The 137,430-nt window shown below is 48.5% G+C and overlaps 3 protein-coding genes and 1 pseudogene across 4 annotated transcripts; 1 reads left to right on the forward strand and 3 right to left on the reverse strand.

Moving 5' to 3' along the window:
* Positions 1–18,078: 18,078 nt before the first annotated feature.
* On the reverse strand, positions 18,079–65,470 carry SCARA3 (scavenger receptor class A member 3). The gene is made up of 6 exons (XM_044391170.3): positions 65,312–65,470; positions 42,417–42,515; positions 41,095–41,214; positions 36,740–36,838; positions 34,574–35,617; positions 18,079–21,137 (listed from the first exon to the last, which is right to left on the reverse strand). Exons 1-6 carry the CDS (start codon positions 65,316–65,318, stop codon positions 20,686–20,688), a joined length of 1,821 nt encoding a protein of 606 aa, XP_044247105.1. The 5' UTR covers positions 65,319–65,470; the 3' UTR covers positions 18,079–20,685.
* Positions 47,671–50,142, reverse strand: LOC125281014 (40S ribosomal protein S24-like; annotated as a pseudogene).
* A 14,225-nt stretch (positions 65,471–79,695) lies between the features above and the next one.
* Positions 79,696–96,000, forward strand: CLU (clusterin). Of its 2 annotated transcripts, none has more exons than XM_044391154.3 (9): positions 79,696–79,875; positions 83,380–83,511; positions 85,038–85,186; positions 87,566–87,736; positions 89,134–89,539; positions 90,619–90,720; positions 93,934–94,163; positions 95,317–95,492; positions 95,754–96,000. In XM_044391154.3, the coding sequence occupies exons 2-9, from the start codon at positions 83,418–83,420 to the stop codon at positions 95,761–95,763; spliced, it is 1,338 nt and encodes a 445-aa protein (XP_044247089.2). In that variant the 5' UTR covers positions 79,696–79,875; positions 83,380–83,417; the 3' UTR covers positions 95,764–96,000. The 2 variants fall into 2 exon arrangements, with proteins under 2 accessions (XP_044247089.2, XP_044247090.2); XM_044391155.2 differs by lacking the exon at positions 79,696–79,875 and adding an exon at positions 81,517–81,946.
* Positions 96,001–100,804: 4,804 nt separating this feature from the next.
* Positions 100,805–132,299, reverse strand: LOC113270039 (L-gulonolactone oxidase). The gene is made up of 12 exons (XM_044391175.3): positions 131,788–132,299; positions 130,781–130,882; positions 128,484–128,609; positions 126,427–126,521; positions 122,789–122,879; positions 120,015–120,200; positions 110,273–110,380; positions 109,259–109,335; positions 105,125–105,274; positions 104,097–104,261; positions 102,335–102,425; positions 100,805–101,576 (listed from the first exon to the last, which is right to left on the reverse strand). Exons 1-12 carry the CDS (start codon positions 131,788–131,790, stop codon positions 101,448–101,450), a joined length of 1,323 nt encoding a protein of 440 aa, XP_044247110.1. The 5' UTR covers positions 131,791–132,299; the 3' UTR covers positions 100,805–101,447.
* Positions 132,300–137,430: the final 5,131 nt, after the last annotated feature.

A 137,430-nucleotide genomic window follows, 5' to 3' on the forward strand; every position in this document is an offset into this window, starting at 1 on the left:
TCAATTAGCATATTATTAGACAGTAAAAGGCAAAAAATATTTCAGACACCATATGCCTTATACCATTTGTTTCTTTTTCTTATTTTAATGAAATGTATAGGACCTCCAGCTCCATGCTGAGTACAAGTGGTGATAGCAGACACCCTTGTTCTTGACCCTAAAGAGAAAGCACTTTCTCTCTCTCTCTCATGTATGTCCGCATGCACACAGGCACACACACAAGGGCATTATATTAGTGAATGTGCTGGAAAATTGAGGGAAGGAGGTATACCTATGTTCAGGGTTTGTAACTGTCATCAGGCTCCAAGCCTCTGCTTTCTTAGAGTGGCTCCTTTCCTAGGTAGAATCTTCTCTCATTTTTAGGAAAATGGCCACAGCCACTCCATGCTTTCAGTCTTCTGACCTAGCTAACTTGTAAAGAGAAAGCACTTTTTTTCTAATATTTGCAGTGAAAGTGTGGAGGCTGACACTCTTTGGCTAGTTGGTCCTGCCTGGATAACATGTGCATTCCTGCACTGAGTGTGACAGAGCTGTGGTATTCCCACTGGTCAGACCTGAGTCATTGGTCTGCCTCTGAGGGAATGTGGGTACTGGGGTCAATCCTATTTGAACCACATTAAGTGATTAAAGGTGTTTATCCAAAGGAAAAGACAGACGGGTGTTGTTACTTGAAGAGGGAGTGGGGGTTCAGCCACTCCAACATCTATCTGCAATAGTAACGTGAGCTGGGTGTGCAAGATAGGCAGGACTTAGATCTGGAAAGACAAGCGAAAAGGGAATTCTGGGAGGAAGAATTGGCCATGGAGGTGTGCTGGAGACAGTTTAACCAGCAGCCTGGTCTCCCTAGGAGGCCCCATGATGGTGAAGGAGGAAGGGGGACTCTTGCCTCCTTTGTTTTCTTTTTAAAATAGCATTTGTTGTTGTTGTTACCATCATCATCATTACTTGTCTTTTAAGTTGTTATTATAGAGGGTTTCCGACAAAGACAACGAGACTAAATAATGTACCCCCATGTACCCATGTACCACCCATCACCCAATTTTATAATTATCATTGTTTTACCAATTGTTTTGTCTTATCTCATGGCATCTTTTAAAGCAAATCCCAGACATCAAATCATTTCAGCTCTGAATATTTCAAGGTATGTATCTTTAACATATAGAGGTTTGTTTTTTTTTAAAGATTTTATTTATTCATTTGACAGAGAGAGAGAGAGAGAGAGCACAAGCAGGGGAAGTGGCAAGCAGAGGGAAAGACAGGCTCCCTGCTGAGCAAGGAGCCTGAGGTAGGGCTCGATCACAGGACCCCGGGATCATGACCTGAGCTGAAGGCAGATGCTTAACTGACTGAGCCACCCAGGCGCCCCCATATAGAGGTTTTTTTTTTTTTAAAGTAATCACAGTACATTATTACACTTAATAATTTTTAATATGGTCTAATAACAAATCTGTGTTCAAATTTCCATGATTTTCTCATAAAATCTCTTTATAAATTGATTTATTTGAATTGAAATCCAAAGTCCAAACATTGCATTTGGTTGATACATTTAAGTCTCTCTCTTTAATAAACCTTCACTTGAAGATTAATTTTAAGTCTCTTTTAATCTATAGCATCCCGTCTACTTTTCCCATGCCATTTATTTGTTGAAAAAATGAAGCATTCTGGGTTGACAACTCAAGATCATGAAGATGGCATTAAGGTGTTTCTCTTTTGGAGCTGCCGTAGGTTGACTGGAAGATAGATTTAGAGGCTTGATTACAATTAGGGGCAATTTTCTTTTCTGTCTTTATTTTGGCAAGTCAACTTAATAGGTGGGGCTGTGTACTGTCTATGACATCGTATCAGGAGGTATGCGATGTCTGGTTCTCTTAAAGGGAACAGCTTCCATTTTTCACTTTTATGAAAGGTGTTTGCTGTGAACTTTTTTGATGGATACTACATTTTAGGTTTAAAAGTTCCCGGTTTGGGGCGCCTGGGTGGCACAGCGGTTAAGCGTCTGCCTTCGGCTCAGGGCATGATCCTGGCGTTCTGGGATCGAGCCCCACATCAGGCTCCTCTGCTGGGAGCCTGCTTCTTCCTCTCCCACTCCCCCTGCTTGTGTTCCCTCTCTCGCTGGCTGTCTCTATCTCTGTTGAATAAATAAATAAAATCTTTAAAAAAAAAATAAAATAAAAGTTCCCGGTTTGGGAGCTGGGTGGCTCAGTCAGTTAAGCATCTCAGGGTCATGATCTCAGGGTCCTGGGATGAAGCCCCCTGTCAGACTCCCTCCTCAGTGGGGAGTCTGCCTCTCCCTCCCCCTTTACCCCTCTCCCTGCTTGTGCACTCTCTCTCTCTCAAATGAATAAATAATCCTTTTAAAAAATAGTTCCGTAGTATGATAAGATTTCTTAAAAGTCATGAGTGGATGCCTTATTTATGAAATACTTTTTCTGCATCTAGTCATCTATTTCCTTTTCTGATTCTTGTAACAAGCTTTTCTATCCTCATCGAATAGGATAAAATATCCCTATTTTATCTGTTCTCTGGAAGAGTTTGTGTTGCATTAGAATTGTCTTTGAATGTTTTGGTAGAATTTGCCTGTAAGTCTGTCGCCATGGGCCTGGTGTTTTCTTTGTGGGGATATTTTAAACCATGGATTCAATGTCTCTAACGGCTTCAGAATATTCAGGTTTTCTACTTTTTGCGTCAGTTTTGATGAGTTACATTTTCCTATGAACTTGTCTGCTCCATCTAAGTTTTCAAAGGTACTGGCATTCAATGTTCATAACATTCCCGTTTAATGTCATCTTTTTTATTCCTAATATCTTTCATTGATGCTTTCTCTTATTTGTCTTGATAAATATTGCCTAATCAGCTGTATGAGTCTTTTAAAAGAACCAACTTTTCGGGCACCTGGATGGCTCAATTGGTTGAATGTCCGACTCTTGATCTTGGCTCAGGCCATGATCTCAGGGTGGTGAGATGGAGTCTTGTGTGGGGCTCACGCTCAGCACGGAGTCTGTTTGCCCTTCTCCCTCCCCCTCTGCCCCACTGTGCTCCTTCTCGCTCTCTACCTATCTAAAATAAATAAATAAAATCTTTTTAAAAAAATCAACTTTTGGCTTTGTCAATCCTCTCCATTCAAAACTTCTTCCCCATTTCATTAATTTTGGGCCTTTATTATTGCCTTCTTTCCACGTGATGTGTGTTCTGGCACACCTCAAACTTTTCAAGTGGGACATGTAGCACATTTATTTTAGCCTTTCTTCTTTTTCTAATATAAATACTTAAGACCATCAATTTTCTCTTCAAGTATGGCCTCAGCTACATACCTCAACTTCCGAGGTTTAAACGTTTCATTATAAAATAACTTTGAAATATTTTCTGTCTATTTCAACCTAATTTTTATTATAATTTCTTTTTTTTTCTTTTTAAGTAGGCTCCACACCCAACGTGAGGCTTGAACTCACAACCCCAAGATCAAAAGTTGTGTGCTTTACTGACTGAGCCAGCCAGTCTGTATGTCCTACCAGTACTGTATGGAAGTTTCATCCTCACCACATCCCCACCAAAACTTGGCATGGTCAGTCTTCTTAATTTTAGCTATTCTAATAGGTTTGTGGGGGGCATTTCAGTGTGGTTTTAATTTCTATTTCCCTGATCACTAATGATGTTGACCATCTTTTTAGGCACGAATCCTTTTTGTGATGTCCGCTCAAACATTTTACCCATTTTTATGGGTAGCCCCTATAATTTCTCTTTTGACTCATGAGCTTTTGGAAGTGAATTTCTATTTTTTTAAATAATTTTTAAAAATTGAGTTGTTACTTTACGTTCTTTCAGTGAAATGCACGGATCACATGTATAGTTTGATGAATTTCCCCAAATGTGTACATCTGTAGAAGTTACACAACGGTCACGACACAGACAATTTCCATGACAGCAGAAACTTGTCTTACCGTCTCTCCATCGATCCCTGCTCTTCCCCTGCGCACCTCGAGGCTGCAACTCTTCTGACCTCTAGCATCATAGAGTAGCATTGCCACTCCTCAAATGTAATAGAAATGCAACCACACTCATGTATTCTTTTGTGTGTAGCTTTTCTTCAATATAGTGTTTTTGAGTGGTTTTTTTATGTTGTTGCTTGTATTTTGGGGTTGTTGCTTTCTTTCTTCTTCTTCAACCTCATCCTCCTCCCCTTATTCTCTTTCTTCTTTTGAGTAGTTCATAGTCCATTGCATGAAAATACAACAATTTATCCATTCCTTTGTTGATGGATATTTGGGCTACTTCCAGTTTGGGGCAATTATGATGAAAGCTGCTATGAATGTTTTTGTACAAGTCTTTTTGTGGAATATGTTTTTATCTCTCTTGGGTAAACACCTAGGGGTGGAAGTGTTGAGTCATAGGGTAAGTGCATGTTTACCTTTACAAGAAACTGCCAAACTAGTTTTCCAAAGAGGTTCTACCATTTACACTTCACTATCACTGGGTATTTAAGTCTTTTCAACTTTAATTATTCTAGTGGGTAAAATATGGTATCCTAGTTGTTTTTTAAAGTCGGTTTTATTGCTGTATAATTTACATGCAATAAAATGCACACATTTTAAGTGTGTGATTTCTTGAGTTTTGACAAATGCACACACCTGTGTAATCACCATCCCTAATCAAGATACAGAACAATTCCTTCACCTCAGAAAACTTTCATGCCCCTTTCTAGTCAATTACACCCTGCTTCTGCCCCAGTAACCACTAATCTTATTTCTATCATTTTTTATTTTGTCTGTTCTGGAATTTCATATAAATGGAATCATATACTATGTACTCTTTTTTGTGTGGCTCCTTTCACTTAGCATAATTATTTTAAGATTCACTCATATTTTTGTGTTCAACATTAACGTTTATTTCCCCTTTCGTTGCTGAGTGACAATCCATTGTATGAATGTATCACAACTTACTTATCCATTGTCTTCATGATGGACATTTGGATTGTTTTTACTTTTTGGCTATTATGAATAAATATATTTTTTATGTATGTTTTTATTTCTTTCGGTAGATTCCTAGGAATGGAATGGCTGAACCATATGATAAATGTATGCCTAACGTTTTAAGAAACTACCAAACTATTTTCCAAAGTGGTTAGATTATTTTATATTCCTACCAGTACTGTATGGAAGTTTCATCCTCACCACATCCTCACCAAAACTTGGCATGGTCAGTCTTCTTAATTTTAGCTATTCTAGTAGGTTCGTGGGGGGTATTTCAGTGTGGTTTTAATTTCTATTTCCCTGATCACTAATGATGTTGACCATCTTTTTAGGCACGAATCCTTTTTGTGATGTCCGCTCAAACATTTTACCCATTTTTATGGGTTATTTATCTTATTACTGAGTTGCAAGAGATATTTATATGTTCTATTTGTAAATTATTTGTCAATTATTTTCTCCCAATGTGTAACATTTCTGATCATTTACTTAACTGGATCTCTTAATGTGCAGATTGTAATTTTATGAAATTTAATTTATCAATGTTTTCTTTTATGGCTAATGCTTTTCTTGTTCTAGCTGAGAAATCTTTGCCACCCAAATATCGTGAAGGTATTTTTCTGTGTTTTATTCTAGAAGCGCTATAATTTTAACATTCATATTTAGGTCTTCATCTATGTTGAATTATTTTTTATGTGTAGTATGAGTTAGGGGTCAAGATATATTTTCCCTCCTATGAATATCCAATTGTCCCAGCACTGTTTTTGAAGAATCTTTCTTTTTTTCAGTGATTTCTTCTGGCTCCTTTGTAAAAAAAAAAAAATCAATTGACTATTTAATATTGAGCTAATTTCTGATTTTGTTCTGTTGCATTTGTTCATCTTTGTGCCAATACCATACTTTCTTGAATATTGAATCTTCACAGTAATCACTGAAATCAGACTATGTAAGTCCTCCAAATTGGTTCTTTTTTCAAGAATTTTTTTTTCTTTTTTGATATTCTATGTCATTTATATTGCTATAAACATTTTATTTTATTAAGATTTTATTTATTTTATTTGAGGTGGGGGGAGAGAGTGTGCAAATAAAAGAAGGGGCAGGGGGAAGGAGAGGGAAAGGGAGAGAATCCCAACTAGACTCCACACTGAACGTGGAACATGATGCTGGGCTTGATTTCACCACCCCGAGATCATGACCTGAGATAAAACCAAGAGTCTGATGCTTAACTGACTGAGCCACCAGGCTCCCCACCATATACATTTTAGCATCTGCTTCTCAATTTCTACAAAAAGGCATGCAGGAACTTTGTTTGGAATTTGCATTGATTATAGATCAATTGTGCAGAATGTCCAATATTAAGTTTTCCAATGTGTGAACATGTATAGCTCTCCATTTATTCTGGTCTTTAAAAATTTCTCTCAGCAGGGGCGCCTGGGTGGCGCAGTCCTTAAGCGTCTGCCTTCGGCTCAGGGCGTGATCCAGGCATTCTGGGATTGAGCCCCATGTCGGGCTTCTCCGCTGGAAGCCTGCTTCTTCCTCTCCCACTCCCCCTGCTTGTGTTCCCTCTCTCGCTGGCTGTCTCTATCTCTGTTGAATAAGTAAATAAAATCTTAAAAGAAAAATTTCTCTCAGCAAATTTTATAATGTTATAGGTAGAGATTTCACACAAATTTTGTTTAAGTTATTCCCAATTATTTTATGTTCTTTCATGTATTGTGATATTTTTAATTTCATTTTTCAATTTTGTACCTAGTATATAGAGACATAACTGATTTTTCTGTATTGTTCTTGCATCCTTTGAACTTTATAAACTGTGTTTTGGTAAAAGTAAGGGTTTGTTATTTTTTTCCAATAGATGCCTTAGGAACTTCTATGTATACGATTATTTTGTTTGTAAATAGAGACAATTTTACTTCTTCACCATTCTTCATTTTTTCTCTGCTTGCCTTATTTCACTGGCTAAGACCTCCAGCACAAGGCTGCTGTAAGTGGTGAGCCAATACCCTTGCCTTGTTCTTGATGTTAGAGAGAAAGCATTTGGTCTTTCACATTTAAGTACAATGTCAATTCAAAGATTTTCGTAAGACAACTTTATCAAAGTCTGAAGTTTCCTTTGATTCCTAGTCGGCTGAGAGTTTTAATTAGAAAACATTGAACTTTAACAATTGATTTTTTGCATCGGTTGAGATGATAAAATGGTTTTTCTCCTTTATGCTGTATATATGATGAACTGTATTAACTGATTTTCAAAGTGTTAAACTAAAAAATTAAAAAAACAAACAAATAAATAAATAAAAACAGAGTATTAAACTAATCTAGCATTACTATGATAAACCCCACTCAGTCATGATGAATTATCTCATTTTATATATAGCTAGATGTGATTAGCTAATACTCTAATTCAGTTTGTTAAGAACTTTTGCATTTATATTCATGAAGATTATTATTTTTTTATTTTTTTATTTTTTTAATGATTTTTTATTATATTATGTTAGTCACCATACAGTACATCCCCGGTTTCCGATGTAAGGCTCGATGATTCATTAGTTGCATATAACACCCAGTGCACCAGGCAATACGTGCCCTCCTTACTACCCATCACCAGCCTATCCCAATCCCCCAGCCCCCTCCCCTCTGAGGCCCTCAGTTTGTTTCTCATAGTCCATAGTCTCTCATGCTTCATTCCCCCTTCTGATTACCCCCCCTTTCTTTATCCCTTTCTTCCCCTACCGATCTTCCTAGTTCTTATGTTCCATAGATGAGAGAAATCATATGATAATTATCTTTCTCTGCTTGACTTATTTCACTTAGCATTATCTCCTCCAGTGCCGTCCATGTTGTAGCAAATGTTGAGAATTCGTTCTTTCTGATAGCTGAGTAATATTCCATTATATATATATATTCATGAAGATTATTGGTTTATGATTTTATCTTCTTGTACTTTACTGGTTCCCTCCTTATCTTTTGAAAGAATTTGTACAAGATTGATATTTATTTTTTAAATGTTTAAAATAAATTGTCTTTAGGAAAAAGTTTTTAATTATGAATTCAATTTTTAAAATGTATATACAGGGTTATGGAGATTTTTTATTATTTTATATTAGCTTCTATAATTTTTGTCTTTCAAGAAATTTTTTCATTTCATCTAGACTGTTGAATTTCGTAGTATAACCTTGTTCACAATAGGATCCTTAGTGATGTTCTCTCTTTCAAATCTGATATTGTTAATTTATTTCTTCTTCCTTTGTTTTTCCTGATCAATATAGTTAAGAGTATATCAATTTTATTCATATTTTCAAAGAAGTAACTTTTGGCCATGTTAATTTTCCTTATTGTTTATCTGCTTTTATTGATTTTGGCTTTAATATTTATTGTCTTTTTTTATCTTATTTTGTGTTTACATTTGTTTTTTTTCTAGCTTCTCAAGCTGGAAGCATAAATCACTGATTTAAAATTTGTTTTTTTTTTCTTATATAGTCATTTAAAGCTCTGTTTTTTTTTTCTAAGCACTACTTTATCTGCATCCAACAAATTTTGGTGTGTTGCATTTACAATAATGGTTAAAAATATTTTCTAATTGTCTTTGTGATTTTTTTCTCTGACCTATAGTAATTTAGAAGTGGGGGGGTTAGAAGCATCTCTTTCAAAGCATATCACTAGGTCTTACTTCTTTTTTTTTTAGAATCTAGTCTGACATTCTCTGCCTTTCGAGCATTTCATTTACATGCACCTAATGTAATTATTATATAATTTGTTTAAACCCACATCTTCCTTTTTGTTTTTTTATTTGTCCAATTTTTCTTCATCAACTCCCTTTTTCCATCTATTTTTTTTTAAAGATTTTACTTATTTATTTGACAGAGATAGAGACAGCCAGCGAGAGAGGGAACACAAGCAGGGGGAGCGGGAGAGGAAGAAGCAGGCTCATAGCGAAGGAGCCTGATGTGGGGCTCGATCCCATCACGCCGGGATCACGCCCTGAGCCGAAGGCAGACGCTTAACCGCTGTGCCACCCAGGCGCCCCTTCCCGTCTATTTTTAGTATTTCATTTTACCTCTTCTATTTGCTTTTCTGCTGTACCTCAGTTTTATTTTTTAGTGGCTGCTATAAAAGTTACAATATACATCCTTACTTATCATAGCCTACCTTGAATTAATTTTTTTCACTCATATATGATGTAAGACCTTTCCACTTATCTACCTCCCTTTCATTGTTCCACTAATATTACCATTTTGCTTTTTTGTTTGTGATAACTTCACAATGCATTGTGATAATTTCCCCTTTAACAGTACATTTTCTTTTAAAGAAATCAAGAAATAAAAAGAAAAAGTATTTTATATAGATAAACTTAGCACTTCTGGTATCCTTCATTGGGTAAGGGAGTGTTGTGTATGGAACTTAAGTTTCTAATTGGTATAGTCTCCTTTCAGCCCAAAGATCTTCCCTTAATATTTCTTTTTTGTGCAGGTCTACTGGTTATGAAATTGCTCAGCTTTGTTCATATGAAAATGTCTTTTACAGTCTGTGTTTGTGTGCTTTTACATGTTGACATGTTGACGTGCTTTTAATATCAGATTTAAGAAATTGTTGCCTGTTATTAAGACTTTTCTATGCATTTTTTTATGTTTTAAATTTTTGGCTTTTACATTTAGGTCTATAATCCATTTTGAGTTAATTTTTATGTATGTTAGGAGACAAGGATCAAGATTCGTATTTTATATATTACTATACTATTGTTCCAGCACCATTTGTTGTAAAGATTATCCTTTCTCCATTGAATTGCTTTGGCACGCTTGTTGAAAATCATAGACAATATATAAGTAGATCTATTTCTGAACTCTTTATTCTGTCCCATTGATCTATGAGTCTATCTCTGTGCAAACACTACATTATCTTGATTATTATAGCTTTGTAAGTCTTGAAATCAGGCGGTATGAATCTTTCAACTTTATTCTTATTTTTAAAAATAGTTTTGGATAGTCTAGGTCCTTTGCATTTCCAAACCTTAGAAAAAGTTTAACAATTTCCTTAAAAATTCCTCATGGGATTTTTGTTAGGATTACATTGAATCTATATAGCAAAATGGAGTAAATTCATATCCTAACAATATTCAGTCTTCTGAGCCATAAACATTGTATATATTTACATTTCTTTAGGTCTGCCTTAATTTTTCACAGCAATGTTATGTGATTTTACATTTTCTAAATTTCAGGTCTTACATGTATTTTGCCAAATTTATTACAGAATATTTCACATTTTTGATACTATCATTTTTTTAAAGATTTTATTTATTTATTTGACAGAGAGAGACACAGAGAGAGAGGGAACACAAGCAGGGGGAGTGTGAGAGGGAGAAGCAGGCTTCCCACCGAGCAGGGAGCCAGATGCGGGGCTTGATCCCAGGACCCTGGGATCATGACCGGAGCTGAAGGCAGATGCTTAATGACTGCGCCACCCAGGCACCCCTGCAGTTTTCTTTTCTTATAATGATTTTCTTTTCCTGTAATATGTATTAGGTTTTATTATCAAGGTAATGCTGGATTCACAGAATGAGTTAGCAAGTGTTTCCTCCTCTTCTATTTTCTGAAAGGGTTCATGCAGAATTTGTATTATTTTTTTCTTTAAATGTTTGACAAAATTCATCAGTGAGCCCAGCTGAGTCTAGAGTTTTCTTTGCGGGAAAGTTTTTAAAATAAAATTGTATTTACTTAATAGTAATAAAGTTTTTCACATTTATTATCATCAATTTCTTTCTGAGTGAGCTGTAGTAGTTTATGTTTTTCAAGAGATTTATTTCATCTAAGTGTTGACGTTATCAGCTTAAATTGGCTTAAAATTTTTCACATGTCCTTATTATTGTAATGTCTTTAGAATCTGTAGTGATGGCCCCACTATTGTTGTTGATATTAGTAATTTGTGTCTTCTCTTATTTCTGATCCATATGATTAGAGGCTTATCCATTTCTTGATCTTCTCAAAGGACCAGTTTTTTCTTTTTGTTTTATGAACTTTTCTCTGTATTTTTTTCTTTTATTTTTTATCTTTATTATCTCTCTTCTTCTGTTTACTTAATTTTCTTTTCTTTTTCTAGTTTCTCAAGGTCAAAGTTTAGGTCATTTAATTGAGAGCTTTCTTCTTGTCTTTTTTTTAAGTAGGCTCTATGCCCAGCATGGAGCCCAACAAAAGGCTTGAACTCATGACCTTGAGATCAAAACCTGAGCTGATATCAAGAGGTGAACACTTAACCGACTGAGCCACCTAGGCACCCCAAGAGCTTTCTTCTTTTCTAATGTAAGTATTTAATGTTATATTTCCCTCCAAACACTGCTTTAGTTATGTCGCACTAATTGTTATGTTTTCATTTTCAGGAAGTTCAAAATTTTTTCTAATTTCTTTTGTGATATTTTTCTTTGATTCCTGGACAATTAAAAGTGTGTTGTTTGGTTTCTGTTTATTTGGAGACTTAAATATCTTTCCGTGTTCATTTCTAATTTAATCCCATGTAGTCAGAGAATATATTCTGAGTGGTTTCAATTCTTTTGAATCGATACTTGTTTTATGGGCTACAGTATGCTCTGTCTTGGTACATTTTTTTTTTTTTAAGATTTATTTACTTGACAGAGATAGAGACAGCCAGCGAGAGAGGGAACACAAGCAGGGGGAGTGGGAGAGGAAGAAGCAGGCTTCTAGCAGAGGAGCCTGATGTGGGGCTCGATCCCATAACGCCGGGATCACGCCCTGAGCCGAAGGCAGACGCTTAACCGCTGTGCCACCCAGGCACCCCTGTCTTGGTAAATGTTTTATCTGCTCTTGAAAAAAACGAATATTCACCTGTTGTTGGGTATGTTGTTCTCTTATCATTAGGTCAAATTAGTTGATAGTATTGTTCAAATTTTCTATATCCTTCCTGCTTTTCTGTTTACTTATTCTATTAATTATTGAGAAAGGCTTTGTTACTGTGTATCTAAAATCAGTTCACAGTCAGCTCACAAACCCGTGATTTTTACCCTACACATTCAAGCCAACCATTCAAGGGAACACTGTGCACAGCTTCCTCCTGCCCAGTACCCTGTCTCGCACCCAATTGCAGCTGCCTTGGCAGCCCCAGAGTCTGACCTCTACTCCTTCTACCCTGTGGGACCACTCCTCTCTGTCTGGGCCCCACTTCTCTGTGAGGTGCTTTGGAAAGTGTTCCTGTGCAGGCAGCTAAGATGAATCTGGAGTTCACCTCTTTTTTTTTTTAATTTTTTTTACCAAATAAAGTATGTGGCAGCTACTTACAGCTCAAGAACTATTTGTTGAATGAGTGAACAACTTCAGTGAGATCTCCACACTACCTATTACGTTTTTTAAATGTTTCCACGTCTGGAAGAAGGGAGCTCTATGAAGCCGAAATAAGGACAATGATGGATGATGGGAAGCAAGCAAATTTCAAGTTGTAAACTTAGGACTCAGGCTGGTCTAGGGCATTTAGAAGTTCTTGAAGTTCAGAAGAAGGAACCATCAGACTACAAATCCAAAATCATCACATGGAGATCCTTTCTTTATAAGTCAAGAGCTCTGCTTTATCACAAGGGAGAATGTCAGAAGCAACAGAGGTGACTTAGAACAGCTGTGTTCAAATATTTTTATCACACCCCCTTTAGTAAAAAATAATTTTTTGAATTTTTAAATTTCCCAATATATGTAAATATATTTATTTATAAATTATTTTCTATGTTTCTCCTATTGGTTAATGTCTCAAGGCATATTTGCACTTGAGGGCACTGTTTATTATTAAGGATAGTGAATACAAATTCATTTTCAGATCATATTCTTGGTCATTCCAAACTTCCTGGCTGACTTCATGTCAGATCTGATTACATGGAAATAAAGTGTGACTTAGAATAGATGAAACACAATTAGTAGGCATTTTAATATTTAATAGTTTATTCCTCACCCTAGAGGATTTAGTTGGGTACCCATTTTGGACACCTTGGGCTTAGTGAAAAGGCCATGGTGGAAGGTGGACACCTGGCTCCTTTGCAAAGCCTCCAGCTTTCACAGCAGAAAGCATGGTCCTGTCTCTAACTCTTGCACTGCTCTTCCTAATCCCCAGACGCGTTTAGTGACAAGGCAGCTGGGCCAGAGAGGCCTGGCAGCCATGAGATCTGGGGCCTTCTTCCAGCTTTGTCACCGGCTTGCTGTGGGTCCTTGACAAGTCTGTTTCCGCAGATCTCAGCTTTCTCAGCTGCAAAGCACAGGCCCGACTAAAATCCCAATCCTACCATTCTGTAAGAAGTATCTCACTATAGCTGGCTTCGGTAAATGCTGGGGTTCAAATCCACGTAACGTCTACAAGGCCTTAAGTGAATTATTTGACTTTTCTGCGCCTTGTTTTCTGACCTAGGAGATGAATATACTTTTAGTTTGTGAGAACTGGATGAGATGCTATACACAAATTTAAAAAAACCCACACAACATAGTTCACTTTCTGTATCTCTTACCTCTGTGGTTCTCAAATTTCATTTGGTGCAGGAGAATTCCCTGGGGATTTCTCCCCGTCCCTCCTCCTATGCCACCCCGTCTGCGATTCTGGAGCAGGGGTGGAAGCCAGCTGTCTGCATTTCTCCCGCCTCCTGGGCGGTTGTCCCCGCTAAGAGCACTGCCCTAATCTTTGTGCGTCTCCTACCACATCAAACACAGAGCCTTGCACTTTGAAGCGTTCAAAAGAAAACAGAAGGACTGGACAGGTGATGGCAAGGACAACAAGCAACCTGTGTTTCTGCAGGTCAAGCCATCCCCTGGGAGGCTGCACACTGAGCAGCCTGCCTGTGTGTCCAGCTCGGCCCTCCCCAGCCCAGCCCAGCCCTGCTGGGAAGCACGGCGTGGTCAGGCCGTGTTTGTCAGCTCCCTGCTCGCCTCTCCTACGGCTCTGTTTTGACAGGTGTGTCCCAGGCTGGCACAACACACATTGCCAGCTCAGCCCTGACCAGCGAAGAGGGGCCAGAGGAAGGTCTGGAGGCTCTGCTCAGGGCCATGTCCTATCCCAGCTGGAGGGGAGTGAGGCGGCCCTCGCTGGGGAATGCTGGGCAAGCCCGGGGGGGTTTAGACATATCCCAGTCCTATGGCCTCCAGGAAGCCCCTTTGCTCTCCTTGGAAGGAAGCCCTGGAGTTCCTTCAAGGCTTTGCAAATCTGGTGGGGATTAAAACAACCTGATGGCAAAGGCCATGATTCTAATCGGGTGACTGAAAGCTCACAGGCTCTCACCTCTCCGTCTGGGTTCAGACTGTCATGCCTTAGCCCTGGCATGTTCCAGGAAAGCAATCAAGCAGGGCGGGAGGAAGAAGACTTGGTTAGAGTTGCAGGATCCGGCACATTCCAGGTGACTTCCTGACGGGATGTCAAGACTGAGCCGCTCTCTTTGTTTCCTAGCAGAGAAACCAAAAATCAGAGCAGGGCTTTGTCAGCCTGCAGCTGCACCATGAATGGAGGGCCCAGCGGGGGGGAAGCATGATCTGCGCCATTTCCATGCCCGTGAAGGAGCTCCATCATGGAGCCCAGCCAGTCATCCCACTGTGAAGCAGGTGGGTGCGTCTCACACAGTTTTGCATCGAACAGTGTATTGATTCAGAGTGTTTGCTACACGCCGATGGTTCCAGCTGCCCTCCCCACCGACACCTGCGGCCAGCTCTTGGGCTTCCCAGCAGCACCTAAAATGGGCTGGACGCTATAAAGGGTCACATTAATAGTAGCTATTTGATGAAAGAAAGGGACCAGGGGGTACTTCTGGGGAATGTGCATCAGGAGGTGCTCAAGGGTTGTGACCAACAGCAAAGGGACCCGAGAAGTCGAGTTGCAGCACAATCTGAGATAGGAGAAGTTGCAGGACCAGGACCCAAGAGACCTGAGTTCTAGTCCCAGATGGTGACAAACTCCTCACCTCTCTCACTCAGCCGTTGCTTTCTGTCTTGGAAAGTAGAGAGGCCGAGCCTGGTGATCCACCAGCTCGATCTTGGATCTAACAATGCAGAGAATGTGGGAGTGGGAGTTGCAGGGGCTGGAGTTCTGGCCGGTCCATCTACAGAGGACAGTGGCGAACGCCATTCAGGAAGCTCCGGATCTGTATAGTGACCCTCGTGATTATGGCTGCTAATAGCATAGTCACCACTGCCACGTACACGCCCTGGATTGTGTCTACACAAAATGCACATGCAGACGCCCTAACCCCCAGTGCAACTGTATCTGGAGATAGGATCCTAGGAGGGAACTGAGGTTGAAGGAGGTTATAATGGCAGGGCCCTAATCTGTTAGGACCGTGGCCTTATAAGCAAAGGAAAAGGGTACTCTCGCTTACTCCCTTTCTCCCCCCTCTGACACTTCTCTCCCCACCTCCCACCCCAGGACCAGATGAGGACACAGCAAGCCAGGAAGAGCTGGCATCTTGCCCTTGGACTTCTTAGCCTCCAGAACCCTAAGGAAATTAATTTCTATTGGCTGAGCCACCCAGCCTGTGGTACTTTGTCATGACAGCCTCAGGTGCTAACGTACCAGGCAACTGGCCAATTGCGTTGTTATAAAGAAAACCGTGGGCCCCAAATGGCGGGACTTGAACCACGGCAGGTCATCAAACCTGGGCTTAATACCTAGCCTAACTGCAGTTTCAATCTCCCCCAGAAATGTAAGTCTCAACCTGTCAATCAGGAATTTTCTGATAAACGCCAATGAGGTCATCTGCGGACACGGGTCTTCTCCCTTCCCCAAAGGAAGATGAGGTAATCTGCTTAGTAAAACCCCCTGCCCTTCCCACCGTGGGAAGGTGATTTTGCCTGAAATAATCCTTTCTTTTCTTTTGCTTATGATTTTTTGCCCCATCCCCCTTCCTATGAAAACTCTATTTTGTCCAGCTCCTCTGAGTGCCCTTCTATTTGCCAGATGGTGTGCTGCCTGATTCAGGAATCATTTAATTAAGCCAATTAGATCTTCAAATTTAGTCAGCTGAATTTTGTTTGTTCTTTACAGTATCCTCTTACTTAATGCCCTCAATGACCTCAGGAGGTAGGTACAATTATAGCTCCCATTTTACAGGAAGGGAACAAAAGCACAGAGAGGATAACTCGCCCAGGGCTGAGTTTCAATAGACGTAAGTCTAAAGACTCATCATCTTTGTGACTTTGGGAAGTTAATCTCTCCAGACCTCAGTTTCCCCATCTGTGAAGTGGGAATAATAACAGTACATATGGACATAATAGCTACATTATCAATCGTAGTGAGGATCAGATGTGTTATTATACGTAAAGTCCTTAAAATGATCTTCTGCTGCATAGTAAGTTCTCCGCCGGTGTCTGCTGTTATTATTGTCGCTATGATTCTCTTATTCCTTTATTGCCAACCACAGAGTTCATGGCCAGGTTTGCTCAGAGTCGATCTTGTTCCCGTGCCTCTAATTTTACCACATGACCCCCTCCCCTGAGTGGTCCCAGCCCTCTGGATTGGGGTAGACCCTGGACTGAGCCCCAGGGTTAGCAATTCGATTGTTCTCCTAGGGTTGGGAATTAGAAATTGAAGGAGAGTCCTTTGGTGGAGAGCAATAGCCCTGTTAATCTGTGCCTTATGCAAATGGAAGATGCTGGTAGAAGGAGAGGTCAGTGGCCACTGAGAGAAAGTAAGAGACAGGTCACCCTCTGCAGTGAAGACGGGAGCCTGGGATGCTGGCACGTAGCAAGCCCGAAGCCGGGCTGTTCAGCCTCTGTAGCCCTGATATTGCGTGCTGTGTCCATATCATAAACCCCTTCTCTCTAACTTCCTTGCTAGGGTCGAGAGGACTTCCATGGCCAGGGAGAGTGGAGGTGTGGACCTGGCGGAGGGGGGCTGTGTGGCTACCCAGGTGGGCTCCGGGTGCCTGCCTTGTCCTTGCCTGTGAATCAAGCTGAACCCCTTCCAGACCACTGGCCAGGACACATGAGTTTTTCTTATGTGGTCGCTTCTATATTCTCGAATCGCTTGGTTTTTTATCCTTGCAGCCTTGTCTCTCATTCTGGATCCCAATACATTTCTTGGAATTGATCGCAGATCTACTTTCTGGATCTTGACTCTGTGACATTTGGGCTTGCCCTCAGGCTTGGGCTCCTCCAGCTCCCTGGACCCCCGGGCTCGTGCTGGGGAGCATGGCCCCACCAGCCATGCCGTCAACCCTACCCTGGACAGTGAATGTCTGGAATTTCCTGGAGGAGTTCTTGGGGACCCAGGCTGTAAAATGATACCACTGAATCGTCCCTACTGCCTCCTTCAAGGCCCACCATCTCTGTGCCATGGGTGATGCCTTCCCTGGCCTACTCGGCCTCACCTTCCACACTTGCCCCCAGGGCCCCCTTCCTCTCCCACCCTTGGCCTGCCTCACATGCTGCTTGAGGTGGAGACCAGTCATTCACTATGTGCCACCCTCCCCTCCTAGAGGTGAGCCCCACAGCACAAGGCCTCTGTGCTAAACATTACTTCTAGCAGTGTCTGTGAGGATGTTTCCAGAAGAGATTTGCATTTGAATGGGTAAATTGAGTAAAGAATATCACCTTCACTAAAACTGTAGGTATCGGCCCATCTGTGGAGGGCGAGAGAGTAGAACAAAAAGGTGAAGAAAGGGAGAATTCTATCTCTGCCTGGCTGTGTGAGCTCGGACATGGGTCTTCTGGCTTGGTCTAGAAGGTCTAGAATTTACACTACTGACTCTCTTGGTTCCCAGGCCTTTGGACTCAGACTAGAACTGCACCACTGATGCTCCTGGGTCTGCAGCCTGTGGGCGGAAGATCGTGGGATTTCTCAGTCTCTGTATGTCTCTGTCCCTCCCCCACTTCTGCCCCAATATGTATACACGCACACACCTATGTATACAGTAGTCTGCCCTTATCTGCGATTTTGCTTTCCAAGGTTATAATTACCACTGTCAACCACAGTCCCGAAGCTGATGGCCCTCCTTCTGACCCCCAGGAAGAAGGTCAGTAGTAGCCCAACACTTAGGTCATAACGCCTACATCCTTCACCTCACTTGATCCCATCACGTGGGCATTTTATCATCTCACATCCCTACAAGAAGAAGGGTGAGTACAGTACAAGATATTTTGAGAGAGAGAAAAAGAGACCACATTCATAGAACTTTTATTATAGTATATTGTTATAATTGTTCTATTTATTATTGTTGTTGTTAACCTCTTAACTGTGCCTAATTTATAAATTAAACTTTATCATGGTATGTATATTTGGGGGGAAAAGCATACTATATATATAGGGTTTAGTACTATCTGTGGTTTTGGGCATCCGCTGGGGGTCTTGGAACACATCCTTCACAGATAACGGGGGACCACTGTATAGTCTATTGATTTTGTTTCTCTGGAGATAACACAAAAATACAAAAATACAAAATACAAACGAGGCCATGTTTTCCTAGCAAATGAGCGCACTATGCTACCCTCTGTAGACTGAATATTTGTGTCTCCCCAAAATGTGTATGTTGAAACCCTAACCCCCAGTGCGATGATATTAGGAGGTGGAGCTTTTGGAAGGTGTTTAGGTCTTGAGGGTGGAGCCCTCCTGAATGGGATTTTATAAAAGTGACCCCAGAGAGCCCCCCCCTCCTGCCAGGTGAGGGCACAGTGAGAATATAGCCATCTGCGAGCCAGGAAGCCCGGCCTCACCACACCCTAAATCTGTCAGCACCTTGATCGTGGATCTTTGGCTTCCAGAATGATGAGAAATAAATGTCTGTTGTTTATAAGTCGGCAGTCTGTGGTATTCTGTGATGGCAGCCCACATGGACTAAGACCCTTGCTTTACAAGCCAGCCTCTGAGGGCAGAGCTCTCTCACACACCCCGGCCTCCTAGGGCAGGTGTGGCTGATTTATGGGGGACCCGGCTGTCCTGTTTCCTGTGGATCCTGGAGAGCCAGGCTTTTGGGGGAAGATCTAGCCTGGTCTCTTCCTCCTTTTCTCTTTCAACTGCCGGTCTTAGAGGCAGAAGAGGGAAACCTCAGGAAGGTATCACTCAGATGCCCAGGACCCATTTTAGCCTGCTGCAAGAATAAGACAGCTCGCCTTGTTTCTCACTGGGCTCCTGCTCTTTGTGGGTAATTCCTTCATATGCTCTTGGTCCCTGGCCCCAATAGGACCACTGTGAATTCCTGGCAGAGCTCAGTGTTTCCAGATGGAGGGGCAGGGTGAGAGACCCAAACTCCACAGTGAATATCTAGGGGACCCCTTGTCCACTGGTTCCCCTCCAGGGCAGGTGAGGCAGAGCCCCTGAAGGCATTATGCCCCTGCTTGGGCCGAAAGGACCAGAAGACACCTCCCTCCTGGAAAGAGTTGTTTACTGAGTCAGTAATACTATGTCACATGATAGCATATGTAGACGGGATTACATGGCAGTGGGGGCGGGCGGGAGTGCAAACCAGTTGCACTTCTATTAGGAGAAGGGAGGTGGCATTAAGGCTTTCAGAAGGAGGAAAGGGGCTGGTGTCTGAGTTGGGGCCAGGGAGGAGACAGCTCCATGCCCCCGGCCCAGGAGTGGTCGGAATCTGTTGAACACAAAGGAGGGCAGCTTTGCAATGGGTCTAGCCAGTGGGCGCCTTCTCCTTGCTGGGGGAGCTTCCCAGGGCTCCTTTCTGCCCGTGTGCGCAGGAAGCTGGAGGTGGTGAGGGGTGACGTCAAAGTGAGCCTCCTGTGGACATTCAGGCCCTTCTCTCCTCATGTCCAGTCTTGCTGGCCATGCAGAGAGGCCTCGGGCCATTCTGAGTCATGGCAGGGTGAGGTCAGCAGGCTGCTGTGGACAGGAGAGCTGGGTGCAGGAGGAGAGAGCTGCTGTTACCAGGCGTGGCCCTCCGTCAGCCACCACAGAGGGGCCCGTCCCAGGAGTGGAGCAGACTGGCCTGGCACAGAGCAAGGGAGCCAGCTCCACAGACAGCCCCGTGACCACGCCTCTTCACACTGGCTTCTGCCCCTCCTTCCTCCAGCTTCCCAGCTGCTGGGCACCACTCTGGGAGAATGTTCCAGGGCCTAGATAGCCTTCCCACACAGATGAGACTCCTGCTTGGATTTCTGCTGGGATGTTTCTGGGAGAAGGAAGCAAGGATGATGCGAGGAATTTTCTGGAGACATGAAAAAGTTGCTGAACTCATGGGAGCACGGTGCCCAGAGCCCGAGGACAGTGGCACAGGTGGAGTCCCTCTGGCCTGAGTGAGGCAGGGGCCGCTCCCGGGACTCTGTTCCCATGGTTAGGAGAGTGTTTTGGTCGCCAAATCCACCTTGTCCCTAGAGCTTGAACGACATTCCCTGCAAAAGTTTTCCTGGGTCTTCTCAGTCGAACTGCTGGCTAGGTTGGTTCTGAAGATGCTGGAGAGCTGAGTTGGTCAGCAATTCAGAAATGGATTTAAGACCTTCCTCCCAAGGTAGCCACCTCCCTGGCAGGCTCAGTCACAGGAGAGGGGGCGTCTCCTCCTGCCCTCTCCTCCTGCCCAGCCAGGGAAACCCGGTTGGCTCCCTGGCCAGCAGAGAAGTGTGTGTGCGTGTGCGTGTGCGTGTGTGTGAGAGGGGCTACTTTCTATGGTATAGTCAGTACTGTGCAGGGGCAGGCCGGGGGGAAAGCCCCTTTGGGATCAAAGGACCACAACCGTCTGTAGGTGTGGCTTTCTGGGGGGCTTGTTCTGCCCCAAGGCCCTTCCCGCTGTTCTGTGTAGCAGTGTCTGGGACTGGGGCCCTTAGTAGCGGCTCTGGCTTCCTGGTGGGCCTGGAGGCCCTGGGAGTCCAGGGGGTCCCTGGATCCCTGGTTCACCCTTAAGCCCCATGGGCCCCCGCTGGCCCGGTGATCCCGTCTTCCCAGCAATCCCTGGTTTTCCCTGAGGCCCTGAGGGCCCTGGAGACCCTGGGGGACCCTCTGGCCCTGGGGGCCCCACGTCCCCCTTGGGGCCTGGCTGTCCTCTTGGGCCTCCACTTCCAAAGCTGCCCTTTGAGCCTTTGAGGCCTGGGAAACCTCGAAGGCCAACCGGCCCCCTTTCTCCCATAGGTCCTTTGTCTCCAGGCTGCCCCTGAGGCCCCTGGGGTCCCGGGGGACCCAAGCTGCCAGGGTCTCCTTTTGGTCCTCTGCTGCCAACGGGCCCTTTCGTGCCCATGTCTCCTTTGAGTCCTCTTGGTCCTGGAGGGCCGGGGGCACCTAGGGTCAGAGAAAAGAGGGGAGAAGTCAGTGCACAAGGAGCAGGTCTCCTGAGGCTTTCCCACGAACTAGGCACGGTGCCCAGGCCACAGTGATGAGCCCGAGGGTCAGCCAGACACCAAGGCCAGGTCTGCCGGCTGCAGGCTCTGGGAGCTCGGGCTGATTCTGCGACCCCTCTAAATCAGCTGGACCACCTGCGCGGTGGGGATGAGAAGACTCCCCTGCACGCTGGCAGGGGTTCTGAGACAAGGCCTGTAAATGCCAGGCAGGTGCACAATGAGTCATTGTTCCGACTTCAGGGCTCAGTATGGGAACTGAGAGAGCTGGACAGCTCTGGGAAACGGCCAAGACTGTCCAGGACTCTCTGTCCGGGTCTGGAGGCCAGCCTGGCCTTCTACTCCTTCTCGTGGTCTTTGGTAGAACCCCCACCGCCCCACAGACATCTCAACCCCAGGCTCTGAAAGCATCTGGGACCAGACAGGGATGGAGTCAGGTGACATGGGGCAGAAAACCAAAAAAGTGAGGCATGAGAAGCAGACCCCTCCCAGGATGAGTACACGGGCACAATAGCCCAGAGAAAGGGCAGCTCCTCTAGAAGGCCCACCCTGACTACACCAGCCTATTCTCTGAACTCCTGAGGCTATTACTTGCTGAATCTTTCAGGTGATGTGTAGAAAAAGAAGTCACAGTACAGTGAAAGCAAACCCTCGGTGCCTATCTGGTGGGCCCCGCTAGACTGTGGAACCCCAGGAAGAGAGTGAAGGCCACAGCTCCCATCCCCCACCCTGGGCATGGAGCCTGGGTCGTGGCAGGGAGAGTCCCCCCACAACTGTGGCCCCCCTGTCTCCCCCCCCACCAGGCTCTAGCCTGGTGCCTGGGGGAGATGCCGAGGTGTAGATGTAGTCTGTCCTTAAAGAGCCCAGGTTAGCTCCCAAGCCAGGGGTCAGATGACCTTAATATCCTTGTGACTCTGTAGGCCTGAGAGTCACCACCTCCCAGAGCGGTACCAGCCCTGAGGACACAAAGCACAGTGTGGCTATCACTCTGCCCAAGGCATCTCTCAATACCCTGAGCGCAGAGAAAGAGGACCCTCCGGCCTCGTGAGGATCGTGCAGGAAAGGCCCAGCAAAGACCTGGCTTTCTTTACTGGTCTCTGCAAAGGACACTGGGTAGGAGTGGTGGGAGCAGTGGGCCCCAGGGCTGGCCTGGGGGATGAATTCTCATGCCCGGACTCAGCTCTCCCTGAGAATTCGGCTGCTACATCATTCCTCTTGCAAAAGACTTCCAGCATTTTCGAGCGAGGTGGGAGCCAGTCCAATTCCTGCATTTCACAGAGGAGGCAACTAAAGCCCAGAGAGGTGAAGCAGTATCCTCAGGGGCCCCCGAGCGGAAACCAGAACCCAGGTGGGCCTCTCGGGGACAAGGGATCCTGCAGCTGGGAACTGGGAGCCCTGCCAGTGGCCGTGACCCAGGTCTGTTGCGCCAGGGCCTCCTCTCCAGCTAATGAAGACGCCAGGGCTGTGAGTCCCAGCTGATGCTACCTGCTGCCCACCCTCACTCCCCCCTCCACGCCCCCCACCCCTGCTGCTCCCTGCGTGTCTGCCTCCCAGAGTGTTTCTGTGGAACAGAGTGTCAGTGACACCATCCTCTTCTAAGATCTAAACTGGGATCTAAACTGGAAACTGGAGCCCAGACAGAGTCAGCCCCACGAGGGCCAATAAAAACCTTCCAGCCATTCCCTGCCCCCGCCTGCCCATGCCCACTTCCCCCCACCCAGGGGGATGTGGCCCTGTGTGGGCTCGGCTCACGTGGCCTGCCAGCTGCAAGGGCGGGGATTCCATCATCGGGCTGGCGGGGGCATGGGTGGGGCTGGCTGGCTCTGGAGGGGACCTGGCCAGGGAGCAACCAGGAGACAGGACCTGCTCTTTGGTCTGCAGTGGGCCTCCCCCAGCCCCTCACCCCACCCTGCAACCTGGTACAGGGAGGGGCCCATGTGGGGACGGCCCCCTGCAGCCTGGCAGGACATACTTGGAGCTGGCAAAGTCACAGCCCCGTCGGTCTTCTACCCAGCTCTGGCCTTGGCACCTGAGCGAGCTGAGGTTGGAAAAGCAGAGCCATTAGAAGTGGAGAGGGCCCTGGAGGTGGGGGGGGGCAGTGGATGGGAGTCAGAGGGCCCTGGAGAGACGCTGGGCAAGCTCTTGCCCACTCTGGAGCTCAGGTCTCATCTCTAAAATTGAGAGTCGCCCTTGACAGTTCCGAAGGGCCCCTGTCACTGCCACTACCCCTCCTCCTGCCTCTGTCCCTGCTCCCTGGCCTGCTTTTTTGGGCTCAGCCTCTGCCTCCTCCAGGGACACAGCTCCCTGGTTCTTCACCCTCTCTCCTTACAACCGCTGCTGTGCGTTCCACTCTTGTTCCTGGATGGGTAGGTCCACAGTCCCCATTTCTAGCCCCGACTCAGGAAAAGCATGAGAAGTCTCCTGTGGATGAGGTTGCCCTGCTCTGAGCAGCCTCAGGTCCAACAGGGGCCCCTTCAATCTCCCCAGGACCCCATCCTTCCCTCGACACTATCTTCATCAGGTGTCCACTCCGCTCTTGCCGAGGACGTCTAAGGGCCTCTATGCCAGTAGTGAGGGAGACAAGGCAAAGGGTAAAGGCCCTCTCTTCTGCCCCCCCTCCCACCAGCTCTCGCAGCCTCTTCTTCCTGGGGAAGCTCCTGGCGGCTTCCCTGGCTGGGGAAGGCTAGCTGCCCACGTGCCGGGGGTAGAAGGTGTGTGCTCACCTTAGTGCCCCAGGGGGAGACAGCCCCCAGCAAGCGTGGAAGGAGGACTTCAGGGAAAAGAGCCACCTCCCTCTTCATACCGCTAGTCGTGGCTGTCCCCACTGACCCCATCTCTGAGAACACAGAAGGGTGTCCTAGACAGTCACCTTGCAGACATCAGGTGGGGTGGCCTCGTTTGGGGCCACTTACCAGGCCTCCCTTGCTGCCCACGTCAGGGGCCAGAGGACGGAGCCTGCCCTGTGTCGGTGTGCCTGCGACTCCCAGCCCCTGGCTCTCTCTCTAACTTCTCTGTGACCTGCCTTCTCTTGCAGAAGGGAAAGACAATGAGAGCAGCGAACATGTGTCTCCCGAGTCTCCTGTGTCAGCACTGCACACCGAGATTGTTGTCCCAGTCTGCAGAGGAGGAACGGGGTGCAGAGGCTGGCGGCTCGCCCAACGTCATCAATAGGAAGGGGTAGAGACAGGATTCAAAGCCAGGCCTGAAGCTTGGAAACCCATGCTCCTTCCCCCAACCCTGCCACCTCTGGTCCTCATCACACCGTGGCTGGGGCTCCTGGCCCTTTCCTCACTCCCCCCCAGCCCCTCCTGGCCTCCCCCTGCCAGGCCTCTGGCCTGGTGCTGCCCAGAGGAGGGGGAGGGTACACACGGAGCGGGGAAGGGAAACCTGAAGGTAAGCAGAGCGTCTGCCAGTCCCTCCTGGGCCAACCATGAATCATGCAGTCAGAGGGGAGGGCCGGCGGGACCTGGGTCTAGCCTGGGAGGAAGTAAACAACCATAGTTTAGTGGTTAGCTTAGGAGCCAGGAATGTGGGCAGAGGCTGACCGAGGCACTTTGCAGGACAGGGTGCCCCCGACGCAGCTTATAATCAGATCTTGGTATCAGCGGGGCTAAAGGCAAAGGAGGGGAGGGCTGGATCCCGCTCTGGGCAGCGGGGGGACATTTGAAGCAAAGGAGGAAACGGAGCGGCATGGGTTGAGGTGCAGAGTTGGGGGAGAGGCACGGAGTGCCACGGAGTTCTGGGGAGGCCCGTAATTACTCAGGAAGCCAGAGACTATAATTAGGCCATCCCGGCCCATTAGGGTAGAGCCACAACTGACAGCATGTCTGGGACAAGTAGGGGGTCTGCTTCTGGTCTGCACTGGGAACCCGGAGGAAGAGGTGGGGAGTGTGTGTGTGTGAGCAGAAGCCCTGAGTCTGTCAGCACCCAACGCAGCCCACCCATGGGTGGGGTAGTGCGTGGGCAGGAGGGGCCCACAGTCCATCTCATGGTCCAAAGCAGCAGGCCAGCTTACAAGGACAGAAAGACATCGAAACAGAAGGGGTGTCTCTCGTAAGACTGGTGCCGTGGGAGGCATGCTGGCCTGGCCTTTGGGGGACCTGGGTTCGGGTCCCAGCTCTGGTATTAACAAATTGGGTGGCTGGGAAAGTCTCTGTCCCTCTTTGCACCTCAGGCTTCCCTCTATTCAGTGAATATGTTGGCCTGAGTCAGGGACTGTCGATACTGATTGTTGTTACCGGAGGAACACGGGAAAAATGACAATGGACTTCTACTTCTGTGACACACTAGATGGCAGCAGACCAAACTTCCCATGGAGAACAATCCGAATCATCAGGTCAAGTAGCAAGACACCCTTCTGATGGCTTTGGAGAGAAACCAAAGGCCAAAATCACAGGGAGAAGGGAGACCCCTTAAGGCCTGGCCTTCTTAGCCACGTTTCTTCTCAAGGCATTTGTCGATTAGTGGTTCGTGTGGGCAGAGAAGCTGAGAAGCCAGACAGAAGGCTGCGGCTGTCAGGCTGAGAAGCTGAGCAGGGCTTTCAGCAGCTTCACTGGGGCTGGCGTTCAGGGCTGCCAAGATCCGGGAGGAAAGGAGACTGTGTGTGCATTTGCTGCCAGGACCACAGGGCACAAAAGTCGAACAGAACGTTCAGCTTCATCCAGTGGTGCTGGGGAGACAATAGTTGGAGTGCAGGACCGACAAGGTGGTGGGGCCCTCGTAAACAGTCCTCCAGGACCACGCACTGTACGTACGAGTGTGCCAGAAATAGGCCAAGTGTCAGAGCACCTGGGTGGCTCAGGCAGTTAGGTGTCTGACTCTTGATTTCAGCTCAGGTCATGATGTCAGGGTGCTGAGATTGAGCCCCGCATGGGGCTCTGCACTGGGCGTGGAGCCTGCTTAAGATTCTATCTCTCCCTCTGGCCCTCCCCACTCGAGCACACGCTCTCTCTCTCTTAAAAAAAAAAAAGAAAGAAAGAAAAGAAAAAAGAAAGAAATAGGCCAAGTGTCACCTTCCTTGCCCACCCTCAGCTTCCAGCTTTGTTTATGCTTTCATTATGCATTCACTGAGCAAATGTTTCCTGAGTGCCTTCCAAGGGCAGGCACTCTGTTGGGTACTTGGTGAGTGAGACAAGGAGCCCATCATAAAGCAAATCAGGTTCAAAATCATCTCTGAAATTAGGACACCCTTTTATAGTTTACAAAAACTTGTTCCTACTCCTTGTTGACAATGATACTCAAGGCTACCCCATAGGCTATAAGCAAGGTAGGTATTAATACTCCTATTTGCGGATGAGGGAAACTGAATTGAAAGTAGCCAAGAGCCTTGTCCAAGGTCACTCAGCTTATAAGCAATGATGGTTTCCTGTCTCCAATCCCAAGCAACAGTCCTAGCACAGACACTGTCTATCACAGACACAGAAATCATCCTAGAGTAGGAAGACAGAACTACCCTATGAGAGGCACAAAGATTACAGAAGTATCACAGGCTTTCTGTTGAGCAAACATAGCTAGAAGAGGTCTCAAGGATCAGTTGGTCTTATCCTTTCACTTATAGATAAAGAATATAAACAAAAAACAGAGGCTTAGGAAGATTAAGTGATTTTGTTTACAGACTCAGAGCAAATTAAAAGTCAGACTCCTCTCCCATGTCGTTTAAGAGTCCAGCCCTTCGGTCAGCACACAGCTGTCCCACCCCCGGTATTCTAGAGAGCAGCTCCGCTCCAGCCAAGAGGAGACCTCACTGCCAGCTCCAACATGAGAGGCTGGCAACCCTTGTCTGTGCGAGAAAGAATGAGAAACAAGTTCCTATAGGAAGGCGTATACATTTTGTACCTGAAATTTTCTCTCCAATGAGAAAGCTTTTATCTGTGCTGCTTTAATAACCAAGGGGAATGTAGACAGATGTGCGGAGGTTGAACCAAGGGTTGGATGTGGCTGAAACAAATGTCCCACCTTACTCGCCAGCTAAGATGAGGTCCTTTGATGAGAATTCTTCTATTACTAGCGCAAAAGCAGATATAAATTCCCATGACTCTTGTTGGGTTATACTTAGAATGAGGTTCCCCTCCAACACTTTGAGTATCATCTCTCCCTTCTCACTCTCTGCCCCGCACCCTACACCTAGGCAGGACTTGAGTGGAAAGTCCTTTTTGGTATCTGCAAGCTCATGCTCTCGGTGTCCCGTCTTCAGGCTGGACACTGGATGTGTGCATCTCAAAGCCATGACGAGGGGTCAGTATTTAAAATCAAGTGTGACAACTAATGAATCATCGAGCCTTACATCGGAAACCGAGGATGTACTGTATGGTGACTAACATAATATAATAAAAAATCATTAAAAAAAATAAAATCAAGTGTGACCTCGAGTTCATGCCTTAACCTTGCCCAGTCTCAGGTCATCTTTCTGTAAAATAAAGACACCAACTCCCCAGTGTCATCTTGTCTACTCTACAAAGGTGGTTGTGAGGCTGAAATGAAACAAAGCGTGTGAATGGGCTTTGCTATTGGGAAAGATTTATATTTCATTTGTTCTTGGGCTCAATGCAACGAAAACACAAAATTACCAGAGCGTGAACCATAAGAACGACCTAACAATGTCTTTGCTGGAAAAATGCATCCTAGAGGTTGTATCCTAGAGATACTTATTTTAGGTGAAATACTGCAGGCAGGTTTCAGTTACCCAAGAAACACTCAGTACCTAGCTTTGTTGTAAAAATATGACCACAGGCCAACAGGACCTACCCCCACCCAACACCACCAATTTAGATTAAATTAAAAAATGAACCCTAGTGGCCGTAGAAATGCTCACTGATATAAGATAAAGGCAATACAGGTTTGAGACTAAATAGTTAAAGCAAAATGAGAATCAGAAAGGTTGGTTCCAAATCTGCGGAGAGAGCAGAGCGTCTGGGATCGTGGAGACCTCCCTCCTTCCTCCTTGGAGCTCCCTAGGTTATCAGGCCCAGATGTTGGCCCCCCCAAATGTAAACCATAAATTCTGGAACTGCCAGATCTCAGTGGCTAACTAATTCTATTCTTTAGAGCCAAGACTGGTTATATTTTCAGGTTGAACATTCTTCCCACTAAGACACACTCTTCCTCAGGAAGGGTCCGGGGAACCTAGGTATAGCCATCCAGGTTCCTAGTATAAATTAATCCCAATTAGGAGTCTTTTGGACTCTTTTCCAAGAGAACAACTGTTGGGTATACTGCTGTGAAGGAGTAGAATGTTAGGGATTGAATTGTGTCTTCTCAAAATTCATATTCTGAAGTCCTAACCCCCAGTACCTTGGAATATGACCTTCCTTGGAGACAGAGTGCTCACAGAATCAATTTTAAATGTGGCCACTAGGTAACCCTGAATCCAATATGACTGGTGTCTTTATGAAAAGGGGAAACTGAATACAGAGACAGACATGCACAGAGAGAAAATGAAGAGACCCAGGGAGAAGCCAGCCACCTACAAGCCAAGGTCTGGAACAGAGCCTCACAGCCCTCAGGAGGAACCAACCCTGTGTACACCTTGATCTCAGACTCCTGGCCTCCAGAGCCGTGAGACGATACATTTCTGTTCTTGAAGCCTGCTAGTCTGTGGCACTTTGCAACAGCAGCCTGAGCGGGCTCATACAATGCTTACTCCACAATGAAGTTCTCATAAGCAGAAGCCGTAGAGCACTTCAAGTGAATCGAAGGAGTGGGCCAGGGAACCGCCCTTCAATATGGAATCTAGGGGTAAGCTGGGGATGGAGGCACCCTGAGGGGAAGAGGAGGTCAGCCGCTTGCTGGGGAAACTGATGGCGAGAGACAGGAGTGGACCACAGCAATGACGTTGATCAGCCTGCACGGTCACCGAGGAGCATGCTGCATTTGCTTGGGTGCTTTTAGAGGAACGGGGTTTTAGGTGACTTTGGAGAAGGCCATTCGAGGCAGCTTGCAACTTTGGATCTGAACTGCCTTGAATTTGAATCCTGTGTCCACTCCTTGATAGCTATGTGAGCTTGGCTAGACCTCCTGTGGTACTCAGTTCTTGGTAAAGGCTTCTTGGGTTCAGTTTCAGGGATCCCGGGAATAAAAGGAGATAATGTGTATGCCATCCACTTTCCCCAGGATCTTGGTATGTATCTCTCCCTCCACCTGGAAGTCTTCTGCTCATCCATGCTGACCCTGCTATACCTGACTTATTCCTCCTTTTTCTCAGGTCTGATGGTTAATTTCATGTGTCAACTTGACTGAGCCATGGGGTTCCCAGATATTTGGCCAAATGTTATTCCAGGTATGCCTGTGAGATTAATATTTGAATCAGTAGACTGAGTAAATCCCCAATGTGGGTTGGCCTCGTTCAATCAGTTGAAGGCCTTAGTAGAAAGAAAGGCTAAGAAGGAACTCCTCCTGCCTGACTGCTTCAAACAGGGACATCAGCTCTCTCCTGCCTTTGAGTTTGAACTGAAACATTGGCTCTCCCTGGGTCTTGAGCCTGCCAGCCTTCAGACTGCAACTACCCTATCAGCTCTCCTGGGTCTCATATATATATACATATATCCCGTTGGTTGGTTCTGTTTCTCTGGAGAACCCTAATACAGATTTTGGTGCCAAGAGTGATTCTAAAGGGACAGAATTTTAAAGATGAGTTTTCCAAACTGATCTGGGGTTTCTGGAATTGACTCTCTAATCTAAGATTTAAAGATGCCAATGACTTTATTTCTAGTAGTACAGAGAGCCTAACAGTCCAAGGCACGATATGACAATAGAGGTATAAAAAGTATGGGGGACTCCTCATCAACCACTTAAGAGAGGCAAGGATCTGGGTGACCATGTGTATGATACTTTGAACATTTTTTGTCAAAATAACGAGTATAATGAGATTGGTTGCTCCTAATGTTACTGGACAAAGTGGGGAAAGAAAAGGTTGAGGGGGTTCAAATTCCCAGCTCAAGTGTCACATAAATGACATGCAAGCTTCTATGTCCGCCCTTATCTCCTGTAGCTACAGGGATGAAACTGTTGAAAAATCTAACATACAACCTCATCCTATGACTGGCCGAATTGCAATGCAGATTGAATTCCCAGCTTCCCAGGGTGTCTACTGTTAAAGTAAAGGCATTGACTGGGAAGGAATGGGATCCTGGGAAGGAATGGAGATATGTGGGAAGATCCTGATGGAACTGGGGACATGGGACCCCTAAATTATTATGAATCATCTTTGACAGTGGAAACAGTTTCCCTATCCCCAGGAAAAGTGACTTCTTGGGGTCTCTCTCTGTCTCTCTCAAATAAATTTAAAAAAAAATTCAAGGGCCTTCTACATCAGTGAAATTTTTAGTGGCCCAGTGATGTGACATGTTGAGATATCCCTTCTAAGGTGAAGAATAGGCACTAGGCACTAGTGCACACCTAGTGGGACTCTTTGGCACCAGGCACACCTAGTGGGACTCTTTGGATTTTGGAGGCAACATATACATCTTCCTCACGGGTGTGTTACTCCGGTCCATTTACTGAGTGAACTGAAAACGTGCTAGTTTTGAGTGAGGCCCAGGACAAGAGAAGGCTTGCACTAGGCACACCTAGTGGGACTCTTTGGATTTTGGAGGCAACATATACATCTTCCTCACTTGGGTGTGTTACTCCAGTCCATTTACTGAGTGCACTGAAAACGTGCTAGTTTTGAGTGAGGCCCAGGACAAGAGAAGGCTCTGCAACAGGTCGGGCTGCTGGGTAAGCTGCTTTGCTACTTGGGCCATATGATCCAGCAGACCCAATGGTGCTCAAAGTGGCAGTGGCAGATAGGGATGCTGAGTGGGGCCTTTGGCAGACCCTTATAAATGAACTGCACTATAGACCCTTAGGATTTTGGAGCAAAGCCATGCCATCCTCTGTGGATAACTACTCTCCTTTTGAGAAACATCTCTTGGGCTGTTATAGGGCTTGGGTAGAGACTAGATGCTAGCCATGGGCCACCAAGTTACCATGAGACCCGAGCTGCCCATCTTGCACTGGGTACTTTCTGACCCACCAAATTATAAAGCTGGGCATACAGAGCCACATTCCACCATCCAATGGAAGTGGTGTATATGTAATCAGGCTTGAGCAGGCCATGAACGCACAAATAAGTTACAGGATAAAATCGCCCAAATACCCATGGTCCCCACTCCTACTATACTACCTCTTCTCTCCCAGCCCACACCTATGGTGTTATGGGGCCTTCCCTATGACCAGCTGACAGAGGAAGAGAAGATTCTAGCCCAGTTCACCATTGGTTCTGCATGATACACAGACATCACTTGAAAGTGGACAGCGGCAACTTTACAGCCCCTCTTTGGGACTTCCCTGAAGGATAGTGGGACCGAACATCTTCCCAGTGGACAGAACTTCTGGCAGTGTACCTGGCTGTGTCATGCTTGCTTGGAAGAAGAAATGGCCAGATGCGTGATTATAACCTGCTTCATGGGCTGTGGCCAATGGTTTGGTTGGATAGTCAGGGACTTAGCAGAAATGCAATTGGAAAACTGGTCACAAGAAAATCTGGGGAAGAGGTATGTGAATAGTCCTCTCTGTAGGAGCAAAAAATGTGAAGACATTTGTGTCCTCTGTTAATGTTCTCCAAAGGGTGAGCTCCACAGAGGAGGATTCTAATAGTCAAGTGGATATAGCATGGCCTATTCTGTGGGATATCGGTCAGCCTTCTTCTCCAGTCACCCTTGTCATTGCCCAATGGGCTCATGAACAAAGTGGCCATGATGGCAAGGATGCATTTTGTGCATGGGGTCAGCAACATGGACTTCCAGTCACCAAGGCCAACCTGGCTATGGCTACTGCTGAGTGCCTAAACCGCCAACAGCAGAGACCACCAGCAAATCCACAGTCCACAGGGTGATCAGCCAACTAGCTACCTGGTGGCAGGTTAATCACATTGGACCACTTCCATCATGGAAGGGCCATGTTTTGTTCCTGCTGAAATAGAAACTTCCTCTGGTTATGCATTTGCCTTCTCTGCATGAAGTGCTTATGCCCCCAAAAAACCATATGGAATGCATTATCCACCATCATCGTATTCCATGGTATTCCAATGTAGCACTGCTTCTGATCAAGGAAATCACTTTACAGCACACGAAGTGCAACAATGGGCCCATGATCATGGAATTCACTGGTGCTACCATGGTCTCCACCATCTTGAAACAGCTGGTGTGACAGCAGATTGAAATGGCCTTTGAAGACTCACTTCCAGTGCTAACTCTGTGGCCATACCTTGTAGGGCTCTATAGGGTCTGAATCAGTGTCCAGGATACAATGGTGCTGTTTTTCTGATAGCCAGGATTCACTGGTCCTGGGATCAAGGGGTGGCGATGGGAAAGACACCACCCACTGTCACCCCTAGTGACCCACTAGCAAAATGTTTGCTTCTTATTCCCACAACCTTATGCTCTGCTGGCTTAGAGATCTTAGTTCCAAAGGAAGGAATGTTTCTGCCAGGAGATACAACAATGACTCCATTGAACTGGAAGTTAAGACTGCTGCGTAGTCACTTTGGGCTTCTCATGCCTCTGAATTAATAAGCAAAGAAGAAGTTACTGTGCTGACTGAGGTGACTGATCCTGACTACCAAGGAGAAACTAGACCACTACTCTGCAATGGAGGTAAGAGAGAGCATGTCCGGAATTCAGAAGATCCTGCAGGGTGTCTCTCGGTGCTACCATGCCCTGAAATAAATTCAGTGGAAAACTACAACAGCTCAATCCAAACTAGGAAGGGCCCTAGACTGAGAATGAAGGTTTGAATCACCCTACCAGGTAAAGAATAACAACCAACTGAGGTGCTTGCCGAGGGTAAAGAAAATACAGATGGGTAGTGGAAGGAGGAAGTTATAAATACCAGCTATGACCATGTACTCCTTGTCAAGAGTATTCCCTCCTTGGTGTGTTTTAAATATATAGATATATATATATACACTAGTTATTTTTGCTTTCTTCCCTCTTTTATCCCCTTACATAAAACCTAAACTATATTGACTTTATATCACAGTATTTAAATATTGTTAACTTTATGTCATAGTATTTAAATTATGAGATATCAAAGGGAAGAGTAAATATTTCTCAGGGACTTCACCTTCTCTTCTGGGGAAGGGGTTAGTGCAGTTTTGGTTGTACAGAGGACACTCACATCATGAGCATTAGGCAGAATTGTAACCTTGTTAGTATTTCCATTTGGGAATTAAGTATGATTTAAGGAGATGTATATTGGGTACCAAGTTGATTTGTGATGGTTAATTTTATGTGTCAACTTGACTGGACCGCAGAGTGGCCAGACATTTGGCCAAGCATTATTCTGAATGTGTCTGTAGGGGTGTTTATAGATGAGACTAACATTTAAATTGGTACTGAGGAGAGCAGATTGCTCTGCCCAATGTGGCGGGCCCCATCTAATCAGTTGAAGGCCTGGATAGACCAAAAGGCTGACCCTCCCATAAGTAAGAGAGAATTCTCCTGCCTGGTGGCCTTCAAGCTGGCCCATCATCTCTTCCTGTTCTACAGCAGCTTCTGGCCTTCCAACTCAAACTGGGACATCAGCTGAGCAGATTTTGGCCTTAGTCAGCCTCCCTAATTATATAAGCCAATTTTTAAAATAATCTCTTTCTCTCTCTTATTGTTTCTGTTTTTCTGGAGAACTCTGACTAATGCAGGGGTGAGTTGAGAGAACAGAGCATCACAGTGATGGGCATCCCAAGAAGCAGGTGGCTGAGCGCCCCAGTGATGAGGTGGGAAGGGAGAAAATGAGAAAACAGAGTTTCCAAGGTGAAGTCTGCCTATTTCTCTGTGTGGACCCTATCAAACAAGTCCACATATGAAAATTCAGTTTTGTATGGCAGGCAAAATTAGGAACCATAGCACCTTCACAAAAGAGGTTTGTAAGTACAGTAGTCCTCCCTTACCCATGATGGATATGTTCCAAGACCCCCCTACATAGCCTATTTTTTCCTATATATACTTACCTGTGATAAAATTTAATACATAAATTAGGCATTATGTGAATGTTGTCTTTCTCTCTCTCAAAATACCCTATGGTACTGCATTTACCCTTCTTGTAATGACCTGAGGTAATAAAATGCCTAAGTGATGAGATGAAGTAAGGTGAAGGACACAGGCGTTGTGACGTAGCATTACGCTACTATTGACCTTCTGAGGATACCTCATTAGGAGAAAATTGAAACCACAGATAAAAGAGGGACTACTGCATTTTTTAAAGCTTCCAGTTGCCCTAGGCATTTGCTACAGGATTGTATGAACTACAAGGACTTTTGCCTGAAACCAGGTACTTCTGTGTCGGGCAAGATCACCACAGCCCTCTGGGTGCTCGTAGCAGGTGTGGCCCAGGTCTGGCTCTTACCTCTCAGGATGGTGACGTTGCGAAGGATTTCTCCATGCTGCGTGTCCACAGCCTTCATCTCCTCTACGATCATGGAGAGGTTGCGGACGTTGAAGTCCAGCCGTGCACTGAGCAGGCTGAAGCGCTCCCGGAGCAGGTCCGTGGTGCCCAGCATGAGGGAGACGGACTTGTTCAGGTAGTAGAGCTCCTCGGCGTGGGTGTGGAAGCCCAGCGTGCAGGAGAGCCGCACGTCGTCCAGGTACTTGAGCATGCTGTGCACATGGTTGTCAGTGGCATTGATGTTGGTGAAGATGGTACCGATCTCGATCTCGTGCGAAGCCATGCGTCCTTCTAGCGTCTCGAACCTCTCCACCGTGCGGTTCTGGGCATAGCGGGTGTGGTACTGCAGATCGTGCATGTTCTCCTCGTGGTCGTCCAGGAAGGATGAGATGTTATCCAGCTGCAGCTGCAAGCCCATGACCTGCAGCACCAAGTCGTGCATGCTCTCGGCATTCTGACTGATGCGCTGCGAGGAGACCCCCAGGGTGGCCTGGATGTTCTTGACTGCTTCTCCGGTCTTGGCTGAGGTGGTGCGCAGGCTGCTGAAGAGCCGGGTGTAGTTTTGCCAGTCAGTGACAATCTTCTGGAGGGTCAAGGTCTCCTCGTCAGTCTTCCGCCGGATCCCGTGGATCCACTCTGAAGTCTGCCCCACAGTGAAGTTGATCTGGTGGATGGTAGCCTTGACGTCATAGCAGTCCTGGGTGAGGTCCTTCAGAGAAAGGTCCAGGCCAGCCGTGGTGGCCTGCCAGCCTCTCACCTGGGCGAGAAAGAGCCCCAGAGACTGGTTGACCTGGTGGATAGAGAAGGAACAACTGCCCATCTCCTGGGAGATCTGACTGCTGGTGGTGGAGAGCAGCTCATGGGTCTGAGAGGTCTGGTCCAGCTGCACTTCCTGGGCCAGAAGCATCTTCTGAATTCCCTCCAGCTCCTCCTGCAGTTTTCTGATCTCTTGCTCCAGCTGCCCAGCCTCATGGCAGAAAGAACAGTTGTTTGGGGTTTTCAGATCTTCAGGGGAAAGGGACAACATTTTGAGTTGCTGAAGGATCATGGGACAAAAGTTGTTTCTTTACATATTTCAGAGCGTAATGAATTGTCAAGTGGCTTCCCGATCCCTCTTCCTATCCTAAGCCTGCTATGAAATCCTTTTTGGAAAAACCTTACCATCTCTATGAAATATTATTTTACCAAATGTCTTTACTATGACCTGAAATGTAGAATTGGGGACATTTTTTCTATCTAGCCACCAAATTCTCGAGAATATATCTTCATAACTTTTCTAACATTGCCAAGAACCACCCATTTACACTTTATCTTAAAATTTCTCCAAATATTTTTATATTTGTTACCAATAAACTTATGGGGAAAAGATGGTGTGGGGAAGATTTCTCCCTGTGACAGATGAGAAATGAGGTGCAGAGAAGAAGCTTGCCATATATCACTCAGCTAGTACTTTCTCTTTCCATCAGGGCAGGCCACCTCTACCCCTTCTATTATGGCTCCTTCTGTCTCAGTCTCAGAATGAGAAGGTCCCTGGTTGAAGCAGGAGATAGCATCATGGACTGGTAGGGTAGGGTAGGGTAGGGTAGGGTAGACTTATCAAGAGGTTTTGGAAGATCTTAAAAATAATTTCTGGGTGGTTGGGTGGCTCAGTTGGTTAAGCTTCTGAATCTTGATTTTGGCTTGGGTTATGATCTCAGGGTCCTGGGATCGAGCCCTGCGTTGGGCAGGGAGTCTGCTTGTCTCTCTCTCTGTCTCTGCCCCTCCCTCTGCTTGCACCTGCACTTTCTTTCTCTCTCAAATAATAGATAAATCTTTAAAAAATAATAATCATTTCAGATACATGAGAATGACTGAGGAATGCAGTGTCTACAGGTTCCTTTTCTATCTGCAGGCTCTGGCTAGATCTGTACCACACACAGAAACCCTGGCCCCAGACCTGGGTGAATCCCAGGACAGCAGCCCTCTCTGAATGGACAGGGAGGCAGGGAGCAATAGCTGTCTTTCCTGTGTGCCTAGAAGGTTGGTGAAGGCTGCCCTATTCTGGGCCTGGAGGAAACACTCACCATTCCCCCATTAATACTGGTCTTCCTTCTTAGTCATGAGCACATTTGGACACTGGACACTTACCCAGTCCCTGGAGATTTTCCTGCATAGACATAAGCTTCTTATCATAAATGGCCTGGGCCAGGGAGATGTCTTCTGAGAGAGAGTCCACTTTCCTGAAAACTGTATGGGAAACACAAATGAGAAACTGGGGCAGGGTCTTAGCTCAGAGAAACAGCAGTCATTTGTTGAGAAGGTATTTTTATGAGCCTTTCTGCAACCAAAACCATTCACCCTTCTATGGAGCTTTTCAGTGGGGGGAAGGAAGATGCTTCTCATGGCCAGAGTTTGTCACGCATTCCTTAAAAATAGAGATTTACATCTATCTATAGATCTAGATAGATCCATACCTCTTTATATATCTCCCTTAAGTGTTTATATGCTTGTGTGTATATATGTATATGAATGTGTGTGTGTGCGTGTGTGTGTATCTATACAGCCCCCTCCACGTTTTAAAACTAGGACCTGACCACAGGATAGAATAGAATAGGGAAAATATAGAAAAAAAATACAAAAAGAACATAAAAAATATTTTTAATCCTACCACTGAGAGATAATAGCCATCAATATCTTATGTATCTCTTGGACTCTTATCTCCAAAACCATTCTGTAGCTACATAGATATATGTATACTCTTTTAGAAAACAACAGTAACCTGGAATGTTTGGAATATCTCATCTATTTTCTTTCATTTTGCTTCACTGGAATCATATCATGGACATTTTTCTATTGAGGTTTAAATCACTTTAAGATCATTACCTTTTTTTCCCATTACTTTTAATGTCTGTATCATATGCTATATAAATGACTCAGCAATTATATAAAAATCCTCTGTGGTTGGGGGACACTTCTGAGCCTACAAATAAGACTTGATACGTAAGTATGAATAACACTTGTTCCTAGAAATAATCCTTATATTCGATGGTTGTGTGTATATGGTTATTCTCTTAGGATAAATTGCTTGAAATAGAATTAATGGGTCAAAGTGTATTAATATTTTTGAAGTTGGACACATGGTTCCAAAGTGACCCCTAGGAAAAGTTTTACCAGCTTTTACCAGCTTCTCAGGGGTCAGTGCTGACCAGAGGTTACAGCTCATCTGGGCAGTAGCAGGATCCCTGGCTTTCTCTAGCAAATGCCGGCTGGGTGGGGAAGTGAGAGGAGAGGACAGGGTAGACAAGATGTTTCCCACAGAGCCTAGGAAGGTAAGTGCGGGGGATGGAAATAGTCCTAACAAGAGAGTTAGGGAATGCAACTTCTGGTCCATGTTTGCCTCAAATTTGTTGGGTGTCATCAGGGAAGTCAGTTAATCTTTCTGCAGCTCAACTGAATCATCTGTAAAAGGAAAGTATGAAGCTAGATGACTTCTAATATTCTTCTCAGCTCCAAAATTCCATGATTCCATTTTTTTTTTTTTAATCTCTGGGCTTTAACTAACATTGTACATCTCAGAGCTGTTGAGACTTAATAGTAGCAGTGACATGTTGAGAGATCCTAGGAAGAGCTCTATGCCATTATATTACACTACAGTTTATAGTATTTATTATTCCATTTGAGCCTCCCCCAAATTATAATTGCTTATATAAATGGGGGAAACAGAGGTGTAGAAATAATGAATGACTTTGATTCCTATCCTAATGCTTTATAAAGTCTACCTCCAAGCCAATACCCAAGGGCTCATTCATGTAATTCACCCTGTTCATTTCTTTACTGTACATTTCATGATTTGTAATTACATATGAATTTGTTTACTGTTTTCCTTACTTTTTAGATCTTATTTTTTCTCATTTTTTCAAAATTATGTCTTGTAATGTATACTAAAAAAGTATACATATATAATTTATAAATAAATAGGTATATTTTACAGGTGTGAGATTATCATTTTTTTTCTTTCCTAATATTTAAGTATAAAAATTTTTAAACAGAGTAATCAAGGCTTGGACAGTGACTATCCTACTTGTACAGTAGGCAGTTGTGTATCTACTGTCTATATTCCATAATTAACATTTTACTGTATTTACTTTATTATACATCTCCATTTTATCTTTTTATCTATTCATCAACCCATCTAATTTTTTGATGCATTTTAAATCAAACCTTTTACTGATGGGGTGCACGGTCAAAAAAGTTCATAGATTATTGTTCTAGACCTAGGGTTGGCAAAGCAGGATCTGCACACTGAATGTAACCCAATGTCGCTTTGCTGGAACAAAGCCAACTCCATTCATTTACCTATTGTCCCCTGGCTGCTTTTGCTCTACAATGGCAGGGTGGTTTTGATAGAAACCATATGTGGCCTGTAAATCCTAAAATATTTATTACCTAGCCCTTTACAGAAAGTTTGCCAAACCTTGCTCTAGATTATAAGCTTCATAAAGACAAGACCTATGTTTTATTAAGCAGCATATGCCCAGTGCCTAATACAGTTCTTGGCTTGTAGTATGCATGCAACAGATACCTGATTAAATGAATAAGTGGATTTTCCAAGTCCCTATAAGGAAGACTGATTTTGCTCAACCCTCCGGACTTTATCCACAGTCTTGACCATAATACCTTGACTAGGACTGTCCACATATATATTCACAAATCTCTAGTCATTCATCTGACGAATATTATCGAACGCCTACTAACCAGGTCAGGATGGTGCCCGCTCTGCTCTAGGGACTTGGGATACCCAGGCTGGAGGCAAAAATAGAAAGGAAGCCTAAAGTTCTCCCTGGATTCCCTGAATGCACTCCTCCCCCCCAATTATTATGCTCTTCTGGTCACTCACTCTGGATCTTAGGGCAAATATTTCACCTTCCCAGATATGTGGAATGAGGTCAGCCTCCCATTTTGGGGCTTGTTGAGATGATTCTTGGATGTCATGTGCTTGACAGCGCCTGGAACCTAGTGAGCACCCATCACTGTCCACACCCTCTGGGCGGGTTGGTGCCTGTGTTCCTCTCTGGGCTCAAGCCTATGGCTGCTGGAGCTTTATTCATGGTCCTGCGGGTGCGGGGAGGTGGGGCCCTGGAAGGCCTGACCAGGAACAGACTCTGAAAGTTCCCTGATGTCGAGTTTGCTACCTCAGAATGGTGGACAGCAGCTTCCCCCCTCCTCTGGCAGGATTTGACCCACTCTCTGAGAAGCCAAGCCCCATGAAGTGATTGAGTAGAAAGAACTGGGGCTGAACAGGGTGAAGTGCTTGGAAAGTTCTTGAAATCAATGGTCCTCAAACCTGGCTGCACATTGTAATCCCCTAAGGAACTTCTACAGATTAGTAAAGCTGGGGTCCTACCCAGAGATTATGATCTCGCTCATCTGGAACAAGGAGCTCTGGCGTCTTTCCGAGGTTTTCTAGCCTCCAGACAAAATGGAGACCCGCTCTCTCTGATGGTGAAATGTGAGGGACTCATCGTGATGTTCCCTTCACCTGGCAAAAGTAGGTGCTTGGCTTCTCTTGAATTAGTTAACACCTTCAGGACTCCTGGGATGTGACTAGAGTGTCTATTCTAGTCATTAGCATGCTGGCCTCTCACCCTCTACCCAAGAAAGCCAGTTGCTGAATATCTCTAGCCAGGCCCGGGACCAGGTGCCTCCTTTTAGGGAGGCGCTCACCTGGCCTGAGGCACCCACGCCCCTCTCGTTCCTCACTTGTCTCACCCGAGTTCTGGCCTTGTCCCCAATATCTAGTCCACTGGAACAAACAAACTACTGGCTTCCCTTAGTAAAGACATCTGGATTTTAAAAATTTGAACCTGAGCGGCATGGGATTGCAGCAAGAAGCCATCAAATTTGTTTCCTTCAGTTTAGCACAATCTCTTAGCGTCCGAAAGGCAGAGGTTGCCCGAACCTGGCTGGGAGCCATCATCTGGTTGGCTACCATAGTCACACAAGCTGTGGTGTGTATGACCCCCACCACACTCCAGGTCCCCGGCCTTCACCTGCGGGACTCTGCTCTAACAAGCAAGGTCCAAGTGAGACGCAGGAATTCGCATTTAACAAATACTCGGGGTGATCTTGATGCAAGCAGGCATCCAACCTCACTTTGAGAAACACTCACAAAGACCATGGAAGAGACTTCAAAATTGCCTGATCCAGGGATCTCAGCCCTGGATGTACATTATCTGGGGTGGGGCCCACGCACCAATATTTTTTCAAAGCTCCCAGCTGATTCTAACATGGAGCTGAAACTGGGAATGGCTGGGCTGGTCCTGTCCTCTCATCTTACCAGTAGGAAAACAGAGGTCCTGTGAAGGGAAGCGCTTTGCTTAAAGCCACACAGCTACTTACTGACCGGAAATTGGCGGCTGGTTGCTGAAGTCTGAATCAAGTATGACAGTTCCCTAGGCAGAAAGATGCTGGACTATCCGAGGCTGCTGGGCACCTGCACTCACCCAGAGAGGCCAGCACGGCCACGGCCACCAGGAGCAGGGCCAGGAAGAGGTAAAGAATCCGCACCGATGTGTGCAAAGACAGGTTCTTCTGGCAGCGGCTGCAGCGGGGCCCCGGCCGGCCTGTTGGGGGGCAACGGAGACCAGTGGCTGAGGCTGCAGGTGAAGGGTCAGGTTCATGTCCCCGCTCTGACCTGTCTCATCACATCCCAATCCAGCCTCAGAAGGGGAGCTGTTCTCCATCCTCATCTCATGTCTGCCCATCTCACTGTGCTCTCTCTAGGTCCTCAAGCTTTTAGTGATAGAAGAGACCAGAGTCGGGGTCTTCAAAGAACACCCCCATCACTGCCATCATTCTCTCTTAGGGCAACATCAATGAGCCCAGGGTGTAGGGAAACACCTCTTCCTGATACATTGGCCTTATGATGGTCCACAACATGGGGCAGCAAGCCTTGTGTCATCATTGGGTGACCAACGTGTCCCAGTGTGCCTAGGATTTTCTGGGCTTTAGCATCAAAAAGTCTCCTGTTGTGGGAATTCCTCGGTATGGGGCTAACCAGTCATACACCCAGGGAAACCCCTCAGTCCCCAAACTTCTTGGGTGACAAGCAGTTCTCCTGGAAACAGAAAAAAATTCCAGTCCACCAGCTGGGTCCCTGGTTTGGAAGGAAAAGGGAGCCAGGTATTCCTGGCTACTCTCGCACGAGGCCAATGTTCAGTGGGAATGCAACTGTGAAATTGCTGTGACATTTCTAAGGCAGATTCGACCTCAGCTGCACATTATGAATACTGGGAACGTTTAAAACCCTGATGCCCCTTTCACACTCCAGAACAAAGCATCAGAATTTCTGAGGGCTGGTCATGGACTTCCTGGGGTGATTACAATATAGAGCACGGTTGAGAATAGCTGTGCGAATCTGTACCAAAACCCACCGAGAAACCCTCCTCTAAGTAACAGTTCCGGTGGCATTGGTTTCTGAGATTATCTGTGTGCCAAGCTGGGTCCTGAAGGCCAAAGGGATGAGCCACTTGGGAGGCATGGAATATGGTGAAGGGGACAGTTCTGGGCCAATTAGAGGGCAGGCCCTGGGAGAGATGGCAGAGGTCCCTGACTGGTCTCAGGAGGAGTCCTGGAGACGGATGTCTCTTGTGTCAAACTTTGACATCATCCATACTGCTTAACCCAGGCCCATGCAACTCTGCCCTTCCACCCTCCAGGGAGCAGTGGAGAAAGTACAGCCAGGATTTTGAAGCCATGTAGAGAGATAAGTCACCAGCCTGGGGTAGGCGCAAGGAGATCAGAGGGCAGCCTCCGGGGCCCTTACCCTCTTGTGTGCATGAGAAGGTCGGCATGTCCTCGTCGTCACCAGCCAGCTCCTCTTCTGTAACACATAACGCATCTCCGTCGCCAGTGGCCGACCTCACTGTGATGGACCCAGTGCTGTCAGACCCGGAGTTGGAACCTGGAGCCACACCCACCCTCTCCAGCGACCACAATCCCCACACCCCACACCCACTCCTGCCCTTGAATCCAAGTCCAGGTGATCTGGCAGTGAGCAGAGGAAAGGGGAAAGGAGATAAGAATCAAGCGACTGAGGAACTGAGATGTCCCAACACCTCTGGGTAAGGAGATTTTGTGATCTCACACAAGCCAGTAAAGATACACAGGCCAGCTCAACTGCCTATTCTCTCTGCACATTGCTCAAACCCTTGGGGTGGAATACGAAGGAATTAGAGCTGGTTGTTTGATCCAGCCCAGCAACCTTCCATTCTCCGGCACATGGTAACACAAGCAGAATTCCTTTGCTCCAAGGTCAAGGGTGAATCTGCAAGATGCTGCATCCAGCCCAAGTGGGGGGCTGCAGAGAAGAGGAAGTAGGAGTGAAGAGGATACGAGATAATCACAGACCTCTGCTTCACACACTGCCTCACCAGGACCTGACAGGGTGTGATAGGGACCATGGGGGAAGCAGGTCTCATGTGGGAAGGGTGATCTGATACTTAGTCCCTGGGATCATGTGTTCCCTAAATAAGAACTAGGCGATGGATTCCCTCATTCAGGAGAGTGCCCTTGCTTCCCCAGGCACCTCATACCTCCTCCTGCTTACAAGACCTGGTCCTTTGTAAATGATGAGAAAGATGCCCAAAATAGGAGGAGGTGAGCCAAATTTCCAAGTGGGTGTTTAAGAATTGAGCAAATAGTACTTTTGTCCTGGGAAGTGTGTGGGGCGGGGGGATGTGCAAGCTGATCTTGACAACTGAACTCCTGGGAGATGTCTGTTGAGGGGATTTTTTTTACAACTTTGCCTCAGAGCACCTGGGTGGCTCAGTCAGTTAAACATCTTCCTTTCGCTCAGGTCATGATCTTGGGGTCCTGGGATTGAGTCCCACATTGAGGTCCCTAATCAGTGGGGAGTCTGCTTCTCCCTCTCCCTCTGCCCCTTCCCCCGCTTGTGCTCTCTCTCTCTCAAATAAATAAATAAAATCTTAAAAAACCAAAAAAACCAATACCTCAAAATCCAGAGGCAATAAAAGAAAAAAACTGATGTATTTGACTACATGATAATAAAATGAAAATGCTTTTGCATGACCAAAAAAAGTCAATGACAAACTGGGAGAAAATATTGACAGTATATATTATAGATAAAGAGCTAATATACCAAGTTTATAAAGAGCTTTAAAAAAATCAGGCAATGGAATGAATTCAGTAGCCACAGGATACAAAATCAATGTATAGAAATCTATTGCATTTTTTTTTCTATCGGCTCCACACTGGTGTGGAGCCCCATGCAGAGCTTGAAATCATGACCCTGAGATTGAGACCTGAGCTGAGATTAAGAGCCACCCAGGAACCCCTGTTGCATTTCTATGCACTAATAATGAAGCAGCTGCAAAAGAAATTAAGGAATCAACCTCACTTACAATTGTGCCAAAACCAATAAGATACCTAGGAATGAACCTAACCAAAGAGATAAAAGACCTGTACTCTGAAAACCATAAAACACTGGTGAAAGAAATTGAAGATAACACAAAGAAATGGAAAGAACTTCCATGTTCATGGATCAGAAGAACAAATATTGTTAAAACATCTATACCACTCAAAGCAATCTACACATTTAATGCAATCCCTATCAAAATACCAACAGCATTTTTCACAGAACTGGAATTAACAATCCTAAAATTTGTATGGAACTATGAAAGACCCCGAATAGTCAAAGCAATCTTGAAAAGAAAAACAAAAACTAGGAGTATCACAAAGCTATAGTAATCAAAATAGTATGGCACTGGCACAAGAATAGACACATAGATCAATGGAACAGAACAGAAAACCCAGAAATAAACCCACAATTATATGGTCAATTAATTTTTGACAAAGGAGGAAAGAATATGCAATGGGAAAAAGAGAGTCTCTTCAACAAACGGTGTTGGGAAAACTGGACGGCTGGAAAACTGGAGAATGAAACTGGATCACTTTCTTACATCATACACAAAATAAATTCAAAACGGATTAAAGACCTAACTGTGAGATCTGAAACCACAAAAATCGTAGAAGTGAGCACAGGCAATAATTTCTCTGACATCAGCCATAACGACATCTTTCTAGATTTGTCTCCTGAGGCAAGAGAAACAAAAGCAAATATAAACTATCAGGAGTAAAAAGCTTCTGTATGGCGAAGGAAACAATCAACAAAACTAAAAAACAACTTACAGAATGGGAGAAGATATTTGCAAATGACATATCAGATAAAGGGTTAGTATCCAAAATGTATAAAGAATATATAAAACTCAACACCCAAAATATGAAAAATCCAATTAAAAATGGGCACAAGACATGAACAGACATTTCTCCAAAGGAGACATCCAGATGGCCAACAGACACATGAAAAGATGCTCAACATCACTCATCTTCAGGGAAATGGAAATCAAAACCACAATGATATATCACCTCACACCTGTTAGAATGGCTATTATCAGGAAGACAAGAGGTAACAAGTGTTGGGGAGGATGTGGAGAAAAGGGAACCCTTGTGTACTGTTGGTGGGAATGCACACTGGTGCAGCCGCTGTGGAAGACAGTATTGAGGTTCCTCAAAAAGTTAAAAATAGAACTACCTTATGACCCTATGATCCAGTAATCACATTACTGGGTATTTACCCCCAAAATACAAAAACATGAACTCAAAGGGATACATGCACCCTGATGTTTATTACAGCATTATTTACAATAGCCAAATTATGGAAGCAGCCCAAGCGTCCATTGATAGATGAAAGGATAATGAAGATGTGATATATGTATAACATGGAATGGGATATTATTCAGCCATAAAAAGAATGAAATATTTGCCATTTGCAACAACATGGATGGAGCTAGAGAGTACAATGCTAAGAGAAATAAGTTAGAGAAAGACAAATGATTTCACTTGTATGTGGAACTTAAGAAACAAAACAAATGAAGGGAGCCTGGGTGGTTCAGTAAGTGTCTGTCTTCGGCTCAGGTAATCATCTCAGGGTCCTGGGAATGAGCCCCGCGTTGGGCTCCCCAGTCAGAGGGGAGCCTGCTTCTCCCTCTCCTTCTCCCTCTGCCCCTCCCCCCACTCATGCTCTCTCTTGCTCTCTCTCTCTCAAATAAATAAAATCTTAAAAAAAGAAGTCCCCTAAACAAATGAAAAGATGTTCAACTTTACTCATAAGGTAAATGCAATTTTTAATTTTTAAAAATTTGTTACCGATTTATTTTTTTAGTGGTGGGAGAGGGACATAGGAGAGGGAGAGAGAGAATCTTAAGCAGGCTCCACACTGAGCACGGAGCCTGACATGGGGCTCAAAGTCACAACTCTGAGATCATGACCTGAGCCGAAATCAAGAGTCAGACACTTAAGGGACTGAGCATTCCAGGTGCTCCAAGGTAAATGCAATTTAAAACTACAGTGTGAAAACATTTGTCACCCATCAGACTGGCAAAAATGCAGAGGCTGACAATATACTCCACTGGCCAGGCTATGGGGAGTTGGGATGGGAATGTAAATGGTCCAGACCTGGTGGAGGAGAATTTAACATATACATTTGCCCTTTGACCGCACAATCACACTTGCATGAATTTATCCACAATAAACCCCTCCAACAATCTGAAAACATGTATGACAAGCCCATTCACTGCAAGATCACTTGTAATTGCAAAAACTGAGAACTATCTAAATGTTCAACTAGGGTAGACCAGTTAATATACAATGGTTATACACACAATGGGACTCTATGCAGCTATACAAAAGAATAAGATCTCTATTCATGAGATGGAGTCATTCCGAGGGGATATTAAATAAAAACAGTATAGTGCAAAGGAACATATATAGTATGCTACCTTTTTTGTAAGAAAGAAGGGAAAGTAAGAAAACATACATATATTTGCTTATCAGTAAAAGAAGAAACACAGGAAGGAAAAAACAAAAAACAAAAAGTTGTTTCCTACAAAGGATGGGGTGGGGGAAATGGGGTGGAAGAAACACAGAAGGAGTGGCATTTCTCTGAGTGAAATTTTCTGTATAGTTTTGGCTTTTGAAAACATGCTAATATTTTACATATTCAAAAATTAAATTTTATTGATTAAAAAAAAATACCACACCTGGAACCAAACATAACTTACTTACATTCTGAAGGAATATAATAAACATATGGGGGGGGGGAGGAATGAGAAAGAAAGAAGAACTAATCTAATAAATTGGCTAAAACTATTTAATCTAAGTAAACTAAATTAGTTTTGACCGTATAATCTCTGTCTGGGATATGGTAGGGTATAATTGGGGAGGAAGTGCAAACAAATCTTAAACTTCTAAAGTAATTTTATTTATTATTGTAGCATGGGTAAAGCAATTCTGAAATTATCTTAAATTAATCCAAGACTGAGCAAATGAGTAAATGTGTTGATATGGTTTGGACCCAGGGTTTTTCATTACAGAAAAGGGGATCCAGAATTACACTTCCAAAAATATGGAATGGGGGAGACAAGAAAGAACGCTTAGGGATGGATTGGAATTGAAGATATCCACATAAATTCATAATTTCTAATATGTATAGGTATTTACTTATTCATGCTTATGTGCATAAATAACATGTATATGTATCTGTATGCATAGGTACGTGTATACATGTAACTTTGCTGAAAGGTTCAGGAAGCAAAGACACTGAAATAGCAATGAACTCTCTGAGCAGCCCAGATCTTGGTGGCTAAAACCATTTCCCACTTGAAAAAACCAGGGATCCTAGGAGAAATGGCTGATTTCAGGGTTGGGATAGAAGGCAGGTAAAAGATGAATCTGGGACATCTCGTTGTTTCAGAAATTAAAGGAATGCTAAAAAAAAAAATGACAGGGGCATGTCATAAGGAAACAGAAACCATTCTGAAGATGTCCTCACGGGCCAAATCTGGAACAATCTGAGCCCTCAAATAATTAAGTATAATAATGCTATTACAAGTCATTGAAAAAATAGGATTTCGTGAATCCATACCACCGAAGACAGATAGATAGAAGGAAGGGCTCTTCCTTTTTATTTTCTTTTTAAGTTCTTAGTTTACTAATCCTCTCTTGAAAAATCTGCACAATCACCACAGATAAAGTCACTGCAGAATTTTTACTCCTTCTGTTGTCCAATTCCCAGCTTGCTTTTTGCAGCACCAACACTGGCTTTTGTAGTCCCTTTGACTTTCTCCGTCCTTGCGCTTTTTCCCATTTTCTTGTGATCTCTTTCTTCTCATACAGGCCATGTCTTGCAAGTCTGTTTGGGTTCATTTTTCTTTGCATAATCCAAGGAATCATAAGTCATGCCAAAACCAGTTGTCTCACCACCACCAAAATGGGTTCCGAATCCAAGTACAAAGAGGCCATCTGGTGTGGTCTTGTACATTTTGGCTAGATTTTCTCCAAATTTCTGTCTTAGTACTGTTGCCTTTCCTGGGTGAAGAACATCGATGGCCATTTGTTTCTGCTGAAGTCGTCAGTTGGTCATGAACTTCCTAGTCTGGATAGTTAACTGTGTCGTTCATGGTGGTGGCCGAGTTTTAAGCAGCCAGGGAGGAAAAGGGAAGGGCTCTTTCTCACAGCAGAGCTGGAGCTGGGAAATCAGCACTTTGCAGTCTTTACAGTAAAGACCGAATCAGGCAAGAACCATCAACGGATGCTACCTTTAGGGAGAATCTTGATGAAAAGCAGTATATACGCATGGTCTTAAAGTGTCTTCTTACAGATGTCTTATTAGTTATGAGGGAGGGAGAAAACCCCAGTAATGATTTTGTGGGGGAAATCAGGCAACACTTCAGTCAGGTGATCAAAATGGACATCACCTATGAGGGACAGGTGGACACTGGGTGCCTCCAGATGTGACAGCGGAAGCAGCACCACATGTATGCAGTTTATTGGCCAAGAACGCATAACCCCCATCCAATCACGAGCAAACATGAGAAAAGCACAAAGTGAGGATCGTCACATTAAAAAAAAGGATGTGGGACAGGGCTGTCTCTTGCAAAATTATCAGTCATCAGAGACAATAAAGGTGAAAGAGACAGGACGACAAAATGCAATCCTTAACATTAGACTGCATTCTGTGCAGGACAGAAAAGGACAAGTGCAGGGGAAAGTATTGGCCAACGGTAACACTGGCATGCACACTGTCGGTTAGATGAAGTATTAAAGCAAATTCATGGAGTTTACGACTGTACTCCGACATATTCCTATTCTTAGGAAATCCACACTGAATGTTTAGAAGCGCCATGAGGTATGTGCTCCAGAAAAAATTAGGTGTGTGTATGCGTCTGTGCATATGCGTATACGTGTGTGTATGGACACTTCATTGAAAATCCTTGTGCCTAAATTTTTACGCAAGATAATTTCCTAAAAGTGAATTGACTGGATCAGACTGTAAGGACATTTTAATGTTCTGGAAAACAAACAAATTACACTCCTACCCACAGAGCATATGATAGACACTGATGTCCTGGTCCCTCCGCAGTGGTTCTTGTCATAAAAATAAATGTTTTTATGAGTTTAACTCAAAGCCTCTCCATATTTTATTTTCCACATTTAAAAGCGATTAAGAGGCTGACCATTATCAAGTGCTTACGAGCCGTTCTTTTCCATGCATTGTCTATAGGTAGCCTTTGCCCATTTTTCTGTCGAGCTGTGGATTTGGTGGGGGGGGGGGCTTTCATAGGAACATAACTTTTCATCACGTGTCTTGCAGCTGTTTCAATATACTTATTTCTAAAATTGTTTAAGCTTGTGTGTGCACAGCTCTCAGGCCACAGTGCCTTTCCGGGGTAGGAGGAGAAGGGCAAGGGGCAGGGAGGAGTGGAAGGGCATTCACACGGTAACCCCTGATTAAATGGCAGAATCCTGAGGAATCTGTCTATATTCAGGACTCTTTCTTCCAGAGGGGATTTCTTTGACTTTTGCCAGGTGCCAGGGGAACTACCAGTCTGGGACCACTGCAGTTTGAGTGATTAAATTGGGTTACCCAAGTATGCACATTGAATATAGACTGGACCCCCAGCCCATGTGAGGGCAAGCCTTATCTGGCACAGCCCTTTCCTCTCTCTGGACTCTCTGGAGACATCTGGTTTCCTGGTCAGCTCTCTGGCAGGTGCATCTCCCCTCCTCTAGCCTCTTGCTCCTTTCCCCTTCTATCCAAGGAGCAGACTAGGGGAAGGGGGGAGCTTCAAAATCTTTAACCAGAGGAACCAGCATTGACCAATCAGAAAAGACTGAGACGAAAAACAAAATAAAACAGGTAGAACGGCTATCCCAGGGTTTCACAGGGTGACACAGTGTGACAGGCTTTCCGTTGGGGGTCTTCAGGTCGGCCGTCCCCCTCCTTGTGCCATTCGCAGCCTTGTTCCTCCTGCACCCAAGACTCCCGTGGGTTTTAGCTCCTAATTGGAATTTTCTTGGTCTTCAGAAACTTCCTCCATTTTCTTTCAACTTCAGCTATGCATTTAGCAGTAAACTTCATAATCGAAGAAGATTTTAAGCTGGGAACACTAGAAGTAGAAACATGAAGTTTTGTTTTTCTTTTTTCCCTTTTTTAATGTGATAAAAATTTGGGTCCTGCCTTGTGGCAACTTTCACAACAACCCTATAAACTTTACAGTCTAAAGTATCACTTCTATGGACAAAAAGACTGAGGTTCCGAAAAGTTAATGAACAGCACACAGAACATGTGGTGAGGCTGAGATCTGAACTCGGAAATCTTTCCTGCCATATCTACTGCCTCCTTGGAGAAACGAGCACAGGTCCCACAGGTGCCAAGAAACCTCGCTTCGGCAACAAGGTGAGCTGGTAGAAGTGAAGTGGGCTGGTGCCGACTGAGCAGGGGGGCTCAGGGGCTCTGGCAACGACCTGGAAGCAGTCTGAGCGGCACCGAGACCTCATTCCCCAAACGCTGTGCAGTTTTGACCCTGCTCAAGACGGGAGCCAAGAGGCAGAGTGGGCAAGGACACTAGGTGAGTGAAGGCAGCCCTGAATGGGCTCAGAAGGGGAGGGACGGAGGGTGACCCCAAGTTAAAGATGCCGCCATCGTTGCCCCGAATGCCTTCCGCCGTCCTCCAGCTCACGGCTTATGCGTCACTTCCTCAGTGGCCTTCCTTGAGCTCCCAAACTGGACCCGTCCCTTGTTACGGATGCTCGGGCATGTTCTGTGTCCTCCCGCCGTAGAAGGCTATATACCTTTTATTCTTTATTCAGCAGCTCTCTCCCCGGTGTTACGATCTGAGGGCAGGGAATGTGTCTGCCTTGTTCTCTGCTTTATCCAAAGTGGATGGCACTGAGAAACGCTCAACAAACACAATTCTAAATGAATATGAATAATTTCAAGTTACATTTCCAGTCATAAGAGGGTCTATGCTTGCATGTGGTATCAGCGGGGAGCTTGGTCAAGAGACCAAGGTTAGTGTCCCACTCTCAAAGACTGAGTTAATTTCGGGGGAGGGTGGAGAGCTGGGCTCATATCCATTATTTCATTTGGTCCTTATGACTAGCCTGAGAGATAAACAGGCTGGGGAGTCATTCTCCCCATTTTACAGGTGGGGAAACTGAGTTTCCTGCAGTCACAGAGCCAGCCGCTGGCAAAACCTCCTGCATCCTGGCTGTTTTCTCCCCACAATAATGGACTCCAGGTAGCTTCCCTCTGATAGAGTTAGTGTGTTCTCATCAGTGTGTGTGTTGTGTGTGCACATCTGGGGGTCCTGGGGGTGGGTACGGCGGCAAAAGCAGGGCTGTATGGCAGGTACACTGATCCCCTCATCAATAAGCTAAGAAATCAATCTTTCCAGCCCTGCGTTGTGTCTCAGGCTGCCGTCCTGTCATCAATCTGCCAACAGTTTACGAGGGTAACTGTGCCTGCGGGGTTACCAGGATTACCATCCCTTTCTCATACATGGATGCTCGGATGAGGCAGGCTCAGGTCCCTTGGTGCCTTCTGCGCTCCGTCTGACCAAACCCTCACCCTAACCAGCCATGCCCTCTCAGCCCCAGATGATCTCAGCCAGAACCATGCTGCGCGCTGTCGGATTGACCGCCGCCTTGGTCCCCAGGGGAGGTATTCCTTCCATCCGTTGGAGCAGAAGTGCCTTCTAGGCCTTCCTGCCCCTGTTTCTCATTTCTCCCCACCCCTTGATGGTGCTTCTCTGCCCTCCCTTGGGACTTGGCCTCCTCCCTGTTCTGGCTCCAGGGCCAATTTCATCACTTCGCTGTTTATAGCCTTTGCAAGGCATCTGGGAGGACTTAAATCAAGCGAGGCTGACACCGACCTTCAGCAAACACCCCCTCACAAAGCACACAGCTTTGCGATCACTTTGCTCTCCCACTGAGGGCCCCCAAAATTGGCAATCGTTAGCGAGTGGGAATTAAGAAAGGCTCTGTTCCGGTACTTGGTGGCCCACAGGCAGGGAAATGACTGCCAGCCCGGAACTTGGCTGTCTGTAGACGAGGGGTTCACAAGTGTTTGGCACCGTTCCCTCTGTTGACATCTCAGCTCCGTAGCTCACGCCCTCCCTGATCCCCAAAGGGGTCTCCTCCTTTTTCTAATCCTTTGGACTTCCTGTTCACCAGCCCTGAGCCGCAGGCCTTGGGGACCTCTAATTTACCTACGTCTGGAATGCTCTAGCAACGCTCCACTTCAGCCTTGTTCATTTTAATGAGAACATAATTCAAAGCATTTGGGAGGCTTTTATAAGCCAAGCCCTTTGCGAGTACAGGCTCGTTATAGTCGCATTACACCAAGATTGTTCCGGTCAGGGACAGTGGAAGAAACAGATGGAAAGCACTGAAACAAGCTTGGCTTGAGGATACAGAGGCTGTGATTGATCAGAGGATGATTGATTAGACAGGAGTCTGTACTCCCTCCTTGAGCTGGGCTGAGTGGGGTGGATAGAGACAGGAAACAAATTTCCTCCCCCTCTCCGTCTCCCATGCCTTCTGCTGCAATCTTACTGTTGGGTACACCAGCTTTCCAAAGGGTTTTCAGAGACAGGGAGTGTGGGAAGGAGCTGACAAGTCACACAGCCCATCTGTCATGGTACAAAGGCGTGGAGAGGTGAAGTGACCTGCCAGCTAGTTGGTGGTTCCTGAATGTCCAGGGATCCGAAAGCAGGTCCAAACACACGCACAGAGTGCTCGCAGGGCAGCACCAGCCAGCTCAGACAGGCCACAGAGCTGTGGTAAGCCTTTTCCATCCAGGCCTGACATCTGTTTACATCTCCTTGAGGTCTGAGATCTTCCTCCAGCCTCAGTCAGCCCCAGGCTGATCGCAGAGTGGGTGTTCAAAAAAGACAGGTCTATCCCTTTCTTCCCCTACCGATCTTCCTAGTTCTTATGTTCCATAGATGAGAGAAATCATATGATAATTGTCTTTCTCTGCTTGACTTATTTCACTTAGCATTATCTCCTCCAGATAAAGAGAGGGGGGTAATCAGAAGAGGGAATGAAGCATGAGAGACTATGGACTCTGAGAAACAAACTGAGGGCTTCAGAGGGGAGGGGGATGGGGGAATGGGATAGGCTGGTGATGGGTAGTAAGGAGGGCACATATTGCAAGGTGCACTGGGTGTTATACACAACTGATGAATCATCAAACTTTACATCAGAAACCAGGGATGTACTGTATGGTGACTAACATAATATAATAAAAAAACATTAAAAAAAAAAAAGACAGGTTTGCTGACCCTTTGAGAAGGCCTGCACCCCTAGTTAATTGTTAATTTCCACCGTCCCGATTAAGAGCTCATTTTTTTAAAAAATAAAGATTAATGACTTCAAATATGGTTTAAATTTGGTTTATTCTTAGTTCTCCATGACCAGGGGGTGTTGGGGAGTGCTGACGCATTGAGGACGCAAAGGCTTAAAGCAGCAGACCAAGGCTTAGCATTAACACCTGGGGCCTAGTGTTTGAATCGAAAAGGAACGAAGCAGGAGGGCTCAGGAGAATGTAGGGTCTGCTTCCCCTGCCGTTCCCAGAACTAGAACAAGGGATAGGGTATTCCTCTCCTAAAGCTAAAAGGCCTCTTTGGGGGGGGAGGGGCTATTTTTTTCCGGTGGTGTCCCAATTACCTTAGAATACCAGCAGCATTTTACAGCCCTCTAAAATAAGGCTGTGGCTCTTCCCTGTGACATACATAAGTTATCCGTGAAACTGAGGACTTCTGGCGATGCTGAAAACTGAGGGGACCTGCGTGTCAGACATCACGGGCTGCCAGGCGTCTGCAATGGCGGAAGGAGAGGCCATGTTGCAGGCCACGGGTGCCTGAAGGGAGGCTACGTTTCCAGAAAGCGAAATAGGGCTCCGTTGCCTTCTGTTTTTTTTTTTTTTTTTCTTTCCTTTTCCCATTTTGCTGACTGCAGGATAAATTGTGACAAGAGGGGGTGGGCTGGGGAAAGGACGCTGGAGAAGAGATGATAATGTCTGGACTGTAAGTCTTTGGGAAGTCCCCTCTCTCACAGCAGACTTGGGACAGCAGGCTGTTCCAGTTAGCAAACATCTAAGACGGTTTCTGCCTCCCCTGTTCCAGAGGCCCCAAGGGATTCTAGCTGTCACGAGGGAATATCCAGGTCACTGTGATAAAGAAGCCAGGCCCGTGAATGACCTACCAAAGCACAGCCAGGCTCTCTGCTCCTCATCTAGTGCTCTATACACAGATTGCAGGCAGTGTGCTTGAAACAAACAAACAATCCAACAGCCTTCAAAGGCCAGGGCTTCAAGTTCAGGCTCCTAAAGGAGCAGCAACCCCTGAAGAGTTGAAAGAGGCTCTGTTCCTCTCATCCCTAAGGTCATAATAGCTGACTCAGATAGCAGAAGGACAGCCACAAGAGAAACCACTTTTTTTTAAGCCTCTGCTCCCACAGAGCCACGTAGAAAGCGTGATTGAAGGTGCATGTCTTGGCACATTGTTAGGCGTGACTGCTGACTCTGTTGGGGTTGAGCTGGGTTCCCCTCTCCCGGGGGGTGGAAAACAGCCCGGACCTGTGAACCAACTGCTAACTCGTCTGTGGTTGCCGACTCCGGCTTTCTTTCGGTTGACCAAAAATATGGAGTTAATTCATTCCTCAGCCTTTCTGGGACTGCAATCTTCCGTCAGAGTCAGCAAGGGGGAGAGATTCGAGGAACTGAATAAAAGGTCTTTCTTTGGGAACTTCAAGGAACATATTTTGATGATTATCTTCTACGGAGTTCACAGAGTGGGTTTTCAAAACAGCCAATTGGGTCAGTAAAAATAAAGATTTCAGAGTCTTCTCAGGAGCCAATGCTATATTTACAGTTGCAAAATAGCTATAGTTTAAGGTTGGAGAATGCTATAATTAAGGTTGCAAAATTGTTTTCATTAGAACCCTCCTGCCATTACCCCCTCCCCACAGGCTTCCTGTGTGGATACGTCTATAGTCCGGTGGGAATCCGTCTGCCCCTCTCTGCACTAATGAATCTGGTCCTTCCCTTTTAAATTCTCCTCCTTGTCAAGTCGTCATGATCTGCTTCCCTGTAACAGTCACCTCCTTTCTGCTCCTGAAATCCCATTCGTTGCTCTGGGATAGGTTTTCTCTCTCCTGCTGCCACCTCTATCTGAATCCTGTGAGCCAGCCCGAAGCCCGCCTTCCACTGTGCTCCTGGACACCACACAGGCTGAGGGGAAAATTGGCCTTTCTCCTAAGCCCTTTCTGTCCCCAGTGACTTTCCTCCCCTTTCTCGCCCTCTCTGTTTCCAAGCGGAGCACTCAGCATCTGGGTGGCACAATTGCTTAGACAGGATTTACCCACGCTGTGCAGACTTTAGGCACCCCAAATGGCAGCAGTGCTCCCTGGTCACTGTGATAACTCCAAATGCGCACCCCATTTCTTCAAGGGGTGTTGTAACCTCCAGTTGAGAAGACAACCCTGGTTATTCACTTCATGCAACAGACCCAACCCTCCCCCATCACATAGACACACACGGGTCCTCCTCTGTGCAGACAGTAGCTCCTCTGCTCCCCCCAACCCCAAAATCCCATGGGAATGGGGGAGAGGGGTGGGAATCACCAGCTGCTTGATCTCTGTTGTCATTTCTGGACCTTTAAACCCCCTACTCTTCCTGTGTTTCACCACTTGACGTCCCTGCTCTCTTTCTCATGAGGACCCTCAGCTTCATGTGCAAACTAGAGAGCATACCGTCTACTCACAGAGCTGCTGTGGAAACCCAGCAAGGTGATACATGACAAGTACCTGGCACACAGTAAATACTTGATAAATGGTAGTAGCTGTCATTTTTATTGGGACTCTTTTTCGATCCTACTGGAATTGCTACTGTCATTTATTATCCTTTCTCAGTGCCCCTTATGCTCAGGACCAATTTCCAACTTTCATGAAATCCATTCTTCAGGGCATCTGGGTGGCTCAGTCAGTTAAGCATCCAACTCTTGATTTCGGCTTAGGTCGTGATCTGAGGGTCGTGAGATTGAGCCCCTTGTCGGGCTCTGTGCTGGGTGTGGAGCCTGCTTGGGATTCTCTCTCTCTCTCCCTCTGTCCCTCTCCCACCCTCTAAAAAGAAAAAAGAAAGAAAGAAAGAAACCCATTTTTCAAAGTATGTCCTGTGAAACACTTGGAATTCCAAATTATTTTTGTGAAAAAAAGTTCTTTGATCAAGGAAGTCTACAAAATGCTGCATACTCTATTACCATCTTAGAAACTGACATTAACACAGTGAAGATTTTGACAAGTCTGGCAAAAAAAAAAAAGCCCACTTCAATCTGTGTTTTATATTTTTCAAACATTTGATCATAGAACTTCTGCTATTCTTGGGGGGGGGAAGGATGCATTAAGTTGCATGGAACTGGTATTTAGAGGTACACCTCCTTTGGGGAGCACTGTTCTGGATAATTACATCGCCTGAACGGGATTATTTTTTTATCCTGTCTCCTGCCACCAACTTTAATGGAGGCAACATTTGTTGAAAGTCCACTGGTTCTCTAGACCTCAGGGCCCCTAGACCTGGGTCTCTTCTCTGCCTAAGCCACAGCTCAGCTGCTGTACCCTCTGGAACAGAAAGTTCCCTGCCATTCCATCTGCAGGATCGCAAGGACCTCTCCCACTGCGCTTCCCACTCTCTGCTGCACTAAGCCTTTTCACTCCTTACTCCATCCTGCCATCAGTCTAGCCCCCCAGCACAAGCTTCAGCTCCCTGGAGCCCTTAGCTTTATCCTCTGGCCCTTGTGCCCTTCAGCCCCTTAGCCTGTTTTCTCTGCACTGCTGGTGGGTGGAACCCAGTGGGGGGGGGGCAGGGTGGATTTGTCTCCAGTCAAGTCCTGCCACCTGGATCCTCACTCTCTCCTCCTCTTCTCAGCCCGCTATTCCCCAAAGATAAGCTTGCTTCCTCCTTCTCTGAAAAGATGGACATTCTCCACCTTCCTCAAACTCGCTCTAGGTTTTACACCTCAAAGCCAGTGGGAATGAAGGGCCTGCTTGTGCCTTTGGAGAAGTGTGGCATTCTGTTTCCAAACTTCAGATGAGCATGCCTTTTGACTCCCCAAACCCCCTTCTAGGAGTTTTTTTCCTCAGGGGATACTTATACAGTGAGGCAAAGATGGATGTGTAAAAATCATTGTTGCAAGCTGTGATCACAAAGACAGCATGGTACTGGCACAAAAACAGACACATAGACCAATGGAACAGAATAGAGAGCCCAGAAATGGACCCTCAGCTCTTTGGGCAACTAATATTTGATAAAGCAGGAAAAAACATCCGGTGGGAAAAAGACAGTCTCTTCAATAAATGGTGCTGGGAAAATTGGACAGCTACATGCAAAAGAATGAAACTTGACCACTATCTCACACCATACACAAAAATAAACTCCAAATGGATGAAAGACCTCGATGTGAGACAGGAATCCATCAAAATTCTAGAGGAGAACATAGGCAGAAACCTCTACGACACCGGCCAAAGCAACCTTTTTCATGACACATCCCCAAAGGCAAGAGAAACAAAAGATAAAATGAATTTATGGGACTTCATCAAGATTAAAAGTTTCTGCGCAGCCAAGGAAACAGTCAGAAAAACTAAGAGGCAGCCCACGGAATGGGAGAATATATTTGCAAATGACACTACAGATAAAGGACTGGTATCCAAGATCTACAAAGAACTTCTCAAACTCAATACACGAGAAACAAATAATCAAATCAAAAAATGGGCAGAAGATATGAACAGACACTTTTCCAGTGAAGACATACAAATGGCTAACAGACACATGAAAAAAATGTTCAAAATCATTAGCCATCAAGGAATTTCAAATCAAAACCACACTGAGATACCACCTTATGCCAGTTAGAATGGCAAAAATAGACAAGGCAAGAAACAACAATTGTTGGAGAGGATGTGGAAAAAGGGGATCCCTCCTACATTGTTGGTGGGAATGCAAGTTGGTACAGCCACTCTGGAAAACAGTGTGGAGGTCCCTTAAAAAGTTAAAAATTGAGCTACCCTATGATCCAGCCATTGCACTACTGGGTGTTTACCCCAAAGATACAGACGTAGTAAAGAGAAGGGCCATATGCACCCCAATGTTCATAGCAGCAATGTCCACAATAGCTAAATCGTGGAAGGAGCTGAGATGCCCTTCAACAGATGACTGGATTAAGAAGTTGTGGTCCATATATACAATGGAATATTACTCAGCTATCAGAAAGAACAAATTCTCAACATTTGCTACAAGATGGACGGCACTGGAGGAGATAATGCTAAGTGAAATAAGTCAAGCAGAGAAAGACAACTATCATATGATTTCTCTCATCTACGGAACATAAGAACTAGAATGATCAGTAGGGGAAGAAAGGGATAAAGAAAGGGGGGGTAATCAGAAGGGGGAATGAAACATGAGAGACTATGGACTCTGAGAAACAAACTGAGGGCTACAGAGGGGAGGGGGTGGGGGAATGGGATAGGCCGGTGATGGGTAGTAAGGAGGGCACATATTGCATGGTGCACTGGGTGTTATACACAACTAATGAATCATCGAGCCTTACATCGGAAACCGGGGATGTACTGTATGGTGACTAACATAATATAATAAAAAATCATTATAAAAAAAAATCATTGTTGCATGCTATGATAAGCCCGAGGAAAATGTAAATAACTCAGATGCCCATCAATAAGGGGTTGGTTAAATAAATGCTTGCAAAGTCGTATGTGGAATATTATGCAACCATTTGAAAAATGATGCAGATCTCTATTTTTTGCCCAGGGAAGATATCTATGCTCTATTGTTGAATTTTAAAAGTACATATACAGAATAACATGGAAAGTATAATCTTATCCATATGAAAAAAAAAATCTGTGTGCAAATATACCAGAAAGATTTCTGGAAGAATGCTCATCCAAATCCTGTCAGTTATCTCTCAGGGGTAGGAGTTCACATAAGTACTTTCTTTTCTTCCCTTTACTGAATTTTTCAAAATTTTTCATAATGCATATGTATTATAAAAAGATTAAATGCCACAAGTCTATGTCTGTATTTGTCGTTTCTCTCTTCCCTCAGGTCACCAGGAAGAGAGACTTTCTTCTTCCCGAGGCAAAGCTTTCCTACTGCTACCTCCTTCCTCACCATGTGACTGTTTCCCTCTCTCTTCTCTCCCTCTTGCTTCCAATGAGCACAGGCCAGCCCCACCTTGAACACCCCTTCTTGCCTGGGCCCTGCTGCTTGCAGTTCCCTTTTCCTGAAACTTCTCTAATTCAGGGCTTCCCTGCACCTTTGCTTCAGACCTACCCATCCCCCTCAGCCTGTGCAGCCTGGCTCTCTCGAACCAATTAACTCTGTTGATGAACGGTCAACATTGTTGGCCATTTCTTCCTTCCTGGAACTCTCTCCTCTCAGCTTCTGTGGCTGGACCCACACAGTTCTCTGCCTGTGTCCCTTACCATTCCTGGCTCCTTTCTTCACAAGCTCATTTTCTTCCTCCCATTCTCTGAATGTAGAGATTGTCCAATGTGCGCTAAAGTCATTAGAGCACATCTCCAGGGAGAAGCAGCAACAGGCCGTCTCTTGACAAACCCTCCCAGGGCCGCTCCAAAATCAACAGGACACAATGGGAAGTCCTTGGCATGGCACTCGAGGCCTCCTGGTCTCGTGGCTCCCTGAGTCTCTGAACCGACTCTCAACTCCAAGCAAATCTCCCTATCCGTCACTAAGCAGTCACTGATGAAGGAAACCCAGCTCTCCCCAACACTACTTCCTGCCTCTCCTGACAATCCCTGAATGACCTGATCCAAGTTTTGCTCACCCTTCAACGCCTCCTGAAAGCCTCTCCAAGCTGCCCCAACTTGTAATGCTCTTTCTCCCCAGGATTCCTACCGAATCTCCTGTATATACCATTCATTGGTTCTGTTACTCCTTCTCCCTTCGTTATCTGGTTTTCCTCTTAAGTGTGTCTGTCTTGTCTGCCTGAGGGCAGACGCCATCAGAGTGCGGGGCAACATCCCAGAATCACCAATAGCTCAGCTTAGGTTCCGGTGGACGTGCAGGTGTCTCATCCGAGCCTTGAAGGAGGTGTCTGCAGGACTCTATGGAGAGGTGTTCAGGACACTCTCAGAAACAGGCGTCCGGAGCCCAGTGTTGTAAAGCCGCTGTCATCAGCCTATCCCCACGTGTCAAATCCACACGGCTGGCTTAGACTGTTCAAGAATGGGGGCCGCCTAAGAACCAGAGGTTACACGGCTGATACCAGACTCATCCAGAAGAGGAGCAGTAAAGGAGGGAGCCAGGAAAGAACCGGTCCTAGCGAAGGGTAAGCTCCTTGAGAGACAGGATGCTGAGCTCTTCTTTGCATCTTTCTTGGCCTTTAGGCACAAATAGGCATACAAGCTCTAACATTTGGCAGATGTGAAATAGAAGCATGTGAAATAGAAGCATGAGTCTTTATTGGGGACCTGCACTGGGTTCTGGGGATCCCATGGTGTTCCTCTTGCCTTTAAGGATTTCAGCCCAGTGGGGGACTCAGATTTGCCCACTGGCAGATGTAGCAGATAGGTCCTAAGTGCTAGGCATTGGGAAAGAGTGAGGCAAGAAACAGGCAGCCAGGGTCACTGTATTCATACACCTCACATGCTAACACTACCCTGTGGGCTCCACCACCTTATTCTGAGAGAAAAACAAATACAGATCAATAGATAGATAGATAGAGAGAAATATATATAGCCTGTGTATGGAGTGGAATGTTACACAGCCATGAAAAAGGATGAGATCCCGCCACTTGCAATGACATGGATGGACCTAGAAGGTATAATGCTAAGAGAAGTAAGTCAGACTGAGAAAGACAAATACCATATGATTTCACTCATATGCGGAATCTGAAAAAAAAAAACAAATGAATAAGCAAAGAGCAGAATCAGATCTATAAATACAGAGAAGAAACAGATGGTTGCCAGAAGGGAGGTGGGTAGGGGGATGGGCAAAACGGGCGAAGGGGACTAGGAGATACGGGCTTTCAGTTATGGAGTGAATAAGCCATGAGCATAAAAGGCACAGCATAAGGAATAGAGTCAATGATCCTGTAACAGTGTTGTGTGGGGACAGATGGCAGCTACCCTTGTGAGCCCAGCTCTGTTGTACACCTGAAACTAAGGTAACATTGTGGCTCAATGCTGCTCAGATAAAATAAATAAATAAACGCGCCCTCTCAGAAGGAGAAACAATAGAGTGGAAAGTTAAAGCTGGAAAGAACATTGAAGATGATCCAGTCTACCTGCAGACGAGGAGGGCCAGAGGGTATCGATGACTTCATCATAGCTACTAGCTTATAGAGCTGGTGGGTGAGAGGGCTTGCTCGAACCTTGGGCTTCCGTGCTCACAACACACACACACACACACACACACCTGCTAAATGAAACATAACCAAGCCTGGGCAGCGTATCTATGAGTGATGAGGGGCACGGTCTGTCCTGCTGCTGTACGCGCAGGTCTCACACCCAGCACAGCCGCCCGTCCTTCATGAAAACTGCTAAGCTCTTCCAGCAAACATCTACTGAGAAGCAGAACTTTTCCTCTCAAATTAGCTTTGGGATGTGAGTCTTCAGTTATCAAAATTACCACAGCTGGATGGCAAGGTGAGCAGTGTGTGTGTGTGTGTGTCTGAGGGTTTGAAGCTAATCTCCATCACTTGAGCCCTCGGGTCCTCCCAAAATTGAGCTGTTTAGTGGCTCTTTAGACCCTGCCACATCAGCTCCTTTTCTTCTAGACTCAGGCTCCTGCCAGCACCCACGGTCTGGGGAATGGGGGTCAAGCTTTCAAAGGGGACCCAGTCTATGCACTCATGAGTGGATATGATGTCCTCTGCCAAGCTGGGGGCGGGAGATTTCCCTGGGATCACGTTGCTGTGCTCTGCAGCCCTTTCTCTCCCTGTCCGCCCTTTGTCCACGAAGTATGGGCACTGGTTTCTGATTCTGTAGGGAGGGGCTGGGCCTCCCACGCTTGGGGAGCAGTGGGGTGTGGCTCTGCCCTGTATATGGCAGCTGAGGACAAGTCTCCCAAGGGCACAGAGTCACCCGTGCAGTGGGCCTGCTTCCAACCATCTCGCCACCGAGTCACTTCCCCTCCCCAAGTGGTACTCAGGCTCAGAGTTCCTGGGCTGAGTCACATTGCGTCAGGGCAGGATGGGCCTCAGGGACCACCCAGGAGGAGAATGAGGCCCAGAGAGGGAAACACTTTGACCAGAGCCCTACGTGGGGCCAGGAATAGAGCCCATGTCTTTGACTCTCAAATCACAGTGAACCAGGCTGCTTCTAAAGGGGGGTAAGGGGGAGCTCATAGAGCTGGGAGGGCTCCCACCACAGGACCCTCTCTCCACAGGTGCATAAACTATGCCCCAGGTGGCTGTTAATGGCTCAGACAAGCCAGTGGGAAGCTCCTAGATGGGCCTGTCACCAAGGGGCTGGTGGCAGCTGTGTGCCCCTCGGGTATGAGAAGGGCTACACCTGGGGCCAGGTACCGGCCTGCACTGAAGGATGTGGCTGCCTGGGAGGCCTGGCCAGAGGCAGGCAGGCAGGCGGGAGGGGCCCCGGGGTGGAAACAGCGTGGCTGGCAGAGTTGGCCCTGGCGCCTGGCCACTGGTGGCCGCACTCCTCAGCAAATGCGTTTTTTTGTTTAAGTACCGTCCCCACCAACACCCCTCTCCCCCACAAAGCATAACGTCACCGTGTTTGCTTTGCGGGGGGGAGGTGAATCTTTGCCAACAGATGTAATTCTCAGATTGGTGGGGCCTTTGGAGGAGGGTTGGAAGCCAGTTCCCCTTGGGGGAAGGGCCAGTCTGGAAGGGCCGCCTTGCTTCGTTGGGCACTTTACTTTTTCCATGTGGGTGAAAAAAAGTCCTGATTCTTCATACTCCACAGATCCAAAGGCCAAATATTTGCTGTCTGCCCTGCTTTTTCCATCTCAGGTAGAGGTGGCAGCCCTTCCTGGCTCCTGGGAAGGATGAGGGAAGACCTTGGACAGAGGTGTCCTGGAAATCAACCCTCGTCTTCCCCCGCAGCCTTGCAGCCCGCGCCCCTGGGATGTTACAGGAGATCACGGCAGCTTTCCCTGAGCCTGGAGGACAAATACATGAGAGCTGCCCCCAAGGCTTCAGTGGACAGGAATTTGGCCCCACATGGTTGGTGAGGCTGTTGGTTGAGAACAGAGGTGAGAGGGGCAGACCTTGGGAACCCAGGGAGGGAGCCCACAGCCTTCCAGCCAGCAGGCCAGGAGGACCCAGAGACCTGCTGCCTGGTACAGCCCGTCCTCCTCCAAATATTCATCCACACCAGCTTGTTTCTCTCCACTCAGAGAAATGGAACTGCCTTGCTGAGTTTCAGAAAGGCAGGTCATTTGCTTCTAACTCCCTCCTCTATGGGAGAAGGATGTCGCCTCCATTTCAGAGGACTTCTGTCCTGCCTGTCTTACCCTCACCAGATTTTCTCTTACAGTGCTTGTCAAGAGTGGTGGTGGAGCCAAACCACTTTGAGTATGTGTGGCATCTTATCATCATCATTAAGGTCCAGAGCAGTGTGGGCCCCAAGCCTGTAGCGAGATGTGGTCTAAGACCCTTCCAGAGGCTTCTGGGTAATGACCTGCCCCAGGCCGGCTAACGGGGGTGGGTACAGCTCCATAGATGTGGTAGCTGAGAGCAGAAGCTTCGTGGGTGAGGCTCCTCTGTGCAGCCAAGGCAACTCCCTGGGGTTGATTATAACTTGCTTCCTCATCCCACACAGCCCAAGACATGGTGAGGCCATTGGGAAGCACACACAGAGGGGCCAGAGGCCAGAGGGAAGGAAGCGACAGAGAGGCAGGGGTATATTAGCCAGTGCTCTGGCCTGGAAGCCAGGCCCCTGGGCTCTGGTTCCCTTGACTAGCCGTGACTCTTAAGCAAGTTCCCTCTCCTATCCATAGGACCAGTAACGTAACTGGTAGAGCCCAGTGCAAAATGAAAGCGTGAGGGGACCCCTACGGTGAAACGTTATTAAGAATTTCAAGACATTAAACCTAGTATGAGGCCTTCCGAGCGCGGGGACCTGTGGAGAGGCACCCAGGTCTGCATACCCGTGAAGCCTGCTTCGACCTGTTTGGGCCTCAGTTTCTTCAACTATACGACACGGAGGCTGTGTTCAGTCAGGAGTTTGTCTGTGAGCCCTTTCTTCACAGCAACCCTCAGCCCCTTCTATGTAAAAGACACAAACAGAGCTGCTTCTTCAACAACACCTGAGAGTAGAGTTTAAAGCCCTTTAGATGATCTCGAAGGTCGTTTTCAGTCCCCACATTCAGTAAGTCCGAGAAGTGGGGAGGTGCTCACTTCCCCGAACACCTGCCCGAGGTGCAAGGGAAGGATTACTGACAAGCACAGAAGAGAGCACTAAAAACCCCAAAGGTTCCCTGTGCCATAGGATGAATCCAATGTTTGCTGCTCCCCTAGACTGAAAATGAGTGTTAAGACAAAGCGTGTTCTTTCCCAGGGCTCAAGAAAGCCAGGCCCAGGTATGAGCACCTGGGACCAAGTTCTTGTGTCCATGCCAGGACCTGGCTGCAAGGGCTATGGTGGGGATGACCCAGTGCCCTGGGGAGAGCTCAGGCCTGGACCACGGGCCTTCCCCAGCTGCTGTGTCCCTGGGAGGTCAGAGGGTGGGTCAGCCAGGGTTCAGAGGTCAGTAAGGGCAGGGTCTGGGCTGAGGGACTTGGATACAACAGGTCTCTCCTGAGGAAGAGGCTGAAGCTCCTGGAGGAGAATCCTAGGCCTGGTCCCTCCGCAGAAGGCTAGGTAGGGGCTGCAGAAGCCTCTGAGATGGGTCCCCTGGATGGGGATTTAACATGGCCAGAAGGTTGGGCTGGTGGCATCTTTTTGCGATGACCGGTTAAAGGGATCAGAAACTTCTCTGGAATTTCCAGCTGTTCTTAGGGATGAAGCAACGCAGAGTGAGAAGAGGACTGTGAAGGGGGCTGTGTGTGAACTCTCCCCCTCCTCCGTCTCCTCTCCTCCTCCTCTAGACTTCAGGGCTCCCTCAGTCCTCCCCATCAATGCCTTCCGCAGGGGCTCAGAAGGGCCCGGAGAGCACCGAGCTCGCTCCGGGGAGTCGTCCCCTCCGCAGCCCCGCCGGCAGGAGCGGCGCCCGCCGTGCCCCGGACGCGATGGGTCGGGGATGCCGGGGGTCCGCCGGGGGTCCGCCGGGGGTCTCCTCGGCCCTCGCGCGCGCGGCGCTTACCTTTCATGGTCCCTCCTGCGGGGCCTCGGGAGCGCCCCGGGGTGGCGGCTCGAGCTGCCGAGTGGCCAGGGGTGAAGCCCGCAGCTCGTCGGCCAGCGCCCGCTCGCCGCCCTACGCGCCACCCGCTCGAGCGCCCGGCTGCGGGGGCGGCGCGCCGAGGGGAGGGTCCGCGGGGTCGCAGCCGGGGGGCGCCGGGCCGCCCATCCCGCCGCCGCCGCCGCCGCCCGCGCGCTTCCCGCTGGAGGCCGGCGAGGTCTGCGGCCGGCCCGCGGCCCGCGCTCCCCGCCTCCCGCCTCCCCCTCGCTCGCTGGCGCGCGCTCCCTCCCTCCTCGTCACTCCCTGGGCCCCGGCCCAGCTCCACTTCCTCGGTAGTTTCAAAACTGCCGCGGCCGGGCCTCTTTGTGCCGCCGCGGGTCCCAGACCCCGACTGCCGTGCGTCCGCGGCGCCCCGGGGAGCGCGCGGGGCACCCCCCCCCCGCCCCGAGCCCGCCCTGGGGGCCGCCTTGTGGCTGGGCTGGGCCGGGGGTGGGGGAGCGCTATCAGCCCGGGGCGGTCTCCTCACCCCTGTCGCAGGGGTAGAGGGGCTGGGGGAAACCAGGGTCCCCGGCTTCCAGCCCAGGTTTGCCAGGGACTGTCCCCGCCTCAGCCCTGGAATTCCGCATCCCCACCAGCCCCTCAGCCCCGGGAAGGCCAGCGAGGTTGGTCACCCCAGCTCTACCGCGCTGGGTGAGTGCCTTTGGGGGCCACTTCAGGTCTCCAGACCTCGGTTTTCTGCAGGAGGGAGTTGGGCCCCAGGCGCTCCCAAGTGCTGTGATTTTGTACAATGACATCGGAGGGAAACTGACCTCAAGCCAGGAGTGGTGACTCTTGTCAGTGGCTCTCCTCTGGGGTCCAGACCTGTCATTCTTCATTCATGGAACATTTCCCGACAATTTCCACGTACCAGCTTCTGCGCCCAGCTCTGGGAGCGTGAGGAATACTCCGTGAGGTTGCGTCTGGCCAGGAAAGCCAACAATGAAACAAGAAATGGTGCTGAGGTGTGATGAACGCTGTAACAGGATAGCGCAGGGGGAGAGGGGACTGCGGTGTGGGGGCAACCTGGCTTGGCCTTTCCCCACATCCCCACACTTCCAGGCCCACCCCCGTTTGGCCTGTAGAGTAACGTAGGTAGAGACAAAGCAGAGACACTTTCTTCTAAGCCAGGAGCTGAGAAGGGGCCCGGCACAGCCACGGTTCACAAACCCCAGCCCGTCCCAAAGGGTGATGTTCAGCCATCTCTAATGGGCTCCACCTGGCTGGAGCAGCACATTCTCTCCATTCTCTCAAGGCAAGCTCGCTGCAGCCTCTAGAGCGGGAGCCAGGACCCATGGTGCCCATTGTACAGAGGTGGAGACTGAGCTTCAGAGACGCTGTGGCCCACCTCGCGGTAGTTCACGATGTACTCCTTGAACCTGGATTCCCAGTGCACCTCAGCCTCCTGGGATTGCGGCATGGACCCGGGGAGCTGCTTCCTAAATACCAGGGCGATATTCACATCAAAGGACTCCTGACCTCGGTTACGGGTGTGTCAATGTATTTAGTCTTCGCAGCAGCCTTGTGAGACATACACAACTACTGTCCTCATTTTCTAGTGGAGGAAACGGAGGGAAGGAGAGATGAATCAAGTGCTGACTGTCACATAGCTAGTAAGTGGCAGTCTTGGGACTTGAACCATGCAGGCTAAATCCGGTGCTCGTGTGGATAGCTGCCTCTCATAAAGACACTCAAATATGTATTGACAGGAAGAACAAGCAAATGGCCTTTGGTTTTCTCCATGCTTTCTTTAGTTGGCTTGATCCAAGATGTTCAGTGACAAAAAGGGCCTAACCCTGAGGTGAGGGAGTGCCCTCCCCACTCCCTGCCCCTTTGGCTTTGGAGGATGTATAGGGTCTCTGGTATTGCTACGATATGCAAATGCATCAGCAAACATCAGCAAAGAAATGAAGTAGGCCTGCGTCTGGCTGCAGATGGGTCCTGGGTGAGTAGGGCTGGACCCCAGGCCTGAAGAGGTTCAGAGGATGAACTCCAGTTCGGAAAGGACGCGGGGGAGAGGGGGCCTAGCGCTCTGGAGTGGCAGGAAAGAGCTGGAGATAGGTTGGCAGGCGGGAGAGGTCAGAGCACTGAAATGGTTCAGAGGGAAGGCAGAGAGATAAGGATAAAGGATGATCACAGATCACAGATCAAGAAAGGAGGAGACAGGGATTTCCTAGAAATTACACCAGCTCTTGGGTGAAAGTCTTCAGCTTCAATTTCAGGCATCTTCTACCAACAGCCAGAGGGATGGACCCAGGGTCAACCGAAACAACCTCTTAGCTCCCCCATCCCAGCCCCACCCTAAGAGACCAGATGATGAGGGGCTATCAGGATGGAGCTCAGGCTGGGACTTGGGCACAGAGGCACAGACAACACAGGCGGGGTGGGGTAGGGTGGGATAGAGAGAAATGCTTAATAACTTGGACTGGGGGTGGGTGCATTTGACTGTGACACGTGAGCCATACTTCGGCTGGAAGACAAAGGAAATCGCTATAGGGCAGAGGTCATGTAGAGGGGGAAAAAACCAGAATCACTAATGATGGAACCCTCTGTATTAATGAAGGAGAGAGTCTCACGTCAGTTCTTGAGCAGTGCTGTGCTTTGCTCAGAACAGAATCCCCCAGGGAGCTCCGCCAGACTTGCTTTTGTCTTTTCTACTTCAGGTACAAACATCTCTTTCTCCGAAAGCTCAATTTCTCCCTCTGTGCCTTTGATCCTTTCCCCTCCCATCCTGTTCTTCACCAGCACTAGGACGTTGCTTCCACTTTTCCTTCTTCAGATGTAGCTTCAACCCACAATGTTTGCTAAAATTGCTTCCTTCCTCTTAGTTGCCAAGATAATAGCCTTTTTAAACCTTGTATCCTCTTCGACTATTTTGTAGACTCAACACTGTATTAGTCAGGGTTCTCCAAAGAAACAGAACAAATAGCTAGGAAGCTGGAGACCCAGGGAAGAGTTAATGTTGCAGCTCAAGTCCAAAGGCAGTCTACCGACAGAATTCCCTCTTTCTCTGGGGAGGTCAGTCTTTTTTTCTATTAAGGTCTTCAACTGATTAGATAAGGCCCCCCATAGGATGGAAGGTAATCTGCTTGACTCAAAGTCTACTGATTTGAATGTTAACCTCAACCGAAAAAACACCTTCCCAGAAGCATCTACAATAATGTTTGATCAAATATCTGAGTACTGCAGCCTAGCCAAGTTGACATGTAAAATTAACCATCACAAACACCATTAGCAGTTCCTTCTTGAAGCTCTCTTCTCCCCTGGTTTCTCTGATCCTACATACTTCTGGTTCTTCTAAGCTTCTTTGGCTTCTCTTTCTCTAATAGCTTCTCCTATTCAGTATATTTTCTAAATATAGGCATTCCCTCTCCTGATGCTAGTCAGTGTAAGTAATACTCACTGCTGTGACAACAACCTCTATATCCCACTATCTTAATACAACAAAAGTTCATTTCTCACTCACATCACAATTCCGTGTGGGTGGGGCAGTCTCCAGATGCTGACCCAGGGACCCAGGGACCTTCCATCTTGTTTTACCACTGTCGTCAACATGTGGCTCTAAGGTTGCTGCAAAAGGGCAGAGAGGATGGAGGACCACGCATGGGAGGATTTTGTGGGCAGGGCTGGCGAAAAGCACTTCTACCCATATTCTACTGGCCAGAGCCTACCTAACAGCGAGGGGGCTTGAAAACAGTGAGCCGTGGGCCCCTGATGGAGAATAAAGCACAGATCGGAGTTGGGGGGTTGGCATTCTCCCACACAGTCCACCCTCCTGGCCACCAAACGTCTGTTTGCTTCTTTGTCTTCACACATAAAGCACATTCACTCCCCCCCCCAGGGTGGGGGTTCAACTCTACGCCCCACCTGGTCATTGCATCGAGCTCACAGCTTGGGCTCTCCCTGTGATTCTGTTTTTTCTGTCAGATCGGAAGTGGCTCCAATCCCAAATGGAAGAACATGGATCAGATAACCATAATAAAAACGTCCATTTGGAAAAGGGAAGAGAGAGAAAGACAGAGTAGCTATAGGTCTGTGGATATTTTGAGGCCCTCTCAGATGCTGTAAAGGCCCCTAACCCTGGGATAGGGCAAGGTCTTTACTTAGGCCCTCGTTCAACTCTCTGGAGGAGCTCTCTTGTTTATTATATCCTAGGCTATGTTCTCTAGAAGGTTCTTTCTGACCCGTTACCCTCTTTGTATACATCTGAAGTAGGTGCTGGGGGCTGAGTCTTCCCTAGAGTTGCTCAGTTCTCCCTACCCACTTCCTTCTGGAGCAGGGTTATTTTACAGCTCCAATAGTTGAGATAAAAGGTAAAAGTCTGGGCATATGGGGTTTTTTTATGTGTTCAGTTGGTTTTGGGTTTTTTGGGGTGTGTTTGTATATGATCAAGGTCCCTCAAAATTTTAGCTAAGTCTCATCTATTTGCTTCTAGTCGATTCCATGGGCTAGTGACCACACCTTGAGTTTTTCCTAGACATAATTTCCAAACCTGCTTTATTTCCTTGTTTCTGTCCCCTGTGCCTCTTTCTATCTCTCAAAGGGCAGGTTGCTACTTTGATGCTACAAGACTTGACCGGGAAGGTCATATCCTTAATCTGATCTTTCACCAAGGCTGGGTCTTAATGGGCTTTTTCTGCTGTTTGGGATCTAGAAGCCCTTGGTGTTTTCCACCCTATCAGGCTTAAATTTTCTGAACTTTCTCTATTCCCTTTGACTTCTCTTTGCCAACCATCCACTTCTCCTGAGCTCCTCTTTGTCTTAGATTGCTTTGCCAAATACAGCCAACAGCAGAGAACATTCACTATCACTTTGATTCTTTCCAACAAATGCCCCTGAGCATTAGTAGGCTTGTGGTCTGCCGTCCTAGATAACATGGACACAGGTTACCAAATACGTCGCCACTGCATAATAAAGATTTTCATATTTTCAGCCTCTAATAGCAGGTTCTTTGCATCCTGCTACCCAGTTCCTAAGCTATGCCACATTCTTGTGTTTTTATCACCGTGGCATCCCATTTCAAGATCGTTTCTGTAGGAGTTCGAGCAAGTGGCGCTCGCACTGATAAACAACGACAAGACTTTAATGACAGCACAGCAGTACCTTATTTCCCACGTGTATCGCAATCCACTGCAGGTTAGGTGGCTCCCTTACAAACGGTGGCTGGAGGGTCCAGGCTTCCTCCGGCCTGCGATGCTGCCATCTTCAGTAAGTAGCCTCCCAGGTTGATGGAGAATGGAAAGAAAGACTGGAGGATTGGGGGTTGGACATTAGCACGGCACAGACCTAGAAGAGGCACGCAGTCACTGTCAGCCCCATTCCACCGGCCAGATCTCAGTCACATGACCTCAACCAAAGGCAGGGGGGCAGGGAACTAGCCCTTAGCTGGGTTACCGCGAGGAGAGGGGGAGACATGGATACTGGTGAGCCCTCCAGTGCTTTAACAAACCCCTCTCCAACCCAGACCTTGGCAAGGTTTTCGGCCTTACCCCCTCAATGAGCTCTCTAACGCCATGGATTGAAACTCTTCACAGTGTTACCGCCTTGTTCATGCCTCCTTGTTACTCACCCAAATAATCATTCCTTGAAAGCTAAAGAGTGAACTATTTTTTGGAAAGCAGGTATGCTCTCCACCATACCATCAACGCTGCATGGGAGTAAATTTTTGAAAGGACACAAAGGGTCAATCCATGGTATTTCATAGCAGTGTTCCAGGAATGTTGGCCGTTCAGGAAAATATAAATCCTATTTTCCTGTTGGATTCCATTTAAAATAAGAAATAGAATTTACTGGGGTGGGGGGGGCGGGAATCCATCAATATTTTCAGTTTGAAGGTGTTTGCCCAGAGAGGTGTTAAATTGGCCTTCTTTGACCCATTCTCTGAACTATGTGCTATTTTCACAATTCTTAAGTTTCCCCCTTTTTTTAAAAAAGATTTTATTTATTTATTTGACAGAGAGAGACACAGCCAGCGAGAGAGGGAACACAAGCAGGGGGAGTGGGAGAGGAAGACGCAGACTCTCAGCAGAGGAGCCTGATGTGGGGCTCGATCCCAGACCGCTGGGATCACGCACTGAGCTGAAGGCAGACGCTTAACGACTGAGCCACCCAGGCGCCCCAAGGTTCCTATCTTTGATTGCTTCCCCCCAGAAATTCACCTAAGATTTCTTCCATGTCTATGGATTCTTGCCTCACTTCATATATGTCAGTACTAGAATTTCTGAGAATGTATATATATGTAGTGGCCAAAAGGTGCCCTGCAATACCACCCTTTACCAGTAGGTGATGCTATATAATATGAATTCTTCTAGCCTGGAAATTCTTAAAGGGGCTTTATATTGTCAAATGAATACCATATTTTATGAACTCTGTACAGGTGAAGTTCAAAGAAAAGCAGTTTATTTTTATTTTTTAAAATATTTTCTTTTTAAAGTAATCCCTACACCCAACACTGGGCTTGAACTTAAAACCCCAAGATCAAGAGTCACATGTTCTACCCACGGAGCCAGCCAGGCACCCCTAAAGCAGTTTAATTACAGAGATGCATCAGAGCTTGAACAAATCTTTCAGATTAATGTAATAAGGTATTAGCAAAGATAAAGTACTTAGACTTTTCATCCGAATCAATTGTAACTTCAGGAAGAATGTGGCTGACTTCATTTGGGGCTGGATATAGATGAAAAAAGGAGCCTTGATGATGTGTAAGAAGGAGAAGCCTCTTTTAGCCAAGCCATCCACTGGATAATGGAAAGGGATCCCTGCAGAAATTCCATAATTTGGATCACTGCAAAGATGACGGGAAAAACCTCTGTTTCCAGGTAAAAAAGAATCATACATATTAAAATGGAAAGACCAGAGCTGGAGGGACATGAATGCTTTTGAGGAAGAGATTTTCCAAAGGATTTGGTACACAGCAATTTATTTATAGCAGGCCTTCAACAGGTTGGGCTTTTAATGTGATAAGAAGGGTCCTAATGGACATTCCTAACTGTACTCTGGATGGAGGAGACCCAGAAGGCATGCTTATTTCTTTGTTTCTCATTCAAAACTGGAAGAACAAATTCAGAACAACCTGGACAGTTGTTCACAGTACACTTATAAGATAAAATTCAAGAAAAAAAAGATAAAATTCAAGAAGAATAAATATAAACCCTACATTTAGATTCACCATCAGTCGCATTAACAAAATGAAGCTTAGCAATTCAGAGAAAAAGATGTAGTTGATATTTGGTCATGCATGGCTTTCATTCCCTTATTACGCAAACACGTAGCCAGGGGCTGTGCTAGTGCAGGGTAGGTTCCCTAGCCTTGTGGATATTACAGTTTTGATACGAATCAAAAATAGGATAAGACTACTGAAAAAAAACAAAATCCAAAACCCGGGATCTTAGATCTCAATAATTGAAAAATTGATTTAGGTAATTTAACAAGTATTTATTAAGCACCTATTGCATGCTGGGCCATGTCTCAGAGAATGGGAGCACAAAGCTGAATGGAAGTGGGGGAACAGTTGAACTCTAATCGGATAAATTTCAGTATACTATACTTCGTCAAGATTTCTCTAACTTTTCCACCGCCACAATGATAGATGTAGCAAAAATGTCTTTGAAATCTTTCCTCTTATTTTGAAAAATGATGTAAAAGTTGCATGCCATATCACAACGAAATGATACTTGTTTGAATACAGAAGTAATGTTTTTCTGGATTGGGGGTGGGCGTGGTGGCAGCCTGGAGAGGAGGGAGGGTGGGGAATGTGGTGGAAGACTACTGCATTGGCACTTTTTGCACTATTTGATAAATTCAAATTATACACATATCTCGCTTTGATAAAAGAAAACTTCATTTAACAAAAATAATAGTTCAAATTACTTCTAGACCTATGTTATGCTTCCGAGTAGGAAGAAAGAATATAAAAGTGTAGAATTCTTCTAAAACCAGTATGTACATTCAGTGCAGTTATAATTACAATACCATTGTTTTTTCAAACTGGACAAAATCAGAGTTCATACTGAAGAATTAATGTCCAAGAAGAGCCAAGAAAATTTGTAAAGGAAGGGTGAGGGAGATTACCTTTTCAATATTATTGTTTTAAAGCTATGTAATGAAAACAATATGTTACACAGGAATAAAAAATAAACCAAAGGAATAAGCTAAAAAGTCCTAAAACAGATCCAAATTTATTTGGGAAACTTCACCGATGACAAACTGGCATTTCAATTCAGCATGAATATGGTAGTTTATTTCATAAATCATGTTGGCATAATTGGCTGTACATCTGGGAAAAAATGAAGTTAGATCTTGCCTCACCTTCCTCCTCCACACACGCCATGCCACACACACACACACACACACACACCCCTACCTCACCACACATACCACCTATCATACACACACACCACAAACATACACACACACACACCCCTACCGTGCACACACCATAAACACACACACATACACACACACTCTATGCCACACACACACACACACACACACCCCACAAACACACACATTCCATTTGGATTAAATGTCTAAATACAAAAACTAACCGGAAGCTAGAAGAAAACCAGGAGATTAACTATCTATATTTTAGTAAGACATTCTTAAGCAGGTCAGGAGACCTAGACACTATAAAGGGAAAAGCCAATTTCACTACATAAGAATTTAAGAGCCTCCATAATCAAAGGTAAAAGACACATAATAACTTGGTAAAAAACCTTTGCAACACACTTAAGATCATTTTATTTAAACTGCTACTATAAATGGATAGGAAAAAGGGATCAAAGTCCAATAAAATGAGCAAACAATGTGAATAGGCGAGTCAGCGAAGAGGAAACTTCATTTAAGAATGAGTAGTTGAGGGGCGCCTGGCTCGTCAGTCGGTGCAGTGTGTGACTGTTGATCTCGGGCTTGTGCCTTCAAGCCCCACGCTGGGTGTAGATTACTTAAACAGAATATCTTTAAAAAAGATGATTCGTTGAAAACAATACACAGGCAAAGGGATTAAGGTGGCAAAATGTCATTTTCACAAACCAGATTGGCCAAAATTCAGAAGGCCAGTCTGATGATCACATGGGGAAAGGACATCGTCAGAGAGAGTGGATGTTACCACTACCTTTTGGGAAAACCATCAGGCAGTATAAATGTGCGTGAAGTCTACAATTCTCCTTTCTCCTGCACTATCCCTTTCACCCAGCAATCCCGGTTTGAGAGTCTACCTTATGCCAGCAAAGAAACCAACATATGAGGGATACCCGGGGAAGGCTGTCTATTGTGGCACAGTTTATAGTGACAGAAAAAAATCGGGATAGGGGAATGGCTGAGTAAAATATGTAGCTACGGAAAAGCATGGTTTGTATCTATCTACATATGACCTGGAGGGATAGCCATAATACCCGTGATAGTGTGGGAAAGAGCAAGCAATATGTACAATATGATTTTAAATTTATTTTTAAAAAGAAAAGAAAAAGGCCAAATTCCTTATTTGATTATACACGTAATATACATTATGTATATATATTATATATACAGACATACATTCTAAATATGAATTTATGTTTGAATGGACATCCATTACTTTCCAAGCATGCGATTTAGGGAGAAATTGAATAAAGACAGAAAGGAAGAAATGAAAGAAGGAAGACAAGGAAGGGAAATTGATTACTCTCTAAATATTAACTTTTCTCCCTAAATCTGAATATGACTGCATCGGTTACTTCTGTGTCTTTGTGTGCTGTCAGCAGCCCACAGCCAGCCCCAGGGGTCAGTGTGAACCAATCTGAGAAGCACCGTGTGTTACAACATAATAGAAAAGTAAGCAGAGCGTGCCTTGGGGGCACAAGGAGCTTCGTATTAAATCACAAGTTGTGTCTTGCTGCCCTCCCGCCTGGCTGCCCAAAGCTGGGGCTTGTGTTTGTCCCTAAAGCCACACCAGAGGAGCAGGGACGAAATGGAACACCCTTGGGGCAGGGAGGGGCAGAGTGTGGGGTCTGGCAACCTTCTGGCAACCTCCCTCTACGAGAAGGGAGTGAAGGACCTGTATAAAGAAACAGGGGCACCTGGGACTCTTGATTTTGGTTCAGGTCATAATCTCAGGGTCCTGAGATGGAGACCCAGTTGGGCTCTGCGCTCAGCGCGGAGTCTGCTGGAGATTCTCTTTCTCCCTCTGCCCCTCCCCCAACGCATATTCTCTCTAAATAAATAAATAAATAAAATCCTTAAAAAAAAAAAGGAAGGAAACATATCCAAGTTGAGATAGAATCATTGTTTTCAAATGTTTGAGGGGCTGTGCTGTAGAGGCGGGGTAACTTAACAAACAGCACCTTAGAAATAAGACGGGGGATGGAGAAGTGATAAAGGGGCAGATTTCGGCTCAGTGTAAGCAAAATTTGCTAAGATTCTTTTGACCCTTAATTTTGTCTTTTATAAAATAGAAGAATACCACATACTCTTAACAGTGACGTAGAGATACAGTGAGGATCAATGGGCACAGTGTAAGCCAGTAACTTGTAAACTGGAAAACAGTGGTCCTCAACTTTGGCTGTGCATGAAAACTACCTGGAGAGGGGCGCCTGGGTGGCTCAGTCGGTGAAGTGTCTGCCTTCAGCTCAGGTCATGATCCCAGGGTCCTGGGATCAAGTCTCACATCGGGCTCCCTGCAAAGCAGGGAGCCTGCTTCTCGTTCTGCAGCTCCCCCTGCTTGTGCTCTCCCTGTGTCTGTCTCTCTGATAAGTAAACAAAATCTTAAAACAACAACAACTACCTGGAGAATCTGAAAAGTCCTGATGCTTTCTCTGGCTGCACCCCAGCTTCATTCAATCATAACCTCTGGTGGTGGGACTCAGGCACTGGTAAGTTTTAAAGCTCCCCAGGTGATTCCATTGAAAACCACTGATCGAAAATAATTACTAGTTGGATTCCAGGTGGTTGTGGAAAAAGTAAATTTGCCCTGAGACAGATCTGGGGGCCAATTTTTTAAAAATGCCCATTGGGGTGCCTGGGTAGCTCAGTCTGTTGAGTGGTTGACTCCTGATTTTGGCTCAGGTCATGATCTCTGGGTCCTGCAATCAAGCCGCATGTCAGGCTCTGCACTCAGCAGGGAGTCTGCTCCAGCATTTTCTTTCTCTCTCTCTTCCTCTGCTCCTCTCTCTCTTTCTCTCTGAAATAAATAAATAAATCTTTTAAAAATGCCCATTAATCAAAGAATTAGAGCTAAATGTTAGAATTGACCAACTCTGGAGTAAAATCTAGACCATGTAGTCAGTCAATAGCAAGTGTAGTAGTGAAGACAATTTAAGTATTTGTCCACTTAGAGGTCCATGATAAGCAACTTGGATGAGGCTAGCTTCCTATCTTTTCCCAAAAAGGTATTCCCTAGATGGGAGGATAGGGAAATGTACCTGCCGCAGTGAATCTTTCTGTCCATTAGGGTGGTCCTGAAAAAGCATTCAGGACACCTCTGCATCAGCTGTGGGCTGAGTTTACTGTATACAATTGTATTATGCGTGATTTTTTTATAGGTCTGTAATTGATGGAATATACCCGTTCAATAATTCCAGCCTGGAGAGGCATTATTAATAGCAGGCCACGGGGTACTTATTGCTTTTGTCCATTTCTAGCTTGTTCCAGCTATGTCAGCAGTGGTCGGCCTGAGTCGGGCGGTGTGGTGGTGATGGGGATGCATGACAAAGATATTGCATAGCAGGGGAGAGATGGTGGGGCAAAGCATACAGAGATAAATCAGAGAAACCAATAAACATAAAGCTCTTTACTTTCCCCTTCCCCCCTCCCCATGGTCCCCTGTTCCAGGAAAAAAAAAATCAAGCTACAAACCCCAAACTGATTGCACAAGTCCAAGATGGGAGCAAAATGATTAAACAGCAGCATCTGCCAAAAAGATGATGAATTCTATATGAATCAGCCAAGTGACTCAGCAGCTGAACAAAAGCTCGTCTAGAGCATTTGAGCAAGGGAAAAGGTGGTCAGCCCTCCCTGGTATTGGCGGGCTCACAGCTGGGCTCAGACGGTCAAGAGAGGCAAGGTCCAGAAGGCCAAAGGGCTGGGGAGGAACCTGCAAACAAGGACAGGGCAGGCAGCCACAAGCCTGGAGATCACTGGGAGAAGCAACTAGCTGCCTTCAAATATCTGAAGGACTAGCAGGGGGGAGATGGATTGGGTATTCCTGTATGGTTGCAAAGGACAGAACTGGGCTTGGGGCTGGCCCTTGCAAGAGCCAGACTCTGAGAACCTAATGCGATCAATAGCTTTTCTAGACAATTGTTTGCATACAGGTAGTAAGCTCCCAGGCATTGGGGGCATTCAAACAGAGGCAGGATGATCACCTGGGGGGAACGTTGCCGGTGGTGGTGGGGAGTCAGCACTGAAGTATGGTATGAAAGCTTTCAAAATTCGCACTTTCCCCCTTAAAGTTTAATCTTCTGAGCCCTGTTTGCTTAGTAGCTGGAGTAATCAAGCAATCATTCCCAGGGGACCACAGTCCTGGCTGTGAATTGTGGTATTTTCTTCCAAATCCCTTCTTCCTCTCCTCCCTTCCCCTCCTCCAGCTGACTAAGGCAGATCTCCTTGCCTGTCCTCCGAAGTCTGATTTTTACAAATATAATTATCACAGATTTCTGCCTCCTGTGCCTGATGAGGGGAGGGCACAGAACAGAAAAGTTACAAGGAGCGTGCTCAAAAACAGCTCCTGTGACCTCAGTCGTTGATATGCTAAGGAGGAGGCAATTTCCATAGAAAATGTAGCTGTTACTGATAATTAGACTTTTTTTTTTTTTAAAGAAAAATGAAGGGAAGCCTCAGGAGAGAAATATTATTCCACTTTTTCACTGGATTTATTTTTTTTTTCTGGGCCAATTTTCTCAACACTTGGCATTGTCTCAGGTGAGGTTGAACGGGACCTTGGAGATGACACCTACCTTCCAGATTCTTCATTGTCCACAGGGAAGAAACTGAGGCCCAGAGGGCAAAGTGGTTGTCCAAGGTCACCCAGCACCTTAGGGCAGAGCTGAGACTATAGTCAGCTCAAGTGCCCCCACTCAAGTACCCCCACTTTGTCAGGCCTAGAAGTTCAGTCCATGCTCCCTCAGGAAAAGGGGTGGGGTCCCAGTTGTCCCCGGACTTTGGGCAACTAGGGACTGGGCCTCAAGCTGTATCTCTTGTGAGCAGTGAAGTTGTGAGCAGAAAAACTCAGCCCCTGACCATACAGGTCTCCCCTAAAGCCTTACAACTCACATGGTTTTCAAAGTCGGCCACCCAAATCAGGCTGCCTCCCCCCCGCCACGCCTATCCATCTCCCCCCATTGGTGTGAGAACCACCTTCAGGCAGCTTGACTTTTCACCTGGAGTGCAAATGTCCTGGGGGTCCAGAGTGGGTGGCTGTTTCCTTCCCAAGACGTAGCTATACATGAGGGGTGTCTGGGTTGGTGCCCTCCCTGCCAGGGGGTGGCGCAGAGCTCCCATCTCTCTGTCACACCAAAGCCCCCTGCCAAAGGGAGTCTAGAAATAAGCTCCTCCTGTCAGCAGAGGGAACTGAGACAAGCTGAGCTGAGTGAGCCCCCTTGGAAACAGGACCTGCACATAATTTGCAAGGCCGGGTGCAAGATGAAAATTTAGGAGCCCTTGTTCAACAACTATGAGGAATTTCAAGACTGCAGCGAGAGCCCTCAAGCCCAGTGTGGGGCTGCTGAGTCCCACACCATGAAGCCCACCCAGCTTATCGGCCCCAAGTGGATGGGGACAATAATTGCCTAAGGTTCAGGAATCAAGGAGCCAGGGGGACGTTCTGGTTCCCCAAAGGTATGCTCTGTTCAACTCTTAAAAACACACTTCTATTTCCTTCCTGGCCAGCAGACATACCAAAGTCCCACGGGGTCACTGTGATGGCTGGAGAAGTCGATATTTCTTTCTCCCTCAGCGTTATCTCGCACAACACCCTCTCCATCCCACCCTCATTATTTCTGATGCGTTTCTGCTTGAGTGGAACAAGGTTCACGTTCAATGTGAAAGAACTGTGCGATTTTATTTTGGACTGGGGACTGGCCAGGAGCGCAGGGGACCCTTGGAACCATGTGGAGGGGTCGCCGAGTTGTGCATGTTAACTGGAGCTCTCCCCTCCTGAGGGCACCGTCCCCCAGCTCGGAGCCGCCGCGGAGCAGGGAGCGGTGCACCACAGCACCCCGGCGCGGCCGTTCGCGGTGCAGAGACCCTGCTCCCCCCGCACCGCCCCCACCCTACGTGCGCCCCCCGCCGGTCATTGCCCGGGAGCGCCCCCCTACCCCGCCTCCGCATCCCCTCCGGCGCCGGCTTCCAGAAAGCTCCCGGTGAATTCCACAGAATTCTTTGGGCGTGAGTCATGCAGGTTTGCAGCCAGCCCCAAAGGGGGTGTAGACGAGACAGAGCGCTATAAATACGCGCGCCTCACGGTGCTCACCACGCGGCGTCGCCAGGAGCAGCGCACGGTCGCCGGGCTCCGCAGACCGGTGAGATGTCCCCACCTCTCCTACCCGGCGCAGAACCCCACCGGGACGCAGGGCGGGCGGGGGTGGCAACCGGGAGACGACAGGAAGATCGCTGGTACCCCCGGGCCTGCCAGAGCTGCGCTTTGGATGGATGGAGTCGGGGAACCAGGGAAGGGAGGTGGCGAGAGCCCCATCACCCATCACCGGGCCGCCGAGCTGGAGGCAGAATTGTTGGGGGGTGGCGCTCAGGCAGGGACCCCGGAGGCCCCGTGCTCCAGCCACAATTCTGTGGGGTCAATAGAACAGGTGTAATGACCCTCCTTTTGCAAAGATGGGGAACCGAGACTTGGAAAACTCATGCCCATTGCCGGAGGCCCAGACCTTCCTGTGGCATCCTCCTTGTCCAGGTACCGAGCTCCAGTAGTGGTTGTCAGCTTGCCTACTTGAGTCATCGTGTCTGCTCCTCCATTCCGTAGTTCCCTCCACAGGGTGTTTATAAGTAGGTTTTGATTTAAATACATGTTGCAACCACTTCAGTTCCACTCTTCTGCTTCCTAATGCACCAGGATACATCAGAGAAGTCACAACCGCCATCAGATCGCAGACGCCTGCTCCAACTGTCTCATTTTATAGATGATAATTTGAGGGCTGGAGAGGTTTAGGGTCCTCTCCCAAGATAAACAGCATGTAGGTGTCGGAATCAGGACTAGAACTGAAGCCTTGATCTTCCAGAATTCTGGACCTAATTAAAAAAAAAAAAAAAGCAGCAGCAGCTTATCATTCTTATTTTCAAAGAGAAGTTAGGAATTAAAGAATAAGGACAGATAGAATGGAAGGGTGCTGGCTAGAGTCTTCATTATAATAACAGTGGGAAATTATGTACAATGTAAATGCCCAACCTTGTGGGGTGGCAAAATAGAGTACAACAGAAAATGCACCATTCTGCAGCCACAGAGGCGTGCTTTTAAAGACTACTTGAAGACAGTGGGTGTAAGGGATCTGTTGCACATATGCATGGAAGTAGAAGGAAATCTACCACAGTGTTAGTTGTCTCTGGATGGTACTGGTTTTTCTTTTCGGTTTAGTTTCTACATTTGGGGAGGCAGCCGGATAGGAGCTTGGGTCGTGGGCTTTAAAAACTGTGCAGCACACTAGCTGCGTGACTACTTGGCTTAGGTCTCTGTGTCCTTCCCATGGCTCCATCTGCTGTGGGGGAGGCCTCCTGGGGGAAAGAGGCTGCCAGGCAGTGGTGGTCCAGGAGAGGAGGACCTTGGCAGGACTTGTCCAATCAGAACAATTGGCAGCCAGGTGCCCAGGCCCGAGCTGGAGAGGAGAGTCAGCACACACGGAGGGCAGTTCTAGCGCTGTCCTTGGACGAGCAGTATCAATATCACGTTCTGAGTCAGAGTCAGCATTGTCACAAGTCCCTTCCCCCCAACCCCTTCACTCCCCGCCCCCCCCCCCCCCCCCCCGGGGATTCGTAGGTACTCTAAAGGACCTGAGCGTTGCCGGGAGCAAAGGCACAGGTTCCTCTGTCCCTCTCCAAACATGCCACCTCCTCCCACTTTCCTGAAAGATAGTGCCAATGCCACAATTGCTCCTAGGTCAGATTTCGAAATAGTCAGAATTTATATGATTATCTAAGACCCCTGTGTTTGCAGAACACATTCATGTCTCTGAGGTCCATGTTGGGGACATTTTACAGATGAAGACACTGAGGCTCAGATTTAAGTGATATGGTGCCTGGGAAAGAACCCTGGAGGAGGGCTGGGTTCTCATCCTGGGGTTGCCAGCCTGCTGCAGACCCTGGGGAGCCCCATGCTGTCTCTGGGTTTGGCTTCCCCTTGGAAGTGGAGGGATTGGGGCAGGAGACTGATATTTTTCTCAGCTCAGAACCCAGTGGCTGCCCATGGAGCCCAGGCTCCTGGTAGGAGACGCTGTACTGGCTGCTGGGTTTCTAGACTCCTCAGTCAATGCTCTTGCCTTCAGCTCCCTTTTCTTTAGGGCCCAACGCCCTGTCTCCTGGTCCAGACCTATTTCAGAGGCTCTTGTATGAATTTCTGAGAAGTATCCAGGGGCCTCTCCCCCAGAGGTGGGTGTTCCTGCTGGCTTTCTCTCTCTGGCGTGACAAAAGCTCTGTTTCTCTCTGAGGCACTTCAGGCCTCAGTGAGCAGCTAGGGCAGAGCCCGTGAGCCCTGGGCCTTCTGGCAGGCCTGAAATAGCACCCCGACTCAGCCACCCACCCTGTCTTTGGGGAAGGCAATGACCCACTCTCTTCTCCCACGCTGCTCCTTTGCTCTGTGTGGCTGGTTTGCGAACTCCATCTTGGCTGCTTTACTAATTACTTTCCAGGAGAGTCTTTCTTTATTCATGTGCTACCAAGTGTCCCCATGGGTCTGCCGAGCTGAGGAAGGTTTTTAGATGTTCACAATTTCAGGAAGGGGGGAACTCCACCTCCCAGTTTTGTTAGGGGAAATGGAGTTCAGATAAGCAGTGGGGGGTGAGGGCAGTGCGGGGAGGCCAGAAGCTGGGCTGCTGGGGAGAGGGGTTCTGTTTTATGCAACAACTCCAGCTTCTGGGAAAGGGTCCATTGTGTAAGACTGGGCTGTCCTGGGCTCCCAGCAGTCAGCTGAGTGGTGGCGGGGGCACCTTGGCAGGGCACCCTACTGTGGGCTTAAAGGGGACAGCCACTGGAAAGGACCTGGCAGCCAAGGCGTCCACCCATCCAGAGGGAACTTCTCCAGGGGAGGTGTGAGGCCTTCCCCTTAACCCTTTGACTTTACCCCCCTCTCTCTGAAGACAGTTGCCCCCTGCTCCCCTGCATTTATACCCCAAATCTATGCAGGGATATATATCTCAGGTTTCATGCAAGGGATAGCAAATGGCATTTATTTTCCTTTGCTGACCCGAAGGGTTGACTCTCACTGCCTCAGAGTCTTAAAAGGCCATTTTAGGGGGTGTTGAGGCTTGGTGGAGAAAAAGGGGATTTTTCTTTTATGAAGGACTGGGGACACTTGCTGTGGGCCGGATTAGTGATACACACAGCACAGGGGGTCTGCCCCCCCCCATTAGGGCTGGGGAAGGAGAGGGCCCGTGAATCAGCCGAGAGAGGTGTTTTGAGGGTGTATTTGATATGAGCAGGTATCAGATAGACATCCTTTCTGGATGCAGAAAGCACATGCTCAGACTTAGTCAGCGATTCTGGGGGAGGAGGGGGAGGAGGAGGAGGAGGAGGGCTGGACCAGAGCCCAGGGCGCTGACTCCAGAGTTCTCCCTGCTTCTGTATTAGGCTGCTTCTCTGATGGTTCCTCCCTGTACCCACTGCCTCCACCTTCTTTTGAAGGGGTCCGGAGGCAAGTCTGATCTTTTCTCCCAATTTCCCCGGGGGATAAAAACACGGTAATGCCAGCTGAGGGGCCGGCTGAGGGCAGGGCCTCCATGGGGGCTCCGGGAAGCTGCAGGCCAGCCGGAAACCAGCAGGCTGGCTAGCTGTTACCATGACAGTCTCCTGTTCTCTACAAACAGAGGCCTGCTGGGATTCCAGAATTGGAGAGGGAGGCGCCATGAAGACTCTCCTGCTGCTGGTGGGGCTGCTGCTGACCTGGGAGAATGGACGGGTTCTGGGAGACCAGATGGTCTCAGACGCAGAGCTCCAGGGTAAGTGGAGCAGGGGTTCCCCTCCTAGGACACTTCCTCTCTGCCAGGGCCTGAAGCTTTGCTCAGGCTGCCCCTCTCGGAGCCTCCTCTCCTCAGCAACCTGCTTTAGGTTCTTGGTGGTCAGGTGCGCTTTTAGGCATTTGTCCGTGTCTCCCCAGCACTTGCTGGCGGTTGCGTCCCTTTTCACCAGTCTGCTTGTCCCGGGCCCCACGCCTCCTCCGGGAAGCCTGGCTCATTTGAGCCTTTGTGAGTTTCCATTTTTGAGTCTCCATAGCCCCTACTATATGTACCCTCCACCTTTCCACCTACAAAACCAATGCTCCGTATCCAGGAGAGGGGAAATGTCCTCCTGTAAAGCCCAGCTTCAGGGTCCCCTCCTCTGCCAGGCCTTTCCTGAAACCCCCCTGCCATCCTCCCCACACTGTCCTGCAAGCTGACTGGTTCTCTGGGGTTAAAAACTCAGACTTGGAGATCAGACTTGGGTATGTGTCTGGCTCTGTGACTCCCCAGCTGTATTAACCCGGAGCAAGGGTCTGATCTCACTGTGTTGCTTTTCCTCGTTGGTGCCGTGGGGATGACGTCAGTGCAGAGAGCATTACGTGGAAGGCATGTGACGTGGCTGGCTCAGTGCTTGACCCGGGAGAACCACCAGAAAAACCTTAGCTGTCACTCCTTCAGTACCTCGGTGACACTGTCTCATTGCATTTGCCACACTGCATTGGGTCTGGATCACAGTCTCCTTGTGGAATGGTGCTATCAATTCATCTTTGTGTCCCCTATCACGTGGCGCCATGGAATAAGGAAGTTCAGATGTTTGGTAAAACTGAATCCCAGAAACACTTGTATCCAAAATAAGATTTTACATTTTGATGTTGACACAGTTACGCTTCCAGAATATTTTTTAAAGTTTTTTATTTGAATTCAATTTAAGTCCCATATAGTGAATTATTAGCTTCAGGGGTAGAGATCAGTGGTTCATCAGTTGCATATGACACCCAGCGCTCAATCCATCATGTGCCCTCCTTAATGCCCGTCACCCAGTTACCCCATCCCCCTCCAGCAACCCTCAGTTTGTTTGCTATGATTAAGAGTCTCTCATGGTTTGTCTCCCTCTCTGATTTCATCTTGTTTTATTTTTCCTTCCCTTCCCCTATGATCCTCTGTTCTGTTTCTCAGGATTTTTTTCCATGAAAATGTTCTCCTGCAGCCAGGCAGGCTCGTTCTGCAGAGCTGCAGGGGCGTCGTGGCATCGTGCTGCTCTCTCTCCCTCCTCTGGGGTGGGCCTGCGCCACTGCTCTGTGCTCCTGAGCAGGTGGCATAGTCGCTACTCGGGCCCCAGGTCCACAATAAGCCCCGGGTCAGGGCAAAGCTGGGGCCGAAGGCTGCCCGTCGGGGTGGGTGCTCCCAGCCTTGACTGCCCCTAGACGGAACTGGCCTTCCTGACCATTCCAGCTGCTTCTAGGGTGATAGCCCCAGCATCACCTCTTCCTCTCTCCTCACTCTCCCTCCCGGCCCTTCTCTTGCAGAAATGTCCACCGAGGGGAGTAAGTACATTAATAAGGAAATTAAAAATGCTCTCAAGGGGGTGAAACAGATAAAGACCCTGATAGAACAAACAAACGAGGAGCGCAAATCCCTGCTCAGCAACTTGGAAGAGGCCAAGAAGAAGAAAGAGGTAAGGAGGAGCCAGCTGAGCGCATTCCACCCCCACTTGAGGCCCCCTGCTGGAGGGGCGTGGTCATCGCCCCTCTGGTGCCCTGCTGGGTTGCCATGGTGACCCTCAGCCCTTTCGGGCCAGTGTCAGCTGATGCTGGGGCTGTAGTTAAGAAAGAGGGAAGGTTATTTTGCTTTTGAAAGCTTTAAGGGGTTAGATCTTGGATCTGGTTTCTTGCCAGCCTGGCCCAGTGCCTGATGATGACCAGATTCACTCCAATAGATTTTTCTGAACCCTGATTATACAAGCTCCAAGGTAGGCTTTGGATAGGATCTGACCCAGGTCGGGAGGGGGATGGCGCCCTACCTTTAGGAAGCTTATCTAGTAGGGCAGTAACTTTGGGGTTAGGCCGGCACACGCTGCAGTGCCCCATGGCTTTCTAGAGTTGTGACTACTTCACAAAGAGACATCTAAGTCGAATAGTGAAACTAGTGGGTCTAGACTGTGCTTAGTGATTCAATAAAACTAAAACACCACCATGGAATAAACGACTTACTTTAAAAATCAGTAGTCTCCTTAAGGGTATCTTAAAAACCTACCTCCATTGCCTCCCTACCCCTAATGAAGGAGATGCCAAGGTGGGTCACCTGACACCTTCATGACTCGTAATGCATAATAAAGTGTTTTAAAGGCTCTGAGAAGTTCTGTAGTAAAGAAGTTCGTGGAACTTCATTTAACCCTGTGTTTTCAAAACTGAATTGATCAGGGAATCCTTTTTTCTCCCCATGATAGCTTTTTTTTTTTTTTTGAGATTTTATTTGTTTATTTGAGAGAGAGCAAGAGAGAGAGAGGGAATGCATATGAGTGAGGGCGGGGTGGGGGGCAGAGGGAGAGGGGGAAGAAGGCTCCACAATGAGCAGGGAGCCTGATGTGATGCAGGACTGGATCCCAGGACCCTGGGCTCATGACCTGAGCCTGAAGGCAGACGCTTAGCCAACTGAGCCACCCAGGCACCCCTTTCCCCATGATAGCTTTTAGCACAATTCCTTGGAAGCCACTTAAGGAAATGCTGGCCTGGATGCCGCTCTTTCTTTTGACACTTAATGCCCTTCCTTGGCATCGTGTTTTTCCTCACCATTCTATGAGAATTCTCAAGTAGCTCATAGAGACGTGTCAGGCAAGTCCTGTTCTTGAGTTTTGTGGTTATCGTCAGAGTTCGGTATTCTACAGTCCAGGCTCTGTGATAAAGCCCATCAAGGTCAGGAAGAGACTCCGTGACGTCTTGGTTCCCAAATCTGACCAGGGAAAGAAAGGAAGAGGGCACTGCAGTCGGCGCTTGTGAATCGGCTCGGTAGGAGATGTGGTGGCCTTCCCAGCAGGAGCAGGGGACCTGGAACAGGAGAGAGAGCTCACTAGAACTCTTCCTGCTCAGCCCTTCTCAGCGTAGCTTTGCTTTGGGGTGTGGATGGTCTACTTACTTCTTCGAAGGGTTAATACACTCATTTGTCGAGATTTTAATATAGAAAAGTGGAAGAGGAAAAGTTTCCCTTAACCCTCTTCCCTCGGACAATTCCCTGTTAACATTTGATCTGTTTCTCACTGCTTAGTTTTCCCTCTGTACTCTTCTGATAGTCACTGTTATTCAAACTCACAGATTGTTAACATGAAAAATGCTTGTTATACTATTTAAAACTTAACTACAAACACCCTCACGAAGCTGTGCTTCTCCGGCCTCTGTGCGGACCACGATTTGCTTGACCTTCTATTTTTAAGCGTCCGAGTTGATTCCCGTGTTTTTTCCCCCTGCCGTAAACGAGCACTGTAACAAATATCTTCATGCATATGGACTTCCCCTTTATGGCAGGAATTCCTTGGGACGGATTCTTACAGAATTATTGGGCCAAATGACGTGGATGTGCTAGAGGGTGTTGGTAGTTGTCGTGACTTTGATTTTGAAGGCTTGCTTCTTCCTGTGGCGTGCCGGTGACCGAGGCTGCAATAGATGAATGATTCAGAGAGCCTCGGGAAGCTTCGGAAGACAGCATTTAAACACCACAAGTGGAGAATAGAAAATAGGGTATAAGCGAGGGGTAAATCCTGGGGTCAAGACTAAGTGCAGCATCAGAGAAAAGGGATTTCCACATGGGTTCTAGTGGCTGGGGAAGACCGTAAAGAAGAGCCCGGTCAAAGTTGAGAAGACGTTTAAAGCTAGGTGGGGAGGGAAGTCCAGGCGAAGGAGGGGACGCAACACAGGAGGCAGAGGAGGAAAGAGGCATGCTGTGTGGCTGGACCTGGGAAGGCCTGCCTCTGGGGATGGGGGGCCCAGCACCATCGGGCCTGCTTGGAGAGCCTGAAGCCTGTGGTCTCGCATGGCTAACCTGGCCTCATGTCCTCCTGTAGGATGCCCTAAATGAGACCAAGGATTCCGAAACGAAGCTGAAGGCGTCCCAGGGGGTGTGCAATGACACCATGATGGCCCTCTGGGAGGAGTGTAAGCCTTGCCTGAAACAGACCTGCATGAAGTTCTACGCCCGCGTCTGCAGAAGCGGCTCGGGGCTGGTCGGCCACCAGGTGAAAGGGGACAGGCTGCTGATCACAGCTGGGCTCAGAGTGGCAGATGTGGGAGCTGAGTGCAATATGCTTCTTCTCTGGTCCTGCCCCCAATTCCAACGCATGGGGCTGTTCCTCACACCGAGCAGTTCTCCCACACCACCGGGTGCCTACAAGTCAGCTCAGTTCTGGCACTGTCTCCCTGGAGACGGCAGGAGATCCCCGGGCTAAGGGCTCAGGCCCACAGGACTGTCCTCCCCATGCCTCCCCCCCCAAACTTCAGGCGCCAATCACAAGTCTGGCTTGGCACCCGTGCTATCCGACTGTCCCACAACCCCATCCTTCTGTTCAGTTGATTTGCTGGAGCAGCTCACAACTCAGAGACATATTTGACTTACTCGGTTATTGGTTTCTTATACGAGGATCTAACTCAGAAGAGCCAGAGGGAGGCAATGCACAGCTCGAGGTGTGGGCAAGAGGTGGGGAGCTTCCATGCCCTCTGAGAGGGCGCCGCTCTCCTGCATCTTCACATGTTCAGCCACCCAGAAACTCCTCAAGCCCATCCTTTTGGGATTTTATGGAGTCTTCCTCCCATGGGATTGACTGATAAAATCATTGGCGGTTGCTGATGGAGTCAACCTCCACACCCTTCTAATCTTGGTTGGTTCCGCTGGCAACCAGGCCCCATCCTCAGGTGCTTTCCAAAAGCCACCTCATTAGCATAACAAAAGACCATTATTCCTCTCCTCACAGGAAATTCTAAGGGCTTTAGGAACCAAAGACCAAATATACACTTCTTTTTATATGTCACAGTATCTGGGCTTCATTTCACATGCCAGATGCAATTGATTTGTTCCGGCTGCATTGGGGCCCGGAGCGCCACGAGCAGTTGGTAACGTTTGCTGTCAGTGCGCAAATGTGAAGTCATTACAAGCACCTGTGCCATGTGTTAGAAGATTCTTATCCAGAAATTATTAGCTGGATAACATAACAAACGACTTCGTAGTATGGCACATCCCTGGGTGCACTTAGGCAGAAGGAATTAAGAATTTTGGCACATTAATATCGATCCCATCCTCCCCTGCGGGCCTTGTGCAGTTGTAACTCATGAACTGAAGGCCTATCTGTTGGCCCTTGGCTGAGTTGGGGTGGGGATCCTTAGTGCCCAAAGAGGAGACTAGTCTCAGGTGACAGGGGTTTGTGCATCTCCTGGCCTCAGATGTTTTCCCAAACTCTTCCCCTTTGGGTGGATAGAATGGAAGGGCGTTGGCCTGACAGTTGGGGGGCCAGGGAGCCAGCCCCAGCAGGGCCTTTGGTCACGAGCTATGTGACTGAGGTGACCGAGGGGCAGCGAGGGGGGTGCAGGAGGAGGCTGGGACTTCAGTGAGCTTCTAACTTCCCCATCCTGCCCGTCACAGCTTGAGGAGTTCCTGAACCAGAGTTCTCCCTTCTACTTCTGGATCAATGGTGACCGCATCGACTCGCTGCTGGAGAATGACCGGCAGCAGACCCACGCCCTGGACGTCATGCAGGACAGCTTCAACCGGGTATCCAGCATTATGGATGAGCTTTTCCAGGACAGATTCTTCGCCCGTGAGCCCCAGGATCCTTTCCACTACTCACCCTTCAGCTCATTCCAGAGGAGGCCTTTCTTCTTCAATCCCAAGTCCCGCTTCGCCCGGAACATAATGCCTTTCCCTGGCTACCAACCCTTGAATTTCCACGACATATTTCAGCCCTTCTTCGACATGATACACCAGGCTCAACAGGCCATGGATGTCAACCTGCATAGACTCCCCCACTTCCCAATGGAATTCACAGAAGGTTAGAAAGGGTCTCATTCATCCTACGAAGGGATGGGAACTAGCAGGTTATTGAGAAACCCATTAGATTCTAAGAACGATGCCAGGGGCTTGGCATGTGCCATCTCAGTTTCCCCCAGCAACCCCATGAAGGTGGTATTATCCCCATTTAAGGAGGAGAAAAGTATGACAGGTGAAGGAACGTGTCCAAGTAGTCACAGCTGATAGAGGGGGACCCAGTCAGATTTAGCCCTGCCAGACTTGGAATCTGTGTTCTTTCAAGTTTACCATGCCCCTTCCAGCCACTGGTGGGCGTGACCCTTACTACGCCTTTCTAGAGAACCAGACCCCTTTGTCTTGGGAACCCAGGTGCCTTTATGTGGATGCCATGCATACAGTGGTGACAAATTATATAATCTGTCCATGCTACAGTTTAGAAAGCTGTTGCTGGCTATCACCTTGGGACCTGGTAGAGAATGGGCATGCATGAATATTTTTTAATGAATGAGGTCTAGTATGGACATGAAAAGTCAATACTTTTAGAAGTGATTTCCGTCTTTGAACCAACACCGTCTCCTAAATGCTACTGTCCGACTGGCACGAAGTTTGGCTTGAAATGGTTTGGGATACAGGAGGACATTGAATTGACAGCATCCACTGCTATCTATTAGATACATAATGGTGGGGGGGCTTGTGTTATGAGGTGTCTCTAAGGAGGATCTCATTCCTGCCTTCGAGGGGCTTGCTGACCCCAGGGGGGCAGAGGTGGGCCTGACAGAATGCAGAGCAGAAAGGTCCTGATGCCAAAGAGAAGTGCATATAGCTATGGCAGTGTGCAGGCAGGAAGGGCTCCTCGGACCGAGATGGTGGGAGGCGAGGTCACACCCAGCTGAGGGAGCCCGCGAACGCCCTCCTGTCCCTCTGCAGGGAGGCCTGACCAGAGAGGCCTGGGTCTGCAAGCAGACAACTCATTCTCTGCTCACAGAAGCATCTCGAAGAGGCAGACAGTAGTGTGAAAGGGGTCGGAGGGGAGGCCCTTCACTATATTGCTCTGTGTGGTCCCTCAGCGTGACTCCCTCTTCCCTCGTGTGTTTCCAAAAGATAACCAGGACCGCGCTGTGTGCAAGGAGATCCGTCATAACTCCACAGGGTGCCTGAAGATGAAGGACCAGTGTGAAAAGTGCCAGGAGATCTTGTCCGTGGGTGAGCCGGAGAGCCTTGGTTGCTGGTACCTCACCGGGGCTCCCTTTATGGGGTCAGACATGTGGGACTTGAAATTCCAGCTCCGCTGCCTTCTAGCTGTGGCACTGGCGGGAGGGGTTCCCTGGTCCTGCTCCACGTGGGCTTCCATCTGTAGACAAGGGTTAAGAGGTAGTGTTGTCCCTGAAATTGGGAGACATCTTTTTTTGATTTCCCCAGTTACTCTCTTCCCAAGGGCCATGCCGGGTAGACCTCATTTTTTTCCTGCAGATGATGGACTTTTAGATAATATGTATTCTGTTTAACAAACTCTTATCATGTTGGTACTGTTGTAGACACTTTGCAAACATTTACTCATTTCCTCAGAATGACCCTGAGTTGGGTACAGTGACTGTCCCTATCTTACTGGGGTGAAAAAGCTCATAGTCACAGGGAGGTTGAGTAACTTCCCAAGATTATAGGACACCCATATGTTGGAGAGTTAGGTGTTTGGGATGTGTTCTTTTTGGTTTTTGTTTTGTTTTGTTTTGTTTTTTATTTTGTTTTATTTTTTTTTTTTGATGTAAAGTTCGATGATTCATTAGTTGCGTATAACACCCAGTGCACCATGCAATACGTGCCCTTCCTTACTACCCATCACCTTAACCAGTATTTGGTGTTCTGTCCCCAGAACACGTGGGTCACCGGTAAGTGGCCCCTTAGTTTCCCAGCAAAATATCCTTTGGCTGGCAATCCCCAAAGCAACGGAAATATAGTTGACCCTTGAACAACGAGGGGGTGAGGGGAGGCGATAACATAAACCGTCTATTAACTCGTATTTCATGTGTAACTTGCATCATATGCTGTATTCTTAAAGTAAGCTAGAGAAAAAAGTTATTAAGAAAATGATAGAGAAAGCTATGTTTACAATACTATACTGTAAAGAACGACATATAAGCAGACACTGTTCAAACCGTGTTATTTGAGGGTCAACCGTACTTCCCATCAGCGGCTCCCCTCAGCTGTATCAGCTGTTCCATGGCTCATTTCTTCCTACTCTGAGTAACAGCTGTAAAAGCATCTGGAATGGTTCCTGGCACACAGTAGTCTCTGCTCGGAAAGGGTTAATTGTTCCCCTGGGACGTAGCAGATCGATCTTGTGGCTTTGCTCTTACTTAATACGTTTGGGTTTGCCGGGGCAAGCCTTCGGAGTCTAGTTAAATATTCCTAGCCTCACTCCTATAATTTTCGAAGCCACTGCAAAATACATACACGTGCTGGGAGGGGCTGGCGTATGAAGTGGGGATGAGACCTCAGCCCAGCCTCCCGGGCTCCGCCCATCAGCTACCCCCAAGGAGCATCACAGTTCCTCACCACCAGAGAGTCAGGTGTGGGCCAGGAGAAGGGAGGCGCCCCGAGCACAGATCTTAACGGTCAGCGATCACAGCTTACCCACACTGCCTTCCCTTCTCCGCCGAGGAAGGCTTAGGCTTCTTGTTTCAGGCGTGGGCTGCCAAATGAGCACACACTGCCCAAACACTTCAGACCAGTGTTTCTCGACTTCGGCACTATTGACATTTCGGACTAGAGTGCTTTTTTTTTTTTTTTTTTTAAGATTTTATTTGTTTATCTGAGAGAGAGAGAGAGAGAGAGAGAGAGAGTGTGTGTGTGTGTGTGTGTGTGTGTGTGTGTGTGCATGAGCTGGGGGAGGGGCAGAGGGAGAAGCAGGCTCCCCTCTGAGCAGGGACCACCCCCCCCCCACCTCCACCCCTGCGGGGCTCGATCCCAGGACCCTGGGGTCATGACCTGAGCCGAAGGCAGACGCTTCACCGACTGAGCCACCCAGGTGCCCCCGGACCCATCACTTGTTGTTGTGGGGGCTGTCCTGTGCCCTGTGGGATGTTTAGCAGCACCCCTGGCCTCTACCCACGAGGCACCAGTAGCCTCCCTGCCCACACCAGTTGTGACAACCAAATTTATTTTCAGACCTTGACAAATATCCCCCTGGCGGTAGCAGAGCCCCCGGTTGAGATCCACTGCTCTAGACGGAGTTTCAGTTTTCGATGACTTTTCTAACTTTTTAATTTATCCCTGGAGAAAGAGTTAAGGTTATCCATTATATTATCTTTTCAACCTGGCTTTTATTTCTTGCCCCAGCTACCATTTTTAAGATTTTAATACAAATGATTGCATCTACTATAATCACTTATGGTGACCCTTTATAGTAAACGCAGTGTGCAAAGATCTGTTTTGATGTACTGGATATATATTTTTTTTAAATTAGGGAAAGAAACTCAGTAGTTTTTAATGGGATAGTGGGTCGTTGCCAGCTCTTATGGCTCAGACAACCTGCAGTGGGCATTCCAGGCCCCAAAGCAGGGCCCTGTGTCTTCTCTGTCCCCCGGGGGAGCTGGGTGACCAGCCGTGACGGGCAGATGGGCAGGCCGGGCCCCTGAGCCACCAGGCTGCTGCACTTTTTGCCCCAAGGATCCTGGCCAGCTCTTCTGTGTCATGGACTGTTGGCACTAGGTTCTAGCTCTGAAGATACGCTCAAAAGATAGGCTTGGAGAATTTTCCAGAGCCACAGACTCAGAGGAGGAAGAGCCTAGTTTAGGAATTAAAGCCCTGAGTTCAATCCTGGTCCCATAAATCATTCATTCTATGTCTTTACGCAGGTTATTTACTTCTGTGGGTCTCATTTTCATCACTGGTAATACTTAAGGTAGAAGAGAGGTGCTTATCGGAGATACTGGATATCCAAAGCACTCGCGTAGTGTCTGGTACCTAGTAGCTCTAAGGAACCCTCCTTCTCTCTGGAAATGATGCAGCGGGGGACTAGGGCAGCGAGAATAGCTCCAGGTCTGAGCACACAGACTGAGATCAGTGCTTCTCAAAGTGTGGTCAACGCCCTTTGTCACCAGTCTCCAAGGAGGTGAGGGTCTTGCACCCAAAGGTAAATCAATGATGTCACTAAGGACACTGTTTAGATCAGGTGACACTGTTTTCCAGAGCAGGACTTTGTCTATGAAGTCTTGTCTATGCGTGTTGACTGACATTCTGGGGAGAGCTCTGTCTCTCGTTACAGACTGACCACACACGGCGTGTGGCTAAGTACTTAGAGTTGCCCTGCTTTGGGTCCTCGCTCCATGAACTGATTTCTAGTTCATGTTTTTATCCCTTTTTAGCCTTCCCTTCACATTTCCGCCTTTTTTATTTTTCTTTTCCATCTCCGGGCAGACTGTTCTTCCAACAACCCCGCGCAGGTCCAGCTGCGACAGGAACTTAATAATTCCCTCCAGATTGCCGAGAAGTTCACCAAGCTGTACGACGAGCTGCTGCAGTCCTACCAGGAGAAGATGTTCAACACGTCCTCCCTGTTGAAGCAGCTGAACGAGCAGTTTAGCTGGGTGTCCCAGCTGGCTAATCTCACTCAAAGCGAAGACCCATTCTATCTCCAGGTCACGACGGTGAGGCCCGTCCTGGCCACACACTGAAGCTCGGGGTTGGGGGGTGGGCAGGTATGGTCTGGGAGCAAAATGGGATGAAGGGATTAAAGGGGGCACTTATGCTTTAGATCGAGCATTTGTCATATGGCAGGAAACATAACTTTGAGGTACACTGATGCATAGAGACCTCATCCCCCAGTGAGGTGTAGCACGCCATGACTCGGTTTTTTTTTTTTTTTTTTTTTAGAGAGGAGCAGAGGGAGAGGGAGAAAGAGAATCTTTTTTTTTTTTTTTTTAAAGATTTTATTTATTTATTTGACAGAGATAGAGACAGCCAGCGAGAGAGGGAACACAAGCAGGGGGAGTGGGAGAGGAAGAAGCAGGCTCATAGTGGAGGAGCCTGACGTGGGGCTCGATCCTGTAACGCCGGGATCACGCCCTGAGCCGAAGGCAGACGCTTTAACCGCTGTGCCACCCAGGCGCCCCGGGAGAAAGAGAATCTTAAGCAGGCTTTGTGCCCAGCGTGGAGCCCAAGGTGGGGCTCGATCTCATGACCCTGAGATCATGACCTGAGCCAAAATCAAGAGTCAGGCGCTTAATCCACTGAGCTACCCAGGCACCCCCCCCCCCCATCATGACCCCATTTATGGTTGAGGAAAGTGAGAGATTCAACAGCTTGTCCAAGGTTTAATAACTAACAGGTGACTCACCTAGGCATTTGAACCTGTCTGCCTGGCTGAAAAGCCTGTGATCTTCCCACGAAGTGGCCTTGCTGCCCTATGCCACGTAGCTTGGCTCATGAATTGATGCATTATTCTCTACCACTGATAGAAAGCCTCTCTCTCGTGCTGGTAACCTTTTTTTTTGTTTGTTTTTCTTTCCCTGATTCCTTTTCTGCTACTAGCCCAGCTAGGGGCTGCCCAAGAAAACGTGGTGGCTTAGAAACCATTTTTCCTCTGGGGGGTTCCCCATGGGCTGGTCATTTGCAGATAGTATTTACACCTACAAACAAGTGTCTCTGAATTAGGGCCTTTCTGCTCATTGAATTGTACGGATGTCAGACTTAGTAAAAAGCAAAGAGGTCACCTGTCCAAATCTAAGCCTGGCTTTTGTTGCAAAAACGAGTCCACTTTGACCAATATTTCAGTCCTTCTCTTACCCTTTTTCCTCCTAGGTGGGTTCCCAGACTTCTGACTCCGGCGTGCCCTCTGGCGTCACTAAGGTGGTTGTGAAGCTCTTCGATTCCGACCCCATTACTGTGATGGTCCCAGAAGTCGTCTCCAGGAACAATCCTAAATTTATGGAGACCGTGGCAGAGAAAGCGCTTCAGGAATACCGCCAGAAGAACCGGTGAGTATGCAGGCCTCAGTTGTGCTCCCTCTGGGCCCTGCAGGTCCCCGGGAGCCAGAAAAACGGCAGCAGATTCAGCCTAGGAATGATTGCTCCAGTAGCCAGAGCCCAGGCACGAAGCCAGAAAATCTCTGATCTCTGGAAATTTTACTTTTCCTTTGGAGGATGTTCTTTCTTTGTTGAGAAGCATTTGAGTATGGGTTGGTGCTTCTGGGTGATTGTCTAGCCCTCACCTTTCGTTCTCTTCCGTTTTGTTTTCAGGGAGGAATGAGATGTGATCACTGCCTCTCCCAGTAGGGGGGCGTCTGAGTTCCGTTGCCTCCAGATGAGCAATAGACCCCTAGAGAGAGCTCCGCATGTCACCGAGTGACCGGGCCTTGCCTCGAGGCCCTCCTGTCCCCTCACCCAGGCTTTCCTCCCTCTGGACTCTGCACCATAATGCCGTGTTCGCTGATCATGAGAAGAACTCCTGCGTGCCACTAACTCAATAAAACCGCCAGTAATCTGAGTGCTCTAGGGTGTCCTGCTTTTATGCTGGGTTTTTCCATCTCCCACACACCTTCATTTTGGTATGGAAAAAAAAAATAGAAAAGAAAAGCACTAGCTAAGATGGTATAAGGAATATCATGTAATTGAGAATAAAAGGAGTGCGACAGAGTTAAACCAAGGATTTCTTGCTTTTAGGAGCAGAAATGTGTTCTAACGGCCAAGTAAAATATATTTCTGAAAAGTGAATCTTGTCCGTTCCATTATAAAACAGTTGCTGTATTCTGATTGGGGTGGGTGAGATCTTCTGAAGGAACACATTGAAAATAGGATTGAAGAAAGGATAATAATAAGGCGTCCCGGGTATTTGAATGCCCAGTTGGTATTTTCTTAATGGTATGTGTCATCCCCAAGAAACAAAATGAGGCAATTTCCTTTTTACTTGTAAGGGTTTGGAATTCCTGTCACACCTTCTTGACTGTGGTATTGTCTGTCTGCTGTCAATCTATGCAACCTTCCTATCTTTCCCTCGACCACAACTTCTCCTCTACTTGGGTTTTTCCTGATGGCGTATTTACCGCTTAGTCGGATATAGCCGGGCTGCAGTACCCTGTGCTGCCAGCAGATGGCCCTGCCTAACCATGGTTCTTCCCGCAACATTCAGTTATGAAGCCTTACCATTTCTGAGTGTTTTCTAACTATGGAATTCTTTTTGTCAAATATACTTCACATGAAGAAAACACATCTGGCTGCATTCCAGGTTTGTAGCAAAGTCCACATATTAATGAAACGCTTAGAATATTCTTAGGTCACTGTTCCTCATCTTTAAATTCTAAGGACCTCTGCAACACAACTGACACTCCAAGGCTTAGCTCATCAAAGAAGCTGGTATTTTCATATTGCTCCCAAAGACATTCAGAATAAAGTTAGTATGAGTCACTTAATGACATATATTAATTAGGGGCATGGCTTCAGAAGGCGTTTGCTAAAATCATCATGGTAAATCATATATCACATTACTGTCACATCCTTATTTCTAAATTTACTTTTTATTTTCTAATTATGTCACTAGATTCTGGAAGCCACTATATCCAAATGTTGCTTCTTTTTATGCAATCTTATACTGTGCTAGGCTAGCACCTTAAAAAACAGCCTTAAGCTGACTCCGAGGTCATGTGTCCATCCTCTTTCCCCCTTTGCACAGTAGCCTTGTTGAGGGTCCTTGGATGTCTCTCCATCCCCGACAGATATCCTAGCCTGAGACACTACAAAGACCAAGGCAGGGCACGAGATCACCAAGGTGCAGGGCCACGATGTGTGTGGGGAATTCTGGCAGGAAGACTGTGGCTAATGAGCCCTTCGTTTCTGGCCTCTAGGAAGCTCGTGGCAAAGTGGAAGCCGGCCACGCGGTGTACGTCAGGGCCGGGCTGCTTTGTTTCCGCCTGGGTACCTTGGCTCGGTTGGGACAGCTGCCACCAGGGGGCGCCATGAGTCCCTGTTCTGGGGCTGACAGTGGATGCTGACCTGGAGAGAAGGACCAAAGTTGTGTTGCAGCTCCACCAGCCAGGCCAGTGGGCTTCGCCGCCCCCTCCCTCGAGTTGGCCCTACCTACCCACCCCCTTGTCTATCCTCTTGGCCCCGTTCATGCAGGTGGTCAGGTTGATTCAGCCAATCTGGGGTTTTCCCCATGCGGAGATGCTGCAAGTGAAGCGAGGGGGCATCCATCTTGGGCCTTTAATGTCTCACATCTTTGCATTGTGGGAGACTTTCTGGGAGGAGGCGCATCCTTCTGAGACTCTCAGAGCTCATCCGGACCCCTCCGATTCTCAGCCCTGCCCCTGTGCGGCGAGGGGCCAGGTGGCCGCCCCAAGGGAGACGCCGCCCACAGTTCAATTACTCCACTTGGGGGAAATTTGCACCTTTTCTTTTGGCTGCTGAGCTCACACCCCAAATTTAGCCTTGAGAGCCCTCATGGCCCTGATTCTGCACCGCAATGTAGCTTCCCATGGGCCCAGGGGAGACACCATTCCTTATCTTTCCATCTGTCCCTTTAGATGGTGATGGCAGTCACTGTCCACTGTTAGAAGTCCAGGGCCAGAGCAGAGGTTCCAGGCCTCAGCACCCATGATTTTCCCAATTTCCTGAGATGGGTGTGTTTGCCGTAGGGGCAGAGCTGGCTCCTGCGACCTGAGGCTTACACTGGGCGAGAAGAGAAGCCAGCCAGTGGGAATGTGGGACAGAAGTAGCAAGGAGGAATCAAGGAAGGAGAGGAAAAAGTGGATCTGTATCAGTGATGCCCTCAGGAGCCCCATTTATGGCCTCGGGACACAGCATTCAATATCGAAAGGATTCTGCACTGTTAATTTTTGGGAAGGATGACCTTCAGGCATCAAAAGATCTGAAATCCAAGGAAGAGTAAAATAGATTTGTCAAAAGCTTGAGCCAAAAGAGACATCTGGGTTCTGCAATAATAAGTACATTTCCAGAACATTCTTTCACCCTAACACTGCAGGACTGGAAGTTTTACTGAATCTCAAGGTTTCAGACTGAAGACATTGTGCTGTGTGTCCCTCAGAATATGTACTTCTCCTGCTGGGGTCAGCGTGAGCTGCCAGAAGACCACAGAGCAAATGTGCCACTCTTTCCTAGAGTGGAAATGTCATTTCAAGATTTGGAAAGTAAAATTTTACTCAAAAGTTTAAAACACAGTTACATTATGAAATAGAATGCAACATCCATAGATTTTAGAAATTAAGTTCAAATTCTCGAAAATGTAGCGCTGCCATTCCTCAGTTGAAAGGTTTGAAGACACTTTTTCCTAACTTGCTGTGTGATGTTGGACAAGTGTCTTCACCTCTCTGAGCCTTGGTTTCCTCCTCTGTAGAACCTGAGAGTGATTGGATTTCCAAAGCCTCAGGGTTTTTCCTGCTATGCTTTTCTTTTTAGTAACTTTATCCATCCCTTATGTTTATCAGTCAGCGTCCTCTGGAGAAACAGAACCAGGGTGTATTTCATATCTATTCAAGAAATTGGCTATTGTGATTTTCCCAAGCCTGAAATCTGTGGGGCAGCCCCACAGTCTTGAAATTTAGTTGGAAACTCTCGAGGCAGAATTCATTTTTCTTCCAGAAACCTCAATTTTTGCTTTTAAGTCTTTCAACTGATTGCACAAGGCCCACCCACGTTTTCGAGGATAATTTCCTTTATGTCAAGTCACCTGATTGTAGACATTAAACACACCTACAAAACATCTTCAGATCAGTTCCTAGATTAAATAACTCAGTACTAGAGTCTAGTAAGTGGACAACATAAAACGAGCTGTCACACCTGTGACACACACTTCCGAGGAGGGCCCAGGAGGGCACTACCCATGGTGCTCAGAAGGACCCTACGCTTGGTGTCATGCATTGCGTCACCCTCTTGGCATGTTTGTTTTGCCCTGGACCCTGTGAATGACACAATCAGACCAGCAGAAGGGCTGGGTCTCGCTCCCTAGCCACGGACTCAGATCTTCCGACTGAGGTAGCCTTCCTGAGGAAGTTTCATCCAGATGGGCTGGCTGGGTCGGTCTTCACAGCTTTGCAATTTCCCCAACACTTCATCTTACCCTCCTTGATAGCACTATTTAATGTCATATGCACACTAATTTTGTTTCCCTGAACTAGAATATTCATTTCTTCATGTTTATTGGAGTAAGAAATCTCCAACCTAAAATTTATCATTTTAACATTTATCATTTTAACATCCGTATTGTCATGCAACTATTACCACTGTCCATCTCCAGAACTTTTTCATTGTCCAAGACTGAGTCCCCAGTAACTACTAGCTCCCCACTTCCCCTCCCTCAGCAGCACCCCCCACAACCCCCATTCCACTCCCTATGAATCCGACTACGGTAGTTGCCTCATCTGGGTGGGGTCATAGAGTGTTTGTGTGTTTGTGACTGGCTTATTTCGCTTAGCATGGTGGCCACAAGTTTCATCCATACCGTAGCCTGTGGCTCCGCCTTGAACACTCCACCGTGAGGGCATTACACATTGCGCTTACCCGTTCATCCGCACACAGCTGGCTTGCTTCCACCTTTTGACGATTGTGAATAATGCTGCTCTGAACATGCTGTACAAATCTCTCCTCGAGTCCCTCCTTCGGTTTTTCTGGGCACACACCCGGAAGTGGAATTGCTGGGTCATGCGGTAATTCTAGGTTTAATTTTCTGAGGACCCGCCATACTGTTTTCCAGAGTGGCTGTGCTGGGTTACGTTCCCACCAGTGATACGTAACAGTTCCTCTCTTTCCACATCCTTCAAACACTTGTTTTTTTAATTTAATTTTTTAAATAATAATGATCCTCATGGGTATGAAGTGCTATCTCATTGTGGTTTTATTTGCACTTCGTAAATGATTCGTGATGTGGGGTATCTTTTCTGGGACTTCTTGACCATTTGGGTATCTTCTTTGGAGACTTGTTTACTCAAGTCCTTTGCCCATTTCAACATTTTTGTTGTTGTTGAATTTTAAGAGTTCTTTATATACCATGGATGGTATCCTCTTATGAGGTATGAAATTTGGCCAGGAATCTGTCTAAATGTTCCATCACTTCCCCAAAGCACTTGACACCCTAGTAGATGTGCAGTGGATACTCACAAAAGAACGGTCACGAAGGGTGACAGGTCAGAGGCCAACTGAAACTACATTTGCAAAAGGAATATGAAGAACATTTTCTAGGCAGGCCCAAGACCCCATTACCTCTGGAGGGAACCCAGGAAAAAAACCCAGCCTCTTGTTCCCAAAGCATTACCTGGAGATGAAGAGGTGGGGGCAGAGAGTGAATAATTCTTGGTTTTTATTTAAAAGAAGGCAAGGAGGGGCCCACTCCCCAAACATCCCCTGAAACAGATGTGCTTGAAGGTCAGGCTATGGGAGGTCAGGTGGACAGACGGAAACTGGACGAGGGCAGCCCCAGGGCAGGTAGGCACTCACCTAAGCATGTGAGAAACCTTCAAGGGTGTAAGAACGCAGAGCACACACGACAACTGTGCCCAAACACATGTTACGAGGGGACCAGAAGTTACAGACTCCTAGCTAGCAGGTGGCACCCGTGAATGACCGAATCCCCGACCTCTTAAACAAACCTAACAGTTCCGGGTTTCTCTATTTCCCGGGAAAACACACTGCGGTGATTGTAGGTTCAGGAAAAGGGACTGCCGCATGTAAATGATGTCCATGGACACTTGGGTGCTCTTCTTTGCAAGGGGTTGTTATAAGGATACAGGAAGTAGGAGAATAGGGAGCCCTGCCCAGATCCAGGCTCGTCGCTGGGGTTTGGAGCAGCTGTGGGGGCGGCAGCGGAGGGCCCGCAGAGAGAGGTCTGCTCCCCACTAGGCCCGTGGGACGGTGAGCCTTCAACCTCACTGGAGGTGGGCCTGAAGGATGAGATGGGGTGGGCTCAATCTATTTTCTGTTTCTGCTTCAGTAGAACACCTTCTCCAGATACGCATTCAGGAACATCCCGGTGGGGTCCAGCTTTTCTCGGATGGCACAGAACTTCAAAAAGGCTGGGTACATTTTCTCAAAGTCCTTCCTGGTGCAGTTGTGGGCCTGGGGAAGCAACCAGACACAACAGGCCTTGTTCCCTGGAGCTGGCATCTCAGTGGGGCTGCAAATGGGCAACCCTGAGTCTGTATGTCTGCATACGTGACACTCCTATCCCTGGGCACACGCATGCGTGCACTCACCCACACATGCAGGCATGCACACAAAATGCACCAATACCTATCCGTGCACGCACGCCTGTGTGCACACACATCCAGGCATACGCATGCACGCATGCGTGCACACGTAATGTAAAGACCCAAACCGGAGAGAGGAAGTTCTGGGAAGCTAAAGAAGGGAGGTGTTACAGTGTTAACATGAAACTCTCCACTCCCTGTGGCACCCCACAGGATGACAGTGGAGAGGGCTCTGGCCCCAATTCTACTGCTAATTAGTAAGTCTCGTTACCTCTGAGAGACTCAGTTCCCCATCTGTTAAAGGGGCTCATGGACTCCTGCCTTATCCTGCTCATGGGGTTTCTATGGGAATCAAATGCAATGAAAGATGAGAAATGTCTCTGAAAACTCCAAGGGAGTTGTCACTGAGTACAATCACCGAGCAGCTGGAACACGGATGCAGGGGGAAGCTGGGTCTGCGTAAGGCGGTGGAACCCTTCCTTCCTGTGACTCGCTCAGCCCCTGTTCCCAACTTCTGAGCCTTGGGCAGGCAAAGGACCAGGGAAGAGAGGAGCCCTCTGGGGAGCCCCCAGCTCACAGCAGCTGCCCGGCCAATGGCCCTGCAAGCCTCTCACTGGCAAACCCTACCTTGGCCCAGTGGGGCCTACCCCCGACCTTCTTCATGATGGTCTCGTAGGTCAGCCAGTAGTCCAGCCGGGGCACGTCCTTGCCATAGGGCCTGGTGGGGAGCAGAAGGAGGTGAGGCCCTGTCCCTGCCCTGAGAATCCCACCCCAGTGACGTGGCACCTTCTCCGTGCCATGCCCAGCACGTGGCGTGTGGTACGAAGATCAAGTCGGTGGCTCTGTCCGCACGACACGGACTGCAGAGATCGCGCAACCTCGGGGTTTTTGCTCATTGCTCATCACCAGAGGGATTTCATAAAGGGTTGCTTCCTCTCACATATTTTATAGCTGGCCTCTGAAAAGTATCACGAGTTTAAATATGCACACACATGCACACATCTTTATGGCATATAAACATGCCATCTTTTTTTTAATGCCATGGCATTCTTCTTTCTTTTATTTCCTTCCTTCCTTCCTTCCTTCCTTCCTTCCTTCCTTCCTTCCTTCCTTCCTTCTTTCCTTCCTGTCTAGATTTCCTTATTTATTTGAGAGTAAGAGAGTGAACGGGGGAAGGGCAGAGAGAGGGAGAGGGAGAGGAGAGAAAATCTCAAGCAGACTCGCTGAGCACGGAGCCTGATGCGGGGCTGGATCTCATCAATCCTGAGATCATGACCTGAGCCAAAATCAAGAGTCAGACACTTAACTGACTGAGCCACCCAGGCACCCCTAAATATGCCGTCTTTTTGACAAAGCCTAGGAATCTCTGAATCCCCTCATTTGATGTATGGCAAGCATGGCATATCACCTAGTTGGTCAGTCCTCACTGCCAGCCAAGTCAGACTTACAGACAGAAAAAGTGGAAGTCAAAAATTCAAATAAACATGATGCATACACATGGCAACTTTCTCACTACTGATTTGCATTCATAGGTAGGGAGAAGACAGACAGAGGGACAGATAGACAGGGTCTGAGCCTTGCCAGGAGTCTGTCCCTGCGTGAGAGAAGCTGCCTCCCATCTTTGGGACACCTTTCTGAACAGTGCATTCCTTAATTGTCCCTTCGGCATCCTCAAGGTTTGGGGTTTTTACAAGCTAGAGAAATACACCATAGTAAGATTCGAGCTGGGCAAGAGGTATGTTTTTCTTTTGCAAAGTCAGAGGAGGGTTATTGTCAATGAGAGGTGGGAAGAAGAGGCACATTTTACAAGGACATTTTTTTAAGAGATGAACTTCTTCAACGTGCCTGTCTGTAATCCTGGAGACTGCTACGTATCACTTACTAGGAAAAAGATAATGCCTCCGTGAGCGTACGGCACTGCACAGCGCCTGGTGCAGAGGGTCAGGATGGCCAAGGCACCCAGGCAGACAGCTCGAAAGCAGCGTGATCCTCTTTTCTGCTTAACCTAAACCTGGCCTCAGAATCCTTCTCAACACAGCGTTCTAGGCTCTCAGAGCCATCGACCAGAGTAGGCACACGAGAGAGCACGCCTTCGCCACTGCATAGCATCTGTCTCACAAATGGTAGCTATTCGTAGTCACATTAGCTATTAATTAATATTAATTATCGCATTACCATAATATTGTCATTCACATAATTCACATACTACAGGTGTAGAAACCCAAAGGGGAGATATTTTTTTTCCTGCTTCCAGGACCAAAGAAGTCTCCCTAGAGAAGGCGGCATTTGAACTGGCCTTGAAAGATGGGTGACGAGAGGGGTCCTTGCAAAGCGGAGGGGCCGCCTCCCACACCCCACCCCAGCCCACCGCTCGCAGTGAGCCGGTCACCTGTACATGATGATGTTCATGTAGCAGCTGTCCCTCTGGAAGCAGGGGCTCAGCAGGATGTCATCCCCGCGGGTGAAGCGGACCTCCACGGGGTAGTGGGCCACCATCTTGGGGTGCGCCTCCAGCATGGCCTTCAGTTCCAGCAGGGCCTCCTTGGTCTTCTCTCTGCACTCGGCCGGGGGGGACAGAACCCAGACCTCGGGGAAGGGTCTCCGGAGCCCTCACACAGGGTTCTGCACGGCCCCCCAGCCCGCGCCCAGGGATGGGAGCTCCCAGTGCCAGAGGCAGTCCAGGCTGGTGGCTCCTCTCAAAGTCCTTCTCACAGAAGGGGAGCCTGTGAATATGCCTCATGGGGGGCTACTCCGGCTCCTGGTTTAGCCCTGGCCCCCGCCCAGTCGGGGCTACCCTCGGGTGTCTGGCCTCAGCTGTCCCACACCCCCGGCCTCTTCCTTTTCTGACAGAGCAAAGCCAGTCTGATTCTAATACTTCCACTTGCTCTAATATCCCCCCAGTACAGCAGTGTCCCAGCCCTTGAACACAGTGCCAGGGGCAACCCCTAAGCCCTGGGCACCATCACCCCCTTTTCCTGGAGAGAGACAAAGAGAGGGGACACTTCCAAGAGAAAGCTGTAATGAGGTCCAGGGCTACAGACCTAGCCTCGGTCTTCACCAGGCGTCTCTCCCAAGGCAGAGCACGTGCCCCTGACATGCTAGGCGGGCTCTGTCCCCCCGACAGATGGAATGCAGGGGACAGTCTTTCCAAAAAACAAGCTAGGCAGGAAGGCCCACAGTCCACGCCCACATGCTGTGACCCACCTCAGGGCTGGGGAGGGACTGACAGGAGAGCAGAGGGGACTCTGTGGCTGCTGTGCCCTCAGAGGCAGAAGAGCTGGGCCCAAGGGTGCCAAGAGGGGACTCGGCCTCCAGGGTGCCCCCTACGAACGGGCGGGACCGGGAACCTGGCTGGCAGTGTGCGTGCCGGGGCTGCGCGAGGACCCGGACCCCGCAGCTGGCCCGCACAGCCCCTACCTGGGGATGGCCCAGTCCTGGACGTGCTGCTTGAAGCGGCACTCGTAGGTGAAGATCCTGTGGCTGAGGTCGCTGCTCTCCTTCTTCCTGGTGAACAGCAGCCAGAAGAAGAAGCGGTTGATCCAGCCCACGAGGCCCGGCAGGAAGGAGCTGGAGGGGCAGCGCAGAGGGCAATTCATGATCATATGATCGGGGCCCCCACGTGGCTCGCTCGGTTCAGCATCTGCCTTGGCTCAGGTCATGATCCCAGGTCCTGGGATTGAGCCCCGTGTTGGGCTCCCCGCTCAGCAGGGAGCCAGCTTCTCCCTCTCCCCCGCCCCCTGCTTGTTCTCTCTGACAAATAAATAAAATCTTTAAAAAAAATAATCCTGTTATTCAGCATTTAGCGAGCCCCCGAGGTGCGCTTACAAAGCATGGTCTCCCCCTCCCACCCCTGCCAGAAGCCCCTTCTGGGGAGCCCACCAGCATGCCCCTACTCCACTACCCAGGACTAGCTTGTTTTCAGTGTTTGGGTTGTTTTCATTCTTATTGTGGTAAAAAATACATAACATCAAATTCACCCTCGTAGCCGTGTTTAAGTATGAAGTTTAGCAGTGCTAAGTGTATTCACGTTGTTGTGGAGTGAGTCTCCGGCATCTTGCAGAGCTGCCACTCTGTCCCCAGAGAACAACTCCCCACTGCCCCTCCCCCAGCCCCTGGCAGCCCCCATGCTGCTTCCTGTCTCCATGAATCTGACTGCTCCAGGCACCTCCCAGAGGTGCATTCCTACAGTATTTGTCTTCTGTGACTGGCTTCTTTCCCTCAGCATCTTGTCCTCAAGGTTCATCCGTGTTGTAGCCTCTGTCAGAACCTCCTTCCTTTTTAAGGACGAATAATATGCCATGGTAAGTACAGACCACATTTCGTCTATCCATTCATCCATCGGACATGTGGGCGGCCTCCACCTTTTGGCTACTATGCATAACGCTGCTATGAATATGGGCGTGCAAATTATCTCTTTGAGTCGCTGCTTTCAATTCTTTTAGATATATACCCAAAGGGGACACAGGTCCTGAGGCTGGTTGCAGGGACCTGTCTGGTCATCCCATTCATGAACCCAGTTCCCGCCAGCTCGGGCTCCTCCGAGTTGAACTGGCTCTAATCGCATCAGTGGTGGCTCGTGCCTCTCCTGGAGTCACTCTAGACGCCTGGTAACATGGCTTGGTCTGGCTTCTCCCTGCCCACATTGGCCTCTGCTTAGAGGCACCCTCCCAGACGCCTGTCCCTTGTCACATCCCTGCCGTCTCACTGTCTGTCAAAAATCCATCCCAGCTGCTCAGAGCACCTGGTGGGGGTTACAGGTAACAGCAGATTCAGGGCCTTGCATCCTGCCACTTGGGTGCGGCACAGAAGCCGTTGTGAGAAGAGAGGGAAGTGAGGTCTAGTAAACACCTTTCAAGCAGACTTGACATTGAATCCTCCAAACAACCCAACTGTTGCTAGCAGCTCTACTTTATATATGGGTAAACTACAGCTCAGAGAGGCTGAGCGATTTACCCAGAGTCACACAGCAGGAAAATGAAGAGGTGAGGATCAGAGTCCAGGTCCCCCTGAATCCACAGCTCATGCTGCTCCCATGGTCCCAAGTTGCCCAGTTTCCTGGGACTCAGAAGGGGTACCTGGGTACCTGCCGCAGGGGTGGGGTGCAGGGAGAAGGATGTCATCTGTTTCAAGGCAGATGCTCTCTGGTGTCTCAGAGGCCAGCTGGCTGCAGTGGGGCTTTCGCTGGCCCCTGGGCACAGGGCTCTTCTAACCAGAGTTGCTGAGCTTGGCCTTGGCCCTGGCTCACCCTCCAGGGGCCTGTTCCCAACGGACAGCCTGCCTTTCTGTCCTGGTCAGCTCTGGCCACCACCATCACTCCTACAGGGGACCACCACTGAACTCCTCAGAGACAGGCACCAGGCTTTTCATTTGGCGTTTCTTACACAGATCTCCAGAAGCCACTCCTAGGTACCAGGCACTGTTCGGGGCACTGGGGACCGAGTGTGATGGGACAGACAGGGTCCCTGCCCTTGCAGGGACACAGGCACACAGGGACACATTGAGTCTTACTGTGAAGCAGCCATTAAACCACCAGGTATAATCTGTTATTCACTCTTCATTCCCGCACCTTAGGGCATGCAGCTTAGTGAGCTCCGCCGAGCTGCAGGGGCGAGCCAGGTGGACGCGGTTTCCAGAAGCAGCTAAGCCAGAGCCACGTGGGCTGAACTCCGAGGCTTCAGAGCTCTCACAGAGCGTCCACTCAGGCCAGAAAGGGCAGCAGTGATTTAGAGCCCAATTTACCTGGGTGCTCACTGGGCTTGGGCTCCGCAGACACACACACATAAGCTGCCGAGAGGCTGTGATGGAAGGTGGAGAGCGAGCCTGACCGGGCATGTTCCACTCACTGCCAGCCATAATCTGCTGGTGCAGTAGCCCCCTGGCACGCTTCCTCCCGGCTCCCTGTCCCTTCCCTGCTCAGATGAGTCCCAGCTTGCATTTCACTCTCCTAACACCTTCCAGGTGGTTAGTCACCCCAGCGTGGGTCCCATCTGATGCCACCTGTAGCTCCCCTACCCTGGGGAGGGCCAACTCTTCCCCAGATGCCCAGATGCAGGCCTATGGTGCCGAAGGTCTCAGCCGTGTCCAGGACTGACAGGAATTCCAGCTAGTTCCACAGGGCCTGTCGTCAGTGCCACCCTTGATGGGCTTTTCTGACCTTTTGGTAGGGAAGGATTTCTTGACAAGACACGGAAGTCCCCAAGGTAAAGGAAGAGATGGCCAAATTTCACTATATTAACATTAAATACATCTACACGTCAAAAAAAAAAAAAGCCACAAAAGTGAAAGACAACACAAACAGGGAGACGTTGCAACACAAAAAGTGAGTGCCCAAAATATATCAGTAAAACCCTACAGAACAGTAAGAAAAAAATACCCACTCAAATTTTAAAAAGGGCAAAATACATAAAGAGGTGCTTCAGAGGGGAGAAATCCGAAGGATCAATAAAATGAAAAATGGTGCACCCTTACGGGTAAGCATGGAAATAAGAATTCAGACCACAGTAAGATACTATTTAATTCATGCCACATGAAAGTGTAAAAGCCTGACAATTCCGATTTTGACCGGCTGGCGCAGCACAGAGAATCTGACAGTGCCCAGCGAGGTACCTTGGCATAACCACTTGGGAGAACAATTGGATCTGGGGACACTGAAGATACTCATACTCGATGGCCAAGGAATTCCACTCAGGAGTAGTCCACTCATGACAAACTCCACTCAGGACAAAAATAAAAATGCACCAGGAGCAATGGTTGAGAATGCTCACAGCAGTACGGAAAAAAAAAAAATCCTAGAAACCACCCAAATATCTTAGTATGGATAAACACATCCTGATAAATGCCCACAGTGAAAAACAAGTAATTACAGCTATCCATATCAACATGGGTAATTATCACTATCAACACTGAATTACCAAATTTATTATTTCAGGATTCATATAACTAAAGTGTAAATAAAAGCAAGGGACTGGTAAGCATACAGTTCAGGGTAGTGATTACTTCTTGGTAACCCCTTGGAGGCTGTGATTTGGGATTTCACAAAGGACACGCCAATTGTACTCAAGTTGTGTCATTTCTTAAGCTGGTGGTCACCACGTGGGTGCTTATTCCATTATTCCTTATACTTTGTTTTCTGTATTATTTTGCATGTATAAAATACTTCAAAAAAATTACATGATGCCATTCCATGTCTTGGCTGGATGCAAAGTTACCATTCAAGGCCCTGTGAAACCTTCCCCACCACTCAGAGTTCCACTGGCAGACATGGGGCCTGAGCATGAACAGAGATCTTAGGCTGGGAAGGAGGTAGAAAACAGGACAATATGTGAAGATGTACATATCACCTGGGAGCCAGAGAGTAGAGCCTGGGCATTGGTCCTTCTAAAAAAGCTCCTCAGGGGATTTGAATGTACAGGCAGAGTTAGAAATCACTGCTCTAGACCCAGGAGACAGACCCAATTCACATGCATAAAGGCCAGGGTGTTACTCTTCTCAGGGACCACATCCTCAACAGCATATAGCAGATGCTGGAAGAAGGTAACCTTGCATTCCTACCTGATCCAGAGCAGGAACTCCAGTAAATAGAATCCGACGGCATAGTCCCAAAACCAGTTGGCAGAAGAGGAGGGGGGCTGGGAAGAAAAATCCGTGATCAGTTCAGGGCCAGATCTCAGCTGCTTTCATATACATAGACATATATATATACATACACATGTACATTTAAATTTTAGTTAACGTACAGAGCAGTACTGGTTTCTGGAGTAGAGTTCAGTGGCTGCTTTCTGACCTATGCATCACAGTGCCCCTTAGAGATGTGTCCCAGGAGTGGCTGCACATGTGTGTGTGTGGGGGGGAGGGGTGACCCACCTACCAGGACAATTGAAAGCCTCACTCGGTGACACAGCCAAATCTCCTGCCCCTTTCATTTCATGTGTATTTATGCATGTACATATTTTGCACAAGACAAAGATGTGCATTTGTCCCTTGTCTTCTGAGCCCGTGAAGCAGGTGTCCAGCGATCCCCATTTATGAAACCTATGCCAGCCCCTAACATACAATGAGTGTCATTGCTTTTCCTTGACTTGTCCTGTGAATGTTCATCCTAAGTGATGGCTTTGTGCTTTGCTGAGAAGCAGCCCATTTGCTAAGGACATGGGGGAAAGACAAAACTTGATTCCTTCACCTGTCCAGTTGGGGGTGGGAAAGACGGGGCTGTCGGAGGGAAGGTGGGGGTGTATTAGGTGGTTCGTCCAGGTATAGCCCAGCTGCCTTGTACTCTATCTTATCCTATCCTGTTCTGCCAACACTTCCGCTCCCCTCTCCCTCATCTAGGCTGTCCCTTGACCTCACTCCTACACATCCCTACTGTGGTCACCTGGACCCTTATGGGACCAACTTTCCTTCCTCCTTCCACCCTCCCGCCTTTTCTGCTTCTGTCCTCATGCTCAGTGATGCCCACTCTTGCTTTCCCTCTCACACCTCACTGATCATCAGCACAATGACAAATGTCAGCTTCCCTGGGGACTGCAGGCTGTGTGTGAGGGTGGGAAGGAATGGTGCTGTTGCTACCTTGTTGGTGTGGTCCTGGTAGATGACGCTGACGTTCTCGCTGTGTGGGAACCAGAGGAAGCGGAAATACTCGGATTTCTTCAGGTGGCTGTCCAGGTTGTTCAGGACCTGACCTCGGCAGAAGGAAAAAGGGAAGACTGTGTTGGTTACAGGATGATGGTGGGGAAGTACTGGGAGTCAGGGCCTGGGGGTGCCTCAGTTTCTCCCCATCAAAAGGAAATACTTAAAATTGCCCTAACATTGTCAGATGACATGGAATGTGGCTTGTAATTCATTGGACATTAAAATGTTCCTTTTGCATGTTGACTTCCCCAAGCAGCTCACAGGATAGAAATGATTTCTTATTTGTCCTGGCTTGAACAATTCCTAGTTATATGAGTTTGGGCAAGGCACCTAATTCCCTGTGCCTCAAGTTCTTCATCCATAAAATGGGACTAATAACAATACCCATGTTGGGACTGGTATGAAGATGAAATGCATTAATGCCTCGAGAGTGCTTACGATGGTGTCACAAATATGGTAAGCACTGTACAGGTGTAAGCTGCTGCTGCTGCTACCCTTACATTGTCATCACCATTATCCTTTATCCCCATAACGCCCCTCACATCATGGGTCCTTAATAAAATGAACAGAAGAATCTCGCTGTAATGTGACTCATCATTGTACTCCTGGAGATGACATCAGAGAGCAGATCATGTCTTCCTAAAACCCATCGGGCAGATAGAGGACAATTTCTGAGACAAGGGTAGACAGACTGGGCATTTGACAGGGAGCTGGGAGGTTGAGGAAAAGTACACTGGTCTTGGAGTAAATTCTGGACTTGAGTCCTGGTCTGTAGCTTACAGTCTGCATGACCTTGGAGGAGCCATGTACCCTGAGCTTTGGCTTTCCTATCAATAACATGTGAGCATTTGTGCAATGAAATGACATAACCTATGTCAAAGCTCCCAGGTACAGTGACTGCCATATGGCATGTGGCCAAGTAACAGTTTGGTTCTGGATTTGATCAATGCTAGCACACGCACACCAACCAGTCCTATTCCCCAAAGTCCCTAGCTGTGACTTCCAGAAAGCTTTGAGGCCTCTGGGTAGCATTTCTCCATCTGTAGAATGAAGACAGTAATACGTTTCCTTCCCTCCTTCAAGGGATCTTGTGAGGAGCAGAGGAAATCATGGATTTAAAAGCACTCTATAAGCTGTGTAAACTCAACATTTGAGTGAGGGAGGACAGAGTGTCAGGAAAAAAAAACTTCCTGACCAAGCACACTGTGGGGAATTTGGTACCCAGTACAGATAAAAGGCTGTATCGAATCATGGGTTAATACAGTGTCTAAAGAGGTTGGTGAGCTTGAGGGAGGATGGCCACATCTGATCAGGAAGGTGAAGTCAAGATGAAGCACTGAGATGAACCCATCTAGAACTTAAGTCTGGAGTGTCTGAGGGCAGTGGAACTTTGGAATTCTGGGTCTTTGTCATGACTGTCAGGGAGGCCCCCTGACTCACAAGCAGTGCATGGTAGAGCCAGGGATACAAGGATGGGTGGACGATTGTTGCATTCAAGTAATGTGGCTTTCCTCCTAACCCTCCCCCACTCCACCCCAGCCCCAAGCTGTTGGTCCCCTGTTGTACTCTGCAAATGTCTCCCCAGCCTTCTCCCGTGACCCACTGCTGCTGCTGTGATATAGCCCATGCCCTTCTTAGCTGTCACCCATACTCTTGCACTGGCCCTCATAATATCCCCCCTTTCTCATCTCTCCAGACAACATCTCCAGAGAACATCCAAAGCACAGCTCAGAAGCCCCAGCAGCTCTCTATTTCCTACAGAATAAAACCCACACAACTTTGTTCAGCGTCCAGATCTCTGTCCACAAACACTGTCTGATATAACAGTTACTGGCCACAACTGGCCATTGCGCACCTGAAGTTGACTTATCTGAGCTGAGATTTGTATAATTCAAATGCTCCTCATAAAGCCATCTCCTCCCATCCTGAGTGGCTTCTACATATATTGCATCCATCCCAGAATTATATTGTAGTTACTGAAGCATCCATCTGTCTCTGAAATTGGGCAACATTCTCTTATAGGTCAGGGACTATCTCATCCAGCTTTGGTTCCCCCTGCTAGAGCAGAGATCAGCAAAATGTTTTATGAAGAACCAGACAGGAAATATTTTAGGCCTTGGGGGCCATATGGTCTCTGTTGCAACTATTAAACTCTGCCACCGTAGCGTGAAAGCAGCCAGACAATACATTAACAATGAGCGTGGATGTGTGCCAATAAAACTTTATTTACAAAAACAGGCAGCGAGACAAACTTTTACCTGCGGGCTGTACTTTCTCAATCCCTTGACTTAGAGCTGCTGGCACAAGGCCTTGCACAGAAAATGCTGGAGTACCCTATCACTCCTTATTTGAGGAGGAAGGCTTTTCCTGCTGTGCTGAAGGCCCAGGAAAAGTTCAGGATGAAATCCCAAGACCCCTGTCACTATCACTTCCATCCTGACAGAGGGATGGGCCCATGGTCCACAGGACTCTCACATGGGAAGCCTCTGGGCCGAGCTGATTTTCCCCTGGGGGAGCCAAGATCACAGCCTGCTGGCTTGGCCTGGAGGATGGGGCTAGGACACTGGAAAGGAGAAAAACCCCCATCTCCTCATGGTTGGCATCCCAGACCATCCAACTCTATTGTCCAGAATGCCAGTAGTAAATGTAATGGCACCCTTCTCAGCTCTGGTGCCGGAATCTAGCTTCCTACATAGAGTGGGGTGATGAGAATCAACCCCCCTATTACACTTTGTGCCTCTCTCCTGACACCAGCCATTCGTTTTCCTCCCTGCATGAGAGAACAAGGCGTATCTTACACACACACACACACACACACACACACACACACACACACACACATACTTCTAAGCTTCTAGAGGCATGAACCATGCATAATCAAGCTCTGGACTTTCTGTGGGCCCTAACTATGCACCAAATGGTTGCCGAATGGTGGTGGAACAGTGACCCCCCCCCCCACTGTAACTTAAACTCTTTCCTTCAGGACCCACAAACCATCCTAACTGGAGAAGGATGGTCCCTAGGATCATGGACTTCCTTGCTCTGACCTGTGTTTCCTGGGAGCACTACCACAACCATTTGGGTCCCACAGGAATCTCTTCCTTGGCACACTATTGACATGAAGGGTTCTAGAGGGTTCTGTCCACCCCGATTTAGATGTTGTGGCACTGTGGAGTTGGCTTTTGGGAACTGGCTATCAGGCTTGTGAGCAGAGGGCTTTGAGTTGACAAGGGGTGGGGGGGTCCTCAGCCTCAGTGGACAGTTACCCCAGGGAGTGGCTAGCATCTGGATGCTGACGACCAGGTTGGCGATAGAACTAGGACCAGTCCTGCTTCCTGGGGTCTGTGGCAGCCAGCTGTCCTCATCACATCTCATTAAGCTTTGGGTGGCATAAAGGGCAAAAAGGTTGACAACAATTTCTAAAACCTTCACGCCTTCTAACTGGTTGTGATTCCATACCGACCAAATGGCAAGCGTCTAAAATGCTGAGACTTTGCCAGAAAAGCTGAGAAGGCTGCCCCTTTCTTGGCACCACAAAACTGGACGAGCCAACATTCCCCCCCAACCTCCCAGCATCTAGAAACACTGATTCCAACTCTCCCTGGGGCCCAGGAATGACCGTTTCCCCTCACATAGCTTTGAGCAGCGTTCAGAAATCATGCTGTAATGTACTGAGGAGAATCAGTAATGGGAAGCACAGACTCGTATCTGAGACGGACCACCACACAGCATGGGTGGAAGGAGATGGGGAAAATCCCAGGAAGGATGGATTTTTAATAAATTGCTGGTTAACTGACCTTAAGTTGCCTTGTATTGAGCATGGCCATGTGTTTTGTGGATGTTGGGGTACGGGAGGCCGCAGATAAAATCCCTGCCCTCCAGAAAGGAATCACTGAGCAGCAAGACGGAGGGGGAACATTTCAAGAAGTGGTGACAATGTCCATGAGCAAAGCAGAGTGACCAGCACCCCAAGCTCGGATTCTGGGATCTACCCACACAGCCTGTGTCAGTAAGTAATAGTCCCTGCGAGTAAAGTCAGAGAGAAGAGGCGCCGGGGGCTCCTCTCTCTGAGACTCTAAAGGAAAGCAAGAGCAGAGGGTCCACCTTCTGTGTTTCCTTGCGTCCTGACAGCAGCCTGTGCGGACACTGGAGCACTCTTCCCCACCATGCAGGTGAGGAATCCAGGCTCAGGGAAGTGAGGAGACTTCCCCAGACTCATACAGCGTGAGTGGAGACACCGGGCTTCAAACCTGGTGGTGTGACTTGGAGAAGATTCCCAACCTCTACGTCACACGCCTCATGATGGGTCTACCTGGGCTCTTCCAAAGTTCAAGGCTGGAAGACCCATGGTAGGTGTTTAGTGAGCACGTGCTGGATGGAAGGCAGGAAGGAGGAGAAGAGGGAAGGAAAGACGTAAGGGAAGGGAAAACGGTGGCGCAGCCAGAGCTTCAAACCCAGCTTTATGCGTCAGAAGCGGCTGTCATTCTCCTTTGTCCTGGCTTCCTGCGCTCCTACTCTCAAATGCTCCCCCTGTAACTCAGGGCCAGACAGCCTGGAGGGCTTGGCCATCAGCGACAAGCCCGCGGTCAGAGAGGACATGATGCCGGGGAGCCGCGAGCCTCTGGGAGTGGCCCAGACATAGAGGCAAACACTCAGGGAGTTTGCCACCCGAATGGAGGTGGGGCAGCTTCCTGGGAACCTGAATGGCTGGAAACCAGGAGCAGGTACCAGTGTCTGAACGGGAGGGTGCCCTGTCTTCCTGTTGGTTCTCAAAAACTTCATGCCTCCTGAAGGTTACATCCAATTATTGCTCCTTTTAGATTAGAGGGAAAACATCTGAGGCTGAGCAAGGATGAGAAGTTTCTAATGATGATTTTCTGATCCTTCCTCCTCTTCCATGGGTTTCTTTCCTTTGAGGGGAGCAAGGCCCGTGTTGTGTGGCTTTCCATATCCACTTAGCTCTTCCTCCTGAGCACTCAAAGCCTCTTAAAGGTGTCCTTTAAAGGCTTCTTTGAGCGGAGAGAGCAAAAGCAAACTGAGTATGGAGCCACTGATTGCACACACACCCCCTTGGAATAAACCACAGGGCTGCAAATGCCACCGACCCTCCGTGGCGGCCCTTGTTTCTGGCCTGTGAGTGTGGGGAAGGCTGTGGGCAGGTTTGATGGCCCTGATGATGGGCCTCTCAGAGAGCCAGGCTGGCTCTGCAGCCCTGCGGGGAGAGCGGCAGCCATGGGTTCACAGAAAGGGGGAGACCCACAGAGGGCTTGCTGCCTCACAGACACCTGCTCCAGGAGCCCTCTCGGGGTGAGCTGGGGTCTATGTGGGAGCCGTGGGAGTGTTCCCACGGGGCTCAGGCCTCTCCTTGTGGGTAGGGCCCAAGCACTTCACCAGGTGCTCCAACTGAGAGAAACAGTAATGTGGGAGGTAACTCTTGCCTCCAGGGTGTGGTGAGCAAGTGGGGGGACAGCTTTGCACCCAGGCGCTGCTCTGACTTACAGAGTGTCAGAGCTGAGAAGGCCTTAGGGGCCATCCACTTTGACCCTGCTTTTAAAAGCTAAAGAAACTGGGGACCCCACATGTGAGGGATTTGCTCAATCAGGGTAGCAGGGACCCTATTCAAACAGGGCGGCAGCACAGCCAGACTCGGGGGCCCTGCCTCCCTCCCTGGACACCTTTCACTACATCCTGTTGAGTGTTCATTGGTTTGTAACTTGTGTGTGTGTGTGTGTGTGTGTGTGTGTGTGCGCGCGCGCACACACACACACGTGCGCCCACGTTGTCTTTTAGGGGAGGAGATGGCAACTGCTATTTCTCATGTGTCACCCTAGCCTTTCAAAATCAAAGAAGTTGGAAGCTCTGAGAAGAATGCAATCCATTGCCTAGAGCCACTGAGAATTTTCAAGGATGGCGTGACTAAGTCAGAAGTCTCCACATTGAGGTTAAGTTGGAGGCAAAAATATCCTTGTGCTCTGGACAGACATAGAGGCCAGCCTCTGTGTGTGTGTGCGCGCACATGCATGTGTGAGTGTGTGGGGGGAGGCGGAGGGTGGCCCGAGAACAGGCTCCACTAGAAGCAGGACCTGGCTGTAATCAATCTTAGTCAATCTCAGCTGGGGCAGAAGAGGAGCAGAAAGAGAACAGACCAGGTATCAGAGACCACTCATCCACTTGGCTACAATACCCTGGTAGGAACCTGGGGGCCTGTGCTACTGGCAAAAAGAAGCAATTTTTTTTTTTTAATCTCTGGGTCAACATCTTCATCTTAACAAGTAGTAAGTGCTGACCGATCTGAGAGGCAGGAAAACAGATTCAGCAGTAAAGCCCGTTACAGCGCCTTCCTGCTTGAAGTGGTCTGTGCTGCCCATCTCCCTTCCTCGCTGGATCCCCGCTCCCCTCCTCGCTGGTGATACTCATCCATCCCACCACCTGCCCCCTGTTCCCCTGAAACCATCCTCACCAAGGCCAGCTACAGCCTGCTGATGACCAGACCGGTCAACACGCAAACTCCCCAAGGCATGAGACCTTGCTGACTGCTCCAGCCCGGACACCTGGCATCCCTTGCCCCTGTGGCCATCCTCTCTTCACGGGCTTCATTCCTCTATAACCCATCCTCCTCGGTCTCCTTGACACCCTTTCCATCTTCTTATCCACTCCCTTCTCACCCAAACCCCCTCTCTCTGGGTGATCTTGCCTACCCCATGACGACTTAGGGGGCTGATGACCCCTACTTTGGCCTGAACTGTATCCATCCCACATTCATATATTGAAATCCTAACCCCCACTACCTCGTAATAGGACTATATTTGGAGACAGGGACTTTAAAGAGGTAACTAAGGTCAAATGAGGTCACTGAGTGAGCCCTAATCCAATATGACTAGTGTCCTTGTAGGAAGAGATTAGGACACAGATATGCACAGACAGGAGGTCATGTGAGGACGAGCAAGAAGACAGACATCTACAAGCCAAGGGGAGAGTCCCCACAAAGAACCAACCCTGTAGACATCTTGATCCAGTCCGTGCTGTTACTGCAGCCCTAGCAGACTAACACAACCCCTCGATCTGCACCTCCAGCCTCTGCCTCCTGCCTGAGTCCCAAACGTGCGAAGCCAGCTGCCTTCCTATACCTCCACCTGAGACACCTCAAATCTGAGTTCCCAAACTAAACCCACCATCTCGCTCCCTGCACCTGCCGTGCCTCCTGGATTCTCCACCTCTGTGATAACACCATTTCTGCCTCCTGCCTCCGACTCCCTCAACCCCACACTCAGCTGCCAAGTCCTACTGGTTCCTCATCTTAAATCTCTCTTAACTTGTGCCCTAAAAAAAGTGGGCTTGGCTCTGTAATTCAGCCCCTCGTGTACCTCTCCAGGCTATGCCCACTCTACCTCATTCTTTTCCAAATCTCCCTCCCAGCACTGACTTTGGTCAAAGCGCTCTCTGCCAGGCTCCCTTGGGACATGATGGTTGTTATGGACTATTTCTTCATCTGCACTGGCTCCTGTCTTCAGTTTCAAGGCCCGGGGCAGCCTGGCTAGTCGGTGCATCCTGGAGCCCCAGCTCCAAGACTATCGTGCCCTCGTTAGCCATGTCGGCATACCTGGTTAACCTCGGAGTGGGGACCAAGATGAGCGATCTTTGTAACCTCCCCCTGCATGCATTTCTGTAATTCCTTGTCTCTTCAAAACGCTTTGGCTGAGAAGACTGGCACACTTGGTTCAGAAGCAGCAGGGATGAGGGATGGTGGAGGATCCGTGATCTCCTATGCAGCCAGCCCAGGGGCAAGACACCGGGAGGGTACAGAGGACGGATGGTAGCAGCCGCCAAGGGGCAGAGAAGCAGACTGTCCCTGGGTCTGTTGAGAAATAGATGTACCCAGGCTTCTCAGCTGAAGCCTGAGAAGAATGCACGGGTTGTATCTCAGTGGAGGGTCCCTGCCACATCTTGCTGCATGACCAGGATAGAGGGGTTGCCCAGGATGGAGGTGTTGCCCCTCTGAGTAGTACAGAATGACAAGCCTGAGGATACTAGAGGCATGAGGGCTGAAGGGAAAATTGATCTTTGCAGTGGGTGCTCAGAATATTCCCTGGCCTTAGGAGTCAGCCCTAAAGTCATCCGAGTCTCAAATGCTGACCCCACAGGAGGCCTCAATCAACATGCCTGGCACTGAACAGAACGTAGGATGCTTTCTGAACCCTACTTGGAGTGAACAAGGGGTCTAGACCTGCCCTCTAGCACTGGTCTGGGAGCTTGTAGCTGGTTGAGGCAGGCCTAGGTGGCCCCAAAGAGCTCAGAGTCTGGGCTGGTTGCAGGCAGAGTCATGTGGGCCTCCAGCCAGCCCCTCGTGGGACTTTCTGGCTTAGCTACACCTTGTCCCTGCCAAACAATTCCATGAAATGTCCTCGTCTCAAACCAGTCCTACTTTCTTGGGCCAAGGCATCAGGCAGTTCACTTGCCAATTACTGGCCCATCAGGCTCAGTATTGGTACTCCAGGGATCGATGCTGCCCCCGCCCAGACCCGTGGAATCACTTTCTTTACCACCAACTGGGAGTTCTGGGGATAAATTTCCACCAAACATCATGCCTCTGAGTAGGGGGCCTTCTGGATTTAAGGCCTTTGCCTTGTGGCTTCATGCATTAGAAATTCTGAGGTCAGGATTTGAGACCTGGTTCTAAGTAACAGTATTTTCCTTTTATCACTGACTTGGTGCCATTGGGGGCATATTGTAATACGGAACTAGATAATTTATGTGTGTTACCTGATTTAATCCTCAGATTCAATACTTTAAGGTAGATATTGTTAACTCTCTTTCTGGATAAGGAAATTAGGGCTTAACAAGGTTAAATGATAGGCTTAAGGTCACAGCTTTGAAGTGGCAGGGCCAGCATTCAAGGACAGGTTAATTGAATCGCCAGTCCCATCTTAAGCACGTTGGGTCAGTAGTGTTTACATCACTGACTATTCCAACTGTGCAGAGGGTCTACTCATATCGAATGATAAGGTGACCATGGAGGAACTCAAAAGACCACGGAACTTGGAACGATAGATTCGAGCCCCATAGCTTAGTGATTACCAGCCACAGACCCCGCCTGCCAGGCGTTTCAGGACTGCTGCATGCTACCCAGCCATCCATGTATCCAATCACCCATCCATCCATGCATCGATCCATCTATCCAGCCAGCCAGCCAGCCAACCAACATGCTTTTCATTCATTCCCAAAACAGTCCTATCAGTCAGAAGTCCTCCTTTCTGCCCTCCATCACCTAGATCCACAGCCCCTGCATGTGACCTGAGGCAGCCAGCCCGATGGAAAGTTAGCCCACCCACTTGGCTGTGAAGAAGCCATTGTAAAGGGAACACAGGGCACACTGTCTGGCTCAGTGCAGTTGAGAGTTAATGCCTTTCCAGGAGCAGTCAGCTCATGCCAACACAGTATCTCCCCTGGCAAGTCTCTACCCAACTTCCCTTCTCGCCAGGACATCTGAGCTTCACTGACCTGCTCAGAAAGGGACGTGGCCACAGTATCCTTGGGCCAAGGAAGAGTTAGAGAGGTCAACCTACTCCCCTATTCAGGGGGCCAGCAGAGCCCCCCGGGGTCGTCAGTGGAACATGGCCTACTTGTCAGCACCCTCCCTTTATTTTCTGAGGTTGAGCGGTGGCGAGCAAGACACCAGTACCTCTTCCAGGGTTGAGGGGAAGGAGATCTCCTGCAAGTGGAACTGTGGCACACACTGCAGGGTGACGGTGAGGATCACCCCCAGGCAGCCCAGGTGCACTCGCGCCGCCTGGAACACGTCTGCGTTGCTGGTCTCGGAGCATTCAAGAACTGTCCCGTCGGCCGTCAGCAGGGTCAGCGCCACCACCTAGCAGTGAGAGAAGAGCACTGCAGAATCCCTGTGGGCATTTCCCGCAGGCGCCAGGCAAGGCCCTCCCTGCCCTGCGTGTCCTGGGCTGCGAGAGGCCAGGTAGCACCACGCCCCGAAGATCAGTGCCATCTGGCCACAGGGCAACAGGGAAGCCAGGCTCTGTCTGGGCAGCATCAGCCCCCAGTCTCTTACCCTGGGCCCCCATTTCCAGAGGAATCCTCTTTTATCGCCGGTTTAAGTACTTCTCCACACTCTGCTACCTGCTAATTCGGATGGAAATTGCTTTTGACATGCGTGGTTGGTGGCTGGGTGCTCCGGGTGAGAGAACAGAGAAAGCTGAACTAATTCTAATTAACAGCAACCAAGACCAGAGGGGAGAAATTGGCAGAAATGGGGCACGACGGCCATCTGTAGGAGTGAGGGCATCAGAATGATTTTTATAAAAAACAAATTTTGTCTACGATCCAGGGCTGTGAGTGAGAACTGGCCAGTGAAACCCCTCTCCAGGGTCCAGCAACAAAGACAGTAGGCACTGCTTTACCAGCTGTGTGACCGAGGGCATGTTATCCAACCTCTGTTTCCTCATCTGTAAAATGAGGACAGTAACTGTCTCAGAGATAGCATGTGCAGTAGCCAGCTGAGTGTCTGGTGTACAGGGGACACCGAAGATATCAATCCTCTCCCCTTGCTCCCAGCCATTGCCATAATATGCAAAATAAGGCAGCGTGCCTCTCCCACTCCTTTCCAGGGGCTGGTCCTGCTCAGCTGAGCTTCCTAAGAAAAGGGGCCGGGAAATCTCATGCACCTTTTGATTTGTGGTGACCCAGAATTATTTCATACTCTGCTGAGCATTTTTTAGAAACTGCCATCAGCCCTGGACAGTAGATCAGGACTGTGGCCTAATCTTGGGGGGTGGCTGTTGTCTGTCACCCCCCATTACCACTGGGCTCTGCTGGGCAGGGAACCCAGCTTTGAGGGCATCGTGGCATGTTCATGAGGGCTCCAAGTACCTGGGGATCGGGTCCCACAGAGCCCAGCATGCTTTGGGGCAGCAGCTCTTGCTATGGGAGGGGTCGAGCACGATGAACACAGCTGCCCTTGGTCGGCGTCCCTCCCCTGGCTCATGCCCTTCCCCCACGACAACCCTCGCCTGCTGGGGGATTCTGTGGGGCTTTTGTGGTAGAAAGAGGGAGGGGAGGAGGACAAGAGCAACCAGAGTCTGTGCACAATGCTGGTGAGAAAGCAAAGAGAAGTTTTAAGGGCAAGTGTGAATCAGGTTTCCCTCGTGGTGTTCAGGAAAACAAATATAAAAAAAATCAATCTCTTAGAAATTGCTTTTGGACTATTTTCCTTTGATCTCAGAGCTGCTCTGAGACCGGCACACATGGGACCCAGTCCCCAGAAGCCACATTCAGATAATGTTTACGGGGCATCTGTCCACCTCAGGAGAGAGCCATACACCTGAGTAGTTGACGGGGGTCGTTTAAGCGATCCATGTGGTCTAATCCCCAGCAATCCTGAAATTTCTTTTACAGCACAGAGTGAGAGCTCTGGAAAGGGCCCTGTCTGACATGCAAAACCCACCACGAATGTTTATTGAGCACTAACTGTGTACGCTCTTCTAAGCATCCCAGAAGCATTGCTGTTGTGACACCCCCATTTTCCAGCTGAGCAAACTGAGGTAGCCAGAGGTAGAGACTTGCCCCAGATCGGACAATACTGGTAGAGCCAGGATGCAAAACCCAGGCCCCAGTGCTTAGCCGTAATGCTCCAGGGGCCAGAGGTCCCACGGCCCACAGTGCAGGTGAGCCCCTGCAGGTGGAAACACCGTCCCTGACGGTGCACACGCCGCCAGCCTGCTTCGTGGCCACGCAGCCCGGCCTGTTACGAAGCCCCTCCGAAGGGTGGCTCCCAACACAGAAACCACGAAGTGTCCTTGGCTCAGCCACGTAAGTAACATACACTATCTCCTTTGGTCCTCCTGGGCTGAGGATTGTTCTCTCCAAGTTACAGATGAAAACAGGGAGGTCCACAGGAGTTAAGTAACTTGCCTACACGCGCATGTCTACTATATGTTGAGGCAGCTTTTGAACCCAGATCTGAGTCCAGAATCTGTGTTCCTAACCAGTTCCCCAAACTGGACTCTCATTAAGTTTAAGAAGTGCTTTTCACTGACCACCAGGGGCAGATCGGGGCCCACAAGTGCTGGACTCCACTCCAGGTAGCCCCAGCTCCAGTCCGGGCCCCTCTGTGACTTGCTAACCTGGGAAGACCTCTTGCCGTGTCCGGCTCCTGGCTCAGACCTTTCGATGGGGATGGAAACTTTTGCCCTGCTTGCCCTTTCTACAGGGTGGCCAGGATGCTCCCAAGAGGCGGGATGTCTCATCACTTGTGTCTGTTGCAGACGAATGAGACTTAAAGGAGATAAAGTGGCTGGAGGACACCTGCCACTTGTCTGCCAGAGGCAGGGAGCTAGGGTGGCTTTGAGGCCGAGGGAGCCCCTAATTTCCCAGGAGCTGCTGTAAGAGGTACCCACCCACCCCCACCCCTGGCAGTCAGGGGAGCAGCCAAGCAGGGGGACTCACCTGGGTGGCCAGGATGCCGTGTTTGATCCCCGTGTTGTGCGTTCCAGACCCGATGACGCCCCCTGCAGTCACATCTGACACAGCTCCCAGGCTGGGCTCAACAGGAGGGAGCAAAAGGGACACAAGGGACCTGTTAGGCTCCCCTGGGACCAGACCGTACTCATCCCCTCCACTGGGCTTCAGGACAAGGCACTCAGAGCAGAATAACAGATTCATCTCTTGCCTAGGTTCTGGCCCCGAATGTACTGTGACTTAGCTTGTCTGACTTGGTGGCCCTTCCCCTCTCTGAGCCTCAGCCTCCTCATCTCAGTGGCCTGTCAGATAAGTTGGTGAGGGCATGGTTTGGCTCTGAGGGGGGTGCCTGCCTGCCCGGCTCTGGGCTTTCTGCAACGTGGAACATGCCTTTCCTCTGGCCCCCATCTGTCAACAATAGCTTCTCCACCAACCAAAGGCCCAAATGCTCCTGCGAACACCTCTCTAGACCCAGCCTGTCAAGGCCTGCAAGTCCCTGAGGGAGTGACCTGGTTCAAATGGCTCACACAGCTGTGCCAGGAAGGTACGAGGAGGCGGGAGCTTCCTTAGCCACCAGGAAAGGAGGAGGACGACGCTCTGTCACCTTCAGGCTCAGAAACGCTCAGGGGTTCCTCGGGGCCCCGAGGACAAGCCCACGTCCCTCAGCCCAGAGTCCCGGGCCCTGGAAGGAATACTAACAGCACTGTGTGTACACAGGAGGACCAGAGTTCCGAAGCGGAGCAGGAGCCCTCTAGAGGCGTGCTCTGGGGGCAGGAATTAGAAAGGTGTGCCCAGAACTCAGCGTCCAGGGAAAAGAGTGCTCAAAGATCTTACTTCTTAGCAGCGTCCTCTGAGACATCCTAGCTCTAGCTTAAAGCAGAAGGAAACTGATGTTTATGTTACTAACGGCCCCCTGGGTGCCGAGGCGGTGGGAGCGTTACGTGCTACACGATATCTTCACCACAGCTCAGCCCACCTGAGCACTGGGCTCACAGGGGAAGCCGTGTGCCCACCGCCACACACACCCTGGCTCCCAGCACAGACCGCGGGCCCGAGGCAGGCGGACCCTGGCTCCCAAAGGCACTGCAGGACACCTGCCATTAAGACAGTGATGAGACAGTCCAGCCTCAGACCTTCCTGTGGAGGCAGTGAGACCTGGGGACTGTCCTGGCAGAACAGGAAACGGACAAAAAAATCCAAGGCTCTCCAGCCTCCCCTTACTCACCCCCACTACCACCTTTGTGTCTAGTCTTGTGTCTTTGTCCACATGAGTTGGCTTACTTCTGAAAATACCAGAATGTTTTAAATGAAGATTTTATTTACTTATTTGAGAGACAGACAGAGCAGGAACGGGGGGAGGGGGAAGGGGCAGAGGCAGAGAGAGAAGCAGATTTCTCGCCGAGCGTGGAGCTTGATGTGGGAGTCTGTCCCAGGACCCTGAGATCATGACCTGAGCCAGAATCAGACGCTTAACCGACGGAGCCACCCAGGAGCCCAGAAAATACCAGAATGTTAAGAGAGGATCGTGGAATCCTGCTCTAGGGAAATCCTCCAATGCGAGAAAAGGTCTAGCATGAAGACGTTCATCACAGCATTACGCAGAATCGTGACAACCTGAGGAGGGCCTCAGCGCCCACGAACGGGGTGGTTAATGGAATTGCAATGTGTCTCCTCCTGTCCCTGCAGCCTACCAGACTAAAAAGCAATATGGAAATGGGTTTGTGACCACTGTGTTCAAAGAAATAAGTTGGATTACAGCGAGGCCCTGAGGGAGAAGGGTCAAGGAAGGATGGATTAGACTGGCCTCTGAGAGGCTGGAGATCACACGCCCAGGGGAAAGGTCAACTCCAGAACATGTGGAGCTAGGCCCCCACGGAGCCAGAAGGCAACGAGCATGGACATTTATGGAGCAGTTATGTCAGCCAACCTAAACTCATCCAGGCCTCTGAGCGTCCTGTTTGAAGACCCATTTTCTAGGCCTGAGGCCCATTAAGAAACTTGACTAACAGCGAATAGCAAGATTTGCACCCAGGCCATCTGCTTCTGGAGAAGCAGGGTGGGGTCTACACCAAGCTGCTGTCCTGCCTCCTCTGGTTCACCACATGGTGGACTGTTCTAGAACTTTCCAGCTGTGTGACTTTGGTAAGTCACTTTGCCTCAGACCCCGGTTTCTTCCTCTGTAGCTTCTATTCCTCACCTGTCAGCACCCAGCTTGGGGCCTCAGCTCTGTCCTTCTCTTCAGCCCCCCAGCCACAGATACTCCTGGAGTCCCCACAGCATCCTTGGAGCTGTCCACCCAGGCTCCTCTGCGATACACAGGATAGGACATCCTGACTCCCTTTGATTGGCAGAAAGGCCCCATATAGGCAGCCACTGAGGAGGACTTGGTTCCCAGGGGGGACAGAGACACACCATGAACAGGGCACAGAGATGCGTCAGAGTCCAGAGGCTAATGCCCAATGTTACTAGAACAAGTCTCTTCCTGTCATCATTGGTCACAGACTATCTGCTCATCGGCCCCTGTATGCCCCCACATTCTCCCCATTCTGGACTTTTGCTCATGCTGTTCTCTCTGCCTGAATCCCTTCTTTCCCCTTTTTTCTGGTTTATGCCCCATCATCTTTTAGGACTCAATCCAGGGGCCCCTTCTGCAGGCTCCCAGATTCCTATCCCGTTACGTATTCCCCTGCCTGCCAAGGCTGAACCCAGGGCCACCTGAGAGCCCCACAGTGCCCTGGACACTTCTCTGACATTGAACCTATTGTCTTGCATCATGCTTATCATTTTGGGTGTTGGTCTGCCCCTTGCCAGGAGCTCCTTGGGTTTTACTCATCTTTGCCTCTTGAGGGCCTGAACAAGACCTACACGTGGTAGACACCTCATAAATGTTTGAGTCGCCATCATCTTTGGAGAAGCAGGAACAGGACAGAATAGTTTCCAGAATAAAGTTGTAGCAGTGCCTCCCAGCCTGTGATAACAGAGTGAAGGCAAATGGACCACCCACACTTAAAAACAAACAAGAGGCTTCTGTGGGTGCAGTTTTGAGCTGCAAAGTGATTGTTACCCCAACATCCAAAACACCTGTCACCTTTCTCCAGAGGTTGAAATTCTACAGTTAGACATTCAATCCTTTGGCTATATTTGACTCCTGTTCCAATGGAAACCCCCTGATACTAAACCAGAGCAATCCCTGACATGTTTGCATAGAGAGATGAGTATAACCATAGGTAGGTATACCCTGAACATGCAGACTGTGGTTCAGTCTGCGTGCCCTTCTGTTCCTCTGTGCTTATTTTGCATACTCTTCTGTCTGGGTCCATGCAGCTGTTTATTTCAAATTTTAAGAAAAACTTAATCCATAATTTTCACACCCCTTTACAAGGCGGTTACTTAATGCTCGGCCCACCTCTGACCTGTTTCTTTTTATTCTTGCACAATGGTTCCTGAAATCATGGACGATGGGAGACAGGTACCCCATGGGGAAAGAACAGGGGTTCAGAGAAAGGGGGGTGCACCCTGGGAAGTGTTTCTCTCTCTCCTCCCAGATCCTTGAGTGTCCGGCTGAGACCAGGGCCAGGGGTGGTGGGCAGTGCTGGCCCACCAGGCATGGGAGAGGTGGTTCTTACTTGGACAAGGCCAGGCCGTGCTTGCCCAGCTGTGGGTGCAGGTCAGCCAGGAGGATGCCAGCCTCCACAGTCACCTGCTTCTTCTCTGTGTCCACCTGCAAAAGACCAGCATAGGCTGGGGTGCGCTAGGCTCTCACCCAGCCCTTCCCTGGCAGCCACAGTCCCGCAAATATGAACATGTCTGTCCTAGCCTGTGGTCAGCTCAAGCCACCGCTTGCTGCAGGCAGCCGAAGGGAGTGTGGGCAGAACCCTGGATCTGCTGGAGTTTGGGGAATATAGTCATTCCCCCCTTATCTACAGGGGATATGTTCCAAGATCCCAAAAGTATGCCTGAAACCACAGGTAACACCCACCTTTATAAATACTATGTTTTTTCCTATATACACATACCTGTGATAAAGTTTAATTTATAAATGATGCACAGAGGGTCACAACCATAACTAAAAATAAAATAGAACAATTGTAACAATATACTGTAATAAAAGTTACGTGAATGTGGTCTCTCTTAAGATATTGTACTGTTCTCAGGCTTTTCACCTTGCAAGGATGCAAGATAAAATGCCCATGTGTCGGGATGAAGTGAGGTGAAGGACATAGGAATTGTGAAATAGGATTAGGCTACTGTTGACCTTCTGATGATACGTCCTTCTGTCCTTCTATGATCCTTCTGATCAATCTGCTTTCAGAGGGTGGTTGACCGAGGGTCATTGAAACCAGAGAGAGCAAAACCATAGGTAAGGGGGAGACTAGTGTAGTCTGTGGAACCCCTCCTTCTCACAGGGGAAGGAAATGAGCAAGGAAGAGAAGGGGTTCGCTCAAGGTCACTGGCAGAGCTGGACTAGCATTCAGGTCTCCTAACTGCCACAACCGTGCCCCCCAGACTAGGAAGGTGGGATTCCTACAGAGCTGCTCAAAGTCACCAACTAAGGAGGGTCTAATCCCGCAGGGGCTTGAGTTTGCTAGTTGGAGTCCGAATTCTCCACTTACTCTCACCCGGGGAGGTCTGAGGCGAAGACTGGGGACTGGAAGGGGACAGGAGGTTCCCACATGTGCAGTAAGAGCACTAGAAGATTCCCGGCAGCCCAGGGAGGTTAGAGCAGAGTCTTTTCTTTGGCAGGGAGGAGACTCAAGTTCAGCGACTTTAAGTCACTCGCTCAAGGTCACACGAGAATCGGGGGTGGAACTGAGAGGAGAATCCACATCTGCGTGACTCTAAATGAGCAGCTCATTGCACTGACCCTGAGCACAGAGCTGGGCAAAATCAATTGTTGGAGCCCAATCCTCACTACTTAGCAATCAGAGTTAATTACTGCCATGACTGACATCTTGACCAGAACGTTTTCTACAGGGTGGAGACTGTCAGCCAGAGCAAGGGAGGAAATAATAGAGAGGAACCCAAAATCTCTGCTAGCAGGGCTGGGTGGAGAGGAGGTTATGTGGCAAAAACTGTAGCTTGGGGGACTTGGCCCTGTCAGGGGAGAATAGGGGTCCTCCTAACGTGCAGGGCACCTATCTGGCCTCTATGCCCTGGCAGGTGCCCAGAGGGCAGGGACGGGGCACTCACCAAGTGCTGGCTGAATTGCACGGACAGTATCTCAGCACAACGCTGGTGTTAGACTCCCGAGTTTGTGCCCAGCTCTGTCACTGATTGGCTGTGTAACCCTAGGCAAGTCACTCACCCTCTCTCTTGTTTCCCCATACGTAAAACGAGTTAAGTGTCAATCCTTCCAGACTTGTCATTGTGAATGCATCTTTGGGGGTCTGACTTGCCATTCTTCCAGAGAAGCAGACAGGGAGCCCTGGCAGGAGGGGTGAACATCCTCTCTGTGACCACAGGGAGGCGCGCACACCTGACAAGAAGCCTGAGGAGGCCCAGGGAGGGCTCTGGGGAGGGGTGATCACGGGCGGTCAGAAATTGGGGTGTCACTTTGGATTCAGGGGCAGGGAGGGGATCAGGCTTGAGGGCAAAGTCTAAGGTGTTTCCTGGGGCCTGGGGTGGAGGCCGAGGCTGCCGGGCTGGGGGCCAGCAGGGGTGGGGAGCTGAGGGCTCTGAGTACCTGGAGTAGCCGGTTCATCTTGCCCATGTGGATCATGAAGCCATCGGTGCAGGCGATGTCCGAGGGCGAGTGGCCACCGCCCACCACCTTCACCCGCCTGTTCTGCTGCCTGGCCAGGGCCAGCACCTGCCAAGACGATGCCGGAGTCAGCCCAGCTCCGGCCTTTCTCCGTGAGGCAGCCGGAGACCTTGCGGGGCCCGCAGCGGGGTGGGCCGCCCAGGCTTCACACCCCCCGGCCTCCAAGGCCCCTGCCTGGCTGGAGGCCGCTGTGCAGTCCACTCCGGGAAAGGGAGCGAGAATGCAGGGCCAGGAAGTGAGCGGGATGGAGAACCAAGGAATCATCCTAAGGTGGGGCTCCCATGCGCTCTCCCCGCTGCAGCTGGGGGCTCTTCTGTGGGCACACCTGATCGCATTCTTCCCTGGCACAAAACCTTTCAAGGACACCCGAGTGCCTTCAGAATAAGGTCCCGGCTCCTGTCTTGGCCTACCTGGGCTCGGCTGCCTTCCGAGCTGGAATGAAGGCCGCTGGGGGTGACAGTGACTTAATTTGACTCGGTACCTGTGTCTGCCCAGGCTCAGCCCCACTAGTGTTTAGTGATCACTGAATGAATAAATAAATAAATGCCTGGTATCCCTTAAATGAATGCATTCCCTTTCACCCTCACGTCCCTGCTCAAAAAGCTCACATCTGGTCCACAGAACACTGATTTGACAATGGGTACCATGAGGGGTTCCATGAGCAGGTGAGATTGGAAGTGCCTGTCTTTTCCACCCACCACGCCTGTGGTATGTTTAAGACCACGGGCTCTGCAACAAAGAAATCTGTTTATCATCATCTTCCGTGAGCCCCCTTGACCACACAACCGACTTTTAGGACCCTACTAGCCCTCTAGGGAGACATCAGCCCGCAGCGGCCTCCACCTGTTAGGAATTCACAACTGCGTAGGCCAGCACAGCTGAGGAACGGCCTTGGCCTATGGCCGTCTCAGCATACCTCCAACTGTTCCCTCAGCTCAGAAGGAAGCCAGTTGCCTTGGCATTCAAGGCCCTCTGATCCCACCATCCCAGCCTTTCTCTTCTGCCCTCTGCCCACTCATCCTCTGCCCACTCATCCCTTCCAGGCATGTCTGTCCCCACCCTGGACCCGTCACTCACTGACTCCCCACACTCCCTTGCTGGCAGTGCCCTTCCCCAACCCCCTGTGGAGCTTTTGTTCATTCTCCTGGGTCCAGCTCAACCGCTTCTCCTGTGTGTAGCTTTTCCTGCAGGAGAAGGTGGGGGCTTTGACTCAGACAATCCCCATGTGACTCCTGGCTCTGATACTTATTAATATGGGAAAATAACAAAGCCTCTATTAGCCTCAGTTTACCCATCTGTGAAACAGTATAATTGCAAGTGATTATAAATATGCAGTGAAGGAAAAAAACAAGGAGCGGCGACAGAGAACACTGGGGCCATACTGCAGATTAGGTGGTCTGGGAGTCCAGCGAGGAGCTGAAGTTTACCCTGAGACCTAAAGGATGAAAAGGAGTTAGTCATGTGAAAAGTTAAGGGACAGGCATTCCTGGTGGTAGGGACAGCAAGTGCAAAGGCCCCGAGGTAGGACAAGGTTTGGTTTATCTTTTGAACAAAGGGTGAACCAAGGCCAGGTGATACATGGCCTTGGGAGTCAAGTTACAGTTTTACTCCACAAACAATAGGGAGACTCTGAACGGCTTCAAGCAGGGGAGTAGCCCCCTCCAACTTACATTTTAAGAAAACTCCTTCTATTGATATGGAAGTTACATTCCAAGGAAGTAAAAACAAAAGCAGGGAGACCAGGGACAAGGCCACCGCAGGTCATGGTGGGTGAGGAAGGGATGGTGGACTGGGCATGGAGAGCGGCAACGGTGCCGAACAGAAGGGGATGGATTCTGGAAACTTCTGGGGCAAGTCTTGCTGGTGCCAGATAAGGGTAAAGAAAAGACAGTGCCCCACTTCCTGGCCTCCAGTTTGAGCAAGCAGGTGCCCCATGCAGAGACAGGCAGAGAAGAGGCTGAAGTCTGTGATGACTCTGGGACACACAAGGACAGCGCCCAGACGAGGGCTCTGAGCTGGAAGTGTAATGCCAGCAGCCACCGGTGGCCTGCTCAGTTTTCACGTGGGGCTGAACAGGGGAGGCAGGGGCCTGGAGCCCAGACTGTAGTCGGCATCCTCAAGCTCTCGCCTGGCCAGCAGTTCTGGGGTGGGGGGTGCGTGGGGAGGAGGTTGCTCCTAGCCAGGCAGGGCCTGGTCTCTAGCCCTGGATGCACACTCACCTCTCTGATCTCCTCCACGGACGTGGGCTGATAGTACATTTCTGGGCAACAGCCGTAGGTCCTAGCCCAGTTCTGGAACTTGACTCCTTTGTACCCATGGACCTGTGAGGGGAAGAGAGCTGGGTGGCTCAGATCCGTGGCTGCCGGCTGCCCGGACGGCCCTCCACGCTCCTGCCATCGTAGGATGGGAGGCCAGGCCTGGGCGCCGAGCCAGGCTCTTCCGCACTGGTCACGTCTCCGGGCGGTGGGAAGATGTAACAAGCGCCGGAAGCTCGGAAGCCGAGCAGATCTTCCCTGACCCCGCGTGGCCAGATCACACGGGCCACATCCCTCCTCAGTAGAAGGGGCGGGGTGGAGCTGGGGAAAGCTGGCCTCGGGGCTCCTGTCCCCTGCTCTGTCTGGGGCACCTCTCCAAGGGACCCAGCAGAAGGTGGACTCCGACCGAGCAGGGTGATGGGAAGGGGCGGCCGGAGCTGGCCTAGTGGCCCCAAGAAGGACTTGGAGCTGGCCTTCAGCTCTCCCACCAGGCTCCTCCTGCCGGGAACGGCCAAGTCTGGGAGACTCCACAGCAGCCTTCCTGGCCTCTAGACCAAAGCAGGGAGCCCTGGGGATAAGCCTTTCGTTTGCTGGTACCGGCCTGTGTACCCAGCACTGTACTGAGATCCTTTATACATCGTATCTTATTTAGACCTTATAATAATGCCACAAAATAGGTAATATTACTCCCATTTTCAGGAGCAGAAACAGAAGCTCAGAGAGGTGAAGTAATTGCCCCAAGCACACACAGCGATCAAGTGAAAACACTGGAGTCCAACCCAGGCCTTCCTCTCCCATGCTTTTCCCACCACCCCAGTGACACCTCTAGAGCTTCATGTCCAATTCAAGACGGTCCCCGTGGCCTCCCCTCGGCCCCAAACGTGACCTAAGTTTCTCCTCCCATGCCTGGTTCATGGGCCCAGCCTGAACGCAGCCCTGCTGGGCTGACCGGCTGTGCCGTGTTACCCTACCATGGCTCCAGGGGTAGGTCAGTGGCCTCGGCTGACTGTGGCTTCCTCTGGGAGCAGAGCCCTGGGCAGCGGGGTGCAGAGGCGAGGTGGAGCGAGGGTCTGGAGCAGGCAGCACAGTGACCTCTGAGCTCCGGGCTGGCTCTGTATCTACCGCATTCCGAGGGGCTTTGAGCCCCGGCAAAGGTGGGTAAACAGTGTTGCGACAAGCTCCACCCAGACAAACAGCAGCTCAGGCCTGCCCCCTGCCTCGGGGGCCCTTCTCAGGCAGCGAGGTGGAGGAGCAGAGTGTAAGAAGTGGCTGCTCTGTTGCTGGAAGCTGCTAGAGCTCTGACCCCAAATCTAGGCATTCTGGAACCAAAGGACCCCGCCGCTTCAAAACTGGGCCCTTAATTCCATAGGTCAGGGGAGGTTGTGATTTGGGGGTCCGTGGGGATCTTAACGTAGGGGCTCCCTCAGTGCCTGCTTGGAGGAGGGTCCATGGGGCATGCCCAGACAGATGGAATCTGCCTGCGTCTGTGTTCGTTAGCTCATTTGTCAGGCTTGGGGCATGAACACAGCGAGCCGCCCATCATTACGGGGAGACAGGGCGGGAGGCTGGTGGCTTAGCACCGGATGGGGGCGGGGAGACAAGGGACATTCAGCCCAGGCAGTCTTCCAGCAGAGGCTTTCCCTTCCCCCAGGCTTTAGGGCAGCCAGACCTGGGTTCCTCGTCCACCCTTTGCCTGTTAACCTCTGTGAATCTCCTTTTCCTCCTTAACAAATTGGGGGCACTTTTGCCTAATTCTCTGGGTCCATATAAAAGTCAGAGCAGGTGGATGAGGCACATCGGGTGCCACGGGAGCTTGAACTGGCAGCAAGCTGTTGCTTCTGCCCCACTGGTAAGCTTGCTGGCGGCAGGATTCTGGGGACACTACTGTCTTCTCGCCAGCCCTTAGCTAGTGTCTGGCACAGAGCCAGCGCCCAAAGCACATTTGTGCAATGAACAAACATCAGGCACTGAGCATCTCGGCTTTTCAGATCTCTCCAGGCCAATGGCTGGTGTCTCGCGGGAAGCAGGAGCAACGGTTCGGGGGTTGGGGAGGAGGTAGGGCCTGGCTCAAGGAGTGGAACTGGGGTCAGAGATGTGGGAGAAAAGCCCTGGAAAGGGGGAATGTTGGAGTCACACCTGTATCCCCCAAACCAGAATTCCCACCAAGCTGGTGAGTGCACGTGGGTGTGAATGATTGTACCCCCACCCTGATGCAAATGTCTGTGTATGACGTGGGGGTGGCAGCCATGTGCTCACCACAGGGAAAGCCCAGCCCAGAAGGTACTGCTCCTTACGGTGGCTCAGCAGCTCAGTCACAGAAGGAGGACTCCCGGGGCCACAGGACAGAGTTGCCTTTCAGGGAAGGGGTGGTATAGGCTGAAATGTGTTCCTCCCAAATTCCTATGGTGAACCCTTAACCCCAGCACCTTAGAATGTGACTACATTTGGAGATAGGGGCTCTGAAGAGGTCATTAAGTTAAAATGAGTTCATTAGGGTGGGCCCTGATCTACTAGGACTGGTGTCCTTAGAAGACGAGGAGAGTAGGACATAGGCACACAGAGAGAAGACCACATGAGGACTCAGGGAAAAGGCAGCCATCTGCAAGCCAAGGAGAGAGGCCTCAGGAGACCCCCAGCCCTGCTGACAGCTTGATCTCGGACTTTCAGCCTCACTTGTCTGTGGTACCTTGTTATGGCAGCCCAAGCAAATGACGCCCGGTGGCTACCAGCTCCTGAGGCTGGGGGTCTCCCCTGAGGCCTTCACGAGACAGAAGAGGAAGGCCTGGCTCTTGCATCTCACCTGTTCCACTTGGGCTGACCCTGGAGGAAGAGCTAGGGCCTGTGCCTTCTGGTGCTGCTGGCTCCGCTGTCTGAGAGAAGAGGGCTGGTGGGGGTGGGGTGGCTCCCTATAGAACCTTAGACTCCCTGCCTGGGAAAGGCAGGACTTGGTGAGGGGCACAGTGGTTGGAGGCCTTAGGACTGGGGGTGGAGAAAGCTCCTGGTTGGCTTGGCTATTGTCCCAAAGCCCTGGAATGAGGCCCAGGAACCGTGGCTCACAGATGGGGTGAGTATCAAACGTGGGGGCAGAGAGGCCCAAGGCAGGGAGGAGAGGGGAGCGCTGAGGGTCAGCCTGGTATCACCCCAAATAAATAACTTCTCACTCATCCTTGAGCCTTGTCCCCACAACTTCAGGCCAAGTGTGTCTTGTTCCCACCCCAAATGCCCCATTCAACCACAGTCAGACTCAGGTTTCTCCTTTTGGTGAAGCATTCTGCACTAAGACATTCTGGAAGCCAGGTGCTGTGGGGTGCAAGTGGGCCTTGGCTGTGCCCCCAAAATGCCTGCGGGGCTCCCGTCCCTCCCCTGCTGAGATTTCCCAGGGCCTGGAGTCACGCAGTTTTCTTTCTTCACCTCTTGCTACTGCCCTTGGATAAAACCCTTTTTCCCTCCAGCCCTCAAGCCAGTCACATCAATCTTATAAATTGCCTTTATTGAGAAACATAAAATGACATGAAGTAATATAAAAATCAGCAAAAGCAGTGTGTGTATCAGTTAATTCACTCTGCGTTGCCACCATCCCGTGGTTGAGGGTGATTGATGGTTTATTGCTTATTTCCTCTGGCCTGAGGGGCTCAGCTAGTTCAGTAATTGCTGAGTCTTAATTTTTTCAAACATTTGTTGGCAAGGGAAATTAATGTGCCTGCTTCGATGGTAACTGAAGCTTGTTTTTTGACCTTTTCTCCTCTCATACTTGTTAATCAATCAGAATGAGCTCCTTAATATACAATTTGTACGTGGTAACTGAACACTTCTTTGAAATAGTGTGAACATTTGGAAGAGTGTTTAATGATTTCTGGCCTGCAGATATTACTTCCTTGTCCCACTCATTCTCTTTAAAATGTGATGTGGGGCAGAAAGGTCACTCAATACATAAGGCAAAGAGGGATGACACTGTCTAAAATGTCCCCTGCTTCTCAGAGTCCTTTTTCCACTCGAATCCAGGATAATTGATGGAGACAAAGACCAAATACCCATCACCTCAATCTAATCAAATGGCAAAAAAGACTGTTTGGGGGATTTTTCTGGAATTTTCTTACTCCGAGTTGCATAAACCAAGAATTGTTTCTGTCTTTGAAATTCTGACAAATAGTCACACCTACTCTCCACTGCTGATACATTCGACCCCATTCTTGGGGGGGTTGGCACAAACATCATGGAAAACAGTGATGAACTGTATAAGAAACACAAGTGAGGTCTTAACCAAGGCCTTTTAGTTGTGGGAATTATTTTTTAATTGATTAAAAATGGGTTTATGGCCCATGGAATAGGAGAAAATATTTGTAAATCGTGTATCTTATAAAGGATTAATATCCATAATATATAAAGAACTCCTACAACCCAATATGAAACCAAACATGAATTAAAATGGGCAAAGGACTTAAATAGACATTTCTCCAAAGAAGATATACAAATGGCCAAAAAGCATGTGAAAAGATGCTCAACATCACTAAGTATCTGGGAAATGCAAATCAAAACTACCATGAGCTACCCCTTCAACATGAGGATGGCCATTATCAAAAACTCAGAAAATAACAAGTGTTGGTGATGATGTGAAAAAAATGAAAACCATCACTGATGGGAATGAAAAATGGTGCAGCCAAAAAACAGTATAGTGGCTTCTCGAAAAGATTAAACATGGAATTACCACACTATCCAGCAAATTCCACCTCTGGGTATATACTCAGAAGAACTGAAAGCAGGGACTCAAAGAGATATTTGGACAGCATGTTCAGAACAGCATTGTTCACAGCAGCCAAAAGGTAGAAACAATTCAAGTGTCAACCAATGGATGCATGGGATGGACACAATGTGGTCTATCCATACAATGGAGTCTTGTTCAGCCGTAAAAAGGAAGGAAAGTCTAACACAGGCGACCACATAAATGAACCTTGAGGATCTTATGCTAGGTGAAATAAGCCAGGCACAAAGACAAATATTGCATGATTCCATTTATGTGAACTAGCTAGAAGAGCCAAACTCATAGAGACTGAAAGTAGAATGGGGGTTGCCGTGGGTTAGGGAGAGGGAGAACGTGGAGTTAGTGTTTAAGTCTTTGGGACAATGAGAACGTTCTGGAGCTAAATGGTATGATGTTTGCACAACAAAGTGAGTGTACTTCATGCCACTGAACTGTACACTTGAAAACAGTTAAAATGGTAAATTTTATGTATATTTTACCACAGTGGAAAAAAAAGAGCACTTAACAGGGGTACAAACATCGCTGATATTCTTTCGAAAGTAGGTACCAGCCTCAAAGCCCTTGTATGTAAATGTGACAAAATGTATTTAGGGAAACTGACAAAGTGATCCCACTCATAAATCCTGAAACTGTAAGCAACGACAGTAACTGTAAACACTTCAGCTGTTATTACAAAAATTATTCTATTTTATGCAGCAGAAACCCATTGATGTACTGTTGCAGTTTATCCAATTAATGCTACCTAAGCTTCCTAAGCACTAACACTTGGAGGGCTTCTCCTTCTGAATTTAGTTCTATTAAAAAATATGCCAGGAGTCTTTTTTTAAAAATATTTTTTAAAAATTATTTATTTGATAGAGCACAAGCAAGGGGAGGAGCAGGCAGAGGGAGAGGGAGAAGCAGACTCTCTGCTGAGTGGGGAGCCCGACACGGGACTCGATCCCAGGACCCTGGGATCATAACCTGAGCTGAAGGCAGCCACTTCACTGACTGAGCCACCCAGGAGCCCTCCAGGAGTCTTAATAGGAGTCTTTTTTCTACACTTTATGTATGTATGTACGTATGTATGTATTTAATTTTAAAGTAGGCTCCACACCCAATGTGGGGCTTGAACTCACAGCCCTGAGATCAAGGGTAGCAAGCTCTACCGACTGAGCCAGCCAGGCGCCCCAAGAGTCCGGTTCCATCCAGGCTTCATATGGTGAACACAGTGATGCAATTGGCCATCTACCTCACCCAGAAAGACATCAAAATCAAGAATCGGAAATGAGCCCACTTATCCATCCGTCCATCTGTCCGTCCATCCGTCCATCCATCCATCCATCCATCCATCCATCCATCCATGCTCCCATTCTCTGATTTATTCAGCAACCATCTAATGAACATCTACAAAATGCCACACATCTGCTAGGTTAGGATCAAGGGTGAATCACCTAGACAGGCAGCTGCCAATCTCATGGGACTTAGCGTTTCGTGGGGCAGACAGTTAACAACTAGGTGCAGTAGCCAACATTCAGGAGAAACTTCTACAATGGTTAAGAAAATATTTTCTCATGTGTGGCTCGATGGATTCCTCTGAGCAGCGAGGCATGGTATTTCCCACCCAAGTGCTGCAGGGCTCTGGGCAGGAGACGATGAGGGCTTGAAGCCTGCGGGGGTGGGGGTGGGGCGCACCTGGAGGAGACAGATCCAGGGAGACATGGCTTCTGGACGTGGCTGGGGAAGGTATGGCTAGAGGGAAGGTCTGGGTCTGTCCTGAGCCACCTGGGAGCTACTGCCAGAGAGGACCACTCAGATTTATATTAATTAAAATTAAATGAGAAATTCACATCCTCATGCCCATTTTCCACATTCA

Source organism: Ursus arctos, unplaced genomic scaffold (genome assembly GCF_023065955.2).
Source record: "Ursus arctos isolate Adak ecotype North America unplaced genomic scaffold, UrsArc2.0 scaffold_11, whole genome shotgun sequence".
Lineage (NCBI taxonomy): Eukaryota > Metazoa > Chordata > Mammalia > Carnivora > Ursidae > Ursus > Ursus arctos.

Bases quoted from the DNA above. Each gene is read 5' to 3' on its own strand.
- SCARA3 (XM_044391170.3), bottom strand. The intron at 41,215-42,416 runs GTAAGGGCCCCG...GCCCCCCAACAG, and splicing joins CTTCTCATGCACACAAGAGG to GCCGGCCGGGGCCCCGCTGC. The intron at 35,618-36,739 runs GTAAGTGTCCAG...TTTCCCCTGAAG, and splicing joins GGAAAATCTCCAGGGACTGG to ATCTGAAAACCCCAAACAAC.
- CLU (XM_044391154.3), top strand. From the start codon at position 83,418: ATGAAGACTCTCCTGCTGCTGGTGGGGCTGCTGCTGACCTGGGAGAAT. The intron at 83,512-85,037 runs GTAAGTGGAGCA...CTTCTCTTGCAG, and splicing joins CTCAGACGCAGAGCTCCAGG to AAATGTCCACCGAGGGGAGT. The intron at 85,187-87,565 runs GTAAGGAGGAGC...GTCCTCCTGTAG, and splicing joins AGGCCAAGAAGAAGAAAGAG to GATGCCCTAAATGAGACCAA.
- LOC113270039 (XM_044391175.3), bottom strand. The intron at 105,275-109,258 runs GTAGGAATGCAA...CTGCCCCTCCAG, and splicing joins GAGTTCCTGCTCTGGATCAG to CTCCTTCCTGCCGGGCCTCG. The intron at 104,262-105,124 runs GTAGGGGCTGTG...GGCCGAGTGCAG, and splicing joins CAGGACTGGGCCATCCCCAG to AGAGAAGACCAAGGAGGCCC.